This window comes from Pituophis catenifer, unplaced genomic scaffold, assembly GCF_029215685.1.
Source record: "Pituophis catenifer annectens isolate HBS135680 unplaced genomic scaffold, rPitCat1.0.hap2 SCAF_5, whole genome shotgun sequence".
Lineage (NCBI taxonomy): Eukaryota > Metazoa > Chordata > Lepidosauria > Squamata > Colubridae > Pituophis > Pituophis catenifer.
Genome location: NW_027256885.1, coordinates 48,118,393 through 48,262,571, shown reverse-complemented (window position 1 = coordinate 48,262,571; position 144,179 = coordinate 48,118,393). Strand labels below are relative to the sequence as shown.

At 43.9% G+C, this 144,179-nt stretch overlaps 1 protein-coding gene across 7 annotated transcripts; it reads left to right on the top strand.

The window, feature by feature from the left end:
- The first annotated feature begins 45,057 nt into the window (after nucleotides 1-45,057).
- Nucleotides 45,058-120,374, top strand: LOC139317547 (catenin beta-1). 7 transcript variants are annotated; one of them, XM_070944638.1, is made up of 16 exons: nucleotides 45,058-45,071; nucleotides 103,246-103,304; nucleotides 104,106-104,333; nucleotides 104,412-104,665; nucleotides 104,823-105,061; nucleotides 105,520-105,721; nucleotides 108,677-108,821; nucleotides 109,512-109,615; nucleotides 113,103-113,441; nucleotides 113,652-113,810; nucleotides 117,246-117,389; nucleotides 117,753-117,903; nucleotides 117,988-118,109; nucleotides 118,288-118,348; nucleotides 119,239-119,460; nucleotides 119,666-120,374. In XM_070944638.1, exons 2-15 carry the CDS (start codon nucleotides 103,292-103,294, stop codon nucleotides 119,445-119,447), a joined length of 2,370 nt encoding a protein of 789 aa, XP_070800739.1. In that variant the 5' UTR covers nucleotides 45,058-45,071; nucleotides 103,246-103,291; the 3' UTR covers nucleotides 119,448-119,460; nucleotides 119,666-120,374. The 7 variants fall into 7 exon arrangements, with proteins under 7 accessions (XP_070800739.1, XP_070800740.1, XP_070800734.1 ...); XM_070944639.1 differs by lacking the exon at nucleotides 45,058-45,071 and adding an exon at nucleotides 45,214-45,300 and having other exon boundaries at nucleotides 117,270-117,389; XM_070944633.1 differs by lacking the exon at nucleotides 45,058-45,071 and adding an exon at nucleotides 45,214-45,300.
- The last annotated feature ends 23,805 nt before the right edge of the window (nucleotides 120,375-144,179 follow it).

The following is a 144,179-nucleotide window of genomic DNA, read 5'->3' as shown; positions in this document are numbered from 1 at the left end:
GGCCACCCATGAATTAACGTGATAAATTTTATCCATTTGCCAATCCAGATCCTCCTTTCTTTCTTGAATTATCTGTGCAAAGGCTTCTGCAAAAATCTCTCTCAAATTCTCTTGGGTATTTTCTTTCAGGCCTCTTACTCTTATAGCAAATTCCATCGATCTGTATTGCATCATCATCACCTCTAAATCTGCATTTTCTATCTGAGTCTGGACTTCTCCCATTTTATTCTCCAAATTCACATTTGATTGATTAACTTCCTCTAGTCTTTCATCTAACCCTTCAATATGACTTGCCAGACCTTTAAATGCAAAAATAATGTCTTCTCTAATTGCCTTATTGCGAGCTTGAATTTCATCCTTAATTTCTGTAACTTCTAGAGTTACTTCATACATTTTATCAGTCACCACTTTTATTTTTTCATCAAGAACAGAAGTAAATTTTTCTTCTAAAGAGAAAGCTTGCAGCTTTAAGGCTTGCTGCAAGGCTTCCAGAGTTAAAACTTGTGGTTTTGCTGGAGCTGTCAAAGATTGCGGTTTGGGTGGTGGAATAGGGGAGCTCACAGTAATTTTAGCTCCAGCAATCTTTGTTTGCTTAGAAGCCATTTTCAAGTTTTCAGTTCCAAATTAAAACTTTTACAGCAACCACTCCCAGAAGTTAACTCAATTTCCAATTAATTTCAATCCACAGTAAATTTAAATTTCTCTACAGTCCAATTTAATTCTTCTTTCTTTTGAGACCAGTCTCATTTATTAGCAGCAGAAACTGTCAGCGCAGTTGAGTACTTTGAAGTTAACTTTCGCTACCACACCCAATTAAGGCTCGGCGCCATTTCCTTTCACTTTCTTCCCACAGCAATCAAGAAGGAAGTATTCAATACACAGGAGTTAAAGTTTAATACTTGCAATTGGAGTTCCTCCTGTCTTTGCTCTGCCTGCTTTGTATCCAAAATAGTGTTAAAATGTTGCAGGGATGGTCGCAGTGTCTTGTTCTGCTAAATGCAGAAGCGTCCCGGGTCCAGAGCTTGTGTCAGGTTTCTAGGGAGCTCTCACCCTTCGTGCCCCAGAATTGTTCCTGGAACTCTTGGGGAGCTCAACCTCAGACTGGCTGCTCTCTTTCCCCTCTTTTCCCGAGGGGAAAACTTTCAAATCGCTAAACAGCTGTTTTTCGCTGTTTAAGCTGCTTTAACAGATCCCGGGGCTAGCGCTCCAAAAGGAGCTGCTCTCGACATCGCGTTGCCACCGGAAGTCACTGGGTTAATAACTTTCACTATAGGGAAGGGACCTACGAATTTGGGTCCAAATGTCGTGCTGGGTAACCTCAATCTTAGGTACTTGGTTGACAAATACACCTTATCGCCTATTCGGAAAGGTGGTTGGAGGGACCGGCGTTTGTCGGCCTGGGCCTTATATCTTTCCACTGACCCCGCTAAAGCTTTCTTAGTATTCTCCCAACCCTTTTTCAACGAGGTCATCCATTCCGTTAGGGACATAGAAGTGGGTGGCTCTCTAGGAAACTCAGGCATCGGCACAAAATCCATGCCCGTAGTTATCTGAAAAGGAGTCAACCCAGTACTGCTGTGTACTGCATTATTATAAGCGACTTCTGCGAACGGTAGCAAGTCCGCCCAGTTTTCCTGTTGATAATTGACATAACACCTAATGTATTGATCCACCATTGAGTTCAATTTTTCAGCCGATCCATTAGTTGATGGGTGAAAAGCTGAGCTAAGCCCCTGGGATGACCCAATGGATTGTAGAAACTCTCTCCAGAACTTAGCGGTAAACTGGACCCCGCGGTCCAATATTATTCTCCTTGGAACTCCATGTAGCCTGTAGATGTGTTTCACAAACAGCTTTGCCAGCTTCTTGGCCGAGGGTAGTCCGTTGCAGGCAGTGAAGTGGGCTTGCTTGGAGAATAAATCAATGACAGTCCAAATAACCCTGTTACCCCCACTGTCAGGGAGCTCAACTATGGAGTCTATCGCAATCTCCTCCCAGGGCTTGGTGGGTTCGGCCACAGCTTGGAGAAGTCCAGGGGGCTTCCCTGGTCTGGATTTCATGGTGGCGCAGGTGGCGCAGCTCCTCACATAGTCTTCCACATCAGCTTTCATCTTTGGCCACCAGAATTGTCTCCTAGTCAAATGGAGAGTTTTTAAAAATCCAAAGTGGCCCCCTAGTCAAGAATCCTCTTTAGCACCAGGAGTCGCAGGCTGAGGGGCACGTAAAGTTTACTCCAGTGGTGGGTTCCTCCCGGTTCGGCCCGGTTCGGCCGAGCCAGTAGCGGTGACGATATGACATCACCGAACCGGTTCTGCCCCCCACCACCACCCCGCCACCCCCGCCACCCACCCATGTTATTCTTACCTTTTATTTGGCCCCACCCTTAATCTATTGCTGCCTCCTGAGTCCCAGCTGATGGACATGCCTGGACACGCCCACCCAGTCACATGAAGCACTGCAGTTGTGAAATGAGTGACACAGTTGTTAAGAATGCTGCAACGGGCATAAATGATGACCAGTCATAAGTGCGAGGACCAGTCAAAAGTGTGAGGACCTTTCAGAAGTCACTTTTTTCAGCCTTCTGGGTAGTCCTTTTGTGCATATGGACTACTCAGAGGGCTGAAAAAGTTATTTTTGACTGGTCCTCGCACTTTTGACCAGTCCTCGAACTTACGACTGTCCTCACATTTTATGTTTTTTGCCCTATCTTGTCACCATGGTGAAGAGAAGCAGTTGTGAAATGAGTGACATGGTTGTTAAGAATGCTGCATGGGCATAAATGTGAGGATGGTCATAAGTAGGGGGACCAGTCAAAAGTGTGAGGACCTGTCAAAATGACTTTTTTCAGCCCTCTGAGTAGTCCCTATACACATAGCCATGGCCACCCGGTCACATGACCAGCTAGCCATGCCCACCCAGTCACATGACCTCCAAGCCACGCCCACAAAATAAGCCACGCCCACAGAACCGGTAGTAAAAAATTTAGAATCCACCCCTGGTTTACTCCCCTTCCATGCCAACCCGTCTCTTAGGGTTAGGTCCGCCTGGTTTTCCTTGAACCAGGAATCAGTCGAGAGCACGGCTTTTAGCTCCGCTGTCAACTTGTCTTTGGGTAGGTTGGAACCCTGGTGCGTTTGTGCTCTGGTGTGGGCTTGGGCGGCTGGCTGAGTCTCCGAGATCATGGTATGAACTATCTCTTCCCGTCAGCTGTCAAACTGGGGCTTACGGGAGAGAGGGTCAGCTAAAAGGTTTTTACCCCCCGGGATGTATTTCAGGTTAAAGTTAAAGCGTTTGAAATATTGAGCCCAATGAACCTGCTTGGGAGAAAGTTTCCTCGGGGTCTTCAGCGCCTCGAGATTCTTGTGGTCAGTCCACACCTCAAAAGGCTCATTAACCCCCTCTAGGAAGTGACTCCAGGATAGGAGAGCCCATCGCACCGCAAATGCCTCTTTCTCCCATACCGCCCATCTGCACTCAGTGTCTGTTAACTTTCTCGATACGTAAACACACGGCATTAGATTGTTCCGGGGTACTTCCATTTGGCGCCACGGGGATACAGACGGGGAATTAGCGGGCTCTTCGGAGCCCCGCGAAAACCCCGTCTGCCAAGCCCCCGCCGGTAGGTGTTTGGACCTACCCTGTCCTGTAGGGACAGGGGGATAGAGAGGGACCCCTCAGACGGCCGAGAGGAACAGGCAGGTTCCTCGGGGCCGGAGGCTTGCCCTCTGCGGCGGTGGAACGGCGGCCATGGCGGCTGCCCTGAGACCACAGCAACCGGGATACAAGAATGTGCAGGAGGAGAAGAGGAGAAGCGGAGAGTGGAGCCGGGAGTTTGCATGCCGGGTGAGTGGACATCAACCCCGGCAGGAACTGGGCACAAAGACAAAAGACCTGTTGGTGGATAATATAAATTATTGACTTTTTGGAATGTCTGACTACAGATCTGGATATATTTTTTCTTTACTTTTTGGTGGATAAATGAGATTGGACTATGTTTGGGAGAGAGGAAGGAGAAGAGGAAATAATTATGCCTTCAAAAGTAAAGAAAAAAGACAAACGGAGATGGATAAAATGGTTGCCAGCTGAAAAGTGAAAGTGTAAATTCCAGGCTGCTTGTTACTTGAAAAGAGAAACTTTGTTGCTTGTTATTTAAACTTGACTATTTTGAGGAAAAGACTTAGAGAACTTGACTTAGGATACATAATCTGTTTACTGGAGGATTTATTGAAGATTAGAAAGAAGAAATTAAATGGAACAATGAAAACTGAACTAATAAATGTGGCAACAAAAGAAGGGTGTGGCAATAGAAGAAGGACATGATGATACCATATATGGAATAACTTCAGAATTAACTTTGTAGAACTCATAACTTTGGTGACATTGAAATGGAAAAGATACATATTTGGACAGACTGGAGAAAGGAATAATGGAATATATTATGTAACAAGACAACAAAATATTATATTTTGATTTAAATGAATGTAACGGTTTCTGGGTGGTTGAATAATGCTAGGAAATACTTTTTTTCCTTCTTCTTCTCTATGCTCTCTCTCTATTTCTTTCTTTTAGTATCTTTCTCTTTGTTTCTTTTCCCCTCTCTATTTTCTTTTTTAATCCATTTGACTTCTTTTGTTATATTTCTACTCACTTCCTTTTTCCTTTTTCTTTTTTAGTGTTGCCTTATTTTTTTGTATTTCTTTTATTGTAATTATTATTATTATTGCTATTACTCTCTCCTTTTTTCTATTATTATTCTCATATAAATATATAAACAATTTGATTAAGAAATAAGAGCATAAATGATTGAAGAAAAACGTGATTTTTGGATGTTCTAATGCCTTTTTTAAACTTTGAATTTTTAACTAGCACTACCTACAGATTTAATAATCTGGAAGAAAGTGTTTACCTTTAAAGGCGTTGGATATTAAAAAGAATTATTTATAGAATTAAGAACCATAAAAAATTGATTTTAAAGTGTTTCAAAATGTTTCCTATTGAAAATAAGAAATAAGCATGGAATGGGAGAAAACTTAAGAGAGAATAGGAGATAAGATATTTATTGAAATATACTTTTATCTTAAATTGGTAAGAGATATGGAGGAGAATAGATTGGAAAACAATATTGGTAACACATTCCGAAGTAATTTGGAGCTAAACAACTGAATAAGAGATAAATGTTATGAATTAGTTAAATAAATGAATTTAGGAGTGGAGGAAAGCATGATTCTGGAGATCAGTGAAAGCAAAGCTGTGACCCAGTTTTACAAATAAGGTAGGAGTGGAGGAAAGCATCATACTGGAGAACAGTTAAAGTAAATTGGAAACCAGTTAAAAATAAAAATAAGAGTTAGGAGTGGAGGAAAGCATGTGCTGGAAAACAGTTAAAGCAAAACTGTGAACTAGCCAAAAATAAAAACTTAAGAGTGGAGGAGACTATACCTGGGGATCAATTGAAATAAAGTTGTGAACCAGTTAAAAATAGGGGTAGGAGTGAAGGAAAGCATTGCTGGAAGGCAACTACTTGAGTTGTGAACCAGTTTTATAATAGATTTAGGAGGAGTTAAGGAGAAGGTCGGTGTGCAGTTAAAATTATACTGTGAACCAGCTAAAATAATTAAGGTAAGGAGTGGAGGAAAGCATTGCTGGAAAGCAGCTGATTAAGATGCGAACCAGCTAAAAAATAAATTTAGGAGGAAGTGGAAGAGATTTTACTGGAGAATAGTAGCTAAACTGTGAACCAGTTTAAATAAATACAAACAGGAGTATTGGAAAATACAGCTGGGAAATAGATATTTAAACTATGAACCAGTTAAAAATTAGATTCAATAAAATATGAGAATAAACTTGAAGTAAAAAAAATATTGTGGAAGTAACAAACTATAGAAGGAAATGTTGATTGTTCATGAAATGACTTTAAGAGAGGAGGAAAATACATTTTGTCAAGATTATGCATATTAGATGTCATTTAAGAGAAGTAAAATATAGTTTTGAGGTAATGGGTTTTAGGATTGAGGAATATATATGAAATATTGATTGTTAAAATGATAAAGATTTAGAACAGTGTTTATTGTTTAGAATTTTGGGTGTAATAGTAGAATGATAAATGTTTAGAATAAGATTTTTTTTCTTTTTTTTAAAGATGTAAATGGATAAAATTTGGAACAAAATTGATTGAGGGAATGTGAATAATTGTACTCATTTTATGAAGGACCAAACCCTTGCTCTAAAAAGATGTATTTTATGTTTTATGTCTAAAAAAAAATAAAAAAAAATTGGAAAAAAAAGATTGTTTTGGGCATCCCTTTGCAGTAGAACAGCAGCCACCGCCATGTCACTTGCGTCTGCCTGAACCATGAAGGGCTTGTTTGGGTCAGGATGCTGTAGGATCGGTTCCACTGCAAATAGGCGTTTCAACCATTCAAAGGATTTTTGACAGTCCATTGTCCAAACTAGGGGTTGGCTAGGTTTTGGCTTGGTGGGAGATGGGCCGGTTTTTAGCAATTCTGTCAAAGGGAGCGTGACCTCAGCAAAGGAAGGGATGAATTGTCTGTAAAAGTTTGCAAACCCCAGGAAGCTTTGGAGTTGCTTACAGGTACGTGGGGGCTGCCAGTCCAGCACTGCCCTCACCTTCCCTGGGTCCATTTCGATTCCCTGACTCGACACCCTGTATCCCAGGTAGTCCAAGGACTCCTTATGGAACTCACATTTGGACAACTTTGCATAAAGTTTGGCCGCTAGGAGCTTTTTCAGCACTTGTCTGACCAATTTGACATGTTCTTCCATATTTTCGCTGAATATACTGTAAGAATGTCATCAAGATAAACAAGAACCCCCTGATATAGGTGCTCATGCAAAATTTTGTTGATCAGTTGCATGAAGACTGCGGGGGGCCCTTGGAGTCCAAAAGGCATGACCTGGAATTGGAAGCTGCCCAAGGGGCAGTTAAAAGCAGTCTTCCATTCGTCTCCCTCCTTTATGCGAACTCGGTAGTAGGCTTCTCTTAGATCTAGCTTGGTGAAAATTTTCCCTTTCAATGGGTGGTTCAGTAAGTCATCAGTGGGAGGGGGTAGGTATTTTGTATGCAAATAGTGTTCACGCATCAAAAATCGATACACAATCTTAAGGTGCCATCTTTCTTTTCTTTAAATAATATTGGGGCGGCCATGGTGGATTTCGCAGGCTCGATGAACCCTCTGGCCAGGTTGGTGTCAATGTACTTCCTCAATTCAGTCATCTCAGCAGGTGTCATGGAGTACATTCTAGGCTTTGGCAATTTAGCCCCCGGTTGTAATTCAGTGGCGCAGTCTGTGGGCCGGTGAGGGGGGAGGAGGTTACATTCTTCTTCACTGAAAGCTTCAGCTAAGTCTGCATACACGTTAGGAATCTGGGGTTAATTGGGCAGGGACCCCCCAATTAACGTTCCATCCACCTGGTGAAATTTAATTGGGTGCTTTAAGGGTGTTGTCCTGATCCCCAATTGTTCTAGAACTTTAAGCCCGATTAGACATCTGGTGCAGCCGGTATCTATTATTGCTGACAGTTCTGCTTGTTTCCCTGTCTCTGGCAGCACCAGTTTTACTTTAATTGAGAAGGGGGGGATAGGTGCACTCACCATCGGGTCTTCATCTCCGCTAGCCACGCCGGGAGGGGCTTCTGTAGCTGGAGGGTCCTCGGTCTCTTCAGTGGGGAGGGGAATTTCCACAGCTTGTCTGGCGAATCCGCTGGTGTCTGGGGTTTTCCTTAGAGCCCTCCTGCTTCGTGCAGCTGTGGCAGGATGTTGTTGTGGAACAGGGGCCAGGCACTCAGAAGCTTGATGTCCTGTTTGTCCACACCGATAGCACTTAATTGCCCCCCCCGGTTGAGGGGGGGTGACATTTGTAGCTTTTGAAATGGGCCTTCTGGATAATGCTCTCCGAGGTGGCTGCTCTGCTGGGGTTTTGCTGTGGGGGTGGACTTCTCTGTCTAGAGCTATGGACATGGTATACCAGTTGTGGAGATGCTCAGGCACCCCCCGGATCCCACAGGGTTTTCTGACTTCTGGGTCAATAGCTTCTTTAAAATAGTGTAGGATTATGCGGTCAGGCCAATGCCCTAGATTCCCTGCAACTCATCTAAAGTCCCATACAAAGTCTTTTATAGGTCGATTACCTTGCTTCATGACCTTTAGCGTGGCTTCGCTTTCATTTATGCGGTCTGGGTCCTCAAATCGGGAACGGAGCAGTGTAATAAACCCATCGGCATCATTCAGTTCTGCAGCGCCCTCATTGTGCAGCTGGGCTATCCATTCAGAAGCCTCTCCTTCATTAATCCCATCTGAGATTGCCAACACCAAGTCCCATTCTGATTCGTAATGGTCCCCGTACGGATCTACGTGACCCCAGACCCTGCTGAGGAAATAAGCTAGTTTGGCTGGCGTCCCGTCAAAGGTTGCTCTGAAGCAGGGTGGCATTGGCCTTGCGGGTGGAGGGACTCCGGCAGTGGCTGGCTGGGATAAAACTTGCTGCAGGGCTGCTCCTGGTTGCTGTATTCCAGCCGGCTGCTGTGGGACTTGCTGGGCTGGAGAGAGGGGAGGCATTCCAGCCGGCTGCTGGATTAGTCCCCCCTGCGGTGCCAGGATCGTTGGGCCATAGGAGGGGGGCCATGGGGATCCCTGGAAGCTTGGAACAGACGGAGCGGGATACCACTGGCACTGGACCCATCCCTGGCCAGGATAAAACCCCCATCCGGGCGGTATATTCTCAGTAGGAGGTAGCGCGAAGGCAGGCTGGCGAGGGGCCCCGAAAGGGGGGTTTTGCATTCCGTATGCCAGCTGAGCCTGGTGCCCCACTGCTGCAGGATGGCTATGCTGCGCTAATCCTCTCGTTTTGCCCCTGGCCGGGTAAGGGGGGGTCTGCGCCCTACTAATCCCCCCTCCATGTCCTGGATCAGGGAAGGTGAATGTAGGTTGTGCTAGCCTCCACCTCACCTCAAGGGGTTGGGAAGAGGGGGCGTAACTCCCCACTTCCATCTGCTCAAAACACTCAGGGAGCCCAGTTAAGGACTGGCTTCGCATTGGGTGCAGCCGGTCCCAGTCCCGGGAGTCACCGGATCCCACAGCAGTCCCCATCCTCCAGTCTGGCTCACGGGGCGACTTCATTTCCCCTCCTGGAGCTGGGTCGGACTGGCAACTCTTCCAGGAATCTGACGCCTTGGGTCGAGCCCCCAGCCGAAGGGCTTCCTCTGCAGCCTCCATGGCTTGCCCCATTTCTTCAGAAGGAGAAAACAAGGGGTTGGCAATTCCTTGAGCATCCACCCCCCCCCCGGCGGGCCCCTCTCCGATTTCTCCTTTCTCCTCCATCTTCACTGAGTCTTCACACCACCCAGGGTTTAGGTAGATGCTGGGGCTCAGCACCCCCGACAGCCCCCTTACAGGGTGCTGTTAGGTTTTAAAAGAGATTCGGGTTAATGTCAGCGTTCCAGAAAAACCCCAACTCCAAGTAAAGATGCGGAAGCAAGTAATAAATAATAAATAATAAGTAATAAAGTAATAAGGTACAGTATAAAGACTTAGAACAACAAGGAAAACTGAAACCAAAACAAGAGCTGGAAACGGACTTAAACAGAGAAATCGACTGGTGGACCTACACACAAATCCAATCTAAATATAAGGAACACACAAAAACATATGAAATTCAAAGGGAGAAACAGGAATTAGATAAAATTATATTAGAATCATAAGAAAAACTAATTAGCAAAATTTATAAATTTTTATTACAATATAAAATGGAGGAGGAAATAGTGAAGAATACAATGATCAAATGGGCACAAAATTTTAATTATACAATAGATTTGGAGAAGTGCAAAACAATGTGGCAAGTGAATGCAAAATTAACACTATCGGCGGCATACAAGGAAAATCAGTTGAAGATGTTTTATAGATGGCATCTGTCACCGACAAGACTGGCAAAGATACATCCGAACAATAGTGCAATATGTTGGAAATGTAAGAAATCCCAAGGAACATATTATCATTTATGGTGGACCTGTCTGGCAGCAAAAAAAAATTGGTCAAATATTAAGAAATGGATAGAACAAATAACAGAACAGCAAATAGAAAAGAAGCCAGAAACATTCTTGTTAGGAATCTTTACAAAACGATATTCCAAAGAAATAAAATACTTGATGCTACACATCTTGACAGCAGCACGAATAACATATGCAAAAAATTGGAAACAGGATAGAACCCCAACGGAGGAAGAATTGATAGATAAGATTTTAGAATGCACGGAGATGGACAGATTAACCAAAGAAATTAAGGAAAAAGAAGAGACAGATTATTACAGAATATGGAATAAATGGTATAAATGGCTCGAGACTAGAAACATAGAACAATAATGATAAGGAGAGATTAGAAATATAATATGTATATATATATAACAAATGTATCGAGAGTAATAAAAATGTATATAACAGGAATGTAGAAATGTATAATATTAAAGATATAATTAAAATATATAGATCTCCATAGGGGAAAGAGAAGGGGGGGGCGAAAGGAAAACGAGGGGAAGAAGAAGGAGTGTTAGACTAAGATATAGGGGAAGAAGAATTTATTTATTTTATTTATTTTATTTTTTAAATTTTTATACCGCCCCCTCTCCCGAAGGACTCGGGGCGGTGAACAGCCAAAATTAAAAAACATACAATATAAACATTAAAATACTATAAAACAAAATTAAATTTATCTTTGGCTTCCCCCAATTTAAAACCCCTTACCCATAAAATTCAGCAATTAAAAATTTTTAACCCAGCCCGGCTTGCTGAAATAAAAAAGTCTTCAGAGCCCGAAGGAAGGTCCGGAGGTCCGGGATCAGTCGTATCCCTGGGGGTAGCTCATTCCAGAGGGCGGGTGCTCCCACAGAGAAGGCTCTTCCCCGGGGGGTCGCCAGCCGACATTGCCTGACCGATGGCACCCTGAGGAGGCCCTCTCTGTGGGAGCGTATTGGCCGGTGGGAGGTTATCGGTGGCAGAAGGTGGTCTCGTAAATAACCGGGCCCTAAGCCATGGAGCGCTTTGAAGATGAGAACCAATACCTTGAAGCGCACCCGGAAGACCACTGGAAGCCAATGCAGCTCGCACAGGAGAGGTGTCACGTGGGAGTGCCATGTCGCCCCCATAAGTACCCGTGCGGCTGCATTCTGCACCAGTTGGAGCCTCCGAGTGCTCCTCAAGGGGAGCCATGCAGTAGTCCAGGCGGGAAGTAACGAGGGCATGAATAAAGCAACAAATGAAAGACCACTATGAAATAATGCTTAAAAATGATAAGATATTTATATGTTGTATGTTGTGTAAATGTCAAATTTATGTGTTAATAAAATTATATATTTTTTTTAAAAAAAGATACAAATTAGAAGAAGTAGTTAAAGAAAATATGATAATTTGGGTGAAAAGTTTTGGGTATAATATTGAATTAGATAAATGGGAGAAATTATGGAATATAAATTACAAACTAACAATGTCTGTACCCTATAAAGAAAATATGTATAAAATGTTTTATAGGTGGCATCTCCCACCTGCCAGTTTGGCAAAGATGTTTCCAAATACTTCCCCACTTTGTTGGAAATGTAAACATCAAAAAGGAACTTATTACCACATGTGGTGGTCTTGCCAGAAGGCAAAACAATTTTGGCAAACAATTAAAATACAAATAAAAGAAATTATAAATCAACAAATAGAAATGAGGCCAGAAACTTTCTTACTGGGAATAATTACTGGGCCATATGAAAAAGAAATAAAATACTTAATTATTCATATAATGACTGCAGCATGAATAGTTTTCGCCCAAAACTGGAAAAAACAATGACATACCATCAGAAGACAAGGTGATTAGAAAAATTATGGAGTGTGCAGAAATGGATAAGCTCACAAAGGAGATACAAGAAAAAGATGAAACAGAATACTACTTAGTCTGGGAGAAATGGTATAAATGGTTGGAGGAGAAAGGGGGAGAAAAAGGGGGGACAAAAGAAAACTAAACAATGGTTTAATTAGGTGGAGAAATATGGAAACAAATGGGAAGATATAAATTGTGGAAAGGAAACTAGGTACCTGTTTATGTTAAATATAAATAAAATATTTAGATTAAGAGAATATATATATATATGATATACTAGAAATATATGTATAAAAGATAAATTAAGATAAGAAAGAGAAAATATATAAATATAGATTACTGATGCGAAGATGTTGAAAAGAAGATGTAAATATTGAGCCTTGGTAGTACAGTGGTCTAAGGCACCCTGTTATTAAGCTGGTTATTAAGATCAGCTGCCTGCAATTACTGCAGGTTCGAATCTCGCCAAGGCTCAAGGTTGACTCAGCCTTCCATCCTTTCTAAGGTAGGTAAATTGAGGACCCGGTTGTGGGGGCAATAAGCTGACTTTGTATAAATATACAAAAGGATGAAGGCTATTGCTGAGCACATTGTAAGCCACCCTGAGTCTCCGGAGATGGGCGGCATATAAATCAAATTAAAAAAAAAAATATCTGTTTGTTTGTTTTTTTTAAATGTTCAATAAAAATATTTTTTTTAAAAAGAATTTAAGTTTGGAATGGGTCTCAGGAAAGGAGGTGTCGGCGACTTTCTCTTGTGGTCGGAATTGCTTTTTGCAATTCTTCCCTCAGTATTCAGCACAGAGTGGTTGTCAAAGCAAATATGAGCTTTTCCATTGCAATCGAGCTGCACTTTCTTTTTGAAATAGGTCCTTACAATGGCTAAATGCATGAAAAGATGGAGGTGCAGATCTTTGATTACAGTAGTGGCAATGTTTTCATGTGTTATTTTGCAATGCACCTACCACTGGACAAGTATGCCATTTTTGCTTATGAACCAAACGATAAATGGGTCAATACTGATCTCAAACTTAAAAACAGAACAACTCTCTCCCTTGCTTGGCCTTCAACAGATGTTTGTTCAGGAGGTGCACTGGTCAAAAAGCAAGAAAACCTAACCGGCTTCAAGTCTTTTGCGTGACACTGGCACCTTCCTAGTCAGACTGCTATGCTCTGGCGAGCAACAACGGGATCCAGACCTTGCGGGCCAAGAGCAATGCTTATTGCTTTTGCTTTCTCCTTGGTTCCGCCTTTGCTTTGAAGCAGGGAAGACTTCAAGACTGGCATAGAGAACTTAAGGCTCTCTGGAAGCCACATGAGGAAACAGAATCTTCCTCTACAGCAGTGGTTCTCAACCTGTGGGTCGCAACCCCTTTGGGGGTCGAATGACCCTTTCACAGGGGTCGCCTAAGACCATCGGAAAACACATGTTTTCGATGGTTTTAGGAATAATTTTATGGTTGGGGTCACCACAACATGAGGAACTGTATTAAAGGGTCGCGGCATTAGGAAGGTTGAGAACCACTGCTCTACAGTATTGTCACCTCCCCATCCACTCCTGCATTTGCACCCACTTCAGGACTTTTAGACAGTTGGTTTGATTGTGCGGTGAGACTACACAGCTGTTCTGGGAAGTCTGGATTTCTCCAGGTAGCCCACATGAGACTGCTTTCTTGTTATGTCATTTCTGGTATGCATGGTACTTGGCAGAAGATCTCACTGAATGCAAGAGGACTTATACCAAAGTAAAAATGCACAAATTTAGAGTTACAGTCTTAAGTGGGATCATAGGGAAGAGACCTCATAGGTCTTCTAGTTCAACCCACTGCCCAAGGCAAGAGAACTTATGCCATCCTGGACAAATGGTTGTCCAATCTCGTCTTCAAAACCTCCAGTGATAAGAGTACCCACAATTCCAGGAGGCAAACTGTTCTGTTAATTGTTCTCACTGTCAGAAAATTGCTCCTTACTTCCAGGTTGAATCTTTGATGAGCTTCCACCCATTGCTTCTTGCCATACTGAGGGCCACATAGGATGGACTTTGTAGTACCAAAATATGGAGTTAGTAGTATTCTTGTACTTGCTAACTAACATAATTATTTTGTATTTTAATTTGATTTACATTTCTATCTTTTTAAATGTTAATAGTTCGATAACTTCTAACATTCGTAAACATCAAGATGGAAACACTGTCTTTCTTCCCAAGGTCAGGATAGGATGGGATGTCTTGAGTTTGTGTTCTGATAAGATAAAGTTTGTTAATGCTAATTGGTATCTGGTTTGTCTCTCCATGAACTCCAAACAACCTTATGTGCTGCCCCACTCCCCTCACACACACATACAGCAAGAGTTCTACAGGTTCAAACCCCACAAACAGGTCTTCAGAAAGCACCCCCGTTGCCCAGGTTCAGATTCCGAACTCAACACAGCAAGAGTCATTGGGTAACCGAGTCCAACAGGCACACAAGAAGTCCAGGAAAGCATTCCATGAGTCAAACAGGTCAGGATACACAGCACGAGCACACAAGGCACAGAACTGGGTGTGTTGCTACAGCAACGTACAAGTCCTAGGGGTGGGATTAAGTAGGTGACACTGGTGCAGCCCTTCATGAGAGGCAAGGTTGCGTCCTCGTGAGTAGTCTAGCTAACCGGCATTGTGTCTGTCTCCTCTCTGCCCTATGTGTCCTTGGGTAAGGAGGAGGTGTGGACTGCACCCCCTCCTCATTGCTAACGGGCAGCAGCTGCTCCTGGTCCTCTCCTGGAGCCTCCTGGCCAACTTGCTGCAGCTGTGGCTTGCCTCCCTCATCCTGTCACTTATGATCGTCCCAGCTTAGGCTGCTCCACTAGCACTCTCCAAGCCCTGATCCGGGCCATCACTCAGCTCTGCTCTTTCCTCTGCTGACTCAAACTCCTCCTCCTCCTCCTCCTCCTCCTCCTCCTCCTCCTCTGAACTCACATCCAGAGAGGGGTCTGGACGCAGATCCATGACACCTAACTTTTTTTCCTCTTTTTTTTTTTTTGCTTTAATTTATTTATATATTTTTTTGTAAATATTTTTTATTTTTTCCCAAACATAAACATAAAATATAACTTTCAAGAACAGAGTTTCAATCCGGTCATAGATGGTTAACATGCTTACATTCTTTTAACACGCTCTATTCCACTTTTCCATTACATCTTTTAAAAATTTAAAACAGCGAAAAAAAAACAAAAAACAAATTTAAACATAAAATTCTAACACTTTCATCTAAACAAATCTAATATATCAATACAGTTTTAACTTTGAATTAAATTTTAGCTCATTATCTCTGTATCTATATCTCATCAATATCCAAATAGTTATTAACAATATTCTAGTCTCTTATTCTAATTATATACCTTACAATTTTATCACCAAAATATCAAGTTCAATTTCAATACAACTCCATTTTATTAAAATTTATAAAACACAATTTTATCAACATCTTAATTATTTGACCCTTTTTATCAAATCAAAATATCTTGAACTTTCCAATTTAATATCCCACATATTACACAGTTTTATCACAAGAACATATTGCTTATTCTTCTCCAAGTTATCAACTCTTTTGAGATTATTCCCAATATTATCTCCTCCCAATCTCCCAACATTATTGGCTGATTTCCAGCATATTGTATTTGACTAGTTTCCAGCATAAGCTTCTCCAGAGCTCCTTCCATTGTTTGGCTGATTTCCAGCATATTTTTCTCCAACTCTCCTCCTATTGCTTGGCTGATTTCCAGCATTTTATTGGCTGATTTCCAGCATTTTCTGTTTGGCTGATTTCCAGCATAGTCTCCTCCAACTCTCCTGCCATTGTTTGGCTGATTTCCAGCATTTTATTTATTTTCCCACTTAATTCCTCTGAGTCTCTAACTCTTATCTAGTTAGTATCCTTCACCGTATTATTTTAGTTTTCCCTTACATCATAATTATCTATTTAATCTCTATATCTCAGCATATTCATCAAAATTAATTCTCATTATGTTTCATAATAATCATCATTTCCCATATTTGTTAAATTAGATCACAATTTATCTCTATCATCTGTGTATTTCATAGTTTCATTCAGTAATATGTTAATCAATCATAGTCAACAGTCTAACTTTGTTTGCAGAATATAGTTAGATTTAAATCTATTTCGTTTCTTCTTTTTCCTGTCTGTCCACATGTTCCACTTCAAAGTTCATCTATTCAAATTAAAAGTTCTAAATATCACTTTAATGCTCTTATAAATGTCTGCTCCAAGCATGATGTCTCCACTTCCTGTCTTTGTTCGTGCGCCACACCTTCTTTTTGCTAAGTCTGTAAGTTTCCATTATAGAAAAGGTCCAAGATCTTTCTTCTTAAAATCACCCAGAACAGGATAGAAATTTCCAAAATCTATTAGTCTAATGTTAATTCCAAAGTAATCATAATAATCCAAAGTAGAAAGCCATTTAGGATATTTCTTTTCCAAGCAGAAAGTAAAATCTCTTCAATCCACTTTCCTGCTTAGTCACCGCAGACTTCATGGCAATTTTGTAGCCATATGTCTGTCAATCTTCATTAACTTCGTTAACTTTCACAGGTTTAAATTCCCAAAAAAATACTTCTTCAATCCACTCCAAAGAGAACAGAAAAAAAAGTCCAATTTTCCAAATTATTAGAAACAAATTCTTCTAAGCCAAATTAATTAATGCAACGTTTGTCTTGGGTCTCCATTTTTTTCCCCTTTTTTCTTTTAAGTCTTCAAGCCCCACGGATCTGTAGCTGCTGTTTAAGGTTGGGGTCTTATTTTAAAAAAATATTCCAAGTAATCCCTTTATTTGCCTGGGTTGGTGTCACTCACCCGGCTTTGAAACGCTCGTTCTTTCTTCTTCCTCCTGCACGATCTTGTGTCCTGGTCTGCCGCGGCTTTGTGGCAGCCGCCATGGCTGCCTACCCCCGCTGCCGACTTTGAGGATTCCCTCTGGCCTCCGAGGAACTTGCCTGTTCCTCTTGGCCCTCTGAGGCACTCCTCTTCACCCCCCATCCCTACAAGATGGGGGTCGGTCCGAAGACCAGTTGGGCAGCGGTTTGTCAGTCGGGGTTTCCGCGGGCTCGTTAGAGCCCGCTAATTCCCCGACTGTGGCGCCACGGCTCCAGACCGGAAGTCCTTTTTTTTTTTTTTTTGCTTTAATTTATATGCCGCCCTTCTCCAGAGACTCAGGGCGGCTTACAATGCGTTAAGCAATAGCCTTCATACTTTTGTATATTTATACGAAGTCAGCTTATTGCCCACACAATCTGGGTCCTCATTTTACCTACCTTTGAAAGGATGGAAGGCTGAGTCAACCTTGAGCCTGGTGAGATTTGAATTTGCAGTAATTGCAAGCAGCAGATGTTAATAACAGTGCTTTAGTCCACTGTACTACCAAGGCTCTGTAACATTAAATGTCATTAACATTTAATGCTCCTGATTTCATCAGACATAATTTAAATGGACATACAATACATACAGTAAGTGTAATATGTAATGTGTTTTAACTTCTGTTTAACTCCAATGTAGCTGATTTACTATACAAAGGAGGGGTTACTTTTGTCCTGTCCAATGAACTTTTCTCTTGCATTTTCTTTGATGTGTTAACTATAAGAGGGACTGAAAGCTGAGGATCTGGGTTCCCTCTTTGAATGAGAGGAATCCTTTTTAGTCAGAATGTTCTGAATAAATCATAATAAAATGATCTTTCTGTCTCAGTCTGTTTCATTGGAAAGTATGCATTCCCAGTCTTCCCTCCATCTTGCCCCCCTCCTCTTCCATGGGTTCTTCTATGCTGCTTTCTCCTTCCTGCATTGTGTCTTCAAAGTCTGAGTTCTCATGGGAACTTGGCAAGGGCGGAAGGAAGACAATCTCAAAGGAATCCTCCTCCCACTCCTCTGCAGAAGCTGGTGAGCCAGGTGGTGGTTGCTGTAACACAAAAACATCATTAGAGGTACCCTCCCCTCCCCAGGAATTGAAGACCAGAAGTGGAAGGCCCATCATAAGTGAATGTCCTGCCTCTCTGCAGAGGAATGCAGAGAGGCTGGTTAACCTCTTCATCCTCAGGTGAAAGGGGGGGCGGGTAGTTTGGTTGGCCTTGGTTTGTCGAGGAAGCACTGGTGAAACTGACAAACTAAATCAGAGGCATGAACATACCATGAGTTTCCCCAGGAGTGATCTGCAACAGGGTAGCCTTTCCAATGAATGAAGTACTGATTGCCTTTGCCTCTTTTCCTAGAGACTAGAATTTTTTCCACTTCATATTCTGGTTCTCCCTCTACTATGACTGGTGGTGGAGGGTGGCGCTGAGATCATATAGTGCTTGGGGGGGTATGTTTGGAAAGTAATTGTTGGTGAAATATTGGATGTGCCTTCATTGAAGGGGGTATTTGGATGTAGATGCTACAGGGTCAATTTGTCTGAGAACTTTGAATGGGCCCACAAATTTAGCATCTAGCTTCTGTTCTGCCCCAGCTTCGGATTCCCAGAGAATGTGACACACACCAAGCTTCGCAAACACTTCTTTAATTCCAAACAAACCCCTTTCAAGAATGCAGGCTTCCCGTGCAAAGGGTCCTTATCAAAGTTATTGAGAACAAAGTCCGACAAAGATTGGCAACCAGCCCAGAAAATCAGATATGAGAAGTCGCTCGCTCTCGAAGATGCTCTGTAGTAATGAGACGTTTCTAGCAGGAAAGCACTAGCTGCATGCGACTTAAATAGGCTAAGGGAGTGGCCAATTATCCTCAAGCCCTACTCTTGAGTAGACCTCCTCCTCCTGAGTAGCCACTCCTGCCTTTTGGCAGCCCTACGTGCCCGAGCATTGAGGAGAGGCTCCTCCACTTCGCTCTCTCCACTGGAAGGAGCCTCTGGAGGTTCTGAAGGCCCTGGCTGAGTCTCTGCCTCTGGCATCACATCCTCTTCAGCCTCCTCGCTGTCCGACGCAAGCGCCGGCTGCGCAGGCTGCTGGCGCGACACCACGCCAGCCTCCTCGTCATCGGGATCAGCCACGATCTGCACAGGCCACTGGCGGGCCACAACAGCTTCTTGGAAGGCCTTGAAGTGGTTAAGAACTTGGTAGAGAGCAAAACCTTGTCTCTTACTGCTATGGGTGGGCCCACCTGGCGATGGGCATCTGCTGCCTTCTTATAAGCCTGTTTCATTTGGTTAAGTTGCTGTTTCAAAAGGTGTTGCACTGCACGTTGCTCCTGTAAGAAGTCAACCACCCCTGGGACAGTTGAGTCCAGTGCAGGATGGTCTGGCAACACTTTAGGGTGTGTGCCATACAAGTCTTGAAATGGTGTCATTGAAGTCGATGAGTGCAGTGAATTGTTGTAAGAAAATTATGCGAGTGGCAGTAATGATAGCCAGTTGTCTTGGCTGTAGGTGCAGTAGCACCTCAAGTACTGTTGGAGGAGCTGGTTAGTCTTCTCAGCTTCCCCATTCATAGCAGGGTGGTGAGCTGAGGAGTGGCTGACCTTGACATTTAGTAGCTGGAAAAGTGCTTTCCAAAATCTAGATTGAAATTGTGAAAGACGTGGTCCAGAAAAAGTTGGGCTGTGTCTTTGGCATTGGGCAATCTCTTGCAGGGTATAAAATGGGTCATCTTGGTGAAAAGCTCTACCTGTCAGGTTCCAAACAGAAGGAAATAAAAGGAGACAAACCTGGATGGCTGCTACCTTAGTTTAATCACTTCTTGGCACTCACTGACAATCACAGATGAAAATCTTGTTAGTGTCAGCTTTGGAAGCCATATTAGGCCAGACGCTCCAATGCTGCCACCTTCTCGTGTGTGGGAAAGTAGGAGTGCTGAGCGCCAGCATCTACCTAAACCCTGGGTGGTGCGAAGACTCAGTGAAGATGGAGAAGAAAGGAGAAATTGGAGAGGGGCCCGCCAGGGGAGCGAATGCTCAAGGAATTGCTGACCCCTTGCTTTCTCCTTCTGAAGAAATGGGGCAAGCCATGGAGGCTGCAGAGGAAGCCCTTCGGCTGGGGGCTTGACCCAAGGCGTCAGATTCCTGGAAGAGTTGCCAGTCCGACCCAGCTCCAGGAGGGGAAATGAAGTCACCCCGTGAGCCAGACTGGAGGATGGGGACTGCTGTGGGATCCAGAGACTCCCGGGACTGGGACCGGCTGCACCCAATGCGAAGCCAGTCCTTAACTGGGCTCCCTGAGTGTTTTGAGCGGATGGAAGTGGGGAGTTACGCCCCCTCTTCCCAACCCCTTGAGGTGAGTTGGAGGCTAGCGCAACCTACATTCACCTTCCCTGATCCAGGACATGGAGGGGGGATTAGTAGGGCGCAGACCCCCCCTTACCCGGCCAGGGGCGAAACGAGAGGATTAGCGCAGCATAGCCATCCTGCAGCAGTGGGGCACCAGGCTCAGCCGGCATACGGAATGCAAAACCCCACCTAATCTAATGTTGTGTGCTTACGTATCGAGAAAGTTAACGGACACTGAGCAGAGATGGGCGGTATGGGAGAAAGAGGCATTTGCGGTGCGATGGGCTCTCCTATCCTGGAGACACTTCCTAGATGGGATCAATGAGCCTTTTGAGGTGTGGACTGGCCACAAGAATCTTGAGGCGCTGAAGACCCCGAGGAGACTTTCTCCCAAGCAGGTTCGTTGGGCTCAATATTTCAAACACTTTAAATACATTACGTGGGCTTGGGTCATAACAGTTTGTTTTCCGGTGTGAGACCTCAGCTCCATGGGAGGAACCCATGGAAATAGGTGCAGCCAGACCCCGTCTGTTGGTGGCCGAGAAAAATAGACAACGATCAGGGGGGTTGTGTTTGTATTGAGGGGAACCCGAGCACATGGCGGCCTTTTGCCCAAAGAAGCGATGAGGGGAGTCGACTCCTGGGCCTGCCCCAAAGCCACAGAAAACCCTGTCGGGAAACGCCCTGAACCTGATCTAGGGGAGACCCTGGGTCGGGCGCACACCAATACCAAGGCACGCCCAGCGGATGTGGAGCCCGGAACCCCCGGCACTTGATTTTGGCGGCAAAAGGCTTCTTGGCCAATAGTCCGCAGGGGATTCCGGCTCACGCCTTGGTGGAATCCGGAGCTACAACTAATTTTATGGATGCGGCATTTGTAACCAAATATGCAGTCCCTCAGTGTCCATTGGATCCTCCAGTGCTCGTGGAGACCATTGATGGCCAGGTGCTTCTGTCTGGGCCTATTATGGCCATCACGCAACCCTTGCGCCTGACCATCGGGTCTCATGAGGAGGCCATTCAGTTTTATATTACCTCCGGCCTGCATGTTCCTGTGGTTTTGGGCTTGGCTTGGCTCCGGACACACGACCCACAGATCTACTGGTTCCAGAATTTAATCTCTTTTCCGAGCCTGCAATGTGTGGACCACACCCGTCAAGTCTGTGCAGGCCAGCTGTTGGGTCCAACCGGGGTGTCCTTGCATTCCAATCTCGAGGACTTTGTGGATGTTTTCAGCGAGGAGGTGAACCAATTGCCACCGCACTGGCCATACGACTGCCCCATTGATTTGATTCCGGACGCGCCACTGTTGCATTCATCCTGGCGGGCTTCTCATGGGAGGTCCAGTTTAGAAAAAACACAGGACAAGTGTTTTCTCGGGATGAGGAAGCCTCGAGCTGACTCCAGACCTCTCTTTTATTAATTATCAAAATACAGCGTCATCAGAAGGCGTTATTATGGCTACACATCTCATATTACATACAAGAAATAGAAAAGCATCCATATATTCTCCTTATAGGTTTCACATTCTACCTATTACAGTAAATCACGTGAATTCTAGGAAAGCGATACCAAAGGTAAAAACAAAACTTAACTCTGACTATTTGCTGCCAGTTACTGCCAGGCGAGGGGCCCATCTCCCGTTATCTGATTACTTCACTTCTCAGGAATGTTCTGCAAGGAGATGTCTGCCTATGCAGGCACAGCCTATGTTATTAACAAAGAGAGAACGAATAGGGCCCTTCAGAGTATCCATATGAACCCGCTTTTCATAGTCAGATTATTTTGGTGCCAAGCTCCATACAGTGTCCAACCAGTTAGACTGGTCTATACATGTACTATGGCCACCGCATTCCCACACGCCACTCCCAGTAGGGCGTTTGTATTTGATGTCGGACCCTGAGTTGGCCGCGTTACGGGACTTTGTGGATAAGAACCTGGCTCGGGGTTTTATCCAGCTCTCATTGTCGCCATTGTCTGCTCCGGTCTTGTTCGTGAAAAAGAAGACTGGAGACTTGTGGCTTTGTTGCGACTAGTGCAAGCTAAACGCCATCACGGTGCGCAACCGGTATCCTCTGCCCCTTATTCCCGAACTTTTGGAACGGCTTTGGGAGGCTACCGTGTTCACTAAATTGGACTTGCGAGGGGCTTATAATCTTGTTCGGATCCGTCCCGAGTATGAATGGAAGACGGCATTCGGTACCCGTTATTGACATTTTGAGTATACAGTCATGCCATTTGGGCTGACCAATGCTCCTGCTGTCTGCCAACATTTCATGAATGGCATTTTTAGGGACCTCTTGGACACGTTTGTCATCATTTACTTGGACGACATTCTGATCTACTCTCCTTCCCGGGAGAGCCACCTACAGCACCTCCGCCTGGTCCTGCAACATCTTCGGAAGCATCATCTGTATGCTAAACTGGAGAAATGCCAGTTTTTCCAGTCCACCATCGAGTTCCTGGGACATCGCATCTCTCCCGAGGGCATTGCCATGGAGTCGAGCAAGGTGGAGTCTTTGTGTAGTTAGCAACCTCCTCAACGAGTGAAGGATGTCCAGCGCCTCCTCGGGTTCGCCAACTACTATTGGACTTTTATCCCCGGCTTTGCTGCCTTGACCACACCCCTCACTCGGCTTCTGCAGAAAAAAGTCCTGTTCCGGTGGGGTACCCACGAGCAGCAGGCATTCCAGGCCTTGAAACAGGCCTTCATGAAGGAGCCTATCTTGAAGCATCCTGACCCCCACCATCCGTTTGTGGTGGAAGCAGATTCATCAGATGTTGCTTTTGGTGCGGTGTTGCTCCAGGCTCGCACGTCCGGCGGTACCCTCTTCCCTTGCGCATATTATTCACGGAAGCTCAACCCTTCCAAGCGCAATTACACCATTTGGGAGAAGGAGTTACTGGCCATTAAGATGGCATTTGAGGCCTGGAGACATCTTCTGGAGGGACCTGGCATCAAACTGAAATCTGGATGGACCATAAAAACTTGGAGTTCCTACAGACCGCCCGGAAACTGAACCAACGGCAGATTCGGTGGTCCCTCTTCTTTGTCCGGTTCAATTCCGAGTTACGTACATCCCCAGTGGTCGCAACAAAAGGGCGGATGCGCTCTCGCGGAAACCAGAGTATTCCCACATCGAAGACCCGCTTCTGCTCCAGACAGTGTTGCCTGTAGAGTCTTTCTCCGTGGTTCAGGAACCAGTGGATTTACGGGCTCAGATACGGGAAGCGCAGTGGCATGATGCTTATGTGAAGCAACGGAAGGAAGAGGAAGGGCCCGACTCTCCATGGACGTTTCACGAGGAACTCTTGCGGTACCGAGACAAGCTCTACGTGCCGGTGGGGCCACTCCGGGGACTTATCTTGTCACAGTGTCATGATAATTCTGCAGCAGGGCACTTCGGCCTATTTAAGACATTACATCTAGTTTCCCGCACTTTTTGGTGGCCCCGATTGCGACACGATGTCCAGGCTTATGTCACGTCCTGTGTTCACTGCTGTCAGGCCAAGTCAGCAACGGGAGCCCCTCCAGGGCTGCTTCAGCCATTGCCAACACCAGAAAGACCCTGGGGTGCCATTTCCATGGAGTTCTTGATGGATTTGCTTCCGTCTTCTGGATTCACGACCGTGTTCGTGGTGGTGGACATGTTGATGAAAATGGCGCATTTCATCCCATGTCGGGGGTTACCGACAGCTCGCGCCACCGCCCGCATGTTTATCCAACACATCTTCCGGCTGCACGGCCTACCTGATACGGTCGTTTCGGACAGAGGGGCTCAATTTACAGCCCAGTTTTGGAAAGTGCTGATGACGGCCTTGGACGTGAAAATCTGCCTATCATCAGCACATCATCCGGAAACCGACGCTGGGACTGAGAAAGTTATCGGCATTCTGGAGCAATACCTGTGCTGCTTCATGAACCAGCAACAAGACAATTGGTTGGACTATTTGGTAGTAGAAGAGTTCGCATTCAACAACTCGCAGCACACCTCCATGCAAACGACTCCATTTCTGGCCAATATGGGATACCATCCTCGGTTCTTTCCCCTCACGCAACTCGACCCCCCGGTACTGGCGGCTAATGACTATCTGTCCGAGTTGCAGAATGTCCATCAGCTGGTGCGACGGTATCTAGAGAAAGCCAAAGAGGAATATAAGAGAGTCGTGGACCGATTTTAGCAGGCGACGCCGCCATTTGCTGTGGTGGAACGGGTTTGGTTGTCCACCAGGCACCTTCCATCAGAGCAGCCGGTCAAGAAGCTAGACCACCGGTACCTTGGTACCTGCCTGTGGAAGCAGTTATTAACCCAGTCGCCTACCGCCTGACCTTGTCACGCTTGATGCGTGTCCACCCTGTCTTTCATAGATCCCTCCTTGTCCCAGAACGACCAGCCTGTCCGCTCCACCAACCTGACCGTCCCCAACCAGCACCATGAGATGGAGATGAACCACCTGAGTACGAGGTCGCCAGCATTCGGGACTCCCGGTGGCTGAAAGGATGGTTCCAGTATCTCATCGAGTGGAAGGGATATGGGCCGGAGGACTTCACCTGGGAGGATGCAACCTCCATACATGCACCTCTCTTGGTGAAAGCCTTCCATGACCAATTCCCGTCATGGCTGCATCTGGATCATCAGACCCGGGGGAAGGGCCCTGCGGTGAGGGATAGTGTTGTGGTCCACCAGCAGCCTGCAGAGCTGGCAGTGGAGTCAGACAGTGATGAGGCTGAGGAAGAACATGGGCCAGTCCTGGAGGCTGGGGAAGGCCCAGATGAGGGCTCTGCGTCGGAGGCAGAGATGGGGCCAGGGCCATCGGGGAGTGATGCGCGGACTTTGGAGCCTCCAGAGGCTGACAGTAGAGAGGCAGAGGAACAGGAGGAGCCTGTTCCTAGTGCATGTATGAGAAGAGCTGCCAGAAGGCAGGAGCAGCTAAAGCAGTGAGGACGACTCGGGAGTAGGGCCAAGAGCTGATTGGCCCCTCCCATAAGGCTTAAAAGACCAGCAACGGCTCTTGGCCTCTTTGCTGGAAAACAACCGTTGAGAGATTTGCTTCATGTTTGGATGCATTTCTTTCTTGTCAGCGTCTTCTGTTCCTGAACTGTTGCCAAGAAAAGCCTTTGGCAGTTTGCCTAATTATCCCAAGGTCAGAGATAAACCGAAGGTGTTTTGAGAACTTTGCTTTCATTTAATTTGGAATAAACTGAGAATGAGTTAATTCTCAGCTGTTTTAATAAAATCTGCTTGTTTTTTGGAACTGTTTTGCATTTAATATTAACTACGTGGGCCTGGGTCACAACAACAGTAATATTTCCCCTTCTCTTGTTTCTATCACTTATTCTAGCTTTTAGTCATGTCACCCTTTATTAAGAGACATTTTCTTTCTTTCCCGTCTAACTTCTAATCATGTCACCTACCTAAAGAAAAGAAGGAAAAGAGAGAGAGGAAAATCCACTCAAAATGACAAAAAAGAGAAATCATCCATCCATCATCTCTTGTCTGCTTCAATACTTTAATTGCTATGCTTTTTTTTTACTTGCCTCCCAAATTCGTCTCTTAAATCTTTGTTTCTGTCTGTGTCTGCTTCTTGGATGTTCAATCTAGGTATTCCTCCCACCTCTACCCTCTTCCACTGCCTAATTTCTAAAATTTCTACTCAGGCCCCTGTCTTCCTTTCAAACATATCTTCCCATTCTCTTAATATATTTTCCCCCTGGTTTAATTCATCAATCACTATTATTTCCACAGTTGTCTCCTCTTTGTCTTCTTCCTTCTTCATTTCTTCTACTGACTCCTCCTTTTCCTGGGCGTCTTGGTCTTTACTCATCATCCCTTGTATGGTATTTTCCATTTTTCCATAATCTCCTTAAATCCTTTCTCCATGATGTCTTTTGTATTTTGAAAAAGTCCATCTCCTTTGCAATTCCACTCATTTCTTCCTTATTAAATATAGCCCCGCTGCCAGACGGTCCAGTTAGGACCCCACAGTCTAGATTTGACTGTGGCAGTGGAGGGCACCTTCTGTTGATCTCAGGGACATCGCAAAGTCCCTGATCAATCCAGGAAAGCCCTTTTTCCGGCAGCGGGGAAGCAGCCATTGTGGCTGCCAAGGCTGGGGCAGCTTCGGAGGAAGAAAGAGGAATGACAGCTATCCGATCTGGTGAGAGAGCTTTACTTTGACTGACAAGTTCACTTTAAGAGATGAGTGAGTGGATGATTAATTAAAGGAAGTTAAGCGGCGAATCTATTTTGAATAGACTGTTTGAAACCCAATTGCTGATTGGAATGGCTTTTAAATTAATTGTTTCCTAAATCCGAGACTGGACTGAATGAGAAGAGAGGGGAAGACATTGATTTTTGGGATTATGCTTTTTTTTTTAAAAAAAGAATTTTGTCTGAACTGGGACTGATCCATTGTGAAGCCTTTTTTTTTCTTGCCTTTGTTTTTTTTCCCTTTTCTAACTTTTCCTGTTTTTTAAAAAAATTAACTTTTAATAAAGAAGATTTGGATTTTTAACGTAGGAAAGCTAAGAGAGTGAAAGTGCTGCCATCTGCTGGGGAAAAGAAAAGAAGAGAAGAAATTCAGTTGCAATGTGTATCCAGGCAGAAAGATGAAAGATACATTATAGCCAAAATAATAACAAAGTGGCTCTGAGCTTCAGCTTGTTTAGCATAAGTGAAGAGAACACTTGAGACAGTATCTATCTGCATTGTTGATTCAGGTGTTCTTGGTGGCTTTGAAGTAGGAGCCTTGGAAAAGTGTGGAGGGGAATTTTCCTCTCTATTATCATCACTCTTTTGGGCAGCCACTGTTATTCTCTCTTCCTGAGGCTTGTATGAGAGAGAACTCTCTGTACACTTTCCAGATAAATATAAGTGAAAGATCTTTTTTATTTTGAGACTCTTGAAGAATTGATTTGGATTAAGGCATTCAAGAGCCTGAAGCTCTTTTTTTTTCTCTTTTCCGTCTTTTTTTTCAATCTCTTATGATTTCTTTTTTCTCTCCCCCTATATTGTTCTATATTGTGGATTTTTGATTTTGGACTTCTATATTTTTATTATTCACCTTTTTTTTCTATCTCTTTGATATTTTGTTTTTACATGAATTTTTTTTCTCTTTTCTTTTTTTTAAATGGAATTTTAGTTGGACTAGGGTTTGGAAGAACCTGAAGAACTGGCTTTTTTTCCCTTTTTTTTTTTTCTTTTTCCATATTTGATTTTTCGCTTTTTTGCCTCTCCTTTTCCTTTTTCCTTTTTTGTCTTCCTTTTTGTTTTTTATTTTTTTTCTTTCTTTTTGGTCTTTACACCAGTGGATTATAATAAAATGAGTAAAAACGCAGCAACAGTGGGAGCTGCAACCACACCTTCTGCATCTCCATCTGGACAACGTACGATTCAGGCCATGATACAACAAGAGAAAGAGAAAGAGAAAGAGAAAGAAGCATCGTTACAATTTTGAACACAGTTCAGAGGATGGAACAACAATTACTTAAGACAGAGGAGAATGTCCAAAGGATGGAACAACAACTAATAAAGACAGATGAAAAAGTGGTCAGCATCCAACAGGCAATGTCAAAATTGTCAAGAACTTGAGAAGAAGGATGACCAAAAGGGGGGAAAAATGAAAGATTTTGACAATAGATTGAGATAGGTGGAAAGCGAAAGAAATGCAGTAGTGGAACTCGAAATGGATAAAGCAGAATTCTATCTCAGATTTCAAAATGTGGAGGAAGAGAAAGGAGAAAATCTTGTGAATGTCATGATTTCTATGCTTGCTGATGCTTTGGAGATATCTAGAGAGGAGATGACATATGGTGTGGACGAGATTTATCGAGTTCACACTAGATATGCTATGCACAATAAATTACCAAGAGAAGTCCATATAAGATTTACTAAGAAATCGATTAAAGCTCAAATTCTCCAAGTGGTGAGAGAAAAAACATTGAAATTTAAGGAGAAAGGAGTGGTGGTCTTGAAACAAATACCAAGGAAAGTGAGAGATGTGAGAAAAGAGTATAAATTTCTGACCAAGATACTAATTCAAAAGGGTGTTAATTTTAGATGGCTGATACCAGAAGGATTGATCTTAACATGGCAGCTTCAAAGATACAGGCTAGATACAACTGATAAAGCGAGAGCTTTTTATGAAGATTTTCTAAAGGGAAAGGAAGTGGCAATGGAAACAGAAACACAAGCTGCATTGATGTCGACTAAACCTGCAGAAGAGGAAATGGTAATGATTGAATCAATGGAGGGTGCTGTTGGCGGGACTGTGGAACTCAAAGAACAACGGGAAGATCAACTAGAGCAATAAAACCTACATATAAAATATGAATATGGATGCAATGAAATTAATTTCAATAAATATAAATGGACTTAATTCGGCTGTGAAAAGAAGAAAGGTTTTTCATAAATTAGAGAAACTAAATTTTGATATAATTTGTTTGCAAGAAGTTCACATTAAAAAGCAACATGAACAATTATTGGCACAAACTAAACTTGGAAAAATTTTTTCATCATTATCACAAAACAAAAAGAGAGCCGTTGTTCTATACATTAAAAATTCAATAAAAGCGGAACAAATAACAAATATTTGTATCTTTATTGAATTTGTATACCGCCCTACTCCCGAAGGACTCAGGGCGGTGAACAGCCATAGAATAAAACATATAGATACAAAATTTAAAATAAACTAAAACAAATTAAATAATTTGGCTGAACGAATTTAAAACCCCAATAATTTAAAAACAAATTTAAAATTTCCATTTAAAAAGGGGAAAGACTTAGGTCAGGCCAGCTTGATGAAATAGGAAAGTCTTGAGCGTGCAACGGAAGGTACGCAGATCCGGGATCCTCCGTATCTCCGGGGGGAGCTCATTGCAGATAGTAGGTGCCCCCACAGAGAAGGCTCTCCCCCTGGGGGCCGCCAGTCGACATTGTTTGGCCGACGGCACCCGGAGGAGCCCCTCTCTATGGGAGCGTACTGGTCGGTGGGAGGCTATTGGTGGTAGCAGGCGGTCCCGTAAATAACCAGGTCCTAAGCCATGGAGCGCTCTAAAGGTGATAACCAAAACCTTGAACCGCACTCGGAAGACCACCGGGAGCCAGTGCACCTCGCGCAGGAGAGGTGTTACATGGGGGCACCACGTCGCTCCCGTCACCACCCGTGCGGCTGCACTCTGCGCCAGTTGGAGCCTCCGAGTGCTCCTCAAGGGGAGCCCCATGTAGAGAGCGTTACAATAGTCCAGACGGGAGGTGACGAGGGCATGAGTGACCGTGCGTAAGGAGTCCCGATCTAGAAAGGGACGCAACTGGCGGATCAGGCGAACCTGATGAAAAATCCTCCCGGTCACGGCCGTCAAATGCTCTTCTAAAGACAGCCGTGAATCCAGGAGGACACCCAAGTTGCGAGCCCTTTCCATGGGGGCCAATGATTCGCCCCCAATACTCAGCAATGGCACCAGCTGACTATATCGGGACGTCGGAAACCACAGCCACTCAGTCTTGGATGGGTTGAGCCTGAGCCTGTTTCTCCCCATCCAGATCCGTACGGCCTCCAGGCACCGGGACATCACTTCAAGGGCATCGTTGGGGTGGTCTGGGGTGGAGATGTACAGCTGGGTGTCGTCAGCATACTGATGGTACTCCACCCCGAAACCACGGATGATCTCGCCCAGCAGCTTTACATAAATGTTGAACAAAAGGGGCGAGAGGACCAATCCTTGTGGCACCCCACATATAAGGGGCCTCGGGGTCGACCTCTGCCCCCCTGCCAACACAGACTGCAACTGGCCGGAGAGAAAGGAGGAGAACCACCATAGTACGGTGCCTCCCACCCCCAACTCTTCCAACCGGTGCAGCATGATACCATGGTCGATGGTATCAAAAGCCGCTGAGAGATCTAACAGGACCAGGACAGAGGAGCACCCCCTGTCCCGAGCCCTCCAGAGATCATCCACCAACGCGACCAATGCCGTTTCTGTGCTGTACCCAGGCCTGAAGCCCGACTGGAACGGATCTAGATACGTCGTTTTATCCAGGTACTGGGGGAGCTGTTGCGCAACCACACTCTCAACAACCTTCGCCACAAAGCGAAGGCTGGAGACTGGACGATAGTTAGCCAATACTGCCGGGTCCAGGGAAGGCTTCTTGAGGAGAGGTCTCACCACTGCCTCTTTCAAGACGGCAGGCAAAACACCCTCGCCCAATGAAGCATTTATAATCCCCTGGAGCCAGCCTTGCGTCACCTCCTGGGAAGCCAGCACTAACCAGGAGGGGCACGGGTCCAACAAACATGTGGTTGCGTTCAGTCTACCCAGAATCCTGTCCACGTCCTAAGGGGTCACAGGATCAAACTCATCCCAGATAACATTCTCAGGACCTGCCTCCGTCATCCCCGCTGGATCTACCCAGTCGCAGTCCAGATCTTCCCGAATCTGAGTGATTTTGTCATACAGATACTGAACAAAATCCTTGGCTCTTCCCTCCAAGGGGTCCTCCCGCGCTTCCTGGTGGAGCAGGGAGCGGGTCACCCTAAACAGGGCGGCCGGGCGATTATCTGATGATGCAATAAGAGCAGCGAAATGGGTACATTTTGCTGCTTTTATCGCCACTAGGTAATTCTTAATATGAGAGCTTACCAGTGTCCGGTCAGATTCAGCACGACTGGCCCTCCAACTACTCTCTAGGCGTCTTTTCCGGCGCTTCTTCTCCCTTAGCTCCTCGGTGAACCAAGGAGCCAGGTGAGATCGGCGCCGGGTCAGAGGCCACAAAGGCACGACTCGATCCAGAGCTCCAGCGGCTGCCCTATCCCAGGTGGCCACTAGGTCTCCAGTCGAGGCGTGAGCCAGAACCTCGGGGATTGGCCCATGCTCCATCTGGAACCTGTCAGGTTCCATCAGGCGCCTGGGGCAGTACCATCTTGTCGGTTCCACCTCCCTGCGGCGGGGTGCAGCAGTTCAAAGGTCAAGGCGAAGGAGAGAGTGATCCGACCATGACAAGGGCTCGATGACTATATCCCCTATCTCGAGATCACTCAGCCACTGTCCAGAGACAAAAACCAAGTCCAGCGTGTTTCCCCCCGCGTGTGTAGGGCCATGAATTAACTGGGTTAGGTCCATAGCCGTCATGGAAGCCATGAACTCCCGAGCCGCCTCAGACGCCTCACCCACGGACGGCAGGTTGAAATCCCCCATGACCATAAGTCTGGGGGTATCAACCGCCACCGCGGCAATAACGTTGAGAAGCTCAGGCAGAGCTGCTGCCACGTGGCAGGAAGCCAGTGTCGAGTCCTGCCGGAGCTCGCCATCAATGGGGGGTGTGGGAGACGTAGGAGTGGAGATAAGCAGCCGCAGCGAACACACAAACAGTTCCTGGATAGGACGATGATTGATGACGTTGCCGGGCCTCTCCGATTCTGCTGTCCTCGCTGCTCTGGTGCTCGCAGCTGTTACTGTTAAGGGAGTGGGGGGTGCTTGATTGATAATCACCGGATGTATGTTTAAGGGGCTGAGTTTTTGTTAAATAGCGCTGTGGTGTGATTACACCCAGCGCTGACTTTGAACCAAAACACCGACTTGTACTTTACTTTTGACTGCAAGCTTATCATTGCCAAAGTAAACCCTGATTCTCTGTGTGTTACTGGTGATTATTTCCTATCGCAGTTCTGAACGAACGACAAGCCGAGAGAAAGTCAGCGCTTGGTTCCTTTTCGCAAGAGGTGAGGAGTCCCTGTGAATTTGCAGTAAAGGGGGGTATGGCAGAAGGGAAGGCCTTGGAAGAGCAGGAGTGTGGTGGAGATGTGGAGGGGGAGGAACCACTGATAGAGGAGGTGAAGGAGAGTGTGGAACAGTTGGCAGTGAAACCAAAAGTCAAGCAACCCAAGAGCGCCCCGCCCCGACCGGAGGAGGAGAGTTTTCCAGGACAACGGGCTCGGACGGGGGATTGGTGGCACAGCTCTGTTCTCCTCGGGCCACGGATGCCAACGCCCCCTCGCTTGGGAGCGTCCTTCCAGGGCTGGAGGGAAAGACGATGGACTGAGGAGGATGAAGGGGATTGGGGGTATCCTGCCTCATCCGGTCCCAGCACCATGGATACGCTACGTGAGCGTTTTGGGGAATCTGGATTTCGTGACGCCCCATCCTGGCAGCCCTGGGTTGCAGGGCTGGAGCCTCCAGGTTCTTCTTGGCAGGATACAGGGGTGACCGCTTCGGAGACCCAATTCCGGCTCACAAGTCCTAAATTGAGGATGGAGCGGACCTCTAGACGATCCATGGACCAACCCCCTCCAGAACAAGACCAAGGTGCCTCGTCGGGAGACCTTGGAGCCGGTCCTGAGCCCCAACCACCGCAGTTGGCAGGGGGCTTACCTGTTGGGGGTCGCGGGGCGACGAGGGACCGACCTAGGCAGGACAGGAGAGTGACTGGAGCAGCGAGGACCCCAGGCCCCATGCCTTGGCCCCCGGGGGCCCCGCCAGGGCTGTGGGTCCCGCAGGCCGTTTGGGGACCACCTGCCCTGCAGACTTCCTTTGACGGAAACCCTGAACGAGTGGCTATTTTCTTAAGCCAGGTGATAAGCCATATGGACCAATATGGACAGTGGTATCCCTCCCAGTGGGCTATGGTGGTTGCTGTTACGGGGGTCCTGACGGGAGAAGCGGCTGAGTGGGTGGCAGGCCTCCATGCTAAACATGCAAGGGAACTCGTGGACCTGGGACAATTTCTGGAGGCTCTTCGTGCCAGATTTGAAGACGAAACAAGCGCCCAGGTTGCAGAGGGGGATTTGTTTGCGCTTAAGCAACGGGGCGTACCAGCAAAGGAATATGTACAGGAGTTCCGAAAGATTGCGGCTCGGTTGGTGGGGTGGCCAGAACGTCTTCTGGTGCACCAATTCCATAAAGGACTAGACCGTGATTTACGGCAAGCCTGCGTGTACCGGGGCTTGCCCCCCAAGTTGAGTGTGTGGTACAAGGCAGCCATCGAATTGGACGTCGGTCTCCGAGAATTCCGTATACGGGGTGAAGGGGTTGCAAGTCAAGGAACACGACCAGCAGGGAGGGTTACAACCTTGTGCCTATACGTCTAAAAAGTTAACCACGACAGAGCGGGCATGGGCAATCTGGGAAAAAGAGGCATTCGCGGTCCGTTGGGCGTTGATGACATGGTGACATCTCTTGGAGGGGGCGTCTCATCCTTTTGAGGTATGGACGGACCATAAAAACTTAGAAGCCTTACAAACGCCCAGGCGACTATCTCCCAAACAGATAAGGTGGGCACAATATTTTCAGCGTTTCTCTTTCCGGTTGCGGTATGTTCCTGCTGGGAAAAACTTCCTGGCTGATGCACTGTCCCGGATGCCACAGTATAATAGCAAACGAGAGGAAGTGATAGAACCTCTAATTGCACCTTCCCAAACCCTATTAAGACTTACGGAAGTAGATGGTCACTTACGTACCGAGTTTAAAACAGCTTTACAACAGGATCAATGGGTAATCCAAAACCCCTCTATGGTTAGCTATAATGATGGAATAGCGTGGAGGGAGAATAGAATATATGTTCCAGAACGTTTACGGAACGTAGTGTTATGCAGGTGCCATGATGCCAAATCAGCAGACCATTTTGGGTATTTAAAAACTCTACACCTTGTGAGGAGGCAATTTTGGTGGCCACGAATGCGTAAGGACATAGAAACATACGTAAAAGGTTGCACAACCTGTGCAACCGCCAAACCCTGGTCTGGACGACCGTTAGGACTATTACAGACAGTCGCGAATCCTAGCAGGCCTTGGGAAGAGATCGCTATGGATTTCATAGTCGATCTCCCCCCTAGCCATGGCCACACTGTAATTTGGACGGTGGTAGATCTGTTTTCGAAACAGGCCCACTTTGTGCCATGTAAAAGCATACCATCCGCGCGACAATTAACCGAACTCTTTTTGCAACATATCTATCGTCTCCATGGAGCACCTAAGAGGATTATATCCGACCGCGGTGTTCAATTCACCTCTAAGTTTTGGAGACGATTTGTCCGTTTAATTGGGTCCTCTCAAGGGTTAAGTTCAGCATTCCACCCGAGCACTAACGGGGCGGCTGAACGGGCCAATGCCATGGTCGAAAGATATATCAGATGCTACGTTTCATACCAGCAGACGAATTGGTCAGGACTCCTGCCTTTCGCCGAAGTGGCATATAACAACATACCCCACCGCAGTACTGGGTTCTCCCCTTTCCAAGTAATATATGGCCGAGAGTTTTCAGCCATTCCAGAGTTAGATCCCCCTATGACAGACGGTGACATGCCACGCAGTTGGGCCGATAAAATTAGTAATGTATGGCCAAGTGTAAAAACAGCATTACAAAAGGCAGCAGACGAGTACAAAAAATATGCAGACAAGAAAAGAGCTGATCCAAAACCATTCCGGATAGGAGACAAAGTATACTTATCTACGAAATACCTTAAACTCCGACTGCCCAGTAAAAAATTAGGACCTAAATATATAGGACCATTTCCCATAACACAAGTCATCAATCCTGTAACCGTAGCTCTTAAACTTCCCCCTCTGTTCAGTAGGATACATCCCGTATTCCATAGCAGTTTGGTGAAACCGGTGACGATAGAAAGGCCAGGTACCTCAACTACTCCACCGGGTCCCGTGCATACCAACCAATATGAGATAGACCGAATATTGGACTCCAGGGTTCGTAGGGGGATGTTACAATATCTTGTGCGGTGGAAAGGATACCCTGTAACACAGGCCTCGTGGGTGGCAGCACCCGATGTTAACGCTGCCCGATTGATACAACGGTTCCATCGGAAATACCCAGACAAACCTAATGCAGGATCGTAACAGTGACTAACATCTGTATGCTTTCTATTTATAGGTGAGCTCCTGGTAGGGGGGCCACCTGTCGAGTCCTGCCGGAGCTCGCCATCAATGGGGGGTGTGGGAGACGTAGGAGTGGAGATAAGCAGCCGCAGCGAACACACAAACAGTTCCTGGATAGGACGATGATTGATGACGTTGCCGGGCCTCTCCGATTCTGCTGTCCTCGCTGCTCTGGTGCTCGCAGCTGTTACTGTTAAGGGAGTGGGGGGTGCTTGATTGATAATCACCGGATGTATGTTTAAGGGGCTGAGTTTTTGTTAAATAGCGCTGTGGTGTGATTACACCCAGCGCTGACTTTGAACCAAAACACCGACTTGTACTTTACTTTTGACTGCAAGCTTATCATTGCCAAAGTAAACCCTGATTCTCTGTGTGTTACTGGTGATTATTTCCTATCGCAGTTCTGAACGAACGACAAGCCGAGAGCCAGGTACATGATCAGCAAACCCATCTTAACCCCATGACCCCACTTCACAAGGAGAAACTCACAGCCGGCCCTCTGAGGGACAGTGGCCTCCCTCGGCCTAAGGCCTTCTCTAATAACAATCGCTACTCCCCCACCCCTCCCCTGTGACCTCGGCTGATGGAATGCGTGGAAGCCTGGTGGGCACATTTCTACCAGAGTGACCCCTCCCTCTGGGCCCAACCAGGTCTCCGTAATACCTGCCAGGTCCGCTCCCCCCTCCTGAATAAGATCACAAATGAGGGGGGCTTTATTTACTACAGACCTGGCGTTGCACAACATCAGTCGCAGGCCCGGGCCCTGAGGGTCTGTGAAACCTGGAGAACGAGTGGAGCCTTGGGGACCGGAGCGTGCCACCGCTCGAACACAGCGGTCGCGCGCTCCCTCAACATATGGCTCCTTGCTCCCACCATATCTACCCCTCCCACTCACAGTACCGATGGTAAAAACACAATCTGGACAAGCTCGACCCCCCCCATCAGCCCCGGATCCCCCACCCCCCTGCCGCGCATCATGGCCAGGCCCGACCCTCCCCTTAGTGGGTTATCCCCCAAACCCGCTGCTCTAGTTCGAATCCTACCCTCCCCCCCCGGGACCCCTTAAAAATTTATCCAAAAATTTACGTAGAAAACCCCTCAACCCCCTCTTCACCACATGCCACCTCTCTGGGTTCCAAAACCCGTCATTGAGGTAGGCCCTCGATAATGTGGAGGGCCAGGCTTGCGTGAGGGGGGAGTCTCGCAGTGCAAGAAGCTGAGACCTTAAATACATCAAAAGCCCTGAGGTAGTAGTGAGGCATGGCCAAGGGCTCCATTATGATAGTCCAAAATTGTCCGGGAAAACAAGGCAGGTTGACCATAAACGGGAGAGTCTCCACTGTCCTCTCACGGCAGTGGCGGAGTCCAATGTTCCAACCAGCTCGGGGTAATCCTCCAACCAGCCTCTCACGCTGGTCGGCCAACTGGCCATGGGGAAGATGGTGCATCCCATTCAGTGGTGAAACAATGATAGATATCGGCTCCGTTCAACCTCCCGTACACTGCCATTTTCCATACAGCCAGCGTACTGGATGTCAAACAGAGCCAGGTCCAAAGTCTCCAGGAAAAAAACTGTCCACAATGTTCATACAGGCAGTGTATAGCTGGGTAGTATAGGCAAGCGGGTGGATGGAAAACAGGTGGGAACCACCTCCACGAAGCAGAAACCGGCAGGGCAAGTATGTTAGTTATCGGGCCTAGTAATGGCCCAGTGGGGGAAGGAGGAGGGAGGGGGGAGGGTTGTCCGAGGCGACGCTGTAACCACTCCGACAGCCTCTCAACCCTCCTTAGCCACCCTATCTATGCCCAGTCTTAGCCCCCCACAATAGTTATAAAGGGGGCCTCACCATAGGGATTAAAAATTGGGAGTTACCCCAAAGCCCTATGGCGGCCCGAAGTTCCCAAGTATTACAGATTTTAACGATGGAGGCTCCCACCTCATGATCTTTCTCAGCTACACCACTCCAGTCCTCTCAGCAACTAGGGAGTGGGGGCGGAGGCGCAGGCCTCCTCGCGGGCACTACCAGCAGTCACATCTTCAGTTCTTCCTCGTCTCCTTTGACACCCACCTCCTTCCCCCAGCATCCAACTCCACTACTCCACTGCGGGGAGGGAGTGCAATCCGTGATGACGCCAGCGCCCCCACCACAGCCTCCACCGCAGCCGCCGCCCCAGCCATCGTGCCGGCGGGCTCCCCAGCATGGGAGTTCCTCTGTTTCATTGCCGCTTCACCGTCTCCACCGCCGCCACCATCCATAAACCGCGGACGCCGCCCTTCTCGCCCTTCTCGCGGCGACCGCAGATCAGCTGTTCCTCGGAGCCTCACTGCCACACTGTTTTCGGCATCTTAGAAAGTATCTCAGAGAGCACAGAAGCTCTCAATCCACTGGCCTCAAGTAGCGCTTGCTGGGCAAGGGGGTCTAGATGGTCAGGCGACCCCCGGAGCTCCCCACAAGCCAAAAAAACCCATCTCTACCTCGGCAGACTTAGAGCCAGGTCACCATCTTGGAGCATGCGGATGCCGCACACTATGATAATATATGTATGATGGGAGATTTTAATGGAATACTAGATGAAAAATTGGACTATAAAACAACAAAAACAGGAAGGCATAATAGAAAAACACTGCCGAATTCTTTTTTTTAAATGTCAGAGGAAATAAACTTAAAAGATATATGGAGAGTTAGAAATGAGAAGAACAGACAATACACTTTTTATTCAAACAGGCACTCATCATGGTCCAGGTTAGATATGATATGGACAACAATGGACTTGATTCCGAAAATTGAGCAGGTGGAAATAGACACTAATTTATGGGCTGATCATAATCCAGTGATAGCAACTTGGAAAGGCCAAAAAAGGAAAGCTAGATGGACTTTGAATAATACAATTTTAAAAGAAAAAGAATTTGTACAGAAAATGCAAAGAGAGCTGCAGTTTTTTTTTTTAAGGAGAATAAAAAGGAAGATACATCGATACAAAATCGTTGGGATACAATGAAGGCCTACTCTAGAGGTATAATAATAGATTATATAAAGAAAAGGAATGTGAAAAAAAGACAAACTTTTACAATATTAAAGGATGAATATAAGAGATTTGAAAAGGAACTCCAGAAAGATCCACACAAGAAAGATGTAAAAATGAAAATGGATATGTTGAAACATAAAATGGACTTACTGGAGAAGGAAGAGCTAGCCCAAAAAATAAGAAGTGCTAAACAGAATTATTTTGAAAACGCAAATAAACCAGGAAGGTGGCTGGCATATAAATTGAAAAAAGGGAATAAAAAAAAATAATGCAACTGATTGATGATCAAGGACAAAGTAAATGTGGAAATAAAGAGATGAGAAAAATAATACAAGAATATTATAGGCAACTTTATAAAAAAGAGTTGGTTGGAGAGGGGAAAGTTAAAAAAATATCTACAGAATGCAAAATTACCTCTGATCCCCAAGGACATTGAAGAAATGCTAGATGGGCGTATAACAATGATGGAATTAACAGAAGCAATTAAGAAACAAAAAAATGGAAAAACACCAGGACCAGACGGTTTGCCTGTTGAATACTATAAGACATTACAAGAATCTTTATGCCTTCCATTTTTGGATGTTATGACTGAAGCAATGGTAAATAAAACAATACCCCAATCATGGACTGAAGCTTATATTACACTGATTCACAAAGAAGACACAGACCCACAGCAAATTAAAAACTATAGGCCTATATCTCTGCTAAACTCGGACTATAAAATTTTTGCTTCAATACTGGCAGAAAGACTTAAGAGATACTTGAATAACTTTATACACTCAGATCAAAATGGATTTCTTCCAAAAAGACAAATTAGAGACAATATAAGAATAATTTTGAATACCCTAGAATATTATGAAGCGCATCCTGAAAAACAAATGGCTTTGGTATTTCTAGACGCACAAAAAGCATTTGACAATGTGAATTGGCGATTTATGATGTTACAAATGGAAGAGATGGGCTTTGGAAGGAAATTTATTCAGGCAATTGAAGCCATATATACGAAACAGACGGCAAAGGTAATGATTAATGGAGAATTGACTGATGTTATTGAAATAGAAAAAGGTACTCGACAAGGATGTCCCTTATCCCCATTGCTATTTATATTGACGTTGGAAGTGTTGAATAGAAATGTTAGAGAAGAAAAAGAGATAAAAGGAATGAAAATTAGAAAGGAAGAATATAAATTACAAGCTTTTGCTGATGACTTGGTTTTTATTATTGAAGAACCATTAACATCAATAAATAAATTGACAGAAAAAATAGGTGAATTTGGGGAGGTTGCTGGTTTGAAAATTAATAAAGAAAAGACGAAGATAACGACCAAAAATATGTTAAAAAAACAAAAAGAAGAATTGAGGGAGATTTCAAAGATGCAGATCACAAATAAGGTAAAATACTTGGGGATTCAAATAACAGCAAGATGTAGTTCTCTTAAAGAAAATAATTACAATAAGCTTAAGCAACAGATAGGACAAGATTTGGTGAAATGGGGAAATTTGCAGTTATCTTTGATTGGTAGAATTGCAACTATTAAGATGAATATTTTACCTAGAATCTTGTATCTTTTTCAGACAATTCCTGTAAAGCTGGGTAAGGAATTCTTTGCAGACTTAAATAAAATGGTTTTGAAATATGTTTGGCAGGGAAAGAAGGCAAGGATAAAACTCAAACTGTTACAAGATGCTAAAATGAGGGGTGGTTTTGGATTACCGAATTTTGAAGTATATTACCAAGCGGTCTGTTTAATGTGGATTAAACATTGGCTAACATTGAAAAACACTAGATTATTAAATTTGGAGGGACATGATTTGCTGATGGGATGGCATGCCTTCTTATGGTATAAAGGAACTAAAATCCAGGGGTATTTTAGAAGACATCAGATACGTGAAGCTTTGTTTTTGACATGGGAGAAGATCAAAAAATACCATTATTTGAAGATTCCAGTCTGGGTATCTACAATTGAAGCTTTTTCTTATCCAGTGGTATTTAGAGGAGAACAAATTGTTAAATATAGTGAATTATTGGATGAAAAGGGTGAACTTAAATTGAAACAAAACTTAGAAGACTAGGGAATTAAGGTAGATTGGTTTTCATACATGCAAATACTTTCCAGATATCGAGAAGACTTCAAACAAGAAGGTATTTATAATGTTTCGACTGGTTTAGACAAGATATTAATGGGTTCGGATGACCACGTAATTAAAAAGTTATACGGATATTTACTTGAAGTAAAATTGGAAGAAGAACAAGTCAAAGAATCAATGATAGCATGGGGGAAGAATTTTGGTTATAGTATTGATTTAGAGAAATGGCAAAAATTGTGGTCACATAATTATAAAATGACAATGTCGACAGCATACAAAGAGAATTTGTATAAGATGTTTTACAGGTGGCATTTACCCCCGACGAGGATAGCCAGAATGTTTAAGAATAAATCAGAGAAATGTTGGAAGTGTCGTCAAACTCCAGGATCGTATTACCATATGTGGTGGACATGTGTGGAAGCAAGGAGATTTTGGACTAAGATACATACGTGGTTAGAAAAAATGACAAAGAGACATATTGACTTTAAACCAGAGATATTTTTATTAGGAATTTTACCAGAGACATTTAATAAAGAATTACAATACTTAATTGTGAACATTTTAACAGCAGCCAGAATTGTATTTGCCAAAAACTGGAAAGGAGAGAAGATAATTACTGATGAAGAAATTATTATGAAAATGTTGGATTGTGCTGAAATGAGTAGATTGACATTTGAAATAAGAGAACATGAAGATAAACAATATTATTTGATATGGGAGATATTTTATCAATGGTTTGACAAAAAAGTATGGAGATGAGATAACATATATGAAATGTTTAAATATTAATCTTCAGTTCAAGTAAAGAATAATTGTTATATGATGAGATTTGGAAAATTGTAAGCATGAAATGATTTTAACCGATTGAGATGCTGTCTATAATTGTTTGTAAGGATGATATTTTTATGTTGTCTTTTTTTCATTTTAATCTAAAATAAAACTTTTTTCAAAAAAAAAATGCTTAAACGCCATTTTATCTTTTTCCAGTATTTCAGAGATGATGTCCCCTATAATCCCTTTTAGATCTTCTCCTTTTTCCTCTATTACATCTTGTAATCTTAAAACAAAAGAGGATCTTTCGAGTTCCAAAAAAATTATCTCCTCTTCTACAGCTCTATTTACTGAAATCTGTTCACGTTCCTATCCATCCAGTCGGCCTTCACATCTACCTAACCTGGTTTCCACCTCCTGTAATCTTCCCTCCTGCTTCACCATATCACCTCTTATTTCTTCTAACTTCTCATTAAACTCCTTAATATCCCCCCTTACCGCTCCCATTTCATCTTTCATATCTGAAGTAAGATCCTCAAGTTTTTCAAGTTTTTTGGAGATAGACTCCTGGTTCTTTATCATAACCTCCTGCATGGTTTGGAGCATCCCCTGAAGACTTTGCAAGGTGGGAGCTTTTCCTACAGAGATCTGATCATCCGTATTTTTCACCATCGCCGAGGTTGATGACATTGGAAATGACACAACTGGAAGCATAACAACCTTTTTCCCTGTTTTAGTCGTTGTAGTTGTCGCTGTAGTTGACATGGTTGCTATTAAATCTATGTAATACCTGAATTTAAGAGTTCACTCCTCCAGTACCAAGTCCAAGTCACACTTAGGATTTAAACCAGCCGTCAATAATAAATTTCCTAAAAGCATAAATTACAATACTCAGTTCTCTCCTCCACAGGGATTCACCATCAAACAGAGGGGGGAGGACAGAGATCAAGTGTTCAGTCTGTGTTCATCTTCTCAGCACTGGTGGACTAATTACAAATACAAAAAGAACTACAAAGAGGAACTTCAGTGCTCGGATTTCTTTTAAATTACCAGCTTTCAGTCTGCTCAATCCCTCTAATCAACACCAGAAAGAAAGTTTGCCTCTCTCACTGTAGCTGCTTTGCATGTGGTTAAAACCACACTCGCTGGCAGATCTAACACAAAAACAAGAAATTCCAGTTCTTCCTCTCCTTTCTTTAATTGCGACGACAATTGTCCCAAGCACTCCGCTGTTTCTAATCCCTCCTGCCGCTCGTTGCAACATAGACTTCCCTTCCAAAATGGCTTAGTCATAGTCTGGGGGTAGCCATTAATGGCCCCCTCTTCCCAGTCGCTAGGGTCGAAGTATCTGCTAACGACACGCAGGATCGCCACCTCCTCACGTATCTCAGCTCACCACACCTGCACTGACCTCCTCGCAGTCAGCGCCAGCACCAAAAGCTGTTCGCCGGCTGGGAAAAAGCAACTCGAGTCAGGAGTCCTCTCAATTCCTGACCTGCTGCAAAAATGACGTCACCGGAAGTCTTCCGGCATGCTGGAAGTGTGGGAATGGTTGTGGGACGTACTACCACCAATGGTGGACGTGCCCCAAAGCAGGCAAATATTAGTCCAAGGTTCGGAACTGGATAGTGGAAATTACAGGATATAATATAGAGCTGAAACCAGAGATTTTTTTATTAGGAATGAAACCAGACAAAATAACTAAGGAAAAATGGTATTTGATCCTCCACATCACTACTGCAGCTAGGATACTATACGCGCAAGAATGGAAAAACGAATTAATACCTACAGAAAATAAATTGATTTGGAAAATTACAGAATGCGCAGAGGCAGACCGGTTAACGAAATTACTTAGGAACCAAAAAGATTCTGATTATTACAAATGTTGGAATTTATGGTATAATTGGGTGAAAGAAAAGAGAGGGAAATGAAATGAATTGTATTAGTGGTATAGGCACAGATTTGTGTACGTTAGTTGCAATAACCTTGTATGTATATATGTAAAGTATTGTATTTTTAAAAATGAAAATAAACTTTATTAAAAAAAATGCTTAAATGCCACCTTAACTGTCACTGTGTTTTTCGTGTTTGCCAGCTGTGCATGAATTCTAAGACTTACGGTAGATGCTGAGCACCTTATCTCTAAACTACTGCGCATGTCCACATTCTTTTTCTTTTTTTCTTCTAACTTTCTTTGTTCGCCTGCCAAGAGGTAAGGCAGAAACGCTGCCAAGATGTAATTAATAGCTAGTAAGATTGTTTTTACTTCTTTATAATAAAATGTGTTTTTTTAGAATGTATCTCGGGTTTATTTTCTTAAAGTAGATTTCAAGGAAAAACCATGGTCCGTCTCTAATTAAGTGCAATTACCCCCAAAGGGGAACGGGATTAATTGCCACCCTGACATTAACACATAGTTCTGAGCAAATAGTTCTATTATTGTTTCTTGGGGTTAAATTTAAGGTAAAAGAAAAATCCTCTCCCCCAGTTCCAGTCACTGTTCACCTACTTTGCTCCAGCACCAGTCTTGGTTGTTCTTCCGTTGTCCCAGCTTTGTAGCAGCCATCTTTAGCTGCTTCTTCTTGCCGTGGCTGAAAGGGAAACAAAAACCCCGGGCCAGACAGGAGAGCTGCGACTCTCCTTGATCTCACAGGGTGCCCCTCTTTGCTTCGCCATCCCTACAGGGCGGCTTTGGCTCTCTCCGGAGCCCACAAACAGGAAGAACTCGGCACGGGAGCGTGGAGACCCAAGTCTCAGCTAAATGCATTCTTGTGGACAGGCTAATCTTTCCATCCTTTCTAAGGTAGGTAAAATGAGGACCCAGATTGTGGGGGCAATAAGCTGACTTTGTATAAATATACAAAAGTATGAAGGCTATTGCTTAACGCATTGTAAGCCGCCCTGAGTCTTCGGAGAAGGGCGGCATATAAATCAAATAATTAAAAAAAGTGTTTCCACTTGAGCTTGCCTGAGGCTGTAAGCTCTGGCAATGAGCCAGACAAGGCTTTTCTTCCCTTGTGTTTTAGTTTAAAAGGATTTAAATGGTTGTGATTTAATTATTTGTATTTTGTTTGGATTATTTGCTGTCTCATGTCTTCTTCCTTCTTCTGGGGGGGGGGATCTTTTATCCAAACTTCCTCAAACTCCCAAATAAGTTACCCATACCTAATCCACATATCAAAGGTTAAGGTCTGCAAACACAAATAGAGTTAATTAGGTCTCCCAGCAGAACTGCATGTTCACAAGAATAAAGATCATAGACATATCTACACACACACACGTGCACCTCAAGTGTCACCCTAGAATCAGACATTCTAGAATAGACACTTCCATACCCCGGACAAGCTGCCCTATAAAAGTCTGATGCTGTACCCCAAAGGCAAACTGCTTTCTTCTTTCTTCACACTCTCTTTCACACTTTCTTCTGACACTCTCGCTATGAACAAGTCTCGAATGAAAACGCCAGCCAGCTGCATGGTGAATTTATTTTATTTATTTATTTATTTATTAGTTCAATTTATATGCCGCCCTTTTCCGAAGACTCATGGCGGCTTACAATGCACTTATAGCAATAGCCTTCACTCTTTTGTATATATCTGCTTATTAGGGCTTTTGGTCCCCCATAAGCGGTGTTTCTGCAAAGTCAGTTTATTGCCCCCACAATCCGGGTCCTCAATTTACCTACCTCGGAAGGATGGAAGGCTGAGTCAACCTTGAGCCTGGTGAGAGTTGAACTCGCACTAATTGCAGGCAGCTGGCAGCTAAGTGCTACATAACAGCACTTAGTCCGCTGCACCGCCAAGGCTCCTTGATCCTTGGTCCTCTAACTTGATCGTTAGAGGTTCCCTGCACCTTTAAAAAAAAAGTCGGCTACCACAACTTTCACCGCACCCTCCTGAAGGTGCGGAAATAAAACTCAATACTATTCCCTGGAAAAGATGTCTCTCTTACTGCGAGCAACGATCACTCGCTGCCCTCCCTCCACAGCCTCATCACACCTCCACTCAGGGAGAGATCCCTCCACGCTTCCTGGCTAGTTCTTCCACGTCGGTGCATTTCCTCTTCCAGGTATTAATCCCCCCAATTTTTTGTCTTTCCGTGACTCCGGTAGCAGAGTCTGATAGTGGCTTATCTTCCTCCGCCTGGTTATGTTCGTGCGTGTGCGCGCAAACTAAAGGGAGGAAAGGCGGAGGTGCACTATTTCTCTACTCCCTTTTGCATGTGTTTGTGCGCGTCCTCCGCGGTCCTGGGTGGGTTTCCTCTGGAATGCTGTGCTTAAGGTCTGGCGAGGCGGCGGCGGCAGGATACAATCGAGTTCCTGCAGTGGCTATAAGAAGTTCCTTGTGAACGGCGCCATTTTAAGCCTGTGGTATTCTCTTTGTCGGTTCGGCGATAGGAGTCGCGGTGAACGGCGAGGACCGGTACGGGCACGTGGGAAAGGGAAAAACGCTTGAGTGGCCCATGTTGTAGCCACCGAGAAAAATAGAAATAGGAGAAAAGGTAGACGTAGCTCGAGACACGACCTGTGCGGGCCCTCGCCTTCCGCCAGTGTTAGTGCCGCTTCGAGGCTCCTTTTTCCTCATAGAAATTTAAGTTCGGTCCCAGTTTCCTGTTCGGGTGCCGGACTGTCGATGGGAGGCAGGAGAAAGACGGAGGGGCACGTTTGTCCCACACAGGACGTTATTGGGTGGGAGAAATAACTCCTGTGATTTTTTTTCTTAATTATGCGAAGTGAAGGTGTAGCTAGGAGGCTTAAAAAAAATCGAAACAGTCGCGGAGCGGGAACCAAAGTTTCCCTGGAAAAGATGGTGGGGATACACTCCGGACCCTGCGTGTCTCTTAAAGACTGGGTGGGAGTGGGTTGTATGTGCGGGACTGGACCTGGCGTCGGAAATGTCTCCACGTTCCTAATGTCCTCCTGCGTGGGGTCTTTGAGGCGGCCTTGCAGAAGGTAGAAACTGGGTCTCGGAGGGATTTTTGGATGGAGACATAGCCCGCGTCAGAGAGGCGAAGACGCTGAGCCTAGGTGGCGGTGTCCTGTGCTTTTGTTGTGTTGAGTGAAACGAGGCATGGTAAATGCAAGCGGGATGGGGCTCGTTGCCGAAGATCCGAAATTAGTAATGTCCCCCATGGTCGTGGTTGAATATGAGGGTGGGGCTCCTGTGCAATGTCGACTTGAACTGCGTTGGATTGGGCGCGGCCGTCGTTGTAGGAGCCGCTGAAATTAGAGGAGTTCTATTGCGATCTACTCGTGGCTTTATTCTGCAAACTCAAAGTCTCGGGTTTGTTTAGAAACTTTAGTCTGTAATTAACTCCACGGCGTCGATGCACTTAGAAACATAGGTATCTGTTGCACTGTCTTTTGTTTTGATTAAATCTACGTACTTTGCAGGAGAGGTTATCTCGACTTCGGCCGTCAAAAATTCCTGCCTTTCTTAATCGTGGTATAACCGAGACGTTTTAAAGGGTTAGATGGGTAACTACGGAGAAGAATGGAATAACAGAATAACGGCGTTGGAAGGGACCTTGGAGGTCGTCTCGTCCAACCCCCTGCTCAGGCAGGAAACCCTGTACCACTTCAGACAAATGGTTATCCAATCTCTTCTTAAAAACTTCCTGTGTTGGAGCATTTACAACTTCGGGAGGCAAGTTCTTCCACTGATTAATTGTTCTAACTGTCAGGAAATTGCTTCTTAGTTCTAGGTTGCTTCTCTCCTTGATTAGTTTCCACCCATGGCTTCTTGTCCTGCCCTCAGGTGCTTTGGAGAACAGCTTGACTCCCACTTCTTTGTGGCAACCTCTGAGATATTGGAACACTGCTATCATGTCACCCCTAGTCCTTCTTTTCATTAAACTAGACATACCCAGTTCCTGCAACCCTTCATTGCATGTTTTAGCTTCCAGTCCCCTAATCATCTTTGTTGCTCTTTGTACTCTTTCTAGAGCTGTGATGGCGAACCTATGGCACTCGTGCCAGAGGTGGCACGCAGCACCCTCTCTGACGGCACGCGAGCTGTTATTCCAGTTCAGCTCTGCTGCGCATGTGGGTGTGCCTCCCGCCAGCCAGCTGGTCTTCAGGTCTCTGCCATGCATGCGCAGGGGACGGGGCACGTGTGGGAGGCCGTGCGCGCTTGTGCGGGGGCAAGGTGCATGCAAGGGGGCAGAACATGCGCGAGGATTGCATGCATGGGGGAAGGTAGCATGTGGGGGGCTGCACTTTCATGCACGGGCGTGGGCGCATGGGCACGTGTGCGTGGGGGCACGGCACATGCAGGGGCACGTGCGCTTTGGGCATTCAGTACGGAAAAGATTAGCCATCACTGTTCTAGAGTCTCAAAAAGCAGTGGATGGAAACTAATCAAGGAGAGAAGCAACCTAGAACTAAGGAGCAATTTCCTGACAGAACAATTAATCAGTGGAACAACTTGCCTCCAAAAGTTGTGAATGCTCCAACACTGGAAATTTTTAATAAGAGATTGGATAACCATTTGTCTGAAATGGTATAGGGTTTCCTGCCTGAGCAGGGGGTTGGACTAGAAGACCTCCAAGGTCCCTTCCAACTCTGTTATTCTGTTCTGGTAAACTATCTGTTAAACTGATGGTTTTGGGTCTTAAGAAAATACATTTTTGTCTTATATAATGTGTAAGTAATGAAATCATAAGCATGTGGAATAGAACTAGTTTAACCTTTGAGGGCCAAATATGACTCCAGGTTCCTGCCTCGGCATGCATATTTTTCCAATGAAACAGACCAAGAAAGGAAGATCATTTTATTACGATTTTATTCAGAATGTTCTGATTAAAAAAGGTTTCCTCTCATTCAAAGAGAAAACCTCAAGACCCATCTTACATTCCCTCTTATAGTTAACACATCAAAATTACAAGAGAAAAGTTGATTGGACAGGACAAAAGTAACCACCCCTTTCCATAACAAATCAGTTACATGAAGTTAAACATGTTACATGCATGTCCATTTAAAGGAGCTCTGCTGTAAAGGTGTAAATTTTAGCATGTTAATGCGGATAGGTTGTTTGGAGTTCATGAATAGACAAACCAGATCCTAATTAACACTAACCTCCCTCTCTTATCAGGAAACATTCTGACCTGGAGAGCAAAGAGAGTTTTTATCTTGAAGTTTTAGGGATGTTAGACATTATCAATTGATCCATTCTACATTCCAGTCTGCAATGGTTTGGTAAACTCTTAACATCATTTAAAAGAGAAAAATAAGTCAAATTAAAATACAAAATAACTTAGTTAGCAAGTACAATGATACTACAAAGTCCATGTTGTGTGGCCTTTACCTTGGCCCTTAATGAGAAATAATTGAATTATGTAGAATTCTGTTGAAAAATGTCATTGAACAGAATGGGATTTTTCTTTGGATGAGTGCATTTAAGATTTTACTGTTAATAGTATCTTTGATGGAAAATAAACCTTTAATTCTAAATATTCTACCTAAGTATCCCCTAGTTTGAGTTGGAAGTAGCTACATATGTAACTTAACTAAGGGAAGATTTATTTATTATATTTAATGTCATCTGACACTGAAGAGACACTGCAGCATTTTCTTGCAGTGTTGAAAGTTAAGTACAGTTTTCAGAAAAATTATAAGCCCCCAAGTTTATTACAGGCTGCTGTTCCAAAACAGTTTCTAGCTAGCTTATATAGATTAATTTAGTTTTCCCCTTTATACCTTACAGACAATTTGTGTAGCAGTTTTTAAAAATTGAGTTCAACAAATGGGTTTCTGGGGGTTGGAAATAATTTAAACATTCTAGAAAATTATGTACAGGAAATAATGCTGGAGGATTAGCAAGTTTATACAGTATTTTAGTTTCTTCCACAAATTAACCTATGTGCATCATACCAACTTTGTATTCCAAGTGAATCTATTGTGAAGCTTCCCTATGCTCGCTTATATTTAAAATTGAATTTAAGTGTCCATTTGTTAGTAAGAACTGATAAGAGTATTGTGACACCCATAGCAATTTGTGCACATAATCAGTACCTTTCCTAAGCATAGACATCAGGTTAATTTGTATTGAATTTGTAACTATGAGGCTTTTGCAGTATGCTTGGCAAAAATGTATTCATATTGTTTTAAGACTGAATTGAGTTTCTCATTGAACTTCTCATTGAAGCTGCAGTTCTGCAGTGTTGAAAAAAGTGAACCTACAGTTTCTTTGGGTAGCACGCACATCTGTTAAGCTGAAAAAAGTTTTGCATCATATTTCTGATAGGCTGTTGTGAATTGTGTTGCTTATGGGATGCTGAAAAATACATACTGTTCTTAATTTTATATAGAGAATCGTCATGAGCCACCTCCAAGAGACTCTTAACCTCAAAACTAAATGCAGATGATGCAAGTTTATTTACGTGCCAGGCAAGTGACCTGCCCTTACAATTTGAGTCCTCAATTTACAACCACAATTGAGCCCAGAATTTCTGTTAAGCATGACATTTGTTAAGTGAGTTTTGTCCCATTATATGACCTTTCTTGCCACAGTTAAGTGAATCACTGCAGTTAAGTTAGTAACACAGTTGTTAAGTGAATCTGGCTTCCCTGTTGACTTTGCTTATCAGAAGGTCGCAAAAGGGGGTCACATGACCCCAGGACACCACAACAGTCATAAATGAGTCGGTGGCCAAAGAATCTGAATTTTGATCACATGATCACGGGGATGCCACAATGGTCATAAGTGTGAAAAACTATCATAAGTCAGTGCTGTTGTAACTTCAGTCACTAAACGAACTGTTGTAAGTTGAGGACTACCTGTACTTTCAACTGACTGAAAAATTCAGCGTCCGGGTTGTAAATCAAGTTAAGAGTTTTCCATTAGACTCTTATTGGAAATGGTAGTTGGTGAAACCCATGAAAAATTTAATATTCTAAAGCTTTTGCTTCTATAATTATCACTCTAGAAATACAGCTGTTTTGAAAGACGTTTTCATCTTGACTGAATTGTTTCATTTTTTTTGGTATATTACCATTTTTGTAAAATCAGGACTGAAGAACTTGGAAAACCTTCAGAGATTTAATGCAGTTTCCAAATTCTACAGACAGTATTGCCAGTGGGGAGACATAGTAGGAATTGTAATTGAGAAAAAAAATTGGAGACCCATGTATTCTCTCCTCTTTAAATTGTTGAGAAAAATCCCACAACCGTAACTATTTGAACTTCAGAAGACTCAACATTCAAGCATCTCAAAACTAATCCAGCCCTAGTTTACAGACTGATGTTGAGAGGGGTAAATAGATGATTTAATTGTTTAACATGGTCATTTGGCTCTTGGAACACAGGTAATATGATCAGACCTACAATACATGGTAGGCTTGGTGATGTAGGAGAGAGACTGGCTGGGCCAGGGGAAGGAGCCACTGTTGAAGAGTTCAATTAGCTGTTCTATTGCTGAAGCCCTATACACAGGAATCTTCACAGATTTATGGTTTGCACCTGGGTGTGACTTCATAAGGTTTGGCTGCATTCAAGGGGTGGTGGTGTCAAACCTCTCTCTTGTGCCCACAGAGGGATTCCAGACTAATTCACCATTTGACTCCCCCCCCCCCCCACCGCTCGACCAGTTGCTCTTAAAGCTGCTAAGGTTTATCAAATAACAGGATTCTGTACATCATGCATTCTTTTTAGCCATGCTTCTGAATCTACTCAGTACTAAATCATAAGGGCTAAACGTGTGCGCACACAATGAGGTTTTCTAGGCAATTCAGAGGTGAGAATTGGTTTTGGATATTAGGGAAGTATAACATCACTTGTCACCAAATATGCTGTTTCAAGAGGCAACTGGACTTTCTCCACAAAGAGGGAACTCCACTCGGACCAATTGTCAGCAGCATCAACTCAGTCATCTACAACATCTTATTAGCTTATTAGCTCCTCTGGTCGGCAATACCATCCATCACATCAACGATTCACAGAACTTCGCCAGCAAGGTTTGGAAACTACCGTGTGTTGTGGCCCGTCAGCGGCTTGTGCAGCTAGTAGCTGATTCCGACAGCGAGGAGGCTGGTGTGCTGCGCCAGCAGCCTGTGCAGCTGGCACTCGAGTCAGACAATGAGGAGGCTGAAGAAGATATGTCAGAGGCGGGGATTCAGCCAGGGCCTTCAGAACCTCCAGAAGCTCCCATAAGTGAAGAGGAAGAAGAGGAGGAGCCTCTTCTCAATGCACGGGCACGCAGAGCTGCCAAAAGGCAGGAGTGGCTCCTCAGGAGGAGGTCTCGAGAGTAAGGCTTGGGGCTAATTGGCCACTCCCTTAGCCTATTTAAGGAAGGACGACGACAGGCAATTTGCAGGGAACAACTTTGTTCACACTCCTTCGCGTCTTGATCTTAGTTCTCTGCAAATTGCTTCTGGGCTTTCTGCCAACCATAGTAAGATTACGATTATTCTTTGGATTCTTGTAGGCTGTTAAGAAAGTTAATTAACAGCCTTTGTTTGAAAAAGACTGATTTAATTTAGTAAACTAAGGTTTGTACAGACTTTGTGTGTGCTGTGTTCTTTGGGGTCCGTAGCTGGGGCAGAACACCATGTTTCCTGGAAAATTGCAATATAAGTCCTACCCCCAAAATAAGCCCTAGTTCAGAGCGTCATCAGCGGGGGTGGGGTGGTGGCCGTGGCCAGCATAGGAGGTTGCGAGCGTGCGCATGGGGCGAGACGCTGTCTGGAAGCAGCTGCAACCAGGGCAGGGGGAGGCTTGTGATCTGTCCCGTGTTTGCTTGCGGAGTGTGCGGTGCAGCTGGAGGACCAGGCTGGACGGGGGGGGCGAGAATGTAGGGGCTGCGCCATGGCACCACCCTGCCCCACCACTTGCCTCATAGCAGCGGCACTGCTAGAGGTGGGGGGGGAGGCACGCAATCTGGCCCGCTGGATGCGCCCGTCTTTGCTTGCCCGCTGCTGCGACAGGGCAGGCAGCCCCCCCCACCTCTGCCTGTTGCTGGTGCCTCCGCGAGGTGTGGGAAGGCAAGTGCTGGGTTGGGGGTGGCACCATGCTGCGGCCCCTGCACGCTAGGCCCCAACCTGGTCTTCCAGCTCCACAGCACACTCCGTAAGCAGACAGGCGGTGGGACGGCGACTGGAAATGATGGGGCTTTTCAACCCTCACCTCAGAAGAAGGAGGGAAAGGGAGAGCGGTTGCTCGAGGACTGCCTCTTTGTCGGCTGCTCCCCAGGCTTGCTCGCAGAAGCCCAGCGTGGAAGGAAGGGTCTGTTTCTTTCAGATTTGTCCCGGCCCTCCCATCCTGTGATGACCCGGGGGTATGACACAAAGGCAACACAGCCAGAGAACTGATATGAGTCCCTTTATTATCACCAACTGTGCCCCCAATGTCCCTTTCAACTCTCCAGCCTGGAGAGAGCTCTTCTACCAACCTGTAATAGTCTTTGGTTGACAATACTTCAGTCCCAAATGTAAACGGAAAACTTTCAACAAAAAATCCAACAGGGCAAGACAAGGTAATTAATCCAACAGGGCAAGCAAAATAGGGAATTCCAGAAGTGAAGAAGCCCGGCAGTAAATCAAACCAGTTGGGAGGATGCCAGGAATTCAGATAAGCACCAGATGAATACTGCAGCTACTTCAGCTGACTGCCAGTTCAGCAGATCAGTGGATCAAATCTCACCAGCTCAAGGTTGACTCAGCCTTCCATCCTTCCGAGGTGGATAAAATGAGGACCCAGATTGTTGGGGGCAATATGCTATTTAGTATACTGTCTTTGGTGTAAGCTGCCCAGAGTCCTCAGAGAGTGGGCAGCATAGAAATATGACAAATAAATAAACAAACTAAGCATTTGTTCCTGACAACCGGCCCTCCCATTTGCCTCTACTTTTAAACTCCATCAGCAGCTGTGCCTTGTAAAGAGGATCAGGTCCCTTTCCTCCTTCGTAAACCACGCAACCCACATTGCTCTCTTCTCCGTTCCTGTGCTGCCTAGGATGAGGAGGGGGTGGGTCTTGGCCTTCATCTGAACCCCCTCTCCCTCGTTTTACCTCTCTCCCTTCCACCACGCAGCAATTGCCGATCCCCACTTTCTCACTGGCCTGCATTGTCCCACATCTCCGTTCTCGAAATGGTAGCCCCCTTTTCTGCCACTTCTCTAACCGGCATTGTGTTCCTCCTCCATATGGAAGGATGCTAAACTCCAGGAAAAATAGACCACGTGGAGCTGGGCGAGGAAGGCCAGGCTCCCCTTCTATGGTTCTGCAAAGCCTATGAGGTTTTGCGTGGAGAAGCAGATCGCTTCCCGGTTGGCCTCTGCAACTGCTTAGGATGACAAACAGAAGAGGTTTGCTCTTTTTCTTTTTCTTTTGAAATTGCCCCCTCCCATCACTTTTCTGCCTTAAAATTCTGGGATCTGGCAGTGGGGCTGCTTTGTCCTTTCCCCAGGAGTGTCTTGCCACTGTCCCCCTTGATGGCCTTCCCCTCCCCACGCACAGTTCCCAGGGAGGGAGAGAGGGTGAGAGAGGAGTGGGGAACAAACGGAAAGGATGCCCGGACTTGCGGTGTTTTGTTCTGATTTGCACGCCATGTCTCCTGAGAGGCCTCATGGAGAGGCGGGTGAGCTCCTCATCCTTAACTGCTGGATGGAGGGCTAGGCTGGGCTTAAGGAGAGAGGAGAAAAGAGCGGGGGGTGAAGCAAGCCTCCTGCTGCCAGTGCCACCCACAGCAGTCCCACTTGCTGCAAGCGAGCGGCGAGCTCATCGAAAACAAAAAGTGGGACTCGCCCCCTGCACTGCAGAAGGCGGCGAAACGCAGAGAACAGCCACCCTCCCTTCAGGAAAGAGCTGGAAGGCGTTTCAACAGCAGGTCAAGCCAGGTCTTATTCAGATCATATCCTGCCATGTTTTGGAAGGGAAAAGGCGCAGCTGCTGTTGCCTGTGCTCGGGTTTGCACGGTGTTGGCGAGAGATTGCAGGATTTATTTTTATTTCCCTTCCAAAACATGCCGGGATGGCACCAGCAGTAGGTGGATGCAGAGGCACAGGGCCGCCCACTCCGTGTCCATCAGCCACTGCAAGCATATTTCAGGCAGCTGCTGCAAGCACATTTCGAGAAAGAGCCGAGTCCTGCTTTTTGCTTTTGACATGCTCGCCATTCACAGCAACTGGCACGAGTGAGTGCCCGTGCTGCTGCTGGCCTCGCAGGAGCTCTTCACCCTCCTGGCAGCCCTGCTGGACTGGTCCTACCTGGCGTGGGGCAAGTTGACAGAGATCTACAACCTCTAGAGTGCCCACCACTGGCCTGCCAGTGCCCCTTTGGCAGCGGCCACTGGTGGAGCCATGCTGCCTCACCTGCCACCGCCTTTGGGTTGCTGAGTGCCTTCCTGCAGGTCTACTAGATTCTGCAGGCACCAGGCTATGAGCTGAGCCTGGCGCTCTTTGGGGCCTGGCTGTGGTGGGCGTTAGCTCCCGTGCCGGCTGTGCAAGGTGGCACGGGCATGCAGCTCCACTGGCATCAGGAGGGCACTCTGGAGGTCATAGATCTGGGATGACTCACCCTGCACCAGGCAGGAACAGCCCAGCAGGATGGCCGAAAGCAGTGCTGCCAGGAGGGCGAAGAGCCCCCGCGAGGCCAGCAGCAGCACAGGCAGCCGCTCAGTGGCCAGCAGCCAAGTGTCCTAGCAGCAACAGGGCCAGCAAACAGGGCAGGCGGAGGCCGGGGTGCATGGAGAAGTTGGACCATTGAGGCTGTAGGCAAGCAGGCAGTGGGACAGAGAGGGTGGGGCCAGCTGGCTCGCCGCTGCCTGTACGTGAAAAAAATAAGACACCCCTAAAATAAGCCCAAGTGCTTATTTCAGGCCTAAAAGAATATAAGACCAGGTCTTATTTTTGGGGAAACACGGTACAAGACAGCACCTTAGGTGACAGAACCAGACTCAGCCCTGACTACATATGTGCCATGCTGGACCTCTGCCTGACCGCTACCTATTTTAAATACAATGAAGGTTTCTACAGACAAAAACACGGCTGCGCCTTGGGTTCACCTGTCTCCCCCATTGTGGCCAATCTCTACATGGAAGATGTAGAAACCAAAGCTCTAGACTCCTTCACAGGAATTCCACCCACTAACGGATAGGTATGTGGACGATACTTGGGTCAAGATCAAAACACAGGAATTGGAATAATTCACCAAACACATCAACTCTGTGGACAGATATATCAAATTCACACAGTAAGATGTTAAAGAAAATAGTCTAGCCTTCCTGGACTGTGCAGTACACATTAAGGAAGACAGAAGCCTTAAAATTGAAGTTTACAGAAAATCTCTCCCCCCCCCAGATCAATATTTACATTTTGATTCCCACCACCCATTGGAGCACAAAATGGGAGTCATCAGAACCCTACACCACCAAGCTGAAGGCCTGCCTACCAGCAAAGATGGGAAAGAAAAAGAACTAAAACACATCAAGGAAGCCCTCAGAACATGTGGCTATCCCAAGTGGGCCTTCATGAAATCTCAAAAAAGACCCTACAGGAGCTCCTCCATAACAGACAACGAAGAGAACAATAAATGAAGCAACGTTGTCATTCCATACGTTGCAGGAATATCTGAAAAGTTCAGGAGGATCTTCAGCCAACACAACATACGTGCACACTTCAAACCCAAGAATACACTAAGAAGCTAGTCCACCCCATGTCATGGTTCAAAAACAAGCCAGCAAAAGAAGAGGCCACTCTGTGAGCAAAACGGGTCTCTACTGGAGTCTCAGCTTGGCACATGGTGAACAATACAAGTAAAAGGGTTTCTAGCCAGCATTACTGGCTTCTGCTAGCCAGCTGGCTATACGGACTAGGCACACCCCACCCTCCTGTTCCCTGTTGCTCCCAGCTGGCTCCAACAAGTACTTTTTGGGGCCGGATCCAGCTAGTACTCTTCAGGCCTGGATGGCTTCTGAACTGACCGCAGCTGGCTTGCCTTCCTGGCTCTTCTCCCAGTGAGTCCCATCACTTGACACCCATCTGTACCCCCCTCCCCCTGCGCATGTGGGGCAACTCTGAAATGGTGTGTTGTGGCAACTTTAAACGGCGCGCTGTCTCAGATGTTGACACCCCAAGAATAAAACACCCAGACACAAACTGAGGAATGTGGTATATGCAGTGCAAAGCAGTGAGCCATGTGCAGATCTGTACATCAGGGAAACAAAACCACTTCATAAACGCATGGCACAACATAGAACAAACCCATCAGGACTAGATTCAGCAGTCCACCTGCATTTAGAAGACAAAGGCCACTTTTTTAAAAAAATAAATATTAATTTTCTATTTATTACATAATGCTTAATAAACATCATGTCTGGGTATTTAAATTGCTTAACAATACAAATTCCATTCTTACTCTCCACCCCTTTTTTCCAACCATTGGTAGAATAAGTTCCATGTTTGATGATAATCTGTGTCTTCTTTCTGTTTGATTTTCAATGTAAGTCTATCCATTTCTGCACAATCTAATATCTTAATTATCTCTTCATCTTACAGTGTTTCTTCATTTTTCCAATATTGTGTGAAGGTAATCCTTGCTGCTGTTAAGACATGTAATATTAAATATATACTTTTCTTATCAAATTTTTCTGATATCACCTCTAACAAAAACTGTTCAGGTTTGAAATCTACATGTTTCCCTATTATCTTTTCTATCCATCTGTATTTTTGCCTAAAATTTTTTTGCTTTAACACAAGTCCACCACATATGATAAAATGTGCCCATTTTTTGATTACATTTCCAACATTTGCTAGACATATTCTTAAACATTTTAGCTAACCTAGCAGGTGGTAAATGCCATGTATAAAACATTTTATACTAGCTGATAACCCAGCGTTGCCTGGGTATTTATTTATCGCCAGCTCCCCCCTCTCTGTGTGTCTCTCTCTTGTCTCTCTCTCCCCCTCTCTTTCTCCCCCCCGTATCTCTCTTTCTCTGTGTCTCCCCTCTCTCCCCCCTCTGTATCTCTCTGTGTGTCTCCCCCTCTATCTCTCTGTGTGTATCCCCCCTCTCCCCCTCTGTATCTGTCTCTCTTCCCCCCCTTTATCTCTCTCTGTGTGTGTCTCTCCCCCGCCCCCCGATTCTACTTTGGGGCGTCGGGCAGGCCATGAAGCACTCTCACAGCGCCTTCCACAGCACAGTGAACTTTAGCATGCTTCAAAATGGAGGAGATGGACTCCTGGAGCCCATTACGATGTGGCAGCCCTCCTCCCCCTCCGTCTCTTCTCACAACCCCTGGCCAGCTGTGGCGGGGCCGGGAGGGTGTGCCGTTACCATGGCAACTCCACTGTGCTGTACAGTAGAAGCCATTTTTAAGGCAGTCCAGTAGAAGCCATTTTAAGGCACAACAGGCTGTATCTTTGCCCGGGTATTTATAGACGTCGAAGCATTTGTCTGACAGGGAGCCATTGGGAGGGGCCTTTCTTCCCCCTACTCCCATGCCCATTCCTGAAAAGGAGCCCCATAAGGGCAGTTCTAAACACGGAGGGTTTGGAATACTAAAGGGAAAGGCTTTAAGCTTCGGACAAGACACTAGCATCCAGGAGAATAAAAGCCGAACCCCTTAAATCCGGCAGGAAAAAATCTGTCTTTAAGGCAGATCGAGAGCGATGGCGGCCGCATAGTGAGGAAGCAAAAAGTGTTTTTCAGCATCGGTGGTCACGGAGGATTGGAAGAAAAAAGAAAAGTGAGATTCTTAGCAAGCTGTCACAAGCGAGAGAGGCGCAGAGAGTGAGAAGAGCGGCGATCAGGAAGGAGAGTGCTTAATGCAAGATCAGAGCTGTGGAGTCGGGAGATAAATGTTCCGACTCCGACTCTGACTCCGACTCCTCAGTTTTTTGTACTTCCGACTCCGACTCCGACTCCGACTCCCCGACTCCGACTCCTCTGTATTAATATGCGAATGTATTTTATACATTCCTTGAAGGAAAGAAAGGCAACATACATGTCATTACCACAGGACTACTGGCTGGGAAGCCAACAGTCTACTGTATTGAACAGTTTAAGCAAAAGACAAACACAATGAAAACAACAAAGTTTTATTAATTTTTTTTTATTAATTTAATTAATCAAGTTGCTGGATAGTAGCAGCAGGCATAAACATCAGGAACAGGAACTTTACCAGTTCAAAAATACAAACCACATTATTTGGTTGTTTTAGAACAAAAACAAAGCTTATCTATATGAACCAAAAACAAAATCTGTAAAACCTAGAAATGGTTTATATTAATCTTGAAATGTAGTTATAGGCTTAGCAAATGCAAATCAATTCAATGTAGAGTTCTAAGGAAGAGAATTGCCTCTGCCAGATCCTCTTTCATAGAGGCTCTTAAGTCAGACTTTATTATTTTTAGGGCTGAAAATAATCTTTCGACACTGACTTGGGTGGGTGGCATTGCAGTAACTATTCTGGCCACATCACTAACGATCTCTGGATAAACAAGGATGGCTTCTTCAACAGTAAGTTTTGATGAGCGATCATACTTTTCAACTTCTTTTAGTGCTTTATAAAACTCCTGTTGGAATTTTTTTATTTGGACATTTACTGGTTCTGTAACGCTTATGCGACGTCGCTTTCCTTTAGCAACTTCCATTTTGTCTAAGAAGGAATCAAAGTCTAATTCTTCGTTTGAAGAAGATGATTCTGAGTTACCACTATTGCTTAAAAGAACTCCATCCTCCTGTGGAGGTATTTCAGGTCGTAATCCCTTCATGCGAACTGCTACATCATAGAGGGCCTTTTTCCCAGTAGCAATCTGTTTACTGTTCAATAAAAGTCGGCTCATTGGGTCGACATAAATAGCCGCTAACAAGATTTCATTTTCCAGCAAAAGACTCTCTCTTTTCATCATTGAAGATGCAATGCCCTCAGCTATTAACCCTCCATTTTTGTTCAGGCGATATAACAGGCTCTTCCATTCCAAGAGGAATTTACCCGGGGTTAGATCATCACATTGCAACCTCTTGGTGACAGTGAAGGGGTGAGAAAGAAGGTTCTCCAGCTCTTTTGTTTGTGTCCACTGGCTTGCAGTTAATGCAAGATTTTCATTGTCCATTTCTTCTATGAAGTCTTTAAGTTCAAGCAAACGCTTCACCATTAAATAAGTGCTTCCCCAGCGAGTTGTTTGATCCAAAATGGCTCCTTTTCCTGCACGTCTTTTCAAAATTGCATCTGTTTTTGGGGCCCTGGCTGCAACAGTTACTTGCCGTAATTTGCCAATTAATGTAGCTGCATGGCGATCTTTTAATCCATCTCTTATGGCAAGTTGCAGTGTATGAACAGCACATCGCATATGATGAATAGTAGCAAGCTTCAATGCTTCTTCAACAAAGTTGTCTAAAAAAATGTCAGCATTCTCTTCAGTTTCTAAACTTTCTCTAATACTTGCAGAGCTGTCTTCCTCTAAGTCTAATATCTGTTTGATACCTTCTTCATCTGCCTTCATCTTCTCAATTGTGCTCAACATGTTAGAAGCGTTATCTGTCACAACACATAAAATCTGTTCCTTTTTAATTTCAAAATCTTCTAGAACACCCTCCACTAACTTCTGAAGGTAATCACTGGTGTGATGTGCCTGAGTGTCCTTTACTCCGAGGGTCCGTGTTATTGTTTTGTTATTTTCATCCACAAATCTAACATTAATAGCGAAATAATTGACTCTGTGACGTGTGCATGCATCCATTTTAAGGAAGACAAAACGTCCTTTCATAACTTTCTGTAGTTCTTCCTTTTTACATTTGGCCTCCTCAATTATAAGTTTCCTTATACTTTCTCTTTCCAGAGAAACACCAAGTTTTTTTGCCATTTCTCCATTTAGGCCTAAAAAGGCTGTCTGTGAAAAGAAGGATAGTGGTACACTATTCTTTACTACCATTTCAATAATGTGGTGTTTGAATTTTTCTGGTGTCATCCTTATGGTAACTTTGTCAGATATAAAGAATTTTCTTATTTGTGATTGTTCTCCAGTAGATTTCTGAACGTTTTTTGTCACAGAAGTAGATGCAATGTTTTCATTGCTATCTTTCTCATTCACGGCTTCTAACACTTTGGGATGAAAACGCTGTAAGTGTCTTTTCAAATTTGATGCTCTTGTAGGTGCATTTTTATCAGGCCCACTGAAACTGCTAATTTTTGCATCACATTGTTTTTCACCATCATCATCTTTTCTAATACATTGGCACACGTAATGTTTTCCATCACTTGATAATGCAAAGTGCTCATAAACAGTAGACTTTGTTGTGTTTGTTGTTAGCAGTCTTTTTGCCATTGTTTAGGATGCCTCTTTCCCTAAAATATAAAATATGTTATACTAACTGGCATATAATTAGATTTTTAATATCAACATACACAGTCTTGTAAGTTGTACGTACATGGCTTTATACAAACAAATAAGCTATATATCCCAGCACTAAACCTAGACATGATTTGTCCTATACAATATAAACACTTACAGTTGAATCCAAGAAGCTGTTCCACCAAGTTCTTCTAAGCCAGTGGTTCTCAACCTTCCTAATGCTGCGACCCTTTAATACAGTTCCTCATGTTGTGGTGACCCCCAACCAGGGGTGGGTTCTAAATTTTTTTACTACCGGTTCTGTGGGCGTGGCTTATTTTGTGGGCATGGCTTGGAGGTTATGTGACTGGGTGGGTGTGGCTAGCTGGTCATGTGACCGGGTGGCCATGGCTATGTGTATAGAGGGCTGAAAAAAGTCATTTCTGACAGGTCCTCGCACTTTTGACTGGTCCTCACACTTATGACCATCCTCACATTTATGCCCGTGCAGCATTTTTAACAACCATGTCACTCATTTCACAACTGCTTCTCTTCACCATGGTGACAAGATAGGGCAAAAACGTAAAATGTGAGGACAGTCGTAAGTTCGAGGACTGGTCAAAAGGGAGAGGACCAGTCAGAAATAACTTTTTCAGCCCTCTGAGTAGTCCATATACATAAAAGGATACAGCAATAGAGAGGGATGAAGGAAGGGAAGGGAAATTAGAGTAGGAGTGAGGGTAAGAGAGGGAGGAAGAGAGGAGGAGAAGGAGAAAGGAAGAGGAAGTAGGGAGGAGAAGAAGAGGGTGAGGAAGAGAAAGTAAGAAGGAAAGAAAAGAGAGAGGTGGTAGGTTTGAGGAGAAAGATTGCTGTACAATAAAAAAGATGAAAGGGAAGAAAGCCAACCCCAAACAAATATAAAGATATTAAGATAAAGAATGAATTGTTAAACTTTAAAGAATAAAAGAGAACAAATATGAATAAATAACAATAATTAGAAACACACATACAAACATACAATGTATTTTCTTTGAACAGAGTATTTGGCCGGTTCATAAATTTAAACAGTGTTTAGTCATTTCAATTAAATTTACAATTTCTATATTTCCTTTTTGCCATATTTATTCCTCATCTATTTTTGTAAAAAACCAATATTACCCTTCATCCTCATCTCTAATCTTAATCAAATTCAATTTTTCCCTTCTATTCTATATTATACCCCTTCCCATTGTCATCTATTTTTATATCCATCCTCACATTGGTTAATTATGTAATATTACAGTTGTTTAATATGAATTCAACATTTTAATATAAATCAATTAGTTATATAACTACCTTTTTTGTATATTAATCAATATGAACATGAATATTCCAATTATTTCCATGCAATCCAATTTCTTACAAATCAATTAATTATATTTACCAATAATAATAAACCAAATAATTTCCCCCATATATTCCTCCAAACCACAACTTAACCATTTCTGCTTTCAACACAATATACAATTAATAGTATCTCAATTATTACAATTCCCTAGTTAAATAGAGCTTTTTTTCTTTTGTGTTTTAAAATCTCCTTTTTTCCCTAAATTTCCCGTTGTTTGCACCTACCTTTTTTGGTGAGGAAAAAGAAAAGAAATCTGCCTGCCTAATTTTCTAACATGCAAAACCAACAGCCTGCTTTACTTTCTCTTTCGTTTTTCAGTATAGCTAGGGGGGGAAAAATCTGCAGTCTTTCCAAGCAAGCAAAAGAGCACTGAGCAAAACAGCTCAGAGCAAATCAGCTGGGGGTCGGGAGCCGATCTAATCAAGGGCTAATTAGCCTATGCTGAAGCTCCGTGGGCCAATAAAATTACAAAAAAACCACCGAACCATTTGTTAAATTGCTGGGTCGCCCGCCCCTCGCCCACCACTATTTATTGGCAATAAATAGTGGTGCGGAGGGGCGGGGCAAGCCAGCAATTTAACAAACGGTTGGGCTGCACCACTGGCTCTAGGGCGGCCCTTTGAAGCCCCGTGGCAAGAATTTAAACAGTTTTTTTTCCTCTAGCCATCGGAGGCAGCAATAGATTGGGAGTGGGCGGGGTAAACGAACGGCCAGCGATCCAACAGAGCAGAGAGTGAGGGTGAGTGAAGGCATGGGGGGGGCAGAGAGGGCTTTGGCGACTCCTGTGAAATGGCCGTTCGACCCCCAAAGGGGTCGCGACCCCCAGGTTGAGAACCGCTGTTCTAAGCTCTTCTAGCAGAGAGAGGTAGTTGGGCAGAAGCTGCTGCCTTCTCCTTTTTGTGTGCTGATCTGCTGCTGAAGATAGGGCAGTGGGAGGATCCAGGAAGGGGCATTTATTATAAAACATGATTTCCCTAGTAGAATCCCATAGTCATGTTTAAAGTTTAAGCTAACAATCAGAGTTTACAAGTTTTTATAGCCTTAGCTGAATGACAGCAGTTTTTCCAATGGTTTACAGCTTCAGTCTTGAACTATTGACCCTCCATTCCCTTCACTTATGCAAGTGTCTCTAGTCCTGCAAAAAACATATTTACTTAATCCCTTATCAGTGAGAGGCTAGGTTACCCATGGGCGCTGTGTTCCCTGTAACAGCAGAACACAACACTATGGAAAGTATAAGTATTGCCACTCCTAATTGTGCGTTGCGTGCCTTATAGTGAAGCACATGAAAAGCATGCTTCTTCACGGTCACTTAACGTGTTCATTTTGCGGTTACGTGAGGCACTGCATGCATTGGTCTTTATTCTTACAGTAGAGAAGTCATTAATTATAACTTTTTGTGAATTGGGACATTTAAACTTGCTTTTTTTAAAATTCCAATCTAAATTTAGTAGGAGTCGGAGTCGGTGCATTGTTTGCCGACTCCGACTCCGACTCCAGGTACCCAAAATTTACTCCGACTCCTCGACTCCGACTCCGACTCCACAGCACTGTGCAAGATGATCGAACTGAGGCAACAGGGTAATAAAAGCGGCAGAAGAAGCAATTAACAAGAAGATACAAAGTAACAACTGAAACTGAACTGAAACATTCATACCTGAGCTAAGGATTTATTGTGAGAGAAGGGGAAAAACAAAAATAAAAAAGGAGTAACCTCACCACGAAAAGGAAGAGTCTGCGAAGGTATATATAAACTTTGGAACTAAAAAGTTAAGGAGTTTCCTTCTTTTAACTGACGAACTTGGTGGACTTGGAGGATTGAGGAGGAGGCGATTTGGAAAGAAATTTATAGATAGGCACATGGATAAGGTGGATTTATAAACATTGAGAAGAAAACAGAGTGCAAGATTGGGAGGACGCAGAGACTGTGTGCTGGAATTTAAAGTGACTAAGCTTGATTTAGGAGATAGAACTAATGTGATGCAATAAGGACTGGAAAGAAGGAAAAAAAGAATTCAAAAAAGGATAAAGTCTGGTTGGAATTTATTATACTGATAGAGATTGTGATTTGAGGGGGAAATTGCTTTGTTGGTAACGTTTGAAAAGGGAAAGTTATAGAATATATTGTTAAGATAAATTTATTTTTGGAAGAACTGTGTGGATAGGTGTTGAAAGAATCAAAGGGGAGATTTATCTTGAATACTTGATATTTTATAATAATCATAGTGAAAATAGTTGATATACATAAATTAATTTGATTAAAAAAGGGTGGGGATGATTGTTTTTTTATTAAAAAGTTTTGTAGAAAATACAAACATTTTCACCCCCCCTCACCCTTCCCCCCTCAACCCCTCCCTCCCCTTTCCCTCCTTCCACCCCACCCCCCTCCCTAGACTTCCCAGAACAAGCACAGGGTATAGCATTCACAAATCAAAAGCTAGAATATGCTAACAAATTGTTACATTTCATATTCTCCCTAGATCCTTAACTCCTTATAATTCAAAAAACAAACATAAACTACTTAAAGTTACTTCATTCATATGCTATATGAATCTTCTTATTCGGATACTTCTTCTGTATGTAATCGATCCATCTTCTCCATTCCGATATATATCTTTCATTTGAATGGTCTTTAAGATATGATGAAATTTTCGCCATTTCTGCCAAATGCAGAACTTTTAATGTCCATTCCTCAATGGTGGGTGGATCTTCCTTCTTCCAGTACTGTGCCACCAGTAACCTGGCAGCCGTTATTAAGTTCAAAACCAACTTAGTCTCTATTACAGTACAATTCATGACTATTCCCAACAAAAAGAACTGTGGTGTAAATTTAATTTTTTTCTTTAAAATGTTTTGAATAATCCACCATATTTTTATCCAAAAAGCCTTAATTTTTTTACATGTCCACCATATATGAAAATATGTAGCATCTTTACACTCACATCGCCAACACTTAGGTTGTAAATTTGGATACATACAGGCTAATTTTTTTGGGTCTAAATGCCATCTATAAAACATTTTATAAAAATTCTCCCTTAGATTTTGTGCTTGTGTAAGTCTTACATTTCTGACCCATATCTTTTCCCATGTTTCCATCATTATTGGTTCACCTACGTTTTGTGCCCATTTTATCATACAGTCCTTGACTAACTCTGTTTCTGAATCTATTTCCACTATTTCATTTCATTTTATTTCATTTCATTTTATTAGATTTCTATACCGCCCTACTCCCGAAGGACTCAGGGCGGTGCACAGCCAAACAATAAAAACACATACAATACAAAATTTAAAAATAGAATAAAATCAAATTAAATAATTTTGGCCCCGACAAATTTAAAACCCCAAACTTTTAAAACCAATTTAAAATTGAATATATAAATACTAAAAGATATTTAAAATTTTAAAAATCTTTTATAAAAGGGGGAAATTTAGGCCAGGCCGGCCTGGTGAAATAGGTCTTTAAGGCGCGGCGGAAGGTGCGCAGATCCGGGATCCTCCGTATCTCTGGGGGGATTATAGTGCATTATACAACCTTTTTATATGCATTTGACCTTTATCTCTTGTTTGCTTTATCAAATTCTCATCCTGCTGCAAAATACCAATTTTTTGATCTTCTCTCCATCTGGCCTGCAGCTGTCCATACTGAAACCATGTCCTAATAATTCCTTCTTCTCTTAATTGCTCCATTGGTTTTAATTGTAATCTGACTCCTTCCTTATAAAGAAGTTCCTTATATAGAAGTTCCTTATATGTAATCTTATCTTGCTTTTGCTCCAAATTTATATTCTCTATCGTGTGTCTGGGTACTGTCCATATTGGTAACTTATCACTTAATTTATATTTATACTTTTTCCAGACCCGCAATAGAGAATTTCTTAATATATGACTTTTAAAAGTCTTATTTACTTTCTTGTCATAGACTAAATAAGCATGCCAGCCGTAGACCAAACCATATCCTTCAATATTCAATATCTTTTCCTCCGTTAAATTTATCCAGTCTGTAATTGGTGAGAGGGCAGCGGCTTCATAGTACAATCTTAAATTGGGCATTTTAAGACCACCTCTTTCTCGAATATCTTGCATTATCTTTTGTTTAACTCAAGGTTTCTTCCCTGCCCACACAAACTTGTTTATGCCCTTCTGCCATTCCTTCAAATTTTCATCTTTCTTAAGTATAGGTATCATTTGAAAAAGAAATAAAAATTTTGGTAGAATATTCATTTTTACAGCGGCTATCCTTCCCAGCAAAGACAATTGTAGTTTTTTTCCAATTTTCCATCTCCTTTTGTATTTTGTGCCATAGTGGTTCATAATTATGCTGATATAATTTCATATTTGCAGTCATAATATAAACCCCTAAGTATTTAACCTTCTTAACTACTTCAAATCCTGTTAACCTTTCTATCTCTTCTTTCTGGCTTCTGACCATATTTTTAGCTATTATTTTCGTTTTGGCTGCATTTATTTTAAAACCAGATACTTGTCCATATAAGCAGGTTATATCCATCAAGGCTGTAATCGATTGTACTGGTTGGGTTAAGGTAACAACCAGGTCATCCGCAAATGCTCGTAACTTATACTCATGCTGTCTAATTTTAATTCCCTTTATTGTGTCCATCTCACGTATTTTACTTAGTAAAACTTCCAGCGTCAACACAAACAATAACGGAGACAAGGGACAACCTTGCCTTGTTCCTTTTTCTATATTAAAAGGATCTGTTAAGCCACCATTAACTATTATTTGCGCTGTTTGTTTTTGATATATTGCCTTAATAGATTGTACAAATTGTTCTCCAAATTGCATCCTTTCTATTAATTTTAATAAAAATTGCCAATTCAGTTTGTCAAAGGCTTTTTCAGCATCCAAAAACACTAGCACTGCGGGGACCTGGTTGTTCCTTCCCAGATACTCTAATAAGTTAACAATTTGCCTTACATTACTCTTCATTTGTCTGCCATTTATAAAACCAGTTTGATCATGGTGAATCATTTGCTGCATAACTGTCATGAATCTATTTGCTAAAATTTTAGCAAAAATCTTATAGTCTGTGTTCAGTAATGAAATCGGCCTATAATTTTTAGGATCTGTATCGTCATGCCCTTCTTTTGGGATCAACGAGATAAATGCTGTCTTCCAAGTTGGAGGCACCTCTCCTCCCTGTTGTATATTGTTAAATAATTCTTTCAATGGTTCCACCATTTCCTCCTGTAAAGTTTTATAATAAATAGCTGTCAAACCGTCCGTCCCAGGGGCTTTACCCACTTTCAACTGCTTAATTGCTAACACAATTTCCTCGGAAGTTATCATTTGGTTTAAGCTATCCCTCTGCTCATTTGAGATTGTATAAATATTCTCTTTCTGCAAATATCTATATCTATATCTTTAATTTTATCACCGGTATACAGCCTCGAATAAAACTCCTAAGAAAGATTTTTTAATCAATTGTTGCTCATAAACCTCCTTACCCTTATATCTTATTTTCTCTATTGTCCTTGATTTTTGCTTTTTCCTTAACAGATATGCTAACCACCTGCCTGGTTTATTGGCATTATAAAAAGTATTATGTTTTGCATATCGTAAATTAGTTGCCACTTGATCTGCTATCAACATGTTAAATTGACCTTTCAATAAATTGATTGCCTCTTTAATTTTCTTATCTGTTGGATTGACTATTAAAGCCTGTTCCTGTTTACTAATCTCATCTTCTAATTCTTTTCTTTTTGCCCCCTGTTTCTTTCTATGCTTATTATTCAAATATATCAAAATTCCTCGCATATATGCTTTACTTGCATCCCATACCATTTCCATAGATGTACCCTTTTGCATATTCATAACAAAAAATTCTTTCATAAATTGTTTACACTCTTTTACATTTTCTTCATACCTATACAAGTTATCATTTAACCTCCAGGACCTCCTAGACCCTTTCTCAGTCACGGAGGAAACGCCGGTCACTAAAGGGTTACAACCAAGCCAGTAGCTCTAGGACCGAGTCCACCAACAAAAGAAGCCCCGCCTCTTCCTGTATCCAGTTTTTCGACTCGGTCCGGTAGAGGACAGTCGTGTCTGTTAGTTCTCTCTCATTAACTCTTTGTGGGGGAGTTATTTGGCCATTGCTGGCTTATTTCTACTTAGTTTGCTCTTTTCTGCTCAAATTGCTGGAGTTTTCTTCAAAAGCGGCTAAACTTTATTGGAATCAGCTGGGGAGCACTAGAAACGTTCCAGCGGCCCTGAGCAGCCCTGCAGCAACGCCCACGTGCGTTTTGCATCGCCCTATCTTTTGCAGCACTTTCAAAGGATTTTGGAGGCTTTTGGAGAGGTTTCCCTGCCTCCTGCTGCTGTTGGAGAATTCTGGATGCTAATTTCTGGCGCGAAGGCTTTTCCATGCCCAATTTTGCCACGCTGTTAAGCCCTTTGGCTAGTGGCCATTTCCTGCCTCCTGAGTAATCTTCCTGGCTCCTGGATTCTACTCTGCTTCTCTCCTGGCGCAGTGAGTTACCTGAACCTCCAATTATTCCCTGTGGGTGCATTTAAGGGTGATTTCTATCCTTTGCATTTATTCTGAGCTGCAAAAGTAAATTTCTGCTTTATCATGGCTGATGCTAGGAGAAATAAATCCCAAAGCAAAGGAAAAAGGGGCCATTCTTCTGATCCTAAAGAAAGTTCCTCAGGGGATTCTGTTCCTCCCAAGGCAGCCAGAATTTCTACTAGATCTAATCACTCCAAGAGTGCTAATATTGCTGCATCATCAAGAGAAGAGACCAGGAGGCATAAGGCCATGGAAAAGGCCTTTCAAAAAGCTGCTTCAGAGGCCTCTAGAGTTTCATCTCCTTCTGTGGGGCCTTCTAAATCTCCTGCCCTCCCCACTTCCAATGTGGCTGTTCCTTCTTCCCAAATTCAAATTGAACATGATTTTTCTCCTGATCAGTCTACTCTGGGTGAGAATGTAGTTGTTGATGCTTCTTCAGTTTTTCCTGCTGCTAAGCCTCTATCTCCAATTGTTTCTATTCAGGCCCCCCCAAGGCAAGAATTTCCTGAGGCTCAAGCCCAATCCTGCATTCAGGGGTCTGAGGCTCCTGTAAATTTAACTCCTGCCCTAGCTGAATTTATTTCTGTTTCAATTAGGCAAGGTATTGCTGAAGGCCTTCAGCAAAGGGCCTCTTCTGAGGCCTCCAGTTATGTGAGTCAGCAGAGTCGTTCTGTGAGGGCCCAGGCGGTTGCTGATCCTGTGCAATGTGAAGAAAGGGTGGATTCCCCGGAAAATGCAAGTCAAGGTTCCCTGTCTGAGGGGGAAATTGCCCCTGATCAAGATCTCTCGGATGATGAAGGCCTTGAACCAGACCAGCCTTCCTTCATTGGTCTTTTCAAGCCTCAATTATTCAGATCCCTTCTATTTAAAGCTCAAAATGTTACTGGCCTGGGAATTTCTTCTACTCCTTCCTCTCAAGGGGCTTCTACACCATCTTCTCAGCATCCCTCTTCATCATTATTATTTCAGGAACCTTCCATTCGTGCAGAGGTCGTTCCAGCTCCCAAGCTGTTTTCTGATGTTGTTCAAAGACAGTGGTCTTCTCCTAGTTCTGGCCCGGTTCCCAATGGTCTAGATAAAAGATTTTATAATATGGCATCTGATTTTGCTAATATTCTTCAAGTTCCTTCTGTAGATGCTCCCGTCGTCGCCCTCTCTTCTGCATCTCCTCTTACTGGTCCGTCAGAGGAATTCCTGCGCCCTGAAGATAAGAAGTTTGAATGCTCCTTGGTCAAGGACCACCAGGCCTCAGCTTGGTCCATTCAGGCCTCCTCGGCAGCTTCCTTTTTTAACAGGGCCTCCATCCTTTGGCTTCGCCAATTACAGGAAAGGCTGCCCCCTTCTGATATGCGATCTCACCAGGACATCAACAAGATCCTAGCTGCTGTTGAGTTCTCTGCTGATGCTACTCTGAATGCGGCAAGGTTTTCAGCTAAGGCTATCGGGGCTTCAGTCACTTCTCGTAGGCTCCTGTGGCTTCGTCAGTGGCAGGCAGATGTTCGGAACAAGTGGAGACTGGCATCAGCTCCTTTCTCGGGGAACTATCTCTTCGGCCCAGCCTTGGACCCACTCCTCATCGAGACGAAGGATCATCGCAAGATTCTGCCCGCCTTATCGAGAAGATCTGATCCTCGTCAGCAGGGTTCCTTTCGAAGCCATTCCTTTTGCTCCGACTTCTCTTCCTTCCAGTCCAGGCCTCAGCGGTACTCTCAGCCCAGGGGCGGACAACAGCAGGATTTCCAGGTCAGGCAGGGGTCCCGTTTCCCTCCCCGCAGACCCTTCAGGGGGGGTAGGGGGCGTCCCTTTCGCAGGTCCCGTTAGTTCTCCTTTACCTATCTCTGACTCCTTAATTGGAGGTAGGTTAGCATTTTTTGCTGACCAATGGGATTGTTCAGTTTCAGACCCCTGGATTAGACGTACTATTAGGTTTGGGTTGACCCTTGAGTTCTCTTCTGTTCCCCCTGACTTGTTTGTCAGGTGCCCTGTCTCTCATGTCAGGTCCAAGAGGGTTCTGCTAGATGAGGCTATTCAACATCTTTTGGAGATTAGGGCTGTTCAATGTGTTCCCCTAGGGGAAGTTGGCCAGGGATTCTATTCCCGTTTGTTTCTAGTTCCCAAGGCTTCAGGAGGCTGGAGGGCCATATTGGATCTTAAATCCTTGAACCGATATATAGTCTATCGTCGGTTCAAGATGGAATCCCTCCAGACCATTCTCCTTTCTATCCGTCCAGGTGATTTTTTGTCTTCCATCGATTTGACGGAGGCTTATCTCCATGTGCCCATTTTTCCGGACCATCGGAAATACCTCCGTTTTTGTTATCGGGGTAGGCATTATCAGTATAGAGCCCTTCCCTTTGGCCTTTCCTCAGCTCCTAGGGTCTTTACAAAGATCATGGCTGCCTTATCGGGCCATATGAGATCTTTTCCTGTTAGAGTTTTGTTTTATCTAGATGATATTCTTATTTTGTCTAGTTCTGAGGTTAGGGGTAATGAGGATATTCAGGTCACCCTTCAGACCCTGCATTCCCATGTTTTTTTGGTTAATCGTTCTAAAAGCAATCTAGTTCCCTCCACGTGCATTCAGCATTTAGGGGCTGTTATTGATTCTGTCAGGTTGCAGGTTTCCCTTTCTCAGGATCGTCAGGACAGCATTGTTGAGCTGGTAGGTCAGGTTAAGGCCTCTCGCTCTTTTTCCCTCCTGGGGCTTTCCCGCTTGCTAGGGAAAATGGTTTCTGCCTTCGGGATCACTCCCTGGTCTCGGTTTCATAGCCGGGAACTTCAATGGTTTTTACTTCTGTTTCAACGGTCTCGCAGGAGCACGTCAGAGGCCAGAGTCCCCTTGACTCCTCAAGTTCTCCGGTCCTTGGCATGGTGGACCTCTCCGGCTCTTGCTCAGGGATGCCTGTTCAGAGTGCCTCAACGCGTGAGCATCACCACGGACGCGAGCCTCTTCGGATGGGGGGCTCACCGGGGTCTCAGCTGGCCCAAGGGCAGTGGTCGGTCCAGGAGAGGGGACTTCACATCAACATCTTGGAGCTCAGAGCCATCTTCCGAGCTCTTCGCAAGTTCGCTCCTCTCCTTCGAGGTCTGGATGTCTTGATCAGAACAGACAACGTAGCTGCCAAGGCCCACATCAACCGGCAAGGAGGGACCCGCTCCAAGGCTCTCATGAGGGAGGCATCTCGTCTCTTCAGGTGGGCGGAGAGTCACTTGGCATCCATCCACGCCTCTCACATCTCAGGGTCAGCAAATGTTCAGGCGGACGCTCTCAGTTGATCGGTGGTGGACCAGACGGAGTGGAGCCTCGATCCACTTCTGTTCCAGGACATCATGCATCGCTTCGGCCTTCCAGCAGTGGACCTCTTCGCGTCCGAATCCAACCACCAGCTTCCGAGGTTTTACACGAGATTTCCTGTCCCGGGAGCCGAAGCTGTGGACGCCTTGATCAGCCCGTGGCCTTGTGGTCTTCTTCTCTATGCTTTCCCACCTCTTCCCCTCATCTCCAGGGTCATCAGGAAGCTGTTGCAGGAACAAGCCGAGCTCATCCTTCTGGCTCCCTTCTGGCCCAGACAACCGTGGTTTGCGGATCTGATGGCTCTCTCTGTTGCTCCCCATTGGCAGATCCCGGCCGACAAAATATCTCTGTGGCAGGGCCGTCTAGCTCATCCAGACCCTCAGTGGTTCCGGCTGACCGTCTGGAGGTTGAGCGGTTCCTCCTGTCCTCAGCCAGGGTGCCTTCGGAAATAATTTCTATGATCCAGGCCTCCCGTCGAGGATCAACGAACCGTATTTACAATGCCACTTGGATGGCCTTCTGTGCCTGGTGTCGCCGTAAGAAGGTCCTTCCTACTGCTGCTTCCATTCTTGACATCCTGGGCTTCCTTCACGATGGCTTCATTTCGGGGCTTTCTCCCAATACCCTCCGGAGGCAAATCTCTGCCATCTCATCTATCCTCACCTGCGGCACCGCTGAGTCTGTGTCCACTCATCCTCTCATCCGTTCATTCCTCAGAGGCGCAACCAATCTACGTCCTCCGGCTGTTCATCGGTTTCCCACCTGGGACCTGAATAAGGTTCTGTTAGCTCTTACTGGTCCTCCTTTTGAACCTCTCCGGGAAGTCTCGCTGAAGTTCTTGTCTTTTAAGGCAGCCTTTCTAGTGGCTATCACCTCGACTAGAAGGATCTCGGAGTTGGCTGCCCTCTCAGTTCGCCAGGATCTCTGTATTATTCATCCTGATCGAGTAATTTTGAGATTGGATCCAGCTTTTATTCCAAAGATCAATTCAACTTTTCATCGTTCTCAAGAGATCATTCTTCCCAACTTCTGTCCTTCCCCCCGTCATCGCTTGGAGACTGTGTGGCACAAGCTTGATGTTCGTCGGGCTCTCAAGATTTATATCTCCAGGACTTCTTCCTTTCGTCGCTCCGAGGCTCTCTTTGTGTCTTTCCAACCACAGTCCATGGGGTCAAAGGTTTCTTCTACTACCTTACGAAGCTCAATCGTTGCCAGTGCCTCGTGGTGTTACAGCCCACTCTACCAGGAGCGTGGCTACTTCGGCTGCCTGGTCTACCCAAGCTTCACTCGAGGAGGTCTGCCAAGCTGCTACTTGGACGTCTCCATCTCCATTTATCCGGCATTACCGGTTGGATGTTTATGCATCGGCGGAAGCCTCCTTTGGAAGACGTGTGCTGCAGCGGGTATCTTCCCAGGACCAGGAGAGGCGCCGGCCTTCTCCCTCCCAATAGGTACACGGGCTTTGGTATATCCCTTTAGTGACCGGCGTTTCCTCCGTGACTGAGAATGAGCGTTGGTCTTACCTGATACGCCACTTCTAGTCACTAGGAAACGCCGGTCACCCCCTCCCAATTGGTCCGGCACCTCTCGTGCTGGCTTTTGGCTGTTGACAGAGGGGGGTGGGTCCTGGGGATTTTTTACCTTTCCTTTATTTTTCTACAGACACGACAATCTACCTTTCGTCCTTGTCTCAAACTGGATACAGGAAGAGGCGGGGCTTCTTTTGTTGGTGGACTCGGTCCTAGAGCTACTGGCTTGGTTGTAACCCTTTAGTGACCGGCGTTTCCTAGTGACTAGAAGTGGCGTATCAGGTAAGACCAACGCTCATTCCCACACTCCAATTCCAACCAAACTGGACTATGGTCTATCAATATTCTTGAGCAAATCTTCATGTTCTTCACCGTAGATAAAAGATCATTAGTAATTAGTATAAAATCAATCCTTGAAAAGGATTGATGTCTGTCTGAGAAGAAAGTAAAATCTTTTTCTTCCGGATTTCTTTCACGCCAAATATCCCTCAGCTCCCAATCATCCATCATCTCCCAAAACGCTTTGGGCAGTTTTGCTCTTGTTAAAACATTTTGTTTAGGTCCCTTCTTCTTTTTTTTTTTGAAAAACTTTATTGGGATTTTTTTAAAAAAGAAAAAAAAAACCATAGATGTACTGACATTTTCAGTTAATATCGGATGTGCAGTGTTTTAACTATATACATAAATAATACTTGGTGATATTTCAAATCACTTTTTTACTGTTATTTAACACACCTTTTGGTCTTTCTTTCATTTTGTCATGCATCCACTTATACCACCTTTTCCACACAATATAATAATCTGACTTCTCATCATCATTTAATTTAGTCATCTCTGCGCACTCCAATATTTTCCTAATTGTAAGCTCTTCTGGTGGTTGGGTTTTCTCTTTCCAATACTGTGCGTATGCCAATCTGGAGGCTGTAATTATATGAATCATTAAATGAATCTTTTCCTTTCCATATGGCTTCTTTACTATTCCCAGGAGAAATATCTCTGGTGTTAATTCAATATTTTTGCCAATTATTTCATATAACCATCTCCTGATCTTATTCCAGTATCCTTTCGCTTCCGGGCATGTCCACCACATGTGAAAGAAGGTGCCTTGACCATGGCCACATTTCCAACAGTTGGGATGTATATTAGGGTATATCTTTGCTAATCTGGCCGGGGCTAAATACCATCTATGGAGCATTTTATAATGGTTTTCCTTGTATGTCGCCGCTCTAGTCAATTTAAGGTTCCTATTCCATGCCTCCTCCCATTCCCCAAAATTTATGTCACGCCCAATATTTTTCTCCCATGCATTTATTTGATTCTTTGTGATATCTTTGGTCTTGTAATAAATAAATAATAAATAGTTGTATAGTTTAGCCAGAATCTTTTTACCTTTTCCCATCAGGACTTTATCCAATCCATTTGATCCAAGTTCTAAACCGTATTGTTCTTTGTCTTTCTGATATCTAGATTTTATTTGTGAATAGGTCCACCAATGTAGAGTTATTCCTTGCTCTCGTAAAGTATCATTTGATTTAAGATTCCCTCCTTCGTCTAAAATATCTTTGTACCTGCCCATTTTCTCCATTCCCCATCTATTGGGGTGGATCAGGGCTCGTTGAGAGCCAACTTGGAATTTTTTTGTAATATCTTTGCCTAATCGGGGTCCATGTTGTATCAATGAGTCTCTAATTTTATGTCTATGGAAATATGTCTTCCTTTTCTTCTCTACATCCCAAATGTGGGCATGCCACCCTTTTTGCAAATCGTGGCCTTCTAGGGTAAGAATCCTCTCATTTTCCAGGGTGATCCAATCTCTTATCCAAACTAGCTTAGCTGCCCTGTAATATATTTCCCAGTCGGGGAGTCCAAATCCACCTATATCTCTTTTGCCCCTTAAGATTTTAATAGAAAACCTCGGTTTCTTCCCCTCCCATATAAATTCTCTGATGATTTTGTCTAATTCTAAAAAAAACTTTTTATCTAAATTCACCGGTATGTTTTGGAATAAGAATAATATTCTGGGGAGAATGTTCATCTTAATAGCGGCTATCTTGCCCAAGAGTGATAATCTTATTTTCTTCCATCTATCAAGGTCTTGTTTCATCTTTCTAATTAGGGGAGTATAGTTATCATCTTTTAAGGTCGAACATCTTGATGTAATCCAAATTCTTAGGTATTTAATTTTTTTGGCAACCTGTAGTCCTAATACTTCTTCTATCTCATTTTTCTGGCTCTCAGTTGTGTTCTTAATCAATACTTTGGTTTTGGTTTTGTTCAGTATGAAGCCTGCCACCTCTCCGTATTTGCTTAATTCCTTTAGCACTTTTGGTCCCGATTCTATGGGGTCCTCAAGGATTAAGGCTACATCGTCTGCAAATGCTTGTGTCTTGTAAATCTCCTTCCTAATCTTAAGTCCTTTTATTTCCTCATTGATTCTAATTTTCCGTAAAAGAACTTCTAAGGCCAAAATGAACAATAATGGAGATAGGGGACAACCCTGCCTTACTCCCTTACTAATTTGGAATGTTTTAGTCCTATCTCCATTCACCAGAATACTCGCCTTTTGATTATCATAGATAGATTTGATCATCATTTCAAAATTTGTTCCGAATTTCATAATCTCAATTTGTTTGGTCATAAATTTCCAATTTAGATTGTCGAATGCCTTTTGGGCATCAACAAAGATTAGGCCATCTGTTTTCTGGGGTGTTCTTCATAGTACTCTAGGGTGTCTAGCACAATTCTCAAATTGTCTTTAATTTGCCTCCCCGGGAGGAATCCGTTCTGGTCTTTATATATCCAATTATTTAGTATCTTTTTCATTCTTTCTGCCATTATGCCCATGAATAACTTACAGTCGGTATTTAGGAGCGAAATTGGTCTGTAATTTTGAATTTGTTTTAGGTCGGCACCTTCTTTCGGCACAAGTGTGACATGCGCCTCCTTCCATGACTCTGGGATTTTATAGCCTGTCAGTGCATCATTAAAAATTTCTACCAATTTGGGTTGTAGTATTTCTTCTAATTTTTTATATATTTCCCCTGGGAATCCATCGGGTCCTGGCGCTTTGTTATTTTTCAGTTTGGAGAGGGCTGTTTTTAGTTCTTCAATTGTAATCTTCCTATTAAACATTTCTCTCTCTTCTTCTGTTATTTGTGGGAGCTCTGCATTTATCAAATATTGCTCTATTTTGTCATCTGGTACCTCCTCTTCTTTATATAGAGATTCATAGTATTCTCTCGCTCTATCCAATTTTTCTTCCTCTTTAGTCAATAGCTTGCCCTTAGAGTCTTCTAAGATATGAATTATCCCCCTTTCATTTTCCTTTTTTAATTTGTAGGCCAACCACCTGCCCGATTTGTTAGTATTCTCAAAAAGGTATTGTTTCGTTCTTTTCATTTTTTGCGCTAGCTTTTCTTGCTCCATGATATTTACTTTGTGCTTCCACATCATCCAATTTTCTTTGGCTGTTTCATCTTCTGGATTATCTTGAAGTTTTCTTTCTGATTCTCCTAAATGATTTAAATAATCTTCCAGGGTCTTCCTTTTTTCTTTATTTTTATGTGCGGTATATGAAATCACGACTCCTCTCAGGTAGGCCTTCATTGTATCCCATACTATTGCGCGGGGTGTGCCCTTGTTTTCATTTTCCTTAAAAAAGAAATTCACTTCTTCTTTGAGTTTTTGTATACAATCTCTATCGCCCAGTAGTTTAGCATTAAACCTCCACCTCCGTTGGTACTTCCTCTGTACAGACTTCCATCTTATTTCTATTGGGTTGTGGTCTGCCCAATTGTTCGGGTTAATTACAGCTGTTCCAATTTCTAACCCCAGATTCCTGCTGACCCATGCCATGTCAATTCTAGACCACGACTTTTGTGCATTTGAAAAGAAGGTGTATTGCCTATCGTTTGGGTGCAGGGTACGCCAAATATCAATTAGGTCTAATTCATCAACTAAATCGAAAAAAGCTCTCGGTAAGTTTGTCCTTTTTTTTTTTTTTACTTTATTACTCTTGTGGTCCTTCTCCGAATCCGCAATGCCATTAAAATCCCCTATTATACAGATTTCATTATATGCCATTTTTACTATTTGTTCATGAAGTTTCTTGAAAAATTCTCCCTGTTTTTTGTTTGGAGCATATATGCCCACTAATAATACCTTGGAATTCCCTCTCTTGATTTCAATCATGAGAATTCTGCCCTTTGTGTCTTTAAACTTTTGCTCTACTTCAATTCCTTTTTTTTACATAGATTACCACCCCCCTCTTCTTTTTCTCTGCCAGCGAAACAAATGTTTGACCAAATTTTTTATATTCTAGACATTTACCCTCTTCTTTTTTTATGTGCACCTCTTGTAGACATATCAACATTTTGTTTACCTAGTTTTGTTAATATTCTTTTTCTCTTTTTGTAGTCATTTAGACCACTGACATTTACAGATATTAATTTCAAGTCATTCATCTCTATACCCTTGTCTGGTTATTGGTTTTTGTTTGTTCGTACGGCCCTTACTGGTCTTACTTTTTTCCCTTTGGCTTCTTCTTCTTCTTCTGTCTTCTCCTCTGCAATTGCTTCGTTCGTATTCTGTTGGTGTAAGGCTTCCTCCTCCACTGCTGCTGTCTCTAGTTCTTCCTTGCTACCTTGCTCTTCTTCCACACCCCTCAACTGGTCAAGGAAATCTATACTCAGGCTCTCTATTTTAATTTTTCTTCCTTGCCCCAGGTTATTAGCATTCCTTCTGGGAGAAGCCACCTGAATAGTATATTTCTTTTATTCAACTGTATAGCTAAGAATTTATATCCCTTTCTCATCTCCCGAACTCTTCTTGGTATCTGTTTTAGGATTATTATTTCTTTTCCTCGATATGTTATCTGTTCCTCTCTTGCCATATTGTATAGAATGTCTTTTACTTTCTTCCTTGCAAAGCGGACATGTACTTCCCTAGGAAGCTTGTTCCTTCTTGCATAGTTTGTCTAGACCCTATATACGTCGTCCAACTCTCTAATTATCGCCTGTTTATCTTGTTGAAGTGCATCTGCTATCAACTCCGTCATCTTTTCGCCTAGGTCTTCCTCTTTATCCTCAACAACATTCTGAAAACGCAAGTAGAAGGAAGCCTGGTCCATCTCTAATTGAGTTATTGAATCCTCTTAACTCTTTATTTTGACTTGTTTTTTTTTTTTTTTTAATTTGATTTATATGCCGCCCTTCTCCGAAGACTCAGGGCGGCTTACAATGTGCTCAGCAATAGCCTTCATCCTTTTGTATATTTATACAAAGTCAGCTTATTGCCCCCACAACTGGGTCCTCAATTTACCTACCTTAGAAAGGATGGAAGGCTGAGTCAACCTTGAGCCTTGGCGAGATTCGAACCCTGCAGTAATTGCAGGCAGCTGGTCTTAATAACCAGCTTAATAACAGGGTGCCTTAAACCCCTGTACTACCAAGACTTGTTAATGTTTGATCCACAGTTTCCAGTTTCTTTTCGGTTTGGTCGATTCTTGTTTCGGCTTTTTGAATTTGTTGCTCATTATTTAATATTGATGTTTGGATTTCGTTCATTTTCTGGTCCAATGCGTGTATATCTGATTTTAATTCAACATGGTTGTTTAACAATTTTTCCTGCATTGCCATCATCGTTTCTTGAATCAAGGTTAGTGACGCTTGCAGGGTTTGCATTGCCAGGCCTTCTGTTGATTTCTGTGTTGCCGGAGAGGTTGTTGCTATAGTAGGATTGGAGGGAGTCTTTTTTCCTGTTTTCACCACTGTTGATGACGTGCTTGTCATTTGTTTCAGGATTTTTTTTTGCTCTCTAATTATTCTTTCGATGTTACTCCAAATTTTCATTCGCCAGTTGGCGCCTCTATTATCTTTCCTTGATTTTATATATATATATATTTCTATGCCTAATTGTTTCTTCTAAATCTTTAAATGAAACTAATTTTCTAATGGACAATCAATATCAATATCTGTATAGGAATCTAAGTCTCTTCCCAACAATACCTTGTACTCAATGTATAGTTGTTAATAAATTAGCTTAGCAGTTATAAGTTAGATAGTTCAGTCAATGTATCAATCAACAATCAACAATCAATATATCAATTAATTTAACTAAGTGTTGTACTTTTAAATGCTTTAGATACTATAAATACTGTAAATAGGAATTCTAAATACTTGATTATAGATACAATTATAATTTTAAATACTATAAATACTAGACAGCGGAATAAATATAGAAAAATTTTAAATACTATAGCTTGAAAATATATTATATATATCTAGACCAAAAAAAAAAAAATCAATTCATAGAGAGATTTACAATTCTTGCTGATGGTAATAGTTTTGACAATCAGGATACTGAGAAAAGAATGTCTGGAAGTTCAAACGCTGTTGTTAATTATTATTGTAGTTTTTCCTCCTTCTTGGGATATACACTGTTCTTTTTTTGCTCAGTCTCTATTCTTCTGCGAGCTTAGGACCTTCATCAAAGTTCGGCACTCTATCGTATTTCTTGCTGCTAGACTGTCCACAAGATTGACATTCCAGCTAAGCAGTTTATTTCTCAGTCAAGTCACTCTAATGGCTGAGCTTCCTGTTCGTTCAAAAAAGAAAAAAACCAAGCTCGATCCACCCAATTTCAACCTCCGCTGGGTCTACTTTTATTCACAGCAAAAAGGAAAGGGATACTGTTCTTAAATTTTCTCACCGATCCTCTCTTTGCGCGCACACTTTCAATGCAAATCTTTCTTTCTTATTTCAATGCCGGCTTGTCGGGCTCTCTCTCTGTCAAACTGCTCAGGAAACTTTCAATCGCCGCTTTTCTCCTCTGTGAGACTCTTCCACCCGACTCCACTGACCCCTCTTCCTGATGTCCTCTTTCCTCGACGCAGGGAATGTGTGTATCTATCAACACTGCAGCTTCCGATCTCCCTTGCTTCCAATCTGGTTGCTGGTTACCGCGGCTTCGCGTCGGCCATTAATTCGGCCGACTCACACGTGCTGGGTTGACAGAACCTCCCGGTCTTGCGATCAGCGTTTTGCGCTCCGCTTTCACGCTCACCCGGCTCGCTCTCTCGTCCGTGGGGCTCTCCAGGCTCCACGCCCCCGGGGGGTCCCCAAAACACGGTGACTGATGGTAATGAGGAGCAGCAGTCACTCGCTCAACGCCATGTCGCCGCAGATCACCAACCGGAAGTCCCTTCTTATCTTTTTTAATATCCAAGACCCCATTCCAATCCCCCAACAGGATACAAGTTTTATATGTCCATTGTGTCAACTTCGAGTGTAGTAAATTGTAGAAATTTTCTTGTTGTTGATTCGGAGCATAGATTCTAATTACAAGTATTTTTTCTCCTTTAATTAAAAGTTCTATCGCTAAGAATGTTCCCTGGTCATCTGCTTCAATTAATTTAGCAACTAAGTCTCTTTTCAGATATATAACTATACCATTTTTCTTTTCTGGTGCTGCTGCTACGTAGTGTGTACCAAGTCTTGCATTTATCAGGTATTTTTGATCTTGTACTCTTATATGAGTCTCTTGTAGACAAATCACATCATTTTTAAATTGTTTGAGATAATGAAATATTTTTCTTCTTTTCTGTGGAGAATTCAAACCATTAACATTCCACGTCAAAAATCTAGTTCCCATCTCTGGGCCCTTGAAGCAACTGGAGCAGATTCTGGTGGTCTTGTTTCAATTGACCTTTAGGCCTTGCTCCTCCCACTGCTTCTATTTTGGTAGATTCTTGAATTGTTTCTTGAGTTGCCATCTTGAATTGTTGCTGTCTTGATACTTCTTTGAGCCTAGCTGTCACCGATCTGGTCTGTCTTTGATCCTTGGGTTGCTCTAAATCAATTAACTCCAACTCTTGAACAGCCATCTGAATTTGTAATGGTTCTTCTCCTTGGCCTGTCAAAACTCCCCCCTGAACTACTGTCAGGAGCTCTTCTTTTTCACCTTCCATCACATCCTTCTTTCTTTTGCCTTCTGGTGATTTGGGTGATTTGGGTGTGCCAGCCTTTAATACATTAATATAAAAATCTCTTGCTTTCCGTATTGTATTAAGCCAATACCTCTCTCCTGAGTAAGTCACTATTAATCCAGCTGGCACCTCCCATCTGTACTGTATCTGGCATTTTTTTCAGTTCATCCACCAGAAAAGCATACTCCCTTCTGGCTCTCAAGATCTTAGGGGGGATTTCTTTCATTGTCATCACTTCCTGGCCTTCAACCCGAAGTTTGTTTTGAAAAGTGGCCTGTAGAATTTCATTACGTACTCTCCTTGTAGTAAAATATATCACAATGTCTCTTGGTAAATGTTTCTGTCTAGCAACCCAAGAGTTAACGCGATACAGCTTGTCAATCTGCCAGCCCAGATCATTTTTTGACTCCCCCACCAACGGTGCCAATACCTCAGACATCATTTCTCTCAAGTTCTCTTGTTTGTTCTCCTTCACCCCTCTAAATCTTAAAGCAAATTCCATATCTCTGTATTGTATCATAGCTACATCATCTTCAGCCCTCTGAATTCTATTCTGAGCTTCTGCTAATTTATTATCCAAAATTACCGTAGATTGTTTAACTTCTTCAACTTTATCATCCACCATTTCAATATTGCCTGCCAAACATTTAAATGTCTTTATAATATCATCCCTAATTTGCTGATTCCGAGTTGCAATCTCATCTGACACAACCTGTATTTTTTCATTGGTTTCATTAATTTTTTCATTAATCACAATAGCAAGTTTCTCTTGTGTAACTTGGAGGGCTTGTTGTAACATCTCCAACGTTAAAGTCTGGATCTGCTGGAGGGGCAGAAGCTTGCAATCTAGGAATGTGAGCTGGGGAGCTGCCAGCACTTCCCGTTCCTTTAATAGGAACAGTCTTTACAGATTTTGAGGCCATTTTCAGTTTAAATTAATCGTTATATTTTATTCAGAAGAAAAGTTCATCAAAGTCCAAGAATTTTCCCAATCGTAAATTAACGTTTAAAATCCTCCTTCTCTCAGCACAACAGTTCTTTCCAGGCAAGAGGCTACCAGCAAAACGAAACTTTCTGTAACTTTCCCTTTCTCCGCCCCTCCCTTTCAGGTTTCAATTGCCATTTTGATGCAAATTGCTAACTTGTTACTTCCGAAGGAGGCAATAAGCTTTGGAGTTAAGTGTAAATACTTGCAGTCTGACTTCTCCTGGCTTATTCTGCCTGCAGCAATTAAAGATGTTAAAAATCCCTCATTTGTTGTCAGCAGAAATGGCCGTGGCTTCTAGCCCGCTAATTAGTGGAGTCTTCCCAGGTCCGGAGCAGATTGGCAGGCTTCTAGGGAGCCATCGCCCTTCGCGCCCCAGGATTTCTCCTAAGGCATTTGGGGGGCTCTACCTCCGCCTGCCGGCTCTTCTCCCTCCCCTTTGCCCGGGGAGAGGGTTTTCAAGCCCCAGACAGCTGTTTTTCGGCTGTTCTGGGGCTTTTACGAGACCGGGGATCGGACACCCAAGGAGGGACGTCAGCGAAGTCCTGCAGAGCCACCCGGAAGATGATTGTTAAAGAGTAATTGAACAGTTAAACTTGACTTGAGCGGTGGTATATAAATAAATAAAGGGATTGATATATAAGTATTAGTGGTAAAAGATAAACATAGAGTGATATAGAAAGTTGTAGTTAAAATTTGAGAATATAGTACATATATAGAGGTATACATAGATATACATAAAAGTCTAATTGAGATAAATACTGTGATTATTATTAGTAGTTTAAAGTAAAAAAGAAAAAGATAACATCTAAATTAAGTCTGTAAGGAATTACAACTAAAGTAATAAGTAGTGGATATAGAAGAACACTTCAAGGTAAATAAAACATTATATGATACTGTGGAAGGACCTCACAAGAAATCTAACAATGTCAACAACAGCAACAGTAATGAAAACTGGAAAAAAGCCCATTGCTAATCCAACAGCTATGTCTTCCCCTACTACTCAACGATCAATTGAAAATATGTTAGGGAAGGAAAAAGACAAAACAGCCGACAATGAATAATATGCAAAACATGCTCCAAATGATTCAAGAGACATTGATGAAGTCGCAAGAAAAAATGGCAGACAATCAAGAAGAGGCTAGGAAACACCATCAAGAAATTAAAAATGAGATAGGTGAAGTAAAGGAAGATTTAAAAAATATGAAGGAAAAGATGGAGAATATACAACAAACAATTGCAGAAAATGAGCAAAAAGTTAAAAAAATAGAAACCAAGGTGGATCAATTAGACCTTAAATTAGAAATGGCGGAGCAGAAGGTACTACAATCAAACAAGGAATTGTCTGACTCAATTATTTTTTTGGAAATGGAGAAAGCCTCATTTTTTTTGTGTTTCCAGAATGTCGTGGAGGAGAAAGAGGAAGATTTGGAGGATAAAATGAGTGAAATAATAGCAGAATTAATACAGAGAGATAAGTTGGAAATAAAAGATACCATGGATGAAATCTACCGAGTACATAATAATTATATAAGAAGGCACCGTTTAGCACGGGAAGTACATATCAGATTCATTAAAAAAGCAATAAGAGATGAAATCTATAAAAAATCAAGAGAAGAGACTGTAACATATAAAGGGAAAGAAATCATAATTCTAAAACAAATCCCATGCAGAATTCGAGACCAAAGGCAACATTATCATTTCTTGACATCACACCTTATAAAACACAGAATAATGTTTAGATGGATTATCCCTGAAGCCTCATCACATGGCAGGATAAGAAATTCAAAGTTGATTCGATAGAAAAAGCTCAAGAGTTCTATAAAAATTACTTGGAAGAAGAACAAGAAAGTAAAGACGAATCAGAAAGTAAAAGTCAAGAGGAAAAAATCAATAGAAAGAGAGAAAGAGCTAAGGAAAACCCAAGAAAAGGAACGAGAAGAAAGGGAAGGAGCAAGGGGAAGAGTTAAAAGGGAGACAAGAAATACCAAGAAAGAAATACAGTAGGAGATGGAAGAAACAATATCTTTATTTTCCGTGAATATTAATTGTTTAAATGCATAGAAAAAGAGAGCACAAATATTTACAAAACTAAAGAAATTAGATACAGATGTGATTTGTTTACAAGAGGTTCATATAAAAAAAGGATTCCAAAAATTATTAGAAAACAAGAAATTAGGAAGACTGCATGTGTCACTATCACAACAGAAAAAAAGAGGAATTGCAGTGTACGTAAAGGAAAGAATAAATTCAGAATCAGTGTATGCAGAAGATGAGGGCAGAATTTTGATGATAAAATTAGATACGGAATATAAACAAATTCTATTAGTAGTAGTATGTATATGCCCCAAACAAAAGTCAACAAGAATATTTCAATTGCACAATAAAATAATAGAACAAGAAATAGAAAATGTATGTATAATAGGAGATTATAATGCCATAGCTGATAGTAAAAAGGAGCTCTGGTGGCTCAGCAGACTAATTAACATCCACTTACATCTGCTGCCTGCAATTACTGCAAGTTCAAATCTCACCAGGCTCAAGGTTGACTCAGCCTTCCATCCTTTCTAAGGTAGGTAAAATGACCCAAATTATGGGGGCAATAAGATGACTTTGTATAAATATACAAAAGTATGAAGGCTATTGCTTAACGCATTGTAAGCCACCCTGAGTCTCCGGAGAAGGGCGGCGTATAAATCAAAAAAAAAAAAAAAAAGACTAATATAGCAATAAAAAAAAAAGAAGGAAATACTACCTAAAGAATTTTTTAATATGGCATCAGAATTAGGCCTAAGAGACACCTGGAGAGAAATTTACAAAGAAGAAAAGCAATATACATACTATTCTCATTCGTATCAATCTTGGTCCAGGATCAATATGGCCTGGATGACAACACAATTGCAATTAGAGTTAGAAAAAATAGAAATATTTTTACAGCCATGTTTTTACTTGGTTGTTCACCGCCCTGAGTCCTCAGGGAGAAGGGCGGTATACAAATTCAAAATAATAATAATAATAATAATAAAAAAAATAGGACTAAACGAGCGGGCGGACCATAATCTGATAATTATACATTGGGAAGGACAAAAAAGGTACAAAAGGTGGACATTAAATCAATACATATGTAAGGAGAAAGTATATAAGCAATTCCTGGAGAAAGAGGTAGAGATTTTCTTAGAAGTAAACAAAAAGGAAGATACATTGGCTCAAAACCTTTCGGACATGCTAAAAGCCTATATTATAGGGGTGACAATTGCATATACGGCAAAAAAAAGAGAAAAGGTCCCAGCAAAATAAACTACAGGAAGAGTTTAAAAAATTAGAAGAAGACCTTTAGAAAGACCCCCAAAATAAAAGAGGAAAGGAGAATAATTAAACACAAACTAAATTTGATAACCCAAGAAGTGGCATTTAAAATAAAGAGGGCAAAACAAAATTATTTTGAGCATGCAAACAAGGTGAGCAGGTGGTTAGCTTATAAGTTAAAAAAGGAAAATGATAAAAGAACGATACATTTGAAAGATGAGGAGGGGAAAATCCGATATAAAAGAGAAGACAAGAAACGAATAATACATACTTTCTTTTCCAAATTATATACGCAGGAAGAAACAATAGAAGCAGAAATTAAAGAATATCTAGAGAAAACAAATGTATGTAAACTTACGGAGGAACAGAAAGAAGTATTGAATAGACCAATCTCTGAAACAGAATTTGGAATTGCAATAAAAAGGCAAAAAAATAATAAGACACCAGGGCCAGATGGAATACCCATTGAGCTTTACAGGTGCATACAAAAGCAGATAGGAGGTTTTATGTTAGAAATATTCAATGAAGCACTACAGGAGACAAATATACCCAAAACATGGACAGAAGCACTAATCACACTTATATATAAGGAGGACTCAGACCAGCAATTAGTACAAAATTACAGGCCTATCTCTTTATTGAATTCTGATTATAAAACTTATATGTCAATAATTGCTGAAAGGTTAAAAATGATTCTAAATAAACATATTCATTCGGATCAAAATGGTTTCTTGCCAGGACGACAAATTAGAAATAACACACACACTATAATTGATATATTAGAATTTTATGAAGCACACCCAGAGAAACAAGTTTCACTGGTTTTCCTTGATGCCCAAAAAGCTTTTGATCATTTGAATTGGAGATTTATGATACAACAAATAAAAAAATTGAATTTGGCGGTTCTGGCGCGCGGTGGCTGTCCTGTCAGCGTTGCTGCGGGCGCCGCCGTTTGAATACCAACTGTCGAGCAGTCGGCGCCGCGGCCCTCATCCCACGGGCCTGCCTACGTGCTGGGCGACAACATGAGGCGACCCTTTCTTGCCAGTTGTGGTCGCCATTTTGGGTCGCCTGGTTGAACGCCGCCATTTTGTGGGATCTCTGGCTTGCTGTGCGGACGGCTGGTGCAGGCTATTACAGTGCTCGTGGCTGTATTATAACTGCATGTGTGAGGGGCCTCGTCTGAATCCCGGTTCTCACCCCCCCACTTCGTTTCCTTTGTCGTGAAGGTGGCTGGCCGTTTGGCCTTTGCACCTATTGTTGAGCCTTGGCTATTTAAATTACTTGTTGTTTTTTTTAAAAAAAAGGCCATCCATTGGTTTGCGCCATCATGGCAGACTCTCCTCTTATCATCTGACCTCGAGCAGGAGGCCAGCCCTCTGAGGGTCAAGGCACATAAAAAGGGGGACAGTAAGCGGTCTGGGCATAGCAGCCTCACTTCCCATCAGACCAAGTCCTCTATGGCTGCTGACAAGGATGCCTTGCGGCACCATAAGGCTCTTGAGAAACATTTTGACAAGGCCAGACAAGCGGTTTCCAGGGGTTCGGACTTGAGATCTGCCCCGCGCCATCCGGCTAATTCTGAGGCGGGCCCGTCCTCTTCACGAGGTTCCTCTCCAATCCCATTGCAGTTGGTCAAGGGAGTCTTGCAATCCATGCCAGACGTCTCGGCTGCGGGTCTGAGCCTGGCCCCACCCCCAAGGTGGCGACCACCAGAGGCCACCTTCACCCCCACTGCTGCGGGGCTCCGGGCAGTGGCCCCACCAGCCGCGTATACTCCGTTGGATTTTCAGTCCGTCTTGTCTTCAGCCCTGTTGTCCCTCCTGGCAGCTGGCTTTCAAAAAGCGTCTTTGGCTCCTCAGCCAACGCCGGCTCACGGTGTGGCTCATGGACACCGCTCCCATGCACCTCGTTCACCACGTTGACAGGAGTCTGACTCCTCGGCGGAATCTGAACCTGCGGAGGACGGTCCCGAGGACCTCGAGTTTTCGGAGGACGAGGGATTGCCTCCTGATTCTCCGGTGTTTACCGGGCTGTTTTGCCCAGCCTTGTTTAAATTGCTTCTTCATAAAGCACGCTTGACTACAAATCTGGGGGCGGTTGGAGCTCAGACCTCCGTTGAACAGCCTGAGGTCAGACCGCATGATGCTTTATTTAAGCAGGCTAAGCAAGAGAAAGACTTCATTCCGTGTCCGCAGTTGTTTACGGACGTTCTGCAGTCACTATGGGGGCAGCCCGGGTCATTAACCTCCCCCAGCAATCTGGACAGGAAGCTTTACTGCTCGGCCCCCAAATTGGAGGCACTCCTTGATTTGCCGACCATGGACCAGCCTGTGGCATCTCTCGCTTCGTCGTCGGTCCTTTCGTCTGATCCTTTGGACTGTCTGAAATCTGAGGACAGACGGGTTGAACTGGCTTTCCGCAAGTCACATCAAGCCGTGGCCTGGGCGGTTCGCACGGCGTCAGCCACGTCGTTTTTCAACCGGGCGTCGCTGATTTGGCTCCAGCAGCTGCAAGAAAGGCTTCCTCCGGAGGAGACAAGGTTGCATCAGGACATTAATAAAATCATCGCTGCCACCGAATATTCCGCCGATGCATCCTTAAATTCGGTCAAGTTTGCGTCCCGGGCTCTCGCCTCGTCGATTATGTCCTGGCGTCTCTTCTGGCTTAAACACTGGAAGGCAGACATCAAGACCAAATGGAAGTTGGCGGCAGCCCCCTACAAGGCCCCCAACTTGTTTGGGGCAGCACTCAACCCTGTCCTCATTGAAGACAAGGACAAGCGCAAAGTCCTTCCCTCTACTTACCGTAAACTGGATAGACATTTTTCACCTTATACTCAGTGGCAGCCCTTTCGGGCATATTCCGGGCCCGGGGGGGCCCTCCACTTACTGCCACTCTTACCAGTCGACTGACCGCTATTTGGAGAGACAGCAATTCCGTGACAGGGAGACCTCAGCACTCCGCGAAGCGCTCCTTCTGTGGCACCGGATCCAAGTTGTTTCGCCGGGGCAAATGACTCAGCAGCATCGGGGCCGATCGGCGGGCGGCTGCAGGCGTTTCACGACCACTGGGAGGTGTCGACAACAGATGCATGGGTGCGCCGCACGGTCTCCCAGGGGCTACCCATAGAGTTTACAGGGCCCCCGTGAGCCGCTTCGTCCAGTACCCAGTGCCCCTTTCTTCGGAGTTACGTCGCCTGATGTCGACCGAGATCGCCCATCTGCTGAGCATCAACGCGATAGAGCCTGTTCCCAGGGACCAACTGGGGTCCGGGTTTTACTCGGTGCTGTTTTTGGTGCCCAAGAGCTCGGGGGGCTACAGAGGAATCCTCAACTTATAACATCTGAATCGGACGGTCCGCTACCACCGGTTCAAAATGCACTTGCTGAGATCTATCCTTTCTGCCGTTCGGTGGGGGGACCTCATGCAGTCGGTGGATTTATGGGAAGCGTACCTCCACCGTGCTGGTGCAGCCCTCTCATCGCCGTTTCCTGAGGTTCGAGTATGGTGGGAAGCATTACCAGTACTGTGCGATGCCCTTCGGGCTTTCTTCAGCTCCCCGAACCTTCATGAAATTGGTGGCAGTGGTTGCAGCCACCCTCAGGTCAGCACTGGTGAGGGTGTTGTGTTACCTGGACGATATCCTGGTGCTGTTATCGTCCCAGGAGCGGGCCCTGTGGGACATGGAACTGGTGATCTTGGCTTTCCAACACCACGGCTTCTCAATAAATTGGGACAAGAGTCACCTCATTCCTTCCACGTCCATACTGCATTTGGGGACAGTGATAGATTCCTCCAAGGATCAGGTCGTCTTGTCCCCGGACAGGATCTAAAGCATCAGGGACTGCGTAGACCAGGTTCTGGGGCAGAGATCATCTTCCCTCCTGACTCTTATCTCAGCTCTTCGGGAAGCTTGTCTCTTGTTACAGAGTTGTTCCTTGGGCGCGGAGGCACTCACGGCCGTTGCAGTGGCTCCTCCTTCCCTTTCAGCAGCGGGGCTCCGCCAGCTTGACAAAAATCGTGATGCCCCCACAGGTTCATCTCTCCCTTCGGTGGTGGCACTCCGAGGCAATTATGAAGGGTTGCCAGTTTCTGGAGGTCAACCGTCTGATCTTGACCACCGACGCAAGTCTTCACGGATGGGGGGCTCACTTGGCAGACCAGGTGGCTCAGGGCCGATGGTTGTCGTCCGAGAAGCTCAAGAGTATCAACTTCCTGGAGCTTCGAGCGATTCAGCTAGCTCTTCTTCACTTCCATCACTCGGAGCAGGGGGGGCACATTCTGGTCCTTACGGACCACACGACGGCCAAGGCGCATGTGAATCGGGAAGGGGGCACGAGGTCCCGCTCACTGATGCTGGAATCGGAGAGGCTGTTCAGCTGGGCAGAGCGTCATCTTCTGTTGATACGTGCTGACCATATCTCTGGGGAGGCCAACGTCCGGGTGGACTGGCTCAGCCACGAGATGATCGACCCGGCCGAGTGGCAACTTCATCCCCAGCTGTTTCGAGCGATATCGACCAGATTCGGGACACTGGTCATTGATCTTTTTGCAAGTCCCGCAAACGCTCAGCTTCCCCGGTACGTCACCCGGTATCCGAGTCCTCTCGCGGAAGGCACGGATGCGTTGAGGTGTCGGTGGCCGCCCGGCCTGTTGTACGCGTTTCCACCGATCCCACTCATACAGCAGGTACTTCACAAGATGATCGCTGTCCAGGCGGACCTGTTACTGGTTGCCCCAAATTGGCCAAGACGTCAGTGGTTCACAGATCTCGTCGAGTTCTCCGTCGAGAGCCCTTGGGTGATCCCTCCTCGTCGAATTGCTCTGTGCCAGGGGACCATCTGTCATCCCGAGCCCCAGTGGCTCCAGTTGGCCGTCTGGCATTTGAGCGGGTCATCTTGCGGAGGAATCGGCTGTCGAACAAGGTTATTGGGCTCATCCAGGCGTCGAGGCGGCCTTCGACGACGCGAATCTATGAGGCCGCCTGGAGGGCGTTCTGCGTTTGGTGTGCGGCCCACCATGTGGATCCCACTTCTGCGGTTGTTCAAGATATCCTTGACTTTCTTCAGGCGGGCTTCGATAGAGACCTTGAAACGGCAGGTTGCGGCGCTCGCTACAATGGTCTCCTGTCCTCCATACCAGTCATTGTCACATCATCCCTGGGTGCGGGGGCTGCTACACGGAGCGACCAATCTACGACCTCCCACGGTCCATCGGTATCCCTCTTGGGATCTCCCCCTGGTACTTCAATCACTTACCAAGCTGCCCTTTGAGCCCCTAGGATCCGTTTCTCTCAAATTTCTCTCCTTCAAACTGACTTTCCTCCTAGCCATTACGTTGGCAAGGAGGGTTTCGGAACTCTCAGCTTTATCGGTGCGGAAGGATTTGTGCCAGTTTCGGGCTTATACAGTGGTGCTCAGGCTGGACCCGGTGTTCATCCCGAAGGTGAACTCGGCCTTTCATCGGGCTCAAGAAATCGTCCTGCCAGACTTCTGCCCATCACCTCGCCATGACCGCGAAGTTCTTTGGCACACCTTGGATGTCTGCCGTGCCCTGCGGTGTTATATGCGGCGCACCTCATCATTTAGGAAGACAGAGGCCCTTTTGGTCTTGTTCCATCCGGTGTCCATGGGACAAAAGGTGTCGTCTACCACGGTGGGCCGGTGGATCAAGGCCTGTATTGCTTCTGTGTATGAACAACACGCTAGGCCACTTCCAGGCAGGATTCTACCGCACTCAACCCACAGTACAGCAACGTCCGCGGCCTGGGCGACACAGGCGTCGGTGTCGGACATCTGTCGAGCTGCCACCTGGACATCTTTGTCCCTCTTTATTACACATTATTGGATAGATTCTTTCAACTCAGCAGAAGCCTCTTTTGGGCGACGAGTTTTGCAAAGTGTCCTGTCGGAGCCAGCATTGGGGGGCAGTCAGCCTCCCGCCCCGGGGGTTTAAGCTTGGGTATATCCCAGCTATGGAGTGCAGCCGCTGCGCACTGGAAAACGGATGTTGTCTTACCTGAACGTCCATTTTCTGGGCGCGGCGGCTGCACTCCATTCCCTCCCTTGTTTTTCTCCTTGTTTGGGCTGTCTGCCGTGGTTGGGCGCTCCGACTTACAGTTGTTGTTGCATCTTCGTTCAAGACTGAGGATTGTGGGACAGATGGGTGTGTCTGGAGCATGGAGAGAGGGAGTTCCCTGCATAAATTTCCACTCAGTTGTTGACAGACTCTGAAGGAAGAACCCAGCTATGGAGTGCAGCCGCCACGCCCAGAAAATGGACGTTCAGGTAAGACAACGTCCGATTAGATACAGGGATATATTAAATGATTTGGGAAAATTAAAAACAAAACAATTGGAACAGGATTTGAATAGGGAAGTTGAATGGTGGATGTACTTACAAATAAGATCAGAATACTTAGAAGATACAAAAATAGATCAGGTACAATTGGAGCAAAATGAACTGGATAAAATTATATATGGGAGGGAACAAAAATTAATTAGTAAAATTTATAAATTTTTATTACGGCATAAAATGGAAGAGGAAATAGTGAAAGATACTATGATTAAATGGGCAAGGAATTTCAATCATGTAATAGAATTAGAGAAGTGGGAAAAGATGTGGAGAACAAATATGAAATTGACAATATCAACGGCATACAAGGAAAACCAGATGAAAATGTTTCATAGATGGCACTTTCCACCAGCTAGAATAGCGAAAATGTTCTCTAGTAATTCACCAAAATGTTGGAAATGTAAGAATAACTATGGAACTTATTATCATCTCTGGTGGACCTGCCCAGTGGCGAAGAAATTCTGGGCGAAAGTTAAAAAGTGGATAGAGGAAATAATTCAGAATTCAATAAAGGGAGAACCTGAGCAGTTTCTACTAGGGATTTCCATAGAAAACTATACTAAGGAAATATATTATTTAATATTACATATACTGACAGCAGCCCGCATAGTCTATGCGCAAAATTGGAAGAAGGAAAATTTACCATCAGAAGAAGATTTAATTAGGAAAATCTTAAGAGTGCGCAGAGATGGACAAATTAACAAAAGAAATCAAGGAGAAAAAGGATACAGAATATTACAAAGTGTGGTGTAAGTGGTATGAATGGTTGGAGAATAGGAAAAATGAGAAAGAGGAATAAAGGAGGGGAGAAAAAATGTTGAAGATCAAAGTACAATCTAGACGAAAGAAAGAATGATGGAAAATAAATTGTTGAATAAGATAAAGTTAAAATATGTGTGAATAGATGTAAATAGTAAGAAAGGATCACTTCGAAGTAGCTGTAGGGAAAAGTGATATGTATATAAATGTTGTGTGTTTGTGTCTTGTTTTTAATGTTTTCAAAATAAACGTTAAAAAAAAAAGAAATCCATCTGGTGGTGTTGCTGTCTATCCCACATTCTCCAGCGCGCTGCTTGGAGAATCCAAATGTTGGGTTGTTCCTCAGCTTGATTGCCAGACTGGGTGAATGTTTCTTTAAGAAACTTCCTTGGCCACTCCTCCTTCGCTTGGCTGAGCTCCAGTTTATTCACTCAGTCGAGTGAGAGACTGGTTTTTTCCTTGGCTCTGGCAAATCAGGCTGAAGAATTAACCTTCTTTGGATTTTCCAAACACTTCTGCTGTTTTTCTAAAACTTTTTCTTCGAGCGGTGTGGATTTGTTATTTCAAGTGGAATCAGCTGTTCGTCGGATACATCGCTAATTACTGGGACTGCTGGCGGTGGGTGAGTTGCCCCTGGGTCTCCAGGCGGGCTCCCGTCCGTCACTTTCTAAGTGTCCTCAGAGCTATACCTTTTAAGGCATCTCCGAGTGATTGTGTTTGCCGCCGGCAGGTGCGTTGGTCTCCGGATCGCCGGCTGAACCACCTCTGCCTTCCACACCGCTCCTCCGAACTTCTGGCAGCCAGGAGTCCCTGCCTCATAATAAACAGCAAACTCCTTCATTGAGAGCTTCGCTGCACCGATCGGGCTGTTCCAGCCTAGCGCGTCTTTCAAATTTGGCTCCCTCTCTCTGCAGAGGCACTGGGCGGCAAAATACGAGCCGCGCGCCATTTTGTCCATCTTCACCGCCCATTTTCCTCACAGATCATACTCACGGCTGCAGATAGCGCAATTACAAATCGCGTTGCATTTTTTTTTTTTTTATTTGATTTATATGCTGCCCTTTTCCGGAGACTCAGGGCGGCTTATTTTCCTGCCTGTGATTGATGTGTTGGTGAGGAGACTGTACGAAGCGGCTTGCTGAGGTGTTCTGACACCTGTTTGGCCACTATTCATTGCTGCTTGTGGGCTGTACTTGCCTGGACTGACTTCACGTCTCATCTGACTGTTAGGTCCTGTGGACTATTTGCCTTCCTTCGTCGTTGCTGTTTCCTGTTTAAAAAAAAAATTAAATTCATTGTTAATTATTACTATTCAACTATTTCTTCACTTACCTATAATTAACTTGTCCAGATGGCAGAGTCTGATCTGTCTTCCAACCTCAAACACTCCTATAGTCCACCTGAGGCCAAGAAACGCTCCAAGGCTCCTGCCAAGGCTTCCAACCCTCAAAATATTAGAGCACATTCTGCCAGCCCTCATCCCACCACGCGCTCTGCAACAGCTGACAAGGCTGAGGAAAAAAGACGTAAAGCCTTTGAGAAACAATATCTTCTTGCTCAACAAAGAGCTCAGTCTTCTAACCGCCAGATGTCTCCTGACAAGCCGCCTCTAGCGTCTCAGGACCCTCCTGCGGCCTCCCATTGTTCATCTGAAGTTGAAATCCTACGTGAGTCCGCCTTTCTGCCTGCTTCCTCAGGACCCAGTGTGCATGCTACTCATCATCGGGTACGTTCCGTTCCAGAGGCTACTTTCACCCCGACCGCTGCTGGTCTCCGTCCTGTTGAAGGCCTTCAGCCAGCGCTTTCTCGAGATATTCAGGACTTAGTATCTCAGACGATCTCGAGGATCTTGACATCAGCCCCTCACCAGGGTCTTCATGGTCTTCCCATGACAGCTGTGCATCCACCACTGTCTCAGTCGTATGGCGACCAGCATCGGGGCTATTCATATCAGGCGGACTCTTTTCTTGCCGATGACTCCGTGTGGGATGAGGAGGATCCTGAAGAGATAGAATTGTCTGAGGACGAGGACCTTGTTCCTGAGAGGCCTTCCTTCACGGGCCTCTTCCGTCCTTCTATGTTCAAATCCTTGCTCCACAAGGCGAAGCTTACCACAAATATGGGCGTGTCGAGCACGCAGTCATCTCAACAGGCTGATCCTCATCCCCATGACGACTTGTTTCAGATGCACAAGCCGGAACAGGACTTTATTCCGTGTCCTGAACTGTTCACGGAGGTGGTCCAAAAATCATGGTCCCAACTGACTTACATCTCTGCTCTGAATGCTTTAGATAAAAAGTTGTATTGTTCAGACCCTACTTTACAAAATCTCATCCAGCTGTCTACTGTAGATGCCTCGGTGGCTCAATTGACATCTTCCGTCATCTCCAATGATGTGCTTGACGGTCTCAGGACCGAGGACAGGAAGGCTGAACTGTCTTTCCGTAAGACACATCAGGCGGCAGCCTGGGCCATCAGGGCTGCAACATCTACGTCCTTCTTTGCTTGCGCATCTCTTATTTGGCTATGCCAACTGCAGGAGTGCTTGCCACCTGACGACTGCAGGCTCCATCAGGACATTAATAAAATAGTGGCAGCCACTGAATATTCAGCAGACGCATCTTTGAATGCGGCCAAGTTTGCTTCACGGGCCCTTGTCTCTATCGTCACTTCTTGACGCCTTCTTTGGCTACGTCATTGGAGGGCCGATCTCAAATCAAAGTGGAAGCTTGCATCTGCTCCCTACAAGGGTTCCTTTCTCTTTGGAGAGGCTTTGGACCCTATACTAGTGGAGGATAAGAATAAACATAAAATTATGCCATCCTTCTTCAGACGACAGGATAGGAGATTTGCTCCTTATAACCAGAGGCAGCCCTTTTGGACTGAGTCTGGACTCAGCGGGTCCTATTTTCCTAGACACTACTCCCAGGGCATCGATCGGTCCGCCGACAGGCCTGCCTACCAGGATCGGGGCAGAGGTCAGCCCAACGCCAGGCGACAGTTCCGTGGATCCGCCAGCTGATCTTTCCGACGGGGCAAGTGACTACCACGCAGATCTACCCATTGGTGGTCGTCTACTCCACTTCTTGCCCCAGTGGGTTTCCTCCACGACAGATGCCTGGGTCCTCCAAACGGTGAGGTTCGGCCTCACATTGGACTTCCTCTCCAGCCCTCCGAACCATTTCATTCCCTGTCCAGTGTCAGGCAATCCGGAGAAGAGAATTGATGGACGCAGAGGTTCAACATCTGCTCGACATCTGCGCTATCGAACCTATACCGGTGGAACTACGGGGCTCCAGGTTTTACTCGCACCTCTTTCTCATGCCAAAGTCTTCCGGGGGCTGGAGGGGGATCTTAGACCTAAAGTCCCTAAACAAATTTGTCAGGTATCACCACTTCAAAATGCAGTCGCTCAAGTCGATTCTGCAGGGCATCCGACGGGGGGATTTTATGACGTCAATCGACCTCAAGGAGGCTTACCTGCATGTCCCGATTCGTCCTTCCCATCAATGCTTCCTTCGGTTTGCCTACTCAAACTGACACTTCCAATATCGGGCCATGCCATTTGGCCTCTCGTCCGCCCCTCGGACCTTTACGAAGCTGCTAGCGACAGTGGCTGCCTCCGTATGGCAGATCCCAATCAGAGTTATGTGCTATCTGGACGACATCATCATTCTGTCTGCCACACGGGATCAAGCTGTGGTCGACCTAAGAACAGTATCTCGTCTCTTGTGACAACACTGGTTTTCCCTGAACCTAGACAAGAGTCAGCTCCTGCCCACCACTCGCATTCTCCACCTTGGAGCTGTCATAGACTCGGTTACCGGCCATGTGTTCCTGTCTCCCGACAGGATTCGAAGCATAAGATCTTTGGTGACTCAGGTATTATCGCTCAGAGACGTTCCCCTGATCACGTTGTCCCAGTTGCTCAGCAAACTAATCTCTTGCATTGCAATAGTCCCGTGGTCCCGTCTCCACAGTCGTCCTCTTCAGTGGTACCTTCTGCCTTATCAGAGGTCTCACCGGGCAAGCTTGAACACCAAGGTTGTCCTCCCAGCGGCAGTATGCTTGTCTCTGAGGTGGTGGATATCTCCGGCCATACGGAACGGATGTTATTTCCAGGAACCCATCCGGATCACCATCACGACGGATGCGAGCAAGTTCGGCTGGGGTGCGCACCTGCGGTCGTCCATCGCTCTGGGCCACCGGTCCGCGCGGGACTTACAGCACGACATAAACTGGTTAGAGTTGCGGGCAGTCCATCTCGCCCTGCGCCATTTCCAATCATCTGTGAGGGGGCGTCACGTGCTGGTCCTTACGGACAATACAACAACGAAGGCCCACGTGAACAGGGAAGGCGGAACTCGTTCAAGGACCCTGCTGGACGAGGCGACAAGGATGCTGAATTGGGCGGAGAAGCATGTTCTGTCACTGACGGCGGAACACATATCCGGCACAGACAACATCCAGGTGGACTGGCTCAGCTGGACCCAAATAGATCAGGTGGAGTGGCGCCTCCATCCGTCATTGTTCCGGGACCTGTCGAGGAGGTTCGGTCTCCCAACTGTCGACCTCTTTGCTCACCCGCTGAATGCTCAGCTGCCCCGCTTCTTCTCTCGATTCCCCTGTCCCGGAGCAGAAGGTTGCGACGCACTTCGAAGCGTGTGGCCCCCGGGGCTACTTTACGCTTTTCCCCCCTCTGCCGCTTATCCCACGAGTGATTCGCAAGATGCTGGCGGAGAAGGCGGATCTCATCCTAGTCGCTCCCAATTGGCTGCGTCGGCCCTGGTACGCGGACCTCTTGAGCCTGTCGGTGGAGCGCCCCTGGCACATCCCCAACGACAAGATATCTCTCAGCCAGGGGGTCATACTGCACCCAGACCCGCAATGGTTGCAGTTGACCGTCTGGCGTTTGAGAGGATTCGTCTGAGGAAGAACAACATCCCGGTGAGCGTGAGCCACACTATGCAATCCGCCAGACGCCCTTCCACAAATCATATCTACGATGCCACCTGGCGCTCGTTTTGTTCCTGGTGTTCCAAGTCTCATCGGGACCCTACCACTGCGTCTACCTCTGATGTTCTCGTATTTTTGCAGGAAAAACAGGTTTGGACTGGGGACTTGCTCCTAACACCCTGAGGCATCAAGTGGCAGCCCTTAGCACTGTCTTAACTGTGGTCAACGATCGACCTTTGACTCATCATCCCCGTATATGGACCTTCTTGAGAGGGGCATCCAATCTCTGGCCCGCTACTATTCACCAGTATCCAACGTGGGACCTTGCGTTGGTCCTTACCGCTCTAATGTCACCTCCGTTTGAGCCTCTGGCTTCGATTTCCCTTCGGTTTCTGACACTCAAGGTCGCCTTTCTTGTGGCGATTACCTCGGCAAGAAGGGTCTCTGAACTAGCGGCATTGTCAGTGCAGGCCAACCTTTGCATCTTTCACCCTAACAAGGTGGTGCTCCGAACGGATCCCTCTTTCCTGCCCAAGGTAAACTCTCCGTACCACTGGGCCCAGGAACTGATTCTACCTGACTTTTGTCCAGATCCTGTCCATAATCTCGAACAACAATGGCATACCTTGGACGTTAGGAGGGCCCTACGTCGGTATATTAAGCGGACATCATCCTTCCATAGGTCTGAAGCCTTATTTCTGTCCTTCAATCCATCTACATTGGGCAAGAAAGTCTCATCGTCCATGATTGGTCGTTGGATTAAAGCCTGCATCGCGACGGCGTATCACACCCCGAAGAAACCTCTGCCGGGTAGAATCTTACCACATTCCACCCGAAGTGCAGCCACTTCAGCTGCTTGGGCTACCCAGGCATCCATCTTGGACATCTGTAGGGCTGCAATGTGGACTTCTTTGACACCTTTTGTTAGACACTACAAAATAGACTCCTTTGCCTCGGCTGAGGCATCCTTTGGTCGGCGTGTGTTGCAGTCAGTTCTGGCTTTCCCCTCCAGGGATAACGCAGCCGCCCTCACGTCATCTGACTAGCTTGGGTATATCCCAACATTTGGATTCTCCAAGCAGTGCGCTGGAGAACGGATGTTGTCTTACCTGAACGTCCCTTCTCGGCGCGCTGCTGGAGAATCCAACCCACCCCTTCGGCTGCGTTCTGTGATTCCGGGTGGTTTGTTTCTCTTCTTTGTTTGTTTTGGCAGCACCGTCTTCTGTTTGTCTTCGTGAATAAACTGGAGCTCAGCCAAGCGAAGGAGGAGTGGCCAAGGAAGTTTCTTAAAGAAACATTCACCCAGTCTGGCAATCAAGCTGAGGAACAACCCAACATTTGGATTCTCCAGCAGCACGCCGAGAAGGGACGTTCAGGTAAGACAACGTCCATTTTTCTAGCTTGCCAAGAAGTAGGTTGTGGTCTACTTTGTCGAATGCCTTGCTGAAGTCAGTATATTATGTCCACAGCATTTCACTGGTCTACTAATTTAGTCACTTTGTCAAAGAATGAAAATAAGATTGGTTTGGCATGATCTGTTTTTAACAAACCCATGCTGGCTTCTAGTTATAACTTTATTTGTTTCTAGATGTTTGCAGATCTGTTTTTTGATTATCTTTTCCAGTATCTTCCCAGGTATTGATGTTAGGCTGATTGGTCTGCAGTTTCCTGGGTCTTTTTTTTTCTTCCTTTTTTGAAGATGGGAACCACATCAGCTCTTTTCCAATCCTCTGGTACTTCCCCTATGCTCCAGGATTTTGAAAGTTATGGCACAATGATTCTGAGATAACATCTGCCAGCTCTTTCAGAACTCTGGGATGTAATCCATCAGGTCCTGGTGATTTATATTCGTCAAGATCAGACAGGTGTTCTCTTACTATTTTTTTGCTTATTTTAATTTTTATTTCTAGTCTGTCTTTTACAGTTATGTTTTTGGTAGGTTGGGCTATAGTTTCTTTTTGCGTGAAGACAGGCAAAGAATGAGTTAAGCAGCTCTGCTTTCTCTCTACTGCCTGTTATTTCCTTGCCATCTTCTCTCTTTAGTGGACTGTTTCCTTGACTGTTTTCTTGTTATTAATATGTTAAACTTTTTTTATTATCTTTTACTTTTGTTGCAAGTCTTTGTTCACTTTGAGCCTTTACTTTTCTGACTTCATCTTTGCAGATTTGTGCTATCTGCTGATATTCTGGCTTAGTTATGTGTCTCTCTTTCCATTTTTTGTACTTGTCCTTTTTGTCTTTCAGTTTATCAGAGATCTTTGTGGAACCATGCTGGTTTCTTCTTGGATCTCTTGTTTTCCTTTTTCAGTGATATTGAGTTGGACTGGGCTTTTATAATCATATTTTTCAGACTTTCCCAAGCTGCTTTTTTTTTTGTAAATATTTTTTATTTATTTTTTCAAATTTAAACATAAAAACATAACTTTCAAGAGCAAAAATCTCGATCTGGTCATAGATGGTTACCAAGCTTACATTCCTTTCACAAGCTCAATTCACGATTTCCATTACATCTTTTATAAATAAACAAAAAAAGAAAAAACAGAAGATAAAAAAGAAATTCAAAACTTAAGAAAAAACCAATTTTACCTCAAATTTAACATTTTCATCTATATAAATCCATTATATCTATCCAAAATTAGTTTCAAATTCACTTTCACTCATTTTTACATCTGCATAACAATTCTAAACATATCTTTATTCTTCTTTACCTTATATTTTATACAAGTCATATCAAAATAATTTTTACAATATTCTAACCTCTTGTTAAGTGTTTACCTTACAATTTTATCACCATTTATTCTTAGTTTCAATTCAATACCACTCCATTTTTATTATATTTTATAAAACAACATTTTATCTAATTTTAATCCTTTGACCCTTATCTTCAAATCACTTTACCTTAGTTTTTTTTTCCTCCCAGTTTACATATTACACAGATTTCTCACAAAGGCATATTTGACTGTGCCTTTAACTGGAGTGGAGAGGAGAAATGGATATTCTTGAGAATTAATGCGTCTAAAAGAAAATGAAGCTAATGAAGATAGACAGATGGATAGCTACAAAATAGCCATGGAGTTTGCAATGATTAAGCAGGGAAGTGGATTGAAGAGATTTCCCTTTCTGGGTGGAAAAGAAACATGTTAATTGGCTTTTTACCTTGGATTACTTGAAATTAATATTGGATATAAGGATTTTGGAGATTCCTACTCTGTCCCAGATGATTTTAAGAAAGAAGAAAGAACATTTTGGATGTTAACAATGGAGACTGACAAAACTAGGTGTGGCGTAGTTAACAAAGACAGGAAGCTGATGCACTACGCTTGGAACAGACATTTTAAAAGGTTTAAAGGGACATACAGAAATTCTTTACTTTGAACTGATGAACCTTGAAATAGAGCACTTTGGACAGAGAGGAAAAGGAAGAAAAGGAAGAATTAAAGTGGATAAATTTAAATGTGACTAACTGAAATGTAAAGTTTAAAAGCCTATGTATATATGATAAAGTTTAAAAGCCTAGGTATATATGATTTTTGGATAAAAACAGGAAGGGTTGTGAAATAATAAAATAGAAAATAAGAGGTGGCTATTAAAATAGTGGATGATATCAAGGGGATAAAAATAATAATATATTTTGAGGCAGGAAAATTTTAAGAAAATGTACTGTTTGATGTAATATGTTTTAATTTTAATTTGCAAACAAATGTTAAACTGATGAATAAGGATTGATTGAACAAAATACAAGATACACAGATGCTAGTGATTAGTCTTGAATTAAGGTAATACAAGTTGGAAATGATGACCATTATGAAATATACTGAGATTTAAATTGAAAGAGCAGGATGGAAAAATGATATAAAACAGATAATTATATTATAGTTAAAATGTGTGGAATGGATACCAACTAGATAAGAGTTTGAGACTCGGTGGAAATACGTTGGAAATTAATTCAAAATGCTGGAAACAGCCAAACAAATAGGAGGAGAGTTGGAGGAGACTATGCTGGTAATCAGCCAAACAATGGAGGGAGTTAAGGAGGAGACTATGCTGGAAATCAGCCCATAAAATGCTGGAAACAGTCAAAAAATAGGAGAGTTGGAGGAGATTGAGGAACTATTCTGAAATCAACTAAATAGTTGGTGTTTTGGAGGGGATCAAGCTGAGAATTAATCAAATAGAATAAGCTGGAAGATAGTTAAATATTAGAGGGAGATATAGTGGAAAATATATTAGAAATCAGACTTTCCCAAGCTTCTTGAGTTGTTTTCCCTTTTAAGATTTTAATCCATGGAATCCTTCCCAAGCTCTCTGTAAGTTTGTTAAAATCAGCTCTTCTATATTTATTAGATTTTTATCCTACCTTTATTACTTAATAATAATTCAAGGCAGCAAACATGCATAATACTCCTTCCTCCTGTTTTCCCCACAACAGCAACCCTGTGAGGCAAGTTGGGCTGAGAGAGAAAGTGGCCTAAAGTCACCCAGCTGGCTTTCATGCCTAAAGCGGGACTAGAACTCATAGTCTTCTGGTTTGTAGGCCAGAACCTTAACCTCTATACCAAACTTAACCACTACACCAAACATTACTGTTGAAGTAGTTTTTTTTTATTTTTTATTTAAAAATACAAACTAAACTAAACAAAACAAATAACAACAAAACATACAAAACATGTAAACATATAAACAAAAATTCAAATATATATCAAGTTTATCGCAACTGTACTGTGTTCTTATTTGTGCTTTTGACTCCTCATTGTTTGGTCTTTCTCTTATGTCTATCTTTGTGGTTCATTGTTAACCTGTATTCGTAGTTTATGTTCCTATTTCTGTATTAGGTCACTCCACTTACTTCCTAATCTTTTTTCCCTTTTCTATCTTCCAACCAGGTGTACCACTTTTCCCATACTAGATAGTAATCGTGCTCCTCTCTATTTTGTAATTTCTTTGTGAGTCTGACCATTTCTGCACATTCCATGATTTTGCTAATTACTCTATCTTCCGTTGGTATGTCACTACTCTTCCAATTTTGTGCAAAAATTATTCGTGCTGCTGTTGTTATATGAATGATTAAGTATTTTATTTCCTTTTCATATTGTCCATTTATTATGCCTAGTAGAAAGGTTTCTGGCCTCATTTCTATTCTTTGATGGGCTATTTCTTCTATTTGTTTTCTGATCGTTACCAACTGTTGAAGTAGTTTTTTTAACTGCAGTTCTGACACTTCCAGCATCAACTTTTTTGAACCAGGAGTTCTTTTGGTTGGTCTGTCACTTATAAAGGAAACATAGCCCTGCTGCTGATACCTATATTGCCCTTATCCCATTTCTCTGAGCAATAAGCTGTTTTGTGATGCAGCATGTATTTGGGTTTGGTTTCCTTTGAAAGGAAGCAAAATAAACTTACCTTGAGGAACAGTTTTAAATACAGCAGCCAGCCAAGGTCCGCTGCTTCTATATGAGATCTCTAGAGAGGCAACTCCCCAAATGGCTGTTAACTTTGTCCCAGCTACTAGCATTGTTTATCTGGTAGCCTCTAAATTGGATTCTTAACCTGAAGTCCATAAATTTCAGTAGGGTTGGGGACTTGGATAGGAAAAAAATTACAATTTTATTTTTACTAACCTGACTAAAATTTAGGTTTCAATAATAAATGTGGAATCTCTAGATTCCAAAACTAATTGTTAACTTCAATATATCTCACTATCTAAAATTATTTGAATTAATTTTTAATATTTTGGTATCTGTATTTGAATACAGTTGTTTCCTTTAAAATAATCTATGTTTTATTTTATGCACTTACATACATTTTTCCTTAAAGGCGTCCATGGGTTTCACCTGATTCTTAAAGGGATTTTTGGCACAGAAAGATTAAGAAATCTTCATCTAAATAAATTATGCTGTTCTTTTTAGTAAATGTTTATCTGGTTTTATGATCACAAAGAGATTTAGATTTAGTTTTAAAATCTTTTAAAACTAAATCTAAGTTGTCTTAATTACATTTCTGTCTTTCTGCTTTAGGGTCTGAAGTGTAGCAGACCACAGTTCTGGGAGTACACCAAGAAACATGGCAACTCAAGGTATGGATTGGTATAATCAAGTTCATGTGAAGTTTAAATTGTGATCAATATTGAAAGTAGCCAATTTTCTACTCTTAAAAATAGTATTAAATGTATCTAAGAAAATAAATCTAAAATTTAGTTTTAACATAACTTGATTTGAATGTTTAATGTTAAAAAGAAGAATTATGGTCTGCTCTGTACAGTTGCAGAGATGTTCAGACATTTGCCACAAGTTAAAATTGAGTGGAATTTTAAAGCAAATCATTAAAAAATGAGTAAAGCATAGCTATGTGCATGAAATCGGAAAAAATGTCTTGGCTCTGAAATATACCATAAAGTTCCACAGGTTATGCCAAATTAGTTCAGATAAGCCATGCTTTAGCAGAACTGAAATCAGGAACTCTTGTGTTCCTTATTTTGAACAAAATAATATCTGGATGGGGCAAACAGGGCAAAGACTGATGTTGATCACCACCTCCTCCCCTGTACAATTCACAGCACAATGTATCCCACTAGCCCACGTCCCCCATCTTCCCATTGACTTTGTTTTCATCCCTTTAGCCATCACCTCAAAAAACCTAGTGCAGTGTATCCCCCTTCTGTACCCTGAAAGGAAATTCCATAATTTATCACAAAAGTTTTTAAGGCAATATGTTACACTTCTGTTAAGCTACAGAAGACCCTTTTCACTAGATTGTAAAAGAAAATTTATATATCTAGCATGCAATATGTGTCTCAAAATTAAATCTCGAATAAAATTTTGCCAAATATTGTCTGTTATCTTAGCAAGCTTCTTTTTAACCGCTCTATTGCCAACAGCTGATTTAATGGAGTTGGATATGGCAATTGAGTGCGATAGAAAAGCAGCTGTCAGTCACTGGCAGCAACAGTCATACCTGGATTCCGGTATCCACTCTGGTACCACAACAACAGCTCCCTCTCTGAGTGGCAAGGGAACCCCAGAAGAGGAAGAAGTTGATACCACCCACGTTCTATACGAATGGGAACAGGGATTCTCTCAGTCTTTCACTCAGGAACAGGTTGCTGGTAAGTAGAATACTGTGATTGTATTAATCACTCCAACTGTATATCAGTTAGATGAAAAAGTGCTTACTCCTATTCCAGATATTGAGGGACAATATGCTATGACCCGAGCACAGAGAGTGCGTGCGGCCATGTTCCCTGAAACATTGGATGAAGGCATGCAAATCCCATCAACACAGTTTGATGCTGTGCATCCAACAAATGTACAACGACTTGCTGAACCTTCCCAGATGTTAAAACATGCTGTGGTTAATTTGATAAACTACCAAGATGATGCAGAGCTTGCAACTCGTGCCATCCCAGAATTGACCAAATTGTTAAATGATGAGGACCAGGTATGTGCATGTTAATTCAGCTTACATTTACTGTGATCTCTAAGAGGCATAAGATTGAGAGTCTCCTGATCACATAAAAATGTGTCTATTCATACCATCTCACTTAGTGGTCTTAGATTTGGATTTTGAAAATGTTGAATTTCAATGCATTAATTAGGTTGTGGTGAACAAGGCATCAATTATGGTCCATCAGTTGTCCAAAAAAGAAGCCTCTCGTCATGCTATCATGCGTTCTCCTCAAATGGTTTCTGCCATTGTGCGTACTATGCAGAATACAGATGATGTAGAAACAGCCCGTTGTACTGCAGGTACACTACATAACCTGTCTCATCATCGTGAAGGCTTGCTGGCAATCTTCAAGTCAGGAGGTATTCCTGCTCTGGTTAAAATGCTTGGGTATGTAAATAATTGATTTGATGTATCTATGTCCCACCTGGTCAGGCAAGAAGGTATGTTGCGGACCCTATCAGCCAAAGAATTTGACTGGCAGAGTCCAGGAAGAGAGCCTTCCTTGCCATTGCCCCCGCCCTATGGAACTCTCTCTCCCCAGAGGTGTGGCGGGCCCCCACTCTTCTGGCCTTCCGGAAAGGGGTGAAAACATGGCTTTGCGGCCTTGCTTGGGGCACAGCCATGGGGCTGGTTAGCACCCTGAAAACGGTCTCCCCACCTTTTAACTAACTTTTAACATCACTTGCGTCTCTTGAATTTTATATACTTCTTTACATTTTTAATATTTTATTGTAGTCAGAGTCCCTTTGTGTGAGAGATGGGTGGTTCTAAAATGTGAAGAATAAAATATGTAGTATTTGTTGGTCTTGGACAGGATATTTGTTAATTTGAGCTTTTCTTTATAGTTCTCCAGTGGATTCTGTACTTTTCTATGCTATTACTACTCTGCACAATCTTCTGTTGCATCAGGAAGGTGCCAAAATGGCTGTCCGTCTAGCTGGAGGTCTACAAAAAATGGTTGCCTTGCTCAACAAGACAAATGTTAAGTTTCTGGCCATTACAACAGATTGTCTTCAGATTCTTGCATATGGTAATCAAGAAAGCAAGGTAATGCTTGAAATGTTATTATGCAGTGAACAAATAGTAAGTTGGGCAATTAACCTTAGTGGGACACATGTAAAATGTTAGTAAGCTAACCTTGTTTTCTGCTTTTGTGTATATTATTTGGACTCAGGAATAGTCCATGAGGGTTGGTAGGTCAGTAGTAAAACACATGCAGATAATCCCAGGTTCATACATACACAATATACTAGGTAGGATTAGAAAACCATTGGTCTGAAGAGTTATTGTCATCGGTATTCTCAATATTGGGAGTTTGGCCGTTGTCTGACTTCATATTAAGCTGCCCATCTTGCCAAGGTGACTGTAGGCGGCTTACAATCAATCAATAAAAACACCAGTATAAAACACTAAAATAATAGAAACATTAAAGTTGAATTAAAATCGACAAAGATGGAGAGGAAGGGAGCAAGATGTGCACAGGATTAACTACCTCCAGAATGACATGCCCCCTTTGGGGCCCCAGACCAGTTGGAAGAGTCAGGTCTTCAGGCCCTTTCAGAAGGCCAAAAAGATGAAGTGCAGATCTTACCTTGGGGGGCGGGGGGAAGCATGATGCTCCAGAGGGTGGGAGCCATGGCAGAAAAGGCTCTTCTCTTGGATCCTGCCAACTAAATTCCTTGACCAACAGCGTTTGCACCATGCCCCTTCAGCCAGCACAAGTGGGGTGGGCCAATCCCATTGGGGTGACATGTTTCCTCAGATAACCTGGACCCATGCCATGAAGGGCTTTAAAGGTGATAACCAATACTTTGAATTGGGCCTGCAAGAAAACTGTCAACCAGTGCAGCTCATGGAACAGTGATATAACATGGGCCACCTTAGGGGCCTCAAAAACTGTCCTTGCAGCTGCATTCTACACCAGCTGTAGCTTCCAGATACTCTTCAAGGGTAGCCCCATGTAGAGCACATTGCAGTAGTCCAAGCATGAAATGAACAGGGCTTGAGTGACTGAGCAGAGAAACTTGCAATCCAGGAAAGGATGCAACGGGCACACAACACGAAGTTGCACAAAGGCTCTCCTAGCCATGACTGCCACCTGCTCTTCGAGCAGTAGTCACAAGTCCAGGAGAACCCCAAGTTGCGCACAGGATCTGTCTGGGGCAATGCAACCCCATCCAGAACAAAAGATGTTAAAGTCATGGATCCCAAAGCTCCATGCACCCAAAGCCACTTGGTCTTAACAGGGTTCAGCCGAAACCTGTTGTCCCCATCCAGACCCCCACAGCCTCCAGACATCACAAGAGGGCAGCATCAGCATCACTTGGGTCTCTGGGGATGGAGATGTGAACTAGTGTATCATCAGCATATTGGTGATACCTCATCCTGTGGTGGTGGATGATCTCACTCAGTAGCTTCATGCAGATGTTAAAAAGGAATGGACAGAGTACAGCACAAAGGAGCGGCTGTGGACTGGACCTCTCACTCCAAGGAGCCAAACCAGTGCAAGACTGTGCCACACAGCTCCAAATCCCACAGCTGATCCAAAAGGATACCATGGTTAATGGTATTGAAGGTCACTGAGAGGTCAAGGAGAGCAAGAACTGATGTACCACCCCCATCCTGCTGTTGCTAGAGATCATTGAGAAGTGCAACCAGTGCTGTTTCTGTTCCATAACAGAGACTGAAATCTGACTGGAAGGGGTCATCCAGATAATCCATTTCATGCAGGACCCTCTGAAGCTGCCATGCAACCACCTGAGAGATTGGATGAAAATTGTCTAAACCGATGGGATTGAGAGATGTTTTTTTGAGGAGGGGATGAACCAGGGCTTCCTTAAGAGGTCCTGGAAACATCCCCTCCTGCAGTGAATAATTTATCACTGCCTGAACCCACCTGGTAGTCACCATCCTAAAAGCTGTCACCAGCCAGTAGGGACAGGGAATTAATTGACATGTGGTTGCACTGTGACAGCATCTAGGACCCTGTCCACTTCATCATGTGTAACAGGCTTGAACTGTTCCCAGATAACCGGGGTAACACCTTTCCCTAGGTATCTCTAATGGACCTGCACCACACATGGCTTCTAACTGGGAATGAAGCCAAGCAACTTTGTCCATCAGGTGATCTACAAATTCCTCTGCATGGCCCTTAAGGTGATCACCTGAGCTTGAACAGAGCCATCAGGTGTTTTTCTGCAAACACAATAAGAGCAAAGATAATGGTGTTTTGCTGCTCTTTCAGCCATGAGGTAGGCTTTAATTGTGGCTCTAAGTTGTGTTCAGTCAGATTCATCCCCCATTTTCCTCCACCGCTTCTCTAGGTGTGTCTGCCCTTTTCAGAACCCACAGCTCTTCCATGAACCATGGGGAGTGTTGGGAGCGATGGGTCAAGAGAGGCCACACAGGCATCCTGTCCAAATCCTCAGCCACCCTTAGGTTCTAGGATGTAACCAGAGATTCGGCAGGATCGTGCAGCAAAGTCCCCACTTCTCTCTGGAACCCATAAGGGTCTATCAGTCACTGGGGGCAGACCAGTCTAATGGGCCCGGCCTCCCTGTGGAAGGGGGGAGGCATAAGAGAATCTTGAGGACACCAGGGCATCATCTGACCATAACAGTGGGGATAACAACTGATCCCCCACCAGATCATGTTGCCATTACACTGACATGAACATCATATCCAATGTGTATCGGGCCAGAGATTATCTGGAATAGGCCCATGACAGCCATGAACTCCCAGGCTGCTTCCGAGGCCAAATCAGATTGAAGTCCCCCTGGACCATAAGCCTGGGGAGCTCCATTGTCAACCCTTAGATGGTCTCCTTATATACTACTCTTCTGACATTCCAGGAGAAAATGTGGTTTTCTAATTTTGTATGTACAAATGAGCTGACAGCATGACACAATAATGTCAGACTGAAGAGATTACAATTCCATCTTTAAAAACTATCCTGATTAGCCTATTGTCACTCTAATTACTAATTACTTCTTTGTTTGGCAGCTAATTATTTTGGCAAGTGGTGGACCCCAGGCTCTAGTAAACATAATGAGGACTTATACTTATGAGAAATTATTGTGGACCACAAGTAGAGTGCTGAAAGTGCTATCAGTCTGCTCTAGTAACAAACCAGCAATTGTTGAAGCTGGTAAGTGCTTCATTTTTCATGGAATCAAGGACTGCTTCTGTTTTGCATTCAGGCCAAAAATACTTAAATTTCCTTTGAGGTGGGGGGGGGAGGTAATAAAATGAACATCTATATAAGATATTCTAAACTGGATGGAATACATCAATAACAAGAGGTATTATTTTTGACAAAAGTGTTGAAAGCTAGGTAAACCAAAAACTATTGATGGCAAAAGTGGAAATGTTAGTAAGGGCTGTTAAAATGTTTATAATAGGTTTCTGGTGTTACTATTGCAGTTTTTGTTTTTAACATTTTTAGCAATTTTGATCTACCCCAAACACTTGGGCTTTTGGATAGATTAGGTCCCATAATACATCACTCTATATCGTAACTACTGTGTACCATGGTCCCATTAATGGCCTTGGCACTTTGTCAAACATGGAATGTGTTACAGTTAGAAGTACATATCTTACGTTGAGGATTTACTGCATGTATACATAGGGAATTGTGAATCAAATTAGATCTGAGACTTAGAATTGTACATGATTCCCTGTGTATTGTATAGCTGGTATACTTTAGTTTCATTATAGCTACTTGAAACCAGTCTACAGGGATAAAAATAACTGTCCTTGCAGTTATAAGCACATTGTTTTCTCCATAATGAGAAGCTGAGATAAAGATAAATGAAAGTAAATTCTAACTGATCTTTAGGTGGAATGCAAGCTTTGGGACTCCATCTTACCGATCCGAGCCAACGTCTTGTTCAGAATTGTCTCTGGACTCTAAGAAATCTCTCAGATGCTGCAACTAAGCAGGTAAGGAGAGAGAACTTGAAAAATTATTAATATTCCACTAATAACTGGTCTGTTAGAAAATTATTTTTATTATATTGAGTTGATACTGATACTGTTACCCTGGCATTGCTCAAAACTGAAATTAGGATTTTTTTAAAAAAATCATTTGAAATAGTGGATAGGTCATAGGGCAGGGGTGTCAAACTCGATTTCATTGAGGGCCACATCAGGCTTGTTGACCTCGGGGAGCCGGGTGGGTGTGGCCAGCTCAACGTTGCGTCGGGCTGAGGGGATCCATTGTTTCCAGCAGAGGAAGGCGAGACCAGGGCGAGCACCAAACCCTTGTGCACCAGAGGAGCCTTGCCATCCCTCTCAGGTTACGTGGAGGACTCCCAGAAAGTGCAATATGCCTGGAGCCCTGGGCAGTGGAGGCCAAGTGCCCAGCCCAGCCTAGCCTTCCCCAAGGACCACCCAGCTGCGCTTACCTGCTCCTCGAGGCCGCTGCTGCTGTGCTTGCTCTCCTTGGCCAGGTTGCTCATGGTGTGTGCGGGAGGGCAAAGTGTGTGGGTCAGAGGGAGGCCCACTCCCTCTCCATGTGAGGAGAGCCGGCTTTGTAACCAAAGCATCATCAGCGGTAGTATGGGAGACCACCAGGAGAGGTCAGGAAGAGGGGACAAGGGGATGGCGAAAGGGCAGCAGGGCTGCTGATGGCCAAGTGCTAAGGCAGGACTTTTCCTCAGACCCTCCCTCCCTCTCATTAAAATTTCCTTCCTTCCTTCCCTCTTCCTTCTTTCTTCTTCCTTCCCCTTTCCTGTTGTGGTCCGCCGGCGGCCAGCAGAGCTGGCAGCAGAGTCGGACAGTGAGGAGGTTGGGGAGGAACTTGGGCCAGTCCTGGGGGCTGGGGAAAGCTCGGACGAGGGCTCTGCATCGGAGGCAGAGAGGGAGCTTGACAGCAGCGAGGCAGAGGAACAGCTGGAGCCTGTTCCCAGTGTGCACATGCACAGAGCTGCCAGAAGACGAGAACAACTCAGAAAGCAGTGTTGACTTGGGAGTAAAGCCACACCTTGGAGGTGATTGGCCCCTCCCATAGGAAACAAAAGAGCGAACAGGGAGTGGGCTTTTGCAGGAAACAATTTTTTTTTTTTTTAATTTGATTTATATGCCGCCCTTCTCCGAAGACTCAGGGCGGCTTACAATGTGCTCAGCAATAGCCTTCATCCTTTTGTATATATTTATACAAAGTCAGCTTATTGCCCCCACAACTGGGTCCTCATTTCACCTACCTTAGAAAGGATGGAAGGCTGAGTCAACCTTGAGCCTTGGCGAGATTCGAACCCTGCAGTAATTGCAGGCAGCTGGTCTTAATAAGCTTAATAACGGTGCCTTAAACCCCTGTACTACCAAGGCTCTTGTTCATTCCATGACTTTGAGAGACTCTGTGCCAAGTTTTGCCTTTTGCCTCATTTGGAAACAAGTTACGTGGCAGCTTGCCAAGCGAGATAAGGTGTGTGATAACTATTCCTTTGAAAAACTGTTTGGACAAACCTTGCTGACTGTGAATGAAAGTAATTCAGTTGTGTAAATAAAAGAGGTTTTGCTGGGCATCAAGACTCTGCTTCCTGGTGTTTAAGGGAGCCTAGGTCAGAACATTTCCTTCTTTTTCCTTCCTTGCTCTCTTCCCCTCTTGTTTCTGTCTTTCCTCTTTCCCTTTCTCCTTTCCTGTCCCCCCTTGATGCTCAAATGCAAAAGGGGAAACATTTCTCGATGCCTCCTTGCTCTGATCAAATGCTGATCAAATGCTGTGATCACTTTTGCTAGTAGCTTGTGGCCGGAATGGGACTTTTAGTCTCTGACTTTTCATTCTCCTTGGGCGATTCTCCCCCCACTTATCTACTCAGCTGGCACGCCTCCAGTCATTTGCCGTGGGGAATGGGCCACCAGCCTCTTCGTCCCACACCCTTCGACAGGGCCCATTCGCAGAAAGAGGGTTCGTCCTGGGTGTTCCGCCCTCTGTGACAGTTAGCCTCGAACCAATTGGCTAGAGGGGGCGTAATAGAAATTCAGCCAAAGGAGAGAGTGTAAAAGAATTTGCCAAAATGCCTGCCTTCCTTCCTTCCTCCCTCTCTCTCGCTCCCACCCAATACAGGGAGGAACAGTTGGTTTACTCAGAAGTAAGTCTCACTAAATTCAATGCTAGGATTTAAATCCAGCGAAAGGAGAGAGGTGTAAAAGAATTTATTTTATTCCCCCTTTCCCCCCCCCCCCCCAAATAGCCTGGACTCCAGAAGAGGAACCAACTGCTCTCTGGAGTGTGATCGAGTGAAATGGCCTTTTATCTCTGTACCTGCCTTCCTTTCCTTTTTCACAGAGACACACACACACACAAAACCTTCGCTAAGCTCCACCCCTCTAGAGGAGCCTCAAACATGGCTAGTTGCCATGTTATGCTGTTACGGTGGGTAGAGGGAGGGAGGGAGAGAAGGAAAGGAAGGAAGGAAGGAAGGAAGGAAGGAAAGAAAGAAAGAAAGAAAGAAAGAAAGAAAGAAAGAAAGAAAGAAAGAAAGAAAGAAAGAAAGAAAGAAAGAAAGAAAGAAAGAGATTCTCTTCTATTGGACCCTTCCAGAATTGGTTAACTAACTGGTTGAAGGGAGGGAGGGAGGAAGGAAGGCTTTTAGCCCACTCAGTAACAGTGTCCCTGTATTGGTTGGGGGGGAGGAGAGAGAGAGAGAGGGAGGGAGGAAGGAAGGAAGGAAGGCATTTTGGCAAATTCTTTTACACCTCTCTCCTTTGGCTGGATTTCTATTACACCCCCTCTAGCCAATTGGTTCAGGGCTAACTGTCACAGAGGGCGGAACACCCAGGGTGAACCCTCTTTCTGCGAATGGGCCGTGTCGAAGGGTGTGGGACGAAGAGGCTGGTGGCCCATTCCCCACGGCAAATGACTGGAGGCGTGCCAGCTGAGGAGATAAGTGGGGGAGAATCGCCCAAGGAGAATGAAAAGTCAGAGACTAAAAGTCCTAGACCCCTTGTGGCCACTTAAAAGACTGAGAACAAACCAGGCTCAGTTTATCCTGTGCTTGCATTTAGTGGGGATGTCCACAGACAACAGTACAGCTGTGGCTGTACTGTGATAGTTGATCAGAGCTCCTCTGTTTTTTTTATGTGCAACAGCTTTAGCATTTAGTAAGTTAATTGCTTTTCTAGTAATACATAATCCTTAAAAGGGCTCTCCTGTAGGGACCCAGTCTAATTCAGACTGGAAATATAGCAAAGGAAAATATTTTTCATGCTGTGTGCTCAATGTACTGTGGGCTGCACATCCCCCCAACCTGCCGCCAGTGTCTGTCCTTCCTGAAAAAACCTACCTTGTTGATAGAGCCCATAAGTGAGGGTGTCTTAACCAAAATCCCCAATGCAATACAAATGGATCTGGGGTGAGGTGGATATGGTATTCCAGGGTTACTATTTCTCACAGAAAGCCTGATGTTAAATGCACCTCTTCTTACAGGAAGGCATGGAAGGTCTTCTAGGAACACTTGTGCAGCTTTTGGTATCAGATGATATCAATGTTGTGACCTGTGCTGCTGGCATCCTTTCTAATCTTACTTGCAATAATTACAAGAATAAAATGATGGTGTGCCAAGTTGGTGGAATTGAGGCTCTTGTGCGCACAGTTCTCCGTGCTGGTGACAGGGAAGACATCACTGAGCCAGCTATCTGTGCCCTCCGCCACCTCACCAGTCGGCATCAAGAAGCTGAAATGGCCCAAAATGCAGTGCGTCTTCATTATGGTCTACCAGTGGTGGTTAAACTCTTGCATCCACCATCCCACTGGCCTCTTATAAAGGTGAGGTGATTAGGTAACCACATTACCACTATAGTCTTGGGTTTGAGATAGAGAGGATGAAGTGAGCAAAATCTAGCTGACCTCTAAGAAATCTATTACAAGGATGCAATGAATTAAAATTATTTTCAAAGGCTTGAGTTGTAAAGCTAAATTCCAGAATATTTTGCAGCATGTCATTACCTTTTCTAATTATGTTCCATACATTTGCAGGCTACTGTTGGCTTGATCCGCAATCTTGCTCTCTGTCCAGCAAATCATGCTCCATTGCGTGAACAAGGTGCAATACCAAGACTAGTGCAACTGCTAGTTAGAGCACATCAAGATACCCAACGACGTACTTCGATGGGTGGTACACAGCAGCAATTTGTGGTATGTAGTTCTTTATGCCGAATGGCATTAATTATTGTTGCAGGGATTCAAGTTAGAATGAAAACGAAATGAAATGTTTCACTTAAAACACTAAATCAAGTTAAAGTGCAAATCTAATTCCTGGCTGTTGTAGCAAATACAGGTGGTCCTTGTTTAACAACCACTTGTTCAACAACTGTTTGACTGAGTGATACTTAACCATGTCACAGCATCCCGTAGTCACGTTAGTGCCATTTGTGACCTTTGCTGCCTTCCTACAAGCAAAGTCATTAGGGAAGCCAGCAGGAGCTCACAAATGGTGACCATGTGGTGTCCTTGCTTAATGAACCACTGATTTCCTTAACAGCAACCAGAAGTCCCAGAATTTCTGTCACTCAGTGGTGCAGTCATGTGACATTGCTCTTTATGACTGCATTGCTTAGTGATGGAAATTGCAGTCCCAATTACTGTTGTTAAGTGAGGGCTACTGTAATGGCACTTTTATAAACAGTATAAGATCTAAGGTCTTGAGGTTTACCACCCATCACTCCCATGTACTATGTAAGATTCTTAAAAATCTTTGGGTTAGGATAAACTTAGATAACATCCCTAATATAATTGACATCTCAGTATGGGGGGTGTTATATGTATGTGGGATACATTTGTATCTATTTGTGATAGGCAGAGATGACTGGGACTCTCACATAGAATAATATTTTGCTATTTGGTAGTTTTACAGAGTTTTGCAGACTTGATACAATAACTGCCAAAATTCATAATGGCCTTTTGCACAATTGGTGGGTATGGAGTTAGTGTCTGAAGATGTCCTCTGGCATGATCTTCATGCTACAATAAAATGTGTGTAGTCATCAATAAAATATTGTTGGTATGGTAGCCAGAAAAAAAAAAACTCTTAAGAACATGGTTGTCAAAACTGCATTCTTTTTCAGTGGTTGAAATACAATCTTAGATTTGATATCTCATTGTTCAAATGCAGAATAACAGAGTTGGAAGGGACCTTGGAGGTCTTCTAGTCCAACACCCTGCTGACTCTTCAGCTATTTACATAGGTCTCCAGTTCAGCTTTAAAAAGAGCCGGTAGTATTCCTGAGAATTAGAACAATTATTACAAATTAGAATGGTAGAAGTTGCAGCTGGTTCTCCTTTTCAGACTTTGATCCCATGTAATTAAAACTAATAGTTTACTTGCTACAATAAAGTATTGGTAAGCTGAATGTCTATGGAGATTCTCAGTCATCCAGGTCATGGTTGTCCCAAAAGTGGTTTTTCAAAAGGCAACTGGGCTTTCCTTGAAGATACAGAGATTTCTTCAGCTCTGACCAAATGGTGGCGGATGGAAGGATTTATATTCCTTGCAGTCATCTGCTCATTAGCATTCTTTCTGAGAGTCATTGAGGCCACTGGAAGGTGTATCTGTGCCCTCAGGGTCACCTGAATAATGCAAATGGGTGTGGAGCCTTCTTGGAACTGCTGAAAGGATTGTATTGTACACAGGAGATAGGTGGCATCATATCTCTCCCCTCTGTTGAGAGAGGGCTGCTCAATCTTAATGTAGATGGCCTCTTTGACCCCTCTTTCAAACCAGCAGTCCTCTGTCCAGAATGTGGACTTTGTTGTCTTCAAAAGAGTGGCCTTTGTTTTTCAAATGCAGATGGACTGCTGAATCTTGTCCTGAAGGGTTTGCTCTCCTATGTTGTGCTGTGCGTTTATGAAATGGTTATTTTGTTTCTCCAATGTACTGCTCTGTACATGTCTCACTGCATTGTACTTTGTTGAAGCACCTTCTGATTTGATGACGGCATTCAGCATTTTGGGGTAGGAGCCTTATCAATATGGCATATCTTGCCTTGGGAATCTTTGCCCACTCTACCTTGTGAAAATGCTCCAAATCTGTCAGATTGCAAAGGCATCTCCTGTGCACAGCCCTCTTCAGGTCTCCTCATAGATTTTCAATTGGACTTAGGTCCGGGCTCTGGCTGGGCCATTCCAAAACTTAGATCATCTTCTGGTGAAGCCATTCTTTTGATTTGGAGGTATGCTTTGGGTCCTTGTCATGTTGGAAGATGAAATGAAAGAGCCTTGGTAGTACAGTAGACTAAAGCACTGTTATTAACATCTGCTGCTTGCAATTACTGCAAGTTCAAATCTCACCAGGCTCAAGGTTGACTCAGCCTTCCATCCTTTCAAAGGTAGGTAAAATGAGGACCCAGATTGTGGGGGCAATAAGCTGACTTTGTATAAATATACAAAAGTATGAAGGCTATTGCTTAACACATTGTAAGCCGCCCTGAGTCTCCGGAGAAGGGCGGCATATAAATTAAAGCAAAAAAAAAAAAAAAATCCTCTTCATCTTCAACATTTTAGCAGAGGCCTGAAGGTTTTGTGTCAACATTGACTGATATTTGGAACTGTTCATAAGTCCCTCCACCTTGACTAAAGCCCCAGTTCCAGCTGAAGAAAAGCAGCCCCAAAGCATAATTCTGCCACCACGCTTCACTGTGTGTATGGTGTACTTTTGGTGATGTGCAGTGTTGCTTTTGCACCAAACACTTCTTGGAATTATGGCCAAAAAGTTCCACCTTGGTTTCATCAGACCATAACCCATTTTCCCCACATGCTTTTGTCATAGTTGATGTAAGCGTTTGGAAAATGTAGCTGGCCTTGGATGTTTTTCTTTGTAAGAAAAGGCTTTTGTCTTGCCCATCCTACCCCACAGTCCAGGCGTATGAATTGTACAGCTTATATGTTATATTAAAGGTGGAAAGAGAAAGAATTCTGAAGTGATTTATCTTGGTCTGATTTTTTTACATCTCAAAAACCTGGCATTTTAATGGGTGTGTAGACTTTTTATATCCACTGTATTAGAACTTGCAGAACATAATAGGACCACTTAAAAATCTTCCACAAATTGGGCTGATTTTTCCTGTTAAAGGTTTTTAAGAGGAAAAATCAGACCCTTAAGTTTCTGTAAAGTCAAAGACATCCATTTTGTCCTTTAACAAGCCAACAACCCCACCCCCATGGAAAATAGGAATTCTAAAGTATAGGCCAGGGGTGTCAAACTCACGGAAGGTGTCCCCTTCGCTAAACCAGGCATGGGTGTGGCTAGCATGTGACGCATCCTGCCCGTGGGCTGGAAGTTTGACAGCCCTGGTATAGGCCTTTCCCATTGCTGTTACTGTTGTTAGGTGCATCCCTTGCAGCTTCCAGATAAGGTAGAAAAAAGTGACTAACCAGACAAAAGAGGTAACCCTTTTCTTTGTAAGTTAGAAAACTTATCTGATAATTACATTGTGTGAGGGCAGCTAAGTAAATGCAAATGTTTATCTGGTGAGGAAGAATGTTAATATTGTGAATTGATCAGGCATTCTTGCCTACAAATATTAAGTCATTTATTTATTCATTAAATTTGTTTGCTGCCCATCTCGCTGCAAGGCGACTCTTATATTTTCTGTACAGGAGGGTGTCCGTATGGAGGAAATAGTTGAGGGCTGCACAGGAGCCCTTCATATCCTGGCTAGAGATGTCCACAATCGGATTGTAATTAGGGGTCTAAATACTATTCCACTGTTTGTGCAGGTAAGTGAAGTATTTTGACAAATGCTTAAATTATTTGTGATCTAATGAAAATATGCTACATGTTTTTTTAAAACCTGATCTGAGTTCAGAGTTTGGTATCCAATACAAAATTGCTGTTCCTTGTAAAACAGCTTGAAAATTTTCTTGAAATCTCCAGAGGAAATAGGTTCTCAGTAGTTTCCTAAGGAAGATGGGTTTTACATTATTTTCTCTCAATGGCATCTATAAACATTGTATAGTTGTAATATTCAGTGCAGAGGTATCTATCACAACTTTGATGCCTGATAATAGCCAGAGTCCCAGTTACTAACTGTGTTTTAAAAACATCCCAGAATGTGCTGTTCTTTCCCTTCCTACTGCTAGCTGCTATATTCCCCTATTGAGAACATCCAGAGAGTAGCTGCAGGTGTACTATGTGAACTGGCTCAAGACAAAGAAGCAGCTGAGGCAGTTGAAGCAGAGGGAGCTACCGCACCATTAACTGAACTACTTCATTCTAGAAATGAGGGTGTGGGTAAGTGAAATGGGGGGGGGAGGGAGAGATTGGCCTTGCTTTGAGTTTAAGTTCCTCTGCTAAAATTATTTCCTTCTTGGATAGCAACGTATGCAGCTGCAGTATTGTTTAGAATGTCTGAAGATAAACCACAAGATTATAAGAAACGGCTGTCAGTGGAATTGACCAGTTCTCTCTTCAGGACTGAACCAATGGCTTGGAATGAGGTGGGGTTTAGACTACTAAATCATCTCCATCTAAGTTTCTTCCTATCCCTACATACAAATCACTTATGTATAAAATATGGTTTTGAAATTGTGGACCTGCAAACTAACTTATAACACTGGGAGACACATTTTGCAATTAACTTCCCAGCTCAGATGCCATTTTGCATATACCTTACAGAGTGCTGATTTGGGACTTGACATTGGTGCCCAAGGAGAACCTCTTAGTTATCGGCCAGATGGTATGTATCAATTACACTCCTCATGAAAATCATTACATTTTATTAATTTGACTTACTCAAAACATTAAATGTGAGCTAGCTGCCCCCATTATAATAGACTTAGTTATTTCCACTGTTTGGTAGAACAATGATATATGATGTGCTGACTTGCAACAGTAGTTCCCGTTGCAGTTAAGTGCAATGTCACATTACTGCAACTTGTGACATCCTGCTGGGTTCCCCATTGACTTTGCTTGTGGAAAGTTGATAGTGAAGGTCACAAATGGTGATCATATGACTGCAGAATGCTGAAGCCTTCATAATTGCATGCTGGTTGCCAAGCACCTGAGTCCTGATCATGTGATTGTGGGGATGCTGCATCGTCTGCAACTGCAAGGACTTTCCGTAAGTCTCCTCCTTCAGCAGCATCATAACATTGAACACTCACTGCACAGGTTGCAAAGCAAGGACTGCCCTTACAACATATGTTGAAGCCTTAGTGAGTACTTCATCAAAGCAATACTGATTAACTGCTTGTGTTCTAACATGTGAAGAGTACATAATATAAGGTTACCTTTATATAAGCATATTTTTAGATATGTTGGTTGCAAAAAAAGTGAACAAGCCATAAGCCTTTATGGTTGCATATTTAAAAGTCTGTGTTTAAGGTTTATTCACTGTGATAGTATATGTGTTCTAGGTTTTCAGCAGTATACAGACTAATGGCTTGGCTGAAATGTGCTAATGCTTCCGATAGTAGTATGCTTTATCCATGTAAATCTGGGCTAGAAAATTACTTCAGTGTGGCAAGATTATGAATGTCACACTCTGATATCTGGAACTTCTGTCACATCTAACATATTAACATGCTTTTCCCTCCTCCTCCTCTTTGTCACCCTTAACTTTCTTAGATCCTGGCTACCGTTCTTTTCACTCTGGAGGATATAGGCAGGATGCCTTGGGTATGGACCCAATGATGGAACATGAAATGGGTGTCCATCACCCTGGTGCTGACTACCCAGTTGATGGGCTACCAGATCTAGGACATGCCCAGGACCTTATGGATGGGCTCCCTCCAGGTGACAGTAATCAGTTGGCCTGGTTCGATACTGACCTGTAAATCTTCCTTTCTGGTAAGAAGCTCTACCTACCATCTGAGAACTTGGCTGGCAGGGAGACAAGTGCTTTGGCTTGGTCCACATTGGTCAGAAATGGGAATATCAGACTTGTGATATGATTTGTAAATGTGATTAACATGAGTGTGTTATGCTGCAAGCTTGGTACAGTTCTTAACATGAATAGCCATAATCATTGTCCTTTTTTTTCCCTTTTACACAGCTGTATTGTCTGACCTTGCATTGTGATTGGCCTGTAGAGTTGCTGAGAGTGCTCAAGGGGTGGGCTGGTATCTCAGAAAGTGCCTGACGCACTAACCAAGCTGAGTTTCCTATGGGAACAACTGAAGTAAACTTTTTGTTCTGGTCCTTTTGGCCAAGGAGTAATGAATGGATTTGAGGAGTGACTCATGGAATAGAAGAATGCACGAGAATGAATCACAAGATGGAATTTATCAAACTCTAGCCTTGCTTGTTTAAAACTTTTTAATTTTTAAATAACTAATGGTACTGACCTTGCTTGCTTTCAGAGTAGTTTTCTCTTTTGCAGTAATTGTAGCCTATTTAAGTCTGTGTTTAAGTTATAGTGAACATGCTACAGCAATTTCTAATTTTTAAGGATTGAGTAATGGTGTAGAACACTACTTCATAATCACTCTGATTATATTTGGAAAAGTGTAACATTGTGTATCCCTTTTGTATAAAAAAGACAAATAGAAATGGTCTAATTAGTTTCCTTTTTAATATGCTTAAAATAAGCAGGTGGATCTATTTAATGTTTTTGATCAAAAACTTTATCTGGAGATGCCTGGATAGAGGACAGTAAAAAATACCTGTTGTATGGAACCTTATATTGGACAGTTTACTAGTTGCCTTTTATCCAAAATTATTGTAGCCTGCTGTGATACAGGTGCTTCATGAAAACAGTGATACAGATGGTTCAGAATTAAAGTAAACTATTAATTCATTTTGTTGTGTGAAAAAGTTATTTCATGTGGTGAAGTGCAAATTAATCTCTTGTGCCCTAATATTGTGATATCATAACTTGTTTCAGAGCCTGGCTACCCCCTCAGAATGGTTTGAACTGCTACGTTGAAGCTGGGGTTCAAAAAAAATAGTAGAAAAGTAGAAATGGCACCAGCTGGTGGTTTCTTACCTTGTCCCCCCACCAATCACTATATATTTCAAGAATCTGGGTCCCATCATGATTGTAACAACTTCTGAAAAACACATGAAGGCATTCTGTTACTAATTTGATACTAAGTTTTTAACAGCCAGTGTCACACCTAGCCACTTTCTGAGTCCCACAAAGTATTTTATACCACCTTTCATAGTGATAACAGATGCCATGACTTTTAAAGACATAACTGGCACTTTGAACTGGATGCAGGAGTCTACTGGTAAGCAATGCAGCAATAACAAAACCAGTGTTACTCTAATCTGATAGTTACCCATGTCATAAATCTGGCTGCTGCATTTTGTACCAACTGTCAATCTCCAAATATGTAATACGGCAGTAGTCCAGTTAATTGGTGATCAAGGCATAACTTACATTGCCAGAACATCTTGCTCTGGTGAAATAGCTGAAGGCTTCCTTGGACATAGCTTCCACTTGTTGATTAAGGAGCTATCGTTAGAAGAGAACCCACAAGGCAGGAACTTTTTCAGAGAAGGCACATGAACCTATACCCATGATGGTGAACCTATGGCACGTCTGCCACAGGTGGCACGCGGAGCCGTCTCTGTGAGCACACAAGACGTCACCCAACTCAGGTCCACTGCGCATGTGTGAGTGCCTCCCGCCAGACAGCTGATTTTCGGGTCTCTGGCGTGGGGGCGGGGCGCATGCGGGAGGGGCGGGGCGCATAGGCGGGTCTCGCGCATTTGTGGGGGCGGGAGCAGTGGTGAAATCCACTAATCTTTGCTACCGGTTCGGGAACGGGAGTGTGCGGGAGCGTACGCGCCTCTTCTGTGTATGTGCAGATGGTAAAGGACGTAATGACGTCCTGGCGGGTGGGCGGAGCTTCCCGCCGCTGGCGCTACCAGTTCGGCCAGCTGGATAAAACCGGGGGGATTTCACCGCTGGGCGGGAGGGGGTCTTGCGCGCATGCGTGGGACAGGGCGGAGGGAGCAGTGCGCCCCACCCGCACCAAAACGGGCCGTGGTGGTGTGCGGCGTGCCCCCCCGCAGCCCATTTTTTGTTCCAGGAGGCTTCAGGGAGGCTTGCCAGGCCCCAAATGGGCCATCAGTCACACGCGCATGCATGGGGGGGCATGCACGGAACGTGGGGGGTCACATGCGCATGCATGTGCTACCCTTTGAACGGGGGGAACGGGCAGAGGTGGGAACGGAGTGCTTTTACAATTTCCTTTTCTTCCTTTCTAAATCTTGAATGGGATATTTGCCAACATCTCCCCCCTTTTTTGGGGGTGGGAATCAATACCGTAAATTATTCATTGTCATTATCGATTTGGATCTCTGGCCTGAAAAGGGTTCTTCCTTCTCTCGAAAAAAAAGCCAGAGGTGGAAGTCCCCTCCCCCTTCTCCCTCCCATTTCACTAAGGCTGTTCCTTCCTTCCCTCTCTAGCTGATTTGTTGGGCCCTAACTGTCCCAGGTGTCGAAAAACCTAGGACGAAACCTCCTTCTGTGTATGGGCTGCGGCAAAGCGCCTGGGAGGGAGTGGCCGGGGCTGTTGTGCTGGGCCAGCCAAGGAGAAAAGTTTGTGGCTAATAACCCAGAGGCAAAAACCTCTAGGTATTTAGCTTTCACAACAGTCAGACCTATTTGAGAGAGTGCCATTAGAACCATTTCATCAGCATATAGAAGGATATTAATGAATTTATCATGCATAGCATATGAGTGTGAAGCATACAGGAATCCTGGAATATCATTGACAAAGAGGTTAAAAAACATTGCAGCTAGGATAGAACCCTGTCTAGCACCATTATGGGTAGATACATTCTTAGAGTACCATTTACACCTATACAGACTTTAAAATGAGTGTTTGATTAGATGGCCTTAACCAAGAGTAGGAGTCTGGGTTCCATATTTAAGTTGGCCAATTTCTTCCCCAAAATGGTTTTATTTATAGAGTCAAAAGCCGCACTGAGAACTATAAAGGTGGTAAAGAGTTTCTTACCATTAGTTGTTTTGTTATGAGATGGTATAAAATAAAACAATTGTCTATTGTGGAGCACTCCAGTCTAAATCTAGCTTGTTCCTCCACTAAGAGATTTCTTTCCATTACCCAGTCTTCTATTTTGCTCTAAAGGTGTTTTGCATACACTTTAGCCACAATTCCGATAAGGCTGATTGGTCTACAGCAGGAGTGTCAAACTCAAGGCCTGCAGGCTGGCTGCCCTAGAAACAGCGAAGGACTTGACACCTCAGTCTGGCCCAGGCCGACTGGGTGCTGATCTGCAACCTGGTGGCAACCATCCGGCCCAGAATGTGGGCAGCCTTAGATCCGCGCCACCGCCTCGGCCCAGCCCCCTGGGCGTTAGCAAAGGAGATGGCAAGTGCACGCGAGGCCTGGCGTCCCTGGGGACTGCATGCTGAGCACTTCCCTTTCACCCAGGATGTTAAGTTGGGTGAGTGAAGAGACTGGAAACAGGCTTCAGACAACAGCTCTTTATTCAGCAACTATGTACAGTCCAGCAGCTTGCCTCTCTGACAACTTGCCCTTATATAGGGAGCTGTCAAGGAGTTCAACCAATCACGTTTGAGTATTCTTCCTGCTCAAACAACGGACCAGAAGGAAAACATTCAGTCTGTCAGTATCTAACACCCCCCCCCCCCTTAGTTGGAGCAATCCACTCTGCATACGTAGTCACGCAGGTTGGCGGGGCATTTACAGGTCCTTTCAGGCCTGCGCAGCTCAGTTGGTGTGGCGGCAGCGGCCTGAGAGGTTGTGCCTGCTGCTGCCTCCTGGTCCACCCATGGAAGGTCCTGGAACTTTCCGGGTGGGGCCTTGGATTCTACTGGAACCGGTTCGCAGCAGGAACATCGCTGGATTCCCGGTTCTTCAGGTGCGTACTCCAGCTCCATCGGGCTTGAGTCTGCCAAGGAGTGGGTAGAGTTTAGCTCTTTTTGGTCTGGGTCTAGGGCCGTGATGGAGAACCTATGGCACATGTGCCACAGGTGGCACGTGGAGCCATATCAGTGGGCACGCAAGCATTGCCCTAGCTCAGCTCCAGCGCGCACATCTGATTTTCAGGCCTTCCGGGCCCACCGGAAGTTGGCAAATGGGCCATTTCGGGCCTCCAGAAGCTTTCTTGGAGCCTGGGGAGGGCGAAAAATGGGCCTACCGGGCCCACTGTGCCATCGCCTGCCAAAAGCGAGGGTCACGGGGGGTCGCGTGTGCATGCGCGGGGGGCAAGGCACATTGAATTATGGGTATGGGCACACGTGCACACAACCCCCCCACGCTCCCCCCACTTTTGGCACGCGATGGCAAAAAGGTTAGCCATCATTGGTCTAGGGTTTCAGTACTTTGGCTGAGGTGGCTACGTAGTTGGTCTATGTCCATTGATGCCCGTTGTCTAGTCTTAACTATATATGACCGGGGCCCGGTTATTTTCTCTATCTTGCCTGGTAGCCATAGGGTTCCTTCGGCAAAGTTTTTGGTGTGTACCAGGTCCCCGATGCTAAAGGACCTGGTGCTGTTTTTTGTATCTTTGATTGTTTTGGGGGCATAGTTTGGGTGAACCCGGTCTAAAACAGATCTGAGCCGGCGGCCCATTAGTAGCTCGGCCGGGCTTCTTCCTGTTGCCACACTCGGGGTAATGTGTTGGTACAGGAGGAATTTGTCAACCCTGACTTGCCAATCCCCCGGTGCCAACCTGCCCAAAGATTCCTTGGCAGACCTTACCATCCTTTCACCTTGACCATTAATGGCCGTATGGAAAGACGCCGTGAGGGCATGGCATATCCCCTGCTCTGCCAGGAACCCCTCAAATTGGGTGACCGTGAACTGTGGCCCATTGTCCTATACGAGGACATTGGGCAAGCCGTGCGTTGCAAAAAGTTTTCTTAGCACTTTTATTACTGCGTCCGCAGTGGTTGTGCCCATTAGTATGACCTCCAGCCACTTGGAGTATGCATCCACAACCACTAGGAATGTTTGGCCATGGAATGGGCCAGCGAAATCGATGTGGATCCTAGACCAGGGGGTTCTTGGTCATTCCCACTCCTGTAAGGGGGCCCTTGGGGATGCCGGTTGTGACTCTTGGCACGGTGTGCACCTAGCAACCCAACCTTGTATTTCCTGGTCCATGTTAGACCACCACACATAGCTTCTGGCTAAGGCTTTCATCCGGACAGTTCCTGGATGACCCTTGTGGAGTGCCCTTAGAATAGGTGCCCGTAAGCTTGGGGGTATGATAATCCGGTCCCCCCACAACAAACAACCCCCTTGAGCAGACATTTCATGCTGTTTAGTCACAAATGGCTTAAACTCTGCCCCAACTGGGCCTTTCGGCCATCCCCTAAACACCCAGTTCAAAAGAGCCTTGAATGTGGTGTCTTTAGCCGAATGCTTCGCCACTTTGGCAGAAGTCACAAGTCTGGAATCTAGGCAGTCAATGAGGAGTACGGGAATGCCCGGGGTCGGGTTGTCCAGCAGGTCGGGCAGGGGTCACCTGCTGAGGGCATCAGCATGACCCACAGTCTTTCCGGGTCTGTGGAGGAGCTTGTACCTGTAGGCAGACAGGAATATGGTCCATCTCATGAAACGGGGAGACAAAGCAGTCAGTGTGGGGCGGTCACCCACCAATAATCCTAACAACACCTTATGGTTCGTCACCAATTCAAAATCCCTCCCAAACAAATACTTGTGGAACTGCTTGACCCCGGCTATCTCAGCCAGTGCTTCCCTGTCCAGCTGGCTATAGTTCTGCTCTGCACTGGACAGAGTCCGAGAATAGTAGGCAACCGGGGCCTCAGTTCCATTTGGGAGGCGGTGGCTGAGAACTGCCCCCACGCCAAAAGGGGAGGCGTCGCAAACCAATACTAGGGGCAGGGTGTCATTGGATCAAAAAACTGTCAGCCGAGAGCAGACATTTCACCGCCTTAAAAGCAGCAGCCTCCTTGTCCCCCCAGACCTAAGGGCTCTTTTTAGCCAGCAGTTTATGGAGAGGTTCTGCAACTGTTGCCTTATTCCTCAGGAAGACGCTGTAAAAGTTCAGCAGACCCAGAAAAGCTTGCGGTTCGGTTTGGTTTTTCGAGGTGGGTGCCTCCTGGATAACCCGTACTTTACTTTGGGTGGGGTGTATACCTTCCCCGTCTATCCGGTAGCCCAGGAATTCAACCTCGCAGACTCCGAGTTGGCATTTGCTGCTTTTAACCCGGAGCCCAGCAGCACAAAATTTAGTTAGCACTTCCCTTAGGTGGGAACAAAGTTGCTGTTCATTGCAGGCTGTTATTAGTACATCATCGAAGTACGGCACTACCCCGGGAATTTTTTGCAACAGCCTTTCCATTACACTCTGAAAAATTCCTGGGGCAACGCTAACTCCAAACTGTAAACGGTGACACTTGAACGCCCCCCTATGCGTTACAATGGTTTGGGCCTCCACCATAGCGCCATCTACAGGCAGTTGTTGGTACACCTGCACGAGGTCGAGTTTTGCAAATATACTTCCTGGTCCCAGGGAATGCAATAATTGTTGGACGATTGGCACTGGGTAGGCGCTCTACTGAAGTGCTTTGTTTAAGGTACACTTATAATCAGCGCAGATGCGCGCTATTCAAGTATGCCCTGACTGATTAGTTTGTCCAATTCTAGGTCAATCTTAGGTTTTAACGCGAGGGGAACCCTCTGGGGCTTCATGTGTATAGGTGTGATATTGGGGTTTAGGCTAAATGATATGGGGTGCCCACATACTTGCCAAGCTCCGGGCTAAAGACGTCCTGGAATTCTCGAATCAGGTCATCTGCACAAGTGCTGGTGATTTTGTTGATGCCAGTTACCCCCAGCCCGAGGAATAGTCTAACCCGAGCAGGGTTGGGAGGTCTCCGATGACGGTCAATGACAGGTCCTCGTGGAACTTGTTGAATTTGATGTTGAAGGTTCCGCAGCCTAACACAGGGATGTGATTCCCTTGGTAGTCACTGAGTTGTAGCTGTTGGCGATCCAGCTGATTTTTCTGGATTCTTGGGACTGCTTTCTTCAGGGCTTTCCAGGAGATGATGGTCACTGATGATCTCCATCTCACAGAGGGACCCCTCAATTTGTCACGTGTAATTTCTTCCAGCAGGGGGTGCTCGCTTGTCCGATTCTAGTCTGGTTGGTTTCAGGAGCCTCTGAGTTGGTGTTTGCGCACCTTGGTTTCCAACCATCACGTTTAAATGGTTTTGGGGCCTCGGTTAGGATGGCCTCTGGGGCGGCTTGGCGATTGGCAGGCAGGTTTGCACTGCATACTCTCGCTAAGTGCCCTTTCCGGTTACATTGCCAGCAGATGGCATCTCGGTAGCAGCAGGAAACTCTTGGGAGCTGACCCCCGCAGCTGGCACATGGTTGCCGTTTGATTTCTAGCTCTGTTGCCCTCTGAGGCCATGCCACGGAACTAAGGCTAACTGCAGTCTGGCCAGGATGGCCGCCATCAGGTTGCAGATCAGGGCCACGGCCACATCAGTGCCTCCATGCCCTGCTTGCTGGCCTTTCACCGGGACTGCCCTGCCCCTGCGTGGGAAAGCCACGCTGCCAATCTCTCCCCCTCTCGTCCTTGAGTGCAGAGGAAGGTAGGAGATGGGAAGGAGATGGAATGGGACCTTTAGGCCATGGTGCTTCTGCCTGCCAGGTGCGATGGATGATAGGCGATCGCAAGGGCTGTGGGGGGGACATGGAAGGCGAGTGGTGGTGTGCGGCTTCTGGCATTGCAGGGGGGGAGGCGGAAGCAGAACTGCCCTTTCGGCATCAGGCGTAGAGTCAGTCCAGGCATGGAGGCAATGGAGGGGAGGGTGGACAAAAAGGGGAAGCCGCTGCTCCACAGTTTTTTTTTTAAGCTGCTAGAGGCTCCGGACAGAGGCTTCTAATTTTGACCCCTCCTCCCTATTGTTGCCTCTGTGCCTGATGGGCCTCTGTGTGGCTCTCAGCTCAACTCTCCCAGACCCACACACGTGTTTGTATGTGTGCGCGTGCGGGGGAACCCCCCCCCCCTTGCAGCCCCGCACTGTGACATTGGGGAAGAAAAGAACGGGTGAGATAAGAGAAGCTGGGATGGGAGCTTTTGCAGCCTTCCCTGGAGCTGGGGGCAGGAGCTCGGGGGACAGGGCGCGATGCAATTGGTGGCAGGTGGGGGGGATGTGCAGTCCACAGTACCTTTAGCAGTACCAGTCCACAGTACATTTTTTAAAAAAAAAAAATTTTTAAGAACAAAAACAAACATAAAAACATTATCATTCCAGACAGTTACAGACAGAGTATCGGTCGGTGACATTTTTTTGTGCTCCTCCTCTCTTCAATTTATCATTAAACATGCTAGCTTATTTCCAAAAATTTCAACATCCATTTATATCATAATTATCATAATTATCTCCAATTCTTATTCTCTATCCATTGATAAAATAAATCCCATATCAAATAATATTGTCTATCTTCCTGCTCTCTTATTTCAAATGTCAGTTTACTCATTTCAGCACACTCCATCATTTTCTTAATTTCTTCATCATTAGGTAATTTTTCTCCTTTCCAGTTTTTAGCAAATACAATTCTGGCTGCTGTCAAAAGATTCACAATTAAGTATTGCAATTCTTTGTTATATGTCTCCGATATGATCCCTAATAAAAATATCTCTGGTTTAAAGTCAATAAGTCTCTTCATCATTTTTTCTAACCATGTGTGTATCTTAGTCCAATATCTCCTTGCTTCGGCGCATGACCACCACATGTGGTAATCAGATCCTGGGGTCTGATGACATTTCCAACACTTCTCCGATTTATTCTGGAACATTCTGGCTATCCTCGTCAGGGGTAGGTGCCACCTGTAAAACATCTTATACAAATTCTCCTTATATGCTGTAGACATTGTCATTTTGTAATTATGTGACCACAATTTTTGCCATTTCTCTAAATCAATACCATAACCAAAATTCTTCCCCCGTGCTATCATTGATTCTTTAACTTGTTCTTCTTCCAATTTTACCTCTAATAAGTAGCCATATAGCTTTTTAATTACATGATCATCAGAACCCATTAAAATCTTATCTAAGTTAGTCAAACCATTATAAAAACCTTCTTGTTTGAGATCTTCTCGGTATCTAGAAAGTATTTGCATATATGAAAACCAATCCATCTTATATCCCTGATCTTCTATATCTTGCTTTAATTTAAGTTCACCCTTTTCATCCAATAATTCCTTATATCTTATAATTTGTTCCCCTTTAAATGTCACTGGATATGAGAAAGCTTCAATTGTAGATATCCAGACCGGAATCTTCAAATAGTGATGTTTTTTAATCTTCTCCCAGTTCAGCCATAAGGCTTCACGTATTTTGTGTCTTCTAAAATACCCCTGTATTTTAGTTCCTTTATACCACAAAAAGGCATGCCATCCCAACAACAAATCATGTCCCTCCAAGTTTAATAATCTGGTATTTTTTAATAATATCCATTTTTTGATCCACATTAAACTAGCTGCTTGATAATAAAGTTCAAAGTTAGGCAAGCCAAAACCACCCCTCATTTTAGCATCTTGTAACAACTTAATTTTTATTCTTGCCTTTTTCCCTTGCCAAATATATTTCAGTATCATTTTATTCAATTCTGTAAAAAATTCCTTATCCAGCTTTATCGGAATTGTCTGGAATAGATACAAGATTCTAGGCAAAATGTTCATCTTAATAGTTGCAATTCTACCAATCAAAGATAATTGCAAGTTTCCCCATTTTTCCAAATCTTGTCCTATTTGTCGCTTAACCTTATTATAATTATTTTCCTTAAGAGAACTACACCTCGCTGTCAGTTGTATCCCCAAATATTTTACCTTGTTCGTGACCTGGTTCTTTGAAATCTCCATCAGTTCTTCTTTTTGCTTTTTCAACATATTTTTAGTCATTATCTTTGTCTTATCTTTAGTAATTTTCAAACCAGCTACTTTCCCAAACTCTCCAATGCTTTCTAACAATTTATTTATTGACATGAATGGTTCTTTAATAATAAAGACCAGGTCATCTGCAAAGGCTTGCAGCTTATATTCTTCTTTCTGAATTTTCATACCTTTTATTTCTTTTTCTTCTCTTATATTTCTATTTAAGACTTCCAGTGTCAATATAAACAATAATGGGGACAATGGACATTCTTGTCTAGTGCCTTTTTCTATTTCAATAAAGTCAGTCAATTCTCCATTTATTATTACCTTGGCCTTTTGTTTAGCGTATATAGCTTCAATTGCCTGGCAGAATTTCTTACCAAAGCCCATCTCTTCCATTTGTAACATCATAAATCGCCAATTCACATTATCAAAGGCTTTTTGTGCATTTAAGAATATCAAAGCCATCTGCTTTTCAGAATGTGCTTCATAATATTCTAAAGTATCCAAAATTATTCTTATATTATCTCTAATTTGTCTTTTTGGCAAAAATCCATTTTGATCAGGATGAATAAAGTTATTCAAATATCTCTTAAGTCTTTCTGCCAATATTGTAGCAAAGATTTTATAATCTGCGTTTAGCAGGGATATAAGCCTATAGTTTTTAATTAGTTGTGGGTCTGTCTCTTCTTTATGAATCAATGTGATGTAAGCCTCAGTCCATGTTTGGGGTATTTCCTTTTTTATCATTACTTCATTCATAACCTCCAGTAGTGGGATCGATAAAGATACTTGTAATGTCCTATAATATTCAACTGGCAGTCCATCTGGTCCTGGTCCCTTTCCATTCTTCTGTTTCTTTTTTTTTAAAAAAAAACAAAGTTTTTTTTATTTTATAAACAAACAAACAAACAATACATAATCAATCATTCAATATATCTTCTGAATACATCTTTTAAATCTTCTTTTTGCTCCTCCAATATTTATCATATCTTAATATTGTAAACAAACAAACAAATAATACATAATCAAGTACCAAGAGCCTTGGTACTACAGTGGTTTAAAGCACCCTGTTATTAACACAGCTGCCTGCAATTTACTGCTGGTTCGAATCTCTCCAAGGCTCAAGGTTGACTCAGCCTTCCATCCTTTCTAAGGTAGGTTAAATGAGGACCCAGTTTGTGGGGGCAATAAGCTGACTTTGTATAAATATACAAAAGTATGAAGGCTATTGCTTAACGCACTGTAAGCCGCCCTGAGTCTCCGGAGAAGGGCGGCATATAAATCAAATTAAAAAAAAAAAAAATCTGTCAGCGTCTCAGCACTGACATAGAAAAGGGAGGATGAAGCCTGAACTTTTGCCTGCTAAATCCCTTTGAAGATTCGGTCTCCTCAGAGATGAGGAGGGGGGAAACATTCCTGTGAACTGACGAAAAAGGAATCAGGAGAGTGACTTGGAAGATAGCCAATGAGAAGCAGAGAATTAGGGATCGGAAAGGGAGGGATTGGGGGGCAAAGGTCAGTATTGACCGCGAAGAGTCAGGATCAGGTTGCTGTGCTCGAATAAAGAGAAAATTTCCTTGAAGATTGGCAGTTTGGAAGTTCATTTATTTTGAGATAGCATTGAAACCTGACACAATCATTCAATATATCTTCTGAATACATCTTTTAAATTTTCTTTTTACTCCTCCAATATTTATCATATCTTAATATTGTCATTCCCTTTATTATAACATTTCCCCCATTTTTCTTACTTCTCTATTAATACCTTAACTTATCTTTTAATTATATTAAAAATTAGACAACCATTTTATCCCCACACAACCTTCAACCCCCCCTCCCCACCCCCACCCCCGACTTCACAGAGCAAAAACAGGGTATAGCATTAAACTAAACATAAGCTAAAATATGCTAACTGGCTACAAGATTCAAAACTCCCTCACCCTCTTTAACTCCTCTTTTAAAAATTGTTCATCAGCCTCCCCTTTTAAAATTCTAATTTAAACATTTTAAAACTTTCTTTAAAGCATATCTCTTTAAAAAAAAGAAAAAAAGAAAAAATTATTTTGCATCCATTCAATTTTAAATTAACCATTTTAGTACTTCATTAAGTTCTTTTTTTTCTTTCTTTTTTTTTCTTCTCTCAAAAAAATACTTCAATAGAATATTCTTCAGAATATAACCTTAAAGATACTATTAATCCATTGAGTTTAATTATTTCTAACTCTTAAATTCATTCTTCAAAATATCCATTTCAAAACTTTCAGAAAACTATCCATTCACTTTAAAGTTAACCATTTTAATACCACAGTCATTTTTTAAAAAAGCTATCCATTTTTAGTTAAACATTTTTACTTAAACTTAAAAAAAAAATAAAAAAATTGACTCAATAGACTTTTCAAATTTATTATTAAAATCCTCCCCAAAAGAAATTAATCTTAAATTCTCCCTTTCTTTCTATATTTTTTCCAATCCTTCATCTTCAATAATACTTTCTCCTTCAGCATTGCTCCTCCCCCTGCTTTTATTTTTGAAAATTTTTGAATGTAGATTTGAGACTGATGCATCTTTGAAGATCGCTCTCTCCTAAAAGTTATCTCCTTCATTTTGAAACCTCCATTTTGACTCTTCCTGCTTATATAATCAGTCACTTCCTCTCTTAAAAGTTGATTCTGTCTGTAAAACCAAGAATTGTCACGATAAAGTTTATCAGTCTGCAGGAAAGAGTCTATTTACTGCTTTTCAATTAACTGCATAGAAGCCTCTGCCAAAACCTCTGTTTTCAATGTGGTAACTTCCATTGTGTCCCTGACAGTCTCTTTTCCCTGCTCCAAAGACAAGTTAGTTTGATTTCCTTCCTCTTTTCCAGCCAGCAAATCATTTTTGTTCTCCAGATTATAATTTTGAATAGTCCTTTCAATTGATTCCAGTATAGCAGAAGTATAGAAATTTAAAAGTTCTTGTAAAACCTCTACAGTCACAACTTGTGAATTTGCTGGCTCATATAGTAATGATCCTCCATCCTTGATGTCAGCCATATTTCAATTCCCAGTTTAAGTTTGTTCAGCTATCAGGTCAATAAATCCAATAATTTTCCACTCAATTTAGAAGTATAAAGTAGTTAAGGTCAATACCATAGTCTTTTTCATTTCACTAGCACTTTAAATCTTTTTCTTGCCACGTAATCCAGTAGCTTTTACAATGTTGCAGCTTTAACGATCACTTTCACTTGTAAGTTTCATTTTAAACGCCCTTAAGCGCCATCTTTTTTCCTTTTTCTTTTAAATGGAGTTAAAGTTTAATACTTGCATTTTCTGTTCTCCTGATTTGCTCTGCCAGCATCCAGGTTCGAATTTTCTCATAGTCCTTAAAATTGTGCTGCTGGTGTGGTCGCGACCCCTTGTTCTGCTTAAAGCAGAATCGTCCCAGATCTGGAGCACTGAAGGGCTTTCAGGGAGCTCTCACCCTGCAAACCCCAGGCTTAAAAAAAAAGCCTGGGGGTCTAGGGGAGCTCTACCCAGACCCTTCTGCTCTTCTCTCCCCCTTTTTCCCTGGGGGAGAGTTTCGAGCCACTAGAACAGCTGATTTTCGCTGTTCTAGCGGCAAATGGAATCGCGGGGCTGGAGCTCCTAAAGGAGCGTCCATTCGGGGAACGCGGAGCCACCGGAAGTCCCCATTCTTCTGTTTCTTAATTGGCTCAGTTAGTTCCATCATCGTTATATTTCCATCCAACATCTCCTCAACATCCTTGGGAATCTGTGGTAGTTTTGCTTTTTGTAAATATCTTGCCACTTTATCCTCCTCTATTGTATCTTTCTTATACAATTGTGTATAATATTCTTGTATTATTTCCCCCATCTCTTTATTTCCAAATCTGCTTTGTCCTTGATGGTCAGTTAGTTGTATTATTTTCCTTGATTCTCTTTCTTTTTTCAGTTTATATTCTAGCCATCTGCCTGGTTTGTTTGCATTTTCAAAGTAATTCTGTTTGGCAGTTCTTATTTTTTGAGCTAATTCTTCCTTCTCCAGTAGATCCATTTTATGCTTTGTAATATCCATTTTAATTTTTACATCTTTCTTATATGGATCTTTCTGGAGTTCCTTTTCAAATCTTTTATAATCATCTGTCAATATTTTAAGAGTTTGTCTTTTCTTCATATTTCTTTTCCTTGTATAGTCTATAATTAGTCCTCTGGCAAAGGCCTTCATTGTATCCCAATGATTTTGTATCGATGTTTCTTTCTTATTTTCCTTGAAGAAAAAATCCAGTTCTCGTTGCATTTTCTGTGTAAAATCTTTCTCTTTTAGTATTGTGTTATTTAATGTCCATCTAGATCTACCTTTTCGCCCTTTCCAAATAGCAATCACCGGGTTGTGATCCGCCCATAAATTGGTGTCTATTTTCACTTGTTCAATATTCAAAGTCAATTCCATTGTTGTCCATATCATATCTAGTCTGGACCAAGATGAATGTCTATCAGAGTAGAAAGTATATTGTCTGTTTTTCCCATTTCTCTCCCTCCAGATGTCTTTCAAGTTTATTTCCTCTATCATTTTAAAAAAGGTTCTCAGCAATACCTTTCTACTATGTCTTGTTATTTTGTGTGTTTTGTAGTCTAGTTTCTCATCCACAATTCCATTAAAGTCTCCCATCATACAGACATTCTCATACTCCATTTCAATTATTTTATTATGCAGTTTTCTATAAAAGTCACTTTGATTGTTATTAGGAGTGTAGATTGCTACTAAAAGTATTTTTTTATTATTATCAATTATTTCCACCATCAAAATTCTACCTTCTGGGTCAACGTATTTCTGCTCTGCCATTAATACATTTCTAATATATAGAGCAACTCCTCTTTTTTTACTTTGTGCCAATGATAAAAAAGTTTTGCCAAGTTTTGGTTGAATCAATAGTTGTTCATGTTGTTTTTTAATATGCACTTCCTGCAAACAAATTATGTCAAATTTTAATTTTTCTAACTTGTGAAATACTATTCTTCTTTTATTGGCCGAGTTAAGTCCATTTACATTAATTGAAATTAATTTCCTTTCTTCCATATTCATACTTTATAAATAGGTTTTGTTGCTCTAGTCGATCTAGCTTCACGTTGTTCCTTATGTTCCACAACTCCGCCAACCGCTCCTTCTGTTGTTTCCAACATTATCAATTCTTCCTCAGTAAACTTTATTGGAACTACTGTTGTTTGAGTTTCAACTTGCATATCTACTTCTTTCTCTTTAAGGACTTCCTCATAGAAAGCTCTTGCTTTATCAATTGTATTTAATCTGTATCTTTGGAATTGCCATGTTGGGCCTACTCCTTCTGGAAACAGCCATCTATAGTTGATCCCCTTTTGCAGCAGAACTTTGGTCAGAAATTGATATCCTCCTCTTAACTCTCTGACTTTTCTTGGAATTTGTCTCAAAACTGTCACTTCTTTCCCTTTATATTTCAAGGCCTTATCACGGACAGCCTGAAGAATTTGTGCCTTGATTGATTTCTTAGTAAATCTTATATGTACTTCTCTTGGGAGCTTATTACACATTGCATATCCAGTGTGAACTCGATAAATTTCATCAACTCCTTCCATCATTTTCTCCTTAGTAACTTCTAAGAGATCAGCTAGCATCGTATTCATAATCTCAGCTAAATTCTCCCCTTTTTCTTCTTCCACGTTTTGAAATCTTAAGTAAAATTCTGCTTTATCCATCTCCCATCCAATTAGGCCAGATGTTCCTTGTTCTACCTCTCCCAATCTATTCTCAATTTCCTTCATTTTTTCTTCCTTTTGGTCATCCTTTCCCTCTAACTTAACCAATCTTTCTTCATATTTTGACATTGTTTGTTGTATATTGACCACCTTTTCGTCTGTTTTAAGCAGTTGTTCCATCCTCTGAACTTTTTCATCCGTCTTCAACAGTTGCTGTTCCATCCTTTGTTGTTGTTCCATTCTTTGAAGTGTTAGTAAGATCGTTTGTGTTGATGATTCTTTCTCTTTCTCTTGATGCAACATTGCCTGGATGGAGCGTTGGCCTCCAGATTTATTTATTTTATTTATTTATTGCGATTTATATGCCGCCTTTCTCCCTAGGGACTCAAGGCGGCTTACAAAATGACAACTTCAATACAAATCACAATACAATATCAAATTAAAATCAGTAACCCAATTAAAAACGATTTAAAATTATACCAGTGTACCCCCAAACGGATCAGTTTAATTGGCGGAAGAGCCACGTCTTCAGCTCGCGACGGAAGGAAAGAAGGTCGGGGGCTGTCCTGAGCTCAGTGGGCAATCCATTCCAGAGGGTCGGGGCTCCCACAGAGAACGCCCTCCCCCTGGGGGTCGTCAGCCGACATTGTTTGGCCGACGGCACCCTGAGGAGGCCGACTCTGTGAGAGCGCACAGGACGATGGGAGAACGGCTGGAGATGGTCCTGCAAGTACCCCGGGCCTAAGCCATGGTGAAGAAGATGGTGTAGTCGCTGCGGCTCCCACTGTCACTACTTTTCTACTCATTTTGTAATCCAATCAGGTGGAAAAAGGAAAAGAGAAAAAAAATTCAAAAAAGAAAAAATGAAGCAAAGAGAAAAACAATCAATTCAAAATCTTTAGTTTCTTCCAAACCTTAATCCTTTAAATGTGGGAAGTGAAGAAAAAGAAAAGAAAAAGAAGAGACCAAAAATAAAAATAATAAAACAAAAATGAAAAACAACAAATCTTCAGGCTCTTGCTTACCTTAATCCAATACTGTTATGTCAAAATTTTAGAAACAAAAAAATAAATAAAATAAAATAAAATAAAAATATAATAATTAAAAAGGAAAAAATAGAAGAAATAGTCCTTTTAATATTCAGAAAGCATACAGAGAGTGATATTTGGTCTAACCACAATATTGAAAGGAAAAGTTAAAGATGTCAAGTAGTAGTTCCAAAAAGAGTCAAAGTCTTCTTATAGTATTACAAGACGTCTGCTTCAGCTTCAAATAGTGCCAACAAAAACACCTGTATAAATAATACAGATAAGCCACTTTCTCAGATATTCACCAGTCTTATCAGCCTTGCAGAACAGACTCTTTATTTTGACTAGAATATAGCTCCAAACTGCTACTTGAATAAACATGCAAACAAAGTTTCTTTTCCAGCAAATGGCAATGTTGTACACTCTCCTGTCTTTCTTCTAAAATTAATAAAAAATGACCAAGAAAAAATAAAAAGAAAAGTTTTTAAAAAGAAAAAAAGGAAAGCTTCAGTTCAAATACACCAACCAATATCCACCAATTATTTTAAAAAGACAAAATGTAAATGTCCTACTGATCTTTCTCTCTCTCAAGTCAGTTTCGGTCTCAGTCAGTAGTGAAAGTAAAACAATTAAGTCCTTCTCACTAAGTAGCCAAATAGAATAGAGAAAAAAAAACTTTTCACTTTAAATTTGCCGCTTGTCTCATCTTGTTCTCAATCTCCAAATCCATTACCCCCTCAGGGTGTTCTCTGTATTGTTTAAGAATTAAAGCTCTCACCGATCCGATCCTCTGTCGTTTCCTTCTCTCTCCCTGAAACTGCCTCAGCCTCGGCAGCTTTGATGGCTGCTACCCCACCACTGGAAAAAGAGCTTTCCTGGATCAATCAGGGGCTTTGCGATGCCCCTGAGACCATCAGGATGTGCTCCACACTACTGCAGTCAAACCTAGACTGCGGGGTCCAAGAAGGACCGTCCGGTAGCGGGGCTATTGGCAGGAATTTCTGGAGCTCAGAAATCCCCGTCCGTTTTGCTGGGGCATCAGCTTCCCTTTGGGCGACCCTCTCCCTCCTCCCCCTCCTTCTCCTCTCGCGACCCCCTGGCTAGCTGTGGCGGGGCTGCGCACGAGCGGGGAGACCCTTCTCAAGCAAGCAGCCAAGCTCAGCCAAAGCGCAGCAAAGGTGCGTGCGGGGTGGGCGTCTGCTCACTTGAGGAGGGTCTCCCTGCTTGTGCACACCCTCCTGGCTCCACCACAACCGGCCAGGGAGTCGCGAGAGGGGAAGGAGGAGGAGAAGGAGGATTGCCCAAAGGGAAGCCTCCACCGCAGCTTGCGCTCGTTCGCTGGCCCAGCTTTCTGAGAGAGAAGAGAGACAGAGGGAGAGATACAGAGATACACACAGAGAGAGAGAGACAGAGAGAGGGGGGAGATAGAAGGGGAGAGAGAGACAGAGACACAAAGGGGGGAGAGAGAGAGAGATACAGAGGGGGAGAGGGGGAGGGGAGAGAGACAGAGAGACAGAAAAATACGGAGGGGGAGATAGGGAGAGGGGGAGAGAGACAGATACAGAGAGAGGGTGGGAGAGAGATACAGAGGGAGAGGGGGAGAGAGGAGAAGAGGGAGAGATAGAGAGGGAGAGACAGATACAGAGGGGGAGAGGGGAAGGGGGAGAGAGACAGAGATACAGAGGGGGAGAGGGGGGAGAGAGACAGAGATACAGAAGGGGAGAGGGAGACAGACAAAGATACAGAGGGGGAGAGAGGGGAAGATAGAGAGGGAGGGGAAGAGATAGAGAGAGATACAGAGAGGGGGTAGAGATACAGAGGGAGAGATAGGGGGAGAGAGATGTCAAAAGGGTTTTGTGGTTCCCGGTGTTTTTTAACAATTGGTTCTCTGCCCTAATGACTGGCTGGGTAGGCATCGGTAGGGGGGTCATGTGACTGGGTGGGAGTGAGTTACATCGAGTTGGCCACACCCACCCAGGTTTTGTGGCTCTCGGTGTTTTGTTTTCTGTGGGAAACGGGTCCAAACGGCTCTTTGTGTGTTTAAGGTTGTAGACCCCTGGGTTAGGGTATCCCTGGGCCTGGCACATTGCTGCCCTCAATAACTTTCTGGTATGTAAACAGAATCAAACCAACCTGAACTTACTGGCTGTTGGTTTCTGGTAGGAAGTTTATTGGTTAAATATTTTCTCAGCGAAAGACACCAGCAAAATGGGTCAAGAATTTATCTGGATCTTGACTAGAAGAGAAAATTGAGTTTCTCCAAGTCTGACCCTGTTCTGAATTCAGAAAGGTGGATATTCCCTTAATATGAACCTTGACCCAATTGCACTTTCTATTCTGCCTCACTTTGAGATTAGCTAGTAGCTTGTTATCGTGAGGCATTTTATTTATTTATTTATTTGTTTGTTTATTTATTTATTTATTTATTTATTTATTTATTTATTTAATTTATATACCGCCCTTCTCCCAGAAGGACTCAGGGCGGTGTACAGCCAAAATAAAACACACAGATATAAAATTAAAAAAAACAATTTAAGAAATATTAAATAATTTGGCCCATATCTAATTAAAATAAAACTACCCATTTTGGACATTTAAAAGTTAAAAGTTAACGATTAAAAATTTAAAAATTAGGCCAGCCCGGCTTGTTGGAATAAAAGCGTCTTGAGGGCCCAGCGGAAGGTGCATAAGTCGGGAATCCTCCACATCTCGTTCCAGAGGGCAGGAGCCCCCACAGAGAAGGCTCTCCCCCTGCGGGTCGCCAGCCGACATTGTTTGGCCGACGGCACCCGGAGGAGCCCCTCTCTGTGGGAGCGAATTGGCCAGTGGGAGGCTATTGGTAGCAGAAGGCAGTCTTGTAAATACCCAGGTCCTAAGCCATGGAGTGCTCTGAAGGTGGTAACCAATACCTTGAATCGCACCCGGAGGACCACCGGAAGCCAGTGCAGCTCGCGCAGGAGAGGTGTTACATGGGAGCGCCATGACGCTCCCATAATCACCCGCGCGGCCGCATTCTGGACCAGTTGGAGCCTCCGGGTGCTCTTCAAGGGGAGCCCCATGTAGAGAGCATTACAGTAGTCCAGGCGGGAAGTGACAAGGGCATGAGTGACCGTGCGTAGGGAGTCCCGATCCAGAAAGGGACGCAACTGGCGGATCAGGCGAACCTGATAAAAAGCACCCCTGGCCACGGCCATCACATGTTCTTCTAAGGACAGCCATGCATCCAGGAGGACACCTAAGTTGCGAACCCTCTCCATGGGGGCCAACGACTCGCCCCCAATAGTCAGAGATGGCACCAATTGACTATATCGGGACGCTGGGAGCCACAGCCACTCAGTCTTGGATGGGTTGAGCTTGAGCCTGTTTCTCCCCATCCAGATCCGCATGGCCTCCAGACACCGGGACATCACGTTAAGGGCATCATTGGGGTGGTCCGGGGTGGAGATGTACAGTTGAGTGTCATCAGCGTACTGGTGGAACTGCACCCCGAAACCACGGATGATCTCACCCAGCGGCTTCACATAAATGTTGAACAGAAGGGGCGAGAGGACCGACCCTTGCGGCACCTCACACACAAGGCGCCTCGAGGTCGACCTCTGGCCCCGTCAACACAAACTGCGACCGGTCAGAGAGAAAGGAGGAGAACCACTGCAACACGGTGCCTCCCACCCCTAACCCCTCTAACCGGCGCAGCATGATACCATGGTCGATGGTATCAAAAGCCGTTGAGAGATCTAATAGGACCAGGACAGAGGAAAAACCCCTGTCCCGAGCCCTCCAGAGATTATCAACCAATGCGACCAATGCCGTTTCCGTGCTGTACCCAGGTCTGAAACCCGACTGGAACGGATCAAGGCATGAATAATCTAGTATCAGAACTGCCTTGGAAATGAACAGTGACTGGTTGATGATTGCTATCCTCCCTCATGTGGGCTTGGATGACTGAAAACAGCCCAGTTTTGTTTTGTGTAACATATATGTAATCTAAAACACTGCTAGAGTTTCCTGAATGATATTTAAAAGGATACATAAAACCAGGTTCTTTGCCTCCTAAAATATGGAGGTTACATTTATAAATCAAGGAGACCAGTTGTGAGCCTGCATTATTTATTTTTGGTTCTCTAGAGAGCTAGGGTGGATCATTTATGAGATAATCCTCAGGAATAGCACCCACTTGTACAAAAGCTTCTAAGGAGGCCCCTACCCTGGCATTAAAGTCTCCTGTTATGGTTACAGTAGCTTTAGGGTGATTTGAGTTTATTTTAGCACTGTTTTTTCTAGACTAACCCAAATATTAGGAGAAAAGTGAGAAGACATGGGTGGTGGTAGATATATGTTCAGTAGAACTATTTCAGAGAATTTATATGAAAATTTTACAGCTAAATTATGGGGAGAGTCATCTCTGAGGACCAATTCCTATCCTTGTGTCAGGTGCAAGCAACCAGATTCACATGTGTAGAGTTCAAGCTAACTACTTTATTATACTGTATTCTGCCTATTATACATGAATCTCCCCAGACTGCTTACCTTCTCTTGGGAACAGATAAGGCTCTATGGAGCTGGAGGCGGTGACGTCAATTCTGGATCTCTTGTAGCTGCACAAAGATTCAAGGCTAATTCCCTGCTTGAAACCTCCTCCCTGCCTGGCTAGGTGTTTCCCAACACCTTGCCAGCCCAATTCTGCCTTGGCAAGTGTAGTCAGTCCTCCTGATGCTTGTCCTTTAGTCTTATATTTCACTGCAGGAATAGTCCTGGATCTAAAGCCTGGTAAATGAATCTTTTCTTCCTCTGTAGTCAGCTAGGTCTCTTGGAGTGCTATGAAGTCAACTTTAGAGAGGAATTCCACCAGGTTGTTCCAGCCAGCCAGCCAAGTCAGTAACTGACTAGAACCCTTGTGCTTAATATTAGTGGGGAAAATTGGGAGGGAATTGGAATTTGGGGTTAAAAAACATGGGCTTTTCAGTCATTCAACAAGAGTGATGTTATCCAAAATTCCTTTGCTGTCAAAAAAAATCCCACTGGTTTGAAATATGTCTGTCTTCACCTGTCATGGCCCCATCGTATCCCAGTTTGGAGGAGGAGTTTGAACCGGGACCATCTGATGGGGATGGCACATCTCCCCTGGAATGTCTGGAGAGTCCTGGGGCTGAGGACATTGCCCTCCAGGATTGGGGGAACTGGTCGACCGGACAGGGAGCTGCCTGCCTTCATAAATGCAGGGGAGGATTGGCTGCAGACAGGCAGTGGTGATGACAGACAACAGATCCCCTCGGATGAGGAACAGATCTGAGGGCACAGAGAGTGGAGCAAAGAAAAGCCCAGAGGAGGTCTGCAAGGCTGCTGGCAAGGAGGCTGCCCTGACCCTCCTCACAAGGAACATGTCAAGTATTTGCAAGCCATTGGCACATATATCATACAGACACTAGTGGAGGCAGAAAGTGCCCCCACCCCTATGTGGAGAGGAGGGGCTTACACTGAGTATAAAACCCCCTCTAACCTCTCCACCTTGCGCTCTCTTTTACGTTTGTTCTCCATAAGACATGATCTTTGATAGGGGTAGTCACACACGCTGTGTGTCCCCTATCCTAATGGATATTAAGACAGCCTTTGTATATAGTTAATATGTTTTGTTATATGAATAAATACATTTATCACATTTATTCATGCATCTGCCTTTGGACTCTTCTATGCTCCTGGGTGTTTCTACGATCCCAATTTCCACAGAACACCTGGCTTGGGCTGATTTAACCAGAGGCCAGGGGAGGGTGTCTTACTCAGGAACAATAGTTTGCTTTGGCACACACTTCCCTGGCCTTTATAAACACTGCTTCTTTGACTTTGGATCATGTTTCCTGCCCTGTGGATTCTGAACCTTGTTTATGGATTATGGACCTTGCCTTGTAGACTTTGAACCTTGTTTATGGATTACGGACTTCTGGGCTTTGCAATCTATTATCACAAGTTCATTCCCCGGTTCACCATCTTGACAGTTCCTCTATCAAATCTGTTATGGAAGGGGGTGAAGTTCCACTGGGGCAAGGCAGAGCAGGCTGTCTTCAATGCCCTAAAAAAAGCCACATTTGCATTGGAGCCCATCCTGAAGTATCCTGATCCAGTGAGGCTATTTGTGGTGGAGATGGATGTGTCAGATGTTGCCGTAGGGGTCATCCTATTGCAGGCCTATGCACCCTCTGGTACCCTGTTCCTTTGTGCCTACTATTCCTGGAAGTTGACTTCATTGGAAAAAAAGTATACCATATGGGACAAGGAACTGCTGATAGTAAAGCTGGCCTTTGAGACCTGGCGGCACCATTTGGAGGGTGTCCTGCATCAAATTGAGGTCTGGACTGATCATCGCAACTTGGAGCACCTATAGACGGCCCAGACTCTGAACCAGTGACAGATGTGATGGTCATTGTTCTTTGCATGCTTTGACTATCAGGTGACATACGTGCCAAGCAGGCACAACCAGCGCATGGATGTGTTGGCCTGCAAACTGGAATATACCCGAAAGGAGGCCAAGTTAGGACCCCGCACGGTCATTCCATTGGAGAGATTTGCTGTGACTGAGGAACCTGTGAATTTGAGAGCACAGATCTGGGACATATAGCAGCAGGATCCATTTGTTGATGCATGATATTGTGAGTTGGCCCAAGGAGCAGGACATAAGGCAACCCCCTGGTCTTACACAGAAGACTCGCTCCATTTTTGTAACCACTTCTACGTACCAGTGGGGCCCCTCTGGGGTCTCATATTCCATATTCTATGACAGCCCGGCCACAGGCCACTTTGGGGTGTTGAAGCCCCTGTATCCAGACTTTTTTGTGGCCACAACGTCAACATGACATCACTGGGTACATGGCCTCGTGTGTGTAGTGTAGGCAAGCCAAAAATGTCATGGGTGCTCCTCATGGATTTCTTCAGCCTTTGCCCACACCACAGACACCATTGTATCCCATGTTCGGGACTGCCCATGGCTCAGTCCACTGCCCAGTTATTATTTCACCATGTGTTCCAGCTGCACGGACTGCCAGATTGTTTCATGACAGATCGCAGAGTACAATTCAGGTCTTGGTTCTGGCAGGCTCTACTGAAAGAACTCAAGATTCAGGTGTCTCTCCTCATCCCATCACCCTGAGACCGATAGAGGTATTAAATGAATGAATGCTATCCTTGAACAATATCTCCAGTGCTTCATTAATCAGCAGCAAGACAACTGGGTAGACGTTCTAGCGGTGGCCGACAACACACCTCCACCAGCCCTGTCCTTTGCCAGTTAGGGTTTCCACCTATGCCTTTTCCCCTTAGCCCCATTGGACTCTCCAGTGTCAGCGGTGAATGTGTTTTTACAAGAGCGCCAGGCTGTGCACCAGATGGTGAAACAACAGCTCAACAAGGCCAAGGAGGGCTACAAAAAGTTTGCTGACCACCACCGCAGAGACATTCCACCATTAGCCATGGGGGGTTGGGTTTGGCTGTCCATGTGGCACCTGCCTTCAAGTCGGCCTTCTAAAAAACTGGACCACTGCTATCTGGGCCAGGGGTGAAATCTAAAAATTTTCCCTACCGGTTCTGTGGGCGTGGCTTAATTGGTGGGCGTGGCTTGGTGGTCAGGTGACCCGGTGGGCGTGGCCAAGTCAACGTCACTTCTTTGCCCTTTTTTGACATACAAAAAGAAAATATACCAATTATTTCATGTAATCAATACTTAAATAAACAAAGTACAAAAAACAATAAAAGGTACACAAATACTTACATAAGGGCAATAAAAGTGTTGTCTTCAACGTTGCTTCTTACACCAATGATAATAATGACCTAAAAGGAGAAGATATACCAATTATTTCATGCAATCAATGCTTAAATAATAAATAAAGTACACAAAACCTCTTGTACACAAATACATACATAAGAGCAGTAAAAGTATTGTCTTCAACGTCGCTTCTTGTACCAATGATAATAATGACCTA

Excerpts from the sequence above, each read along its gene's own strand:
- LOC139317547 (XM_070944638.1), top strand. Across the intron at positions 105,062-105,519 it reads GCTCTGGTTAAAATGCTTGG|TTCTCCAGTGGATTCTGTAC; the intron begins GTATGTAAATAA and ends TTTTCTTTATAG. Across the intron at positions 113,442-113,651 it reads CCCACTGGCCTCTTATAAAG|GCTACTGTTGGCTTGATCCG; the intron begins GTGAGGTGATTA and ends ATACATTTGCAG.